At 39.4% G+C, this 143,262-nt stretch overlaps 4 protein-coding genes across 10 annotated transcripts in view; 3 read left to right on the top strand and 1 right to left on the bottom strand.

Annotated features, from left to right (window-relative positions):
• Window positions 1–35,815, top strand: part of MAP3K1 (mitogen-activated protein kinase kinase kinase 1) — a 58,086-nt gene extending 22,271 nt beyond the window's left edge. For 2 of the 3 annotated variants that reach the window (XM_058044285.1, XM_058044286.1), the window contains exons 2-20: window positions 12,104–12,254; window positions 14,211–14,417; window positions 16,148–16,348; window positions 17,124–17,240; window positions 17,796–17,944; window positions 20,275–20,396; window positions 21,106–21,187; window positions 21,311–21,488; window positions 21,909–22,199; window positions 22,625–22,746; window positions 23,738–23,829; window positions 24,039–24,228; window positions 24,544–25,810; window positions 26,846–26,998; window positions 28,305–28,467; window positions 29,830–29,961; window positions 30,939–31,081; window positions 31,557–31,688; window positions 33,167–35,815. In XM_058044285.1, the coding sequence (XP_057900268.1) occupies window positions 12,111–12,254; window positions 14,211–14,417; window positions 16,148–16,348; window positions 17,124–17,240; window positions 17,796–17,944; window positions 20,275–20,396; window positions 21,106–21,187; window positions 21,311–21,488; window positions 21,909–22,199; window positions 22,625–22,746; window positions 23,738–23,829; window positions 24,039–24,228; window positions 24,544–25,810; window positions 26,846–26,998; window positions 28,305–28,467; window positions 29,830–29,961; window positions 30,939–31,081; window positions 31,557–31,688; window positions 33,167–33,316 (4,035 nt within the window). In that variant the 5' untranslated portion in view covers window positions 12,104–12,110 and the 3' untranslated portion in view covers window positions 33,317–35,815. The remainder of the gene's footprint in view (window positions 1–12,103; window positions 12,255–14,210; window positions 14,418–16,147; window positions 16,349–17,123; window positions 17,241–17,795; window positions 17,945–20,274; window positions 20,397–21,105; window positions 21,188–21,310; window positions 21,489–21,908; window positions 22,200–22,624; window positions 22,747–23,737; window positions 23,830–24,038; window positions 24,229–24,543; window positions 25,811–26,845; window positions 26,999–28,304; window positions 28,468–29,829; window positions 29,962–30,938; window positions 31,082–31,556; window positions 31,689–33,166) is intronic. The other variant, XM_058044284.1, reaches the window with a different exon arrangement.
• Window positions 35,816–38,978: 3,163 nt separating this feature from the next.
• SETD9 (SET domain containing 9) lies at window positions 38,979–46,259 on the top strand. Of its 2 annotated transcripts, XR_009115944.1 has the most exons (7): window positions 38,979–39,082; window positions 39,797–40,161; window positions 41,815–41,938; window positions 42,601–42,716; window positions 43,828–43,933; window positions 45,657–45,811; window positions 46,117–46,259. XR_009115944.1 is itself a non-coding variant. In XM_058044252.1 (6 exons), the coding sequence occupies exons 1-6, from the start codon at window positions 38,997–38,999 to the stop codon at window positions 45,727–45,729; spliced, it is 870 nt and encodes a 289-aa protein (XP_057900235.1). In that variant the 5' UTR covers window positions 38,979–38,996; the 3' UTR covers window positions 45,730–46,259. The 2 variants fall into 2 exon arrangements, 1 of the variants encoding a protein (XP_057900235.1); XM_058044252.1 differs by having other exon boundaries at window positions 45,657–46,259.
• A 7,940-nt stretch (window positions 46,260–54,199) lies between these two features.
• On the bottom strand, window positions 54,200–75,237 carry MIER3 (MIER family member 3). Of its 3 annotated transcripts, none has more exons than XM_058043867.1 (13): window positions 75,156–75,237; window positions 74,496–74,520; window positions 72,172–72,317; window positions 70,200–70,334; window positions 68,664–68,784; window positions 66,360–66,445; window positions 66,098–66,170; window positions 63,821–63,972; window positions 63,299–63,380; window positions 58,534–58,628; window positions 56,687–56,814; window positions 56,353–56,498; window positions 54,200–56,271 (listed from the first exon to the last, which is right to left on the bottom strand). In XM_058043867.1, exons 1-13 carry the CDS (start codon window positions 75,162–75,164, stop codon window positions 55,814–55,816), a joined length of 1,656 nt encoding a protein of 551 aa, XP_057899850.1. In that variant the 5' UTR covers window positions 75,165–75,237; the 3' UTR covers window positions 54,200–55,813. The 3 variants fall into 3 exon arrangements, with proteins under 3 accessions (XP_057899850.1, XP_057899851.1, XP_057899852.1); XM_058043868.1 differs by having other exon boundaries at window positions 58,534–58,625; XM_058043869.1 differs by having other exon boundaries at window positions 72,414–74,520; window positions 75,156–75,222.
• A 15,087-nt stretch (window positions 75,238–90,324) lies between these two features.
• On the top strand, window positions 90,325–122,605 carry GPBP1 (GC-rich promoter binding protein 1). 2 transcript variants are annotated; one of them, XM_058044268.1, is made up of 11 exons: window positions 90,325–90,393; window positions 104,535–104,653; window positions 108,540–108,663; window positions 109,144–109,367; window positions 109,998–110,064; window positions 112,087–112,271; window positions 113,216–113,341; window positions 113,806–113,970; window positions 117,537–117,721; window positions 120,929–121,031; window positions 122,138–122,605. In XM_058044268.1, exons 2-11 carry the CDS (start codon window positions 104,591–104,593, stop codon window positions 122,294–122,296), a joined length of 1,401 nt encoding a protein of 466 aa, XP_057900251.1. In that variant the 5' UTR covers window positions 90,325–90,393; window positions 104,535–104,590; the 3' UTR covers window positions 122,297–122,605. The 2 variants fall into 2 exon arrangements, with proteins under 2 accessions (XP_057900251.1, XP_057900250.1); XM_058044267.1 differs by having other exon boundaries at window positions 121,697–122,223.
• Window positions 122,606–143,262: the final 20,657 nt, after the last annotated feature.

The following is a 143,262-nucleotide window of genomic DNA, read 5'->3' as shown; positions in this document are numbered from 1 at the left end:
GGGATGAAGGGCCAAATATAAATGCAGCCACATCAATTATACTAGTAGTCTCCAAATCTGCACAGTCAGGGAAGAAACCTTTTAAAAAAAAAGGAAAAAAGTTGGAAGTTGACATATGACTTGATTAGTTTCTATTGTAGAACAGGTACTTCTGAACTACAAACCTGCATATTTCTCCAGGATTAGCAGCTTATTTAACAAAGCTAAAATAAGAAAGGCAGGGTTTCTCTGTACAAAGGTACAGTTTTTTAATAAAGTCTGCAAATAAAGATATTTGAAAACCATGTTGTAAAATTACTTTAGAAGGCTTTCTTAACAAGCCCAAATTTACTTACTTGAAATTTTAATTTCAGTATGACCTTACTTCTTACGTGTAATAGTGAAATGTCATCTTCCAGACAGATGTTTCTTTACACAAGTTTCTCAAACATGTTTCATGAGAAGTTTGAGAAAAATCCTGAAACTTTTTTGTTTGTCGGTGAGGTTAAGGGATGTTTCAACCAATCAAAAGTGTTTGTAATTATTTTAATTTTGGCATATTGGAAAAAGTTTTCTTTTATGCATACCTTAATTTTTATTAGTAGAGTTAATGTTATAAAAGCTTTAGTACATTCAGCTTTTCTGGTTTCGCAGAACTACACTGCTTTCATGTCACTGTAAAGTTCAGGTAAGCCTTAGTGTTTCATGAGAGCCTAACCACGTTTTATATCAAAATTTAAAGTTAATTCCTTTGGGTGTGGAGGCAGTAGTGAAGCAACGGAAGGTTGTCATTGCAATGCAGAATATTTAGACATTGTGAACCTTATGTGGGAACATCCCAGCATTCTTCATATATTCAGAATATTCATTAAAGGATTTTGGTTTTATTATTTTAGTGTTCAAAATGGAAGCTTAATAATAATGTATAAATTTCAGAGAACTGCTCCATCAGTTCAATTAATTTAGATGAGGTAGAGGTCAAACACAGCTGTGGACAGGAGATGGTTGTTTGAGGGTTGCATTGATGAGCTTACATGAGTAGTCCACAAAAGCCTGTATACTATTGCAGAACAAGCGCAATGTTTGTTTTTTGGGCTATGTGGAAGAGCACTTTAAAAATCTGAAAATACACTTGTGTGTTTGTGGGTTTTTTTATTATTTTGAAGCCACGGACTTGCAGAATGCTGCTATCTCAGCTGAAGCAGTGCTTGAGGGTATTGCACAAGTGGTTACTAGCTGCTTCATGTCTATGAACTTTCGTGGTCCTTTACTATGGATAAATTCCATGGCAATTCAAATTTTTCTTGGTTGCTGGTTCATGGCTTGATGTCTTTTCTTGCAGTTGTGCTTCAACTTTATTGTTGAAAAGTTTGGATGGGCAGAGACTTGCTGCCAGCTACCTGAGTAGTTGTTGGTTTTAAGTGATTAAATGGTAACTGGTATCTTAACTGGTCAATAATGTAAAGAAAATCATAACCTTTTTCTTGAATGTTGACAGTCAATGTATGATGAAGCAAGAAGTTTAATGTGCAGATAGTCATAAAGAAAGATCGGTCATCATGCACTGTTTGAAGTACTAATTACTGCATTTATGATGACTGCCAGTATTAAATATTTAGCTCAAATCCCAGGTAAAGCTAAATTTGAATTTTAAGTGCATCATTTTAATTCTGCTTCTTGAGTTCTTTTTTTAAGGGTAAATAGGTGAGACAAAGATACTTATAATTGAAAACATGTTTCCTCTGCCTGAAGTATACATATATCTCTATATTCCTCTGCTCCAAATAATTATACATTATTTCCACTGAAAGTACCTTTGGTGCTTGTCTTAGAAACAGTGCAGTAGTTTTCTCAATGAGAAAGTAAATGAGCTCTTTTGTAATCCTACTTTTTTTGTAGCTTCAGCAATGTGAGGCTTCTCCGTCAAAGACAAAGATTATTTCTTCTTATGTGCTTGTGGGTTAGGATAAATGAAGAATCTTTGTAAAGTTACTTTTATATAATATCTATTCATGGTCATAAAGCAAGCAGTGAGTGCTGCTATTACTTTTTAGTATTTTTGAAATAAGTATTTTAGAGATTTTTTTCAGTTTAATTTTTTATTGTTTTTTGAACTCCTTTGTATGCCCATGAGCCTTGTGTTCCATGATTGCCTGTGTTTTTTCCTGTTTATATGTTTCACGTTTTTCACAACTTTTTTTCTTCCTTCTCTGATTCTTCTGGATGAACAAAAAGAAAAGGTAAATTTAGCTACTCTGATTAATCAATAATGTATGAAAGTTTAAGGAGTTACAATTATTGTAACTCCTTCCCAGCCAAACCCCATGCTCCTAAGTTACCCTTGGGAGGAAATCTCAGAATGTAGTAATGAGCAGTAATTGCTCTTACTCAGTTGTGGTGCTGATTAGAGGAGATAGTAAAATATTAACTATCCAGTTCTGGAGAGCCTTCCTGCATTCCTCTTCAAAAGTGTTTTTAACAGCAGTAGGAGCTTGTTCAGCATTCTGCCAACTGTACATACAGGTGATATGATTGTTACTCATGTTACTTAGTGTTTGTTACTCGTTTTAAAATGTTACTATTTATGTTCAATATATTTTGCGGTCTCAAAGTCCTGTATGAGGTTAGAGACTGATTTGTTCCAACTACATTGTAATGTAGTAGTTCAAGCTGTAACTATGTTGTAGTTCCAGCTACACCTACCCTGTAGTTCCAGCTACACTGTAAGTACAAACCGGAGTGTTTGAATAAAGCAGTAGTGGGAGATGAATAAATATCTGTGTAGATTTGGGGATGTTCCACAGTGTGGTTTATTTTTTCCAATAGGTCATATATTTTAGTCTTTTTGTACTCCCTTATGGATACAGTGGCTTTCAGTGTGCAAAGTTGTGATGTAATCAGTAAAGTGATGGTACTTTAAGAATTTTTGCTAAACAATCACTCCACACAATCCTGGAGGAAAGATAATATTTCTTAAAGCTGACAAGCACGGGAATACTAAAAAGTACTTGAGTTAAAAATTGCCAAAATAAATGCAAGAAATTACGAGTAGCCAAAGCATTTTCTGGTGGACAGCTGAAGGGCAAAGTGAAGGCGCCACCCGCAGCTTCCTCCACAACATTTTGAATTCATATTAAGTGAATGCTATCTGATTACATTCTGCATGAAGTGCAACTTACCTTCCGCCCCCCTCCACTTATAACTTTTTCTGTAATGAATGAAGCCATAGTTTTAGAGATCTCAGGATAGTGGTCAGAGTGGGATGCAGACAGTCAGTGTGTAGAGCTGTATGTTCTGGGCACTGGTTTTTATAAGCAGAGGGATGACAGTTCTTGGTAGCCCACAAAACCTTCAGGTTGGGAATAGTCTGCTGGCAGTCAGTGTGCTAACTGAAATCTGAACATAATTAAGGCATCTCTATTCACCACTAGGGTTTCTTTAAGACTTAGCACTTCATGTCAAATACTTCATGAACCTGATCTTAGAAGGTCCACATATTTGTCACTAGATAAGAATGAATTAGTTTTGCTGGTTTCATTTTTTAAGAATGTTTCATGAACAGGAAAACTGATACCAGCTGACCTAATAGCTCTTACTGTTACATCATCCCTGAAGTACTGTATAAAGCTTCCTACTGCTGCTAATTCCTCTTGTATGGTATGTCTTGATGAAGTCAGGCTATTCCTTTTCATATACTAGCATGTTTTGCATAAGTGCAGTGTGTGTCTATATTATCAGATTCTGATGCATCTTTCTAGATCAATGTAATGTTATTTCTCTCTTTTTATGGGGGGAGGGGGGTGCCCATGTTTTATGATGCTGTTATTAGCAGTCGTTTGTGCACACTTGAATGTATTGTGCCTAGGAGCCTGGGATTAAATGTTTAATCTGTAAACTTCAATGCAAAGGCTTTCTGATCAAATGTGATTTGCATGGAAGAGTGTCTTTCCTCGAGTCACTGCTGACAAGTGAAATTCTCATAGAGTAATGCTTCTCTTGTGTTATGCTTTCACACTGCCATGTGAATGAGTCTGCAATTTGTAAGTCAGTTTTTAAGCAAATGCTAAAAATACCCATTTCCTATACCCAGGCCCATATCATACGGAAATGAGCTCATTACATTTTTACTCTGACAGTATGTAATTTCTAGTTAGTATCAAGATTTACATTTTGTAAGGAGTGTGCATTGCTATAAATTAAATCTTAAATACATTGTTATAAGTAAGATGGGAAAGCAGCAAAGTTTTAAAATCAAATCTCAGGAACCCACTGAAGATAAGCAACAATGATATATTTTTAAGGAGTGTACTTGCTGTCCTATATTGACTTTCTTGTTTTGTTATAGAGCCCTGATTTATTATTATGGAAAAATATTTTTATTGCTTGCTAACTGCAGTGATTTTATCATTTTTAGCCATATGCTCACAGAAGTTTTGAATGCCTTTTCCTCTTTTTTTTTTTTTTGTCATGGTAGCTTGTTGTTTTAAAAAATAAATGTTTGCAGTAGTAGCTGCCATCATTAAAGTGGGTGTAGTTACTATATGGTTGGCCTGTGGTTAGGTTAGCTGACAGATAACCACCAAAAGTTCTCGTTGTTCCAAAGGAGACAATCCTGTTCAGCACAGAGCAGTCTATACCTGCAAAGCCACTGCATTGTGAGCATTAAGGATCTGCAGAACCTGAATCTGGATCTTCATGGTGAGAGCCAGTTCCCCTGTGGCTCTCTGCTGATAGAAGATAATGCTCTTCAATATATATCTACCATAAGTGGTTCAGGGTTGCTGGGATTACATTTTTTTCACCCAGCAGTTAGTCAGAATAGGCTTGCAAGGAATTTTTTATGTTATTTCTGCATTGTAGGAAAGCTTCTTGTGACAGTCAGAAATCTTTGTAGAAGCATTTAGCCCACTTTGGCCTTTGAGAAAAATTCAGTGTATACATGAATCTTCAGAGCACAAGGCCTTTTTGAATGGGTCTGACAGTCAGTGAGCAAGACATATCTCTCTTTAGTGCCTGTTTAGTATAGCTTACTCTTTTTATATCATGATATCACACTAATGATATAAATTCCCCAGAGTGACTTGGATTGATAAATATATAGACAAGAAATATGAAAAGAGGAAAAAAGATAAAGCTTAAATTTTAAAAAATGAGTACCAAATAACAGAACATAAATTAAAAAAACAAATTGGGATGCTTAGAATACTAGGGGCCTGCTTCATGACTTCTGATTGCCATTTCAGTATAACTGATTGATAACAATGATAATTGGTTGTAATTGTCAGCAGTGTATGCTAAGAAACAAATAGAACCCTGGCAAGAAATAATGATTATCTTGAAAGTATGTCAGTCAGATCATTCTTCAGGAAAGAGCAGGAGGAGTCCTGTTAAATTTCTTTCTGCATCCCTTGGCCCCTTCTGTGAGGCCGGACTAAACTAACCAGTCATTAAGACCTAAAATTTGTAGAGGTTGTTATGTTTGTTTTCTAGAAATAATGTATATATAAATCTTCAGGTTTTTTTAATTTGCTTTCTTTCATTGTTTATTTTTATGATCATATTTTGCTGAGAGAACTTTCCAGCAGTAATCTCTGAGTATTTGGTATCTGCTGATGATTCTGCCATTTTGAACAGCACCAAGACATTCTAATTTTTTTCTTATTTATAACTATTACAGAAATAATTTAGTAGGTTGTAGCTTTTAAATTTTCCTGTTCAAGTTACTTGTTTGTATCTTATTTCCACTATTCCCATTGAAGGTGGAGAATGTGGTGTGCAGGTTTATCTGCTTAACCCTAGTATCTTAAGCTGATTCAAAGCATAAATTTTTGTATTAAATATCTGATGTTCTCTGCTGGTGACAGGGGAGTAAAATTTGCTAAGAAACTCTTAATCTCGTGCATTTATGTGTGCAGGTATTTTATTCTTCTCTGACAGTCACCTAATATACAATAAGAAATTCTGTCTTTAAAAAATAGGACAGACACTTGAAATAGTAGGATATGTACCTGACATATTGCATATCAAAATCATTTCCAGTGAGAACTTCAAGGACTTGTATTTTGGGTTTTACCCTCCCTTTAATTGCCATCTTTCCTTTAATGGCTTGTGACTTCTGCATCAGCAAGGGCCATATCTGCTCTGACCTGCACCTTTCTCTGTGTTTGCCAATCACATTTCAGCTAGTATTCCTAATTTGAGCTAGGAATTCATCATTCAGCCTTGATGAATCTGGGTCAAAAGATCAGTTTGGTGCCGAAGAGATCAAATTTCATTCTAGAAGTGAAGAATTTGATTCTGTTAAAAAGAGAGTTGACTTACATGATACCTAACAAGTAAAAACTTGTTCTTCCACTTAAGTAAGAGCTAGAGGACAGCTCTGGTGGGCTGACCTGGGGGAAAGAATCCCTAACACCTATGTGTGAAATCCTACAGCCTGGTGCTGATGAACTAGTCATATAGCTGTCAGTCAGCACTCCTCTTCAGTCTTTGTCATGGCATTACTGCTATTTTTGAAGACCCAGTGCTGTGTTGCACCATGATGGGGACAGGACTTGCATATTCTCCTCAGCTGGCATAACATGAACTGGGCATACTGGGTTCTGCTCTCTGCTGGGATGCTGAAGTTTGTAATATAGTAATAAGTATATGAATATTTATAATCTCATTTGGGGTATATTAAGCAAAATGCATAATTAAAATAATTACACAATTATTATTATTACCTTTGTGTCTCTTGTATCAATATAAATTATCTACCTCCTGGAAGTCCTAGAAATTCTGTTCAATAATGGCGTAAACTTTAAGGGTTTTAGGGATTAAGTACCAACTTCTCTCTCTGAGGCATTTAGTATGGAAGTATAGAGTCCAAGAGATCATGTAACATTACTGCTGTTGTGAAAACACCTGTGGGTACACCCTGATCAATCTGGACTGTGACTGGCTGACTAAATAATGAGAGAATTACAGAGCCCTAGGAAGTTTTCTGTAATACTGGTGTGAGATGTCTGTTAGCTTTCTTAAGAAATAGCTGAAGAGAATCCCATTTCATTCACTTCATAGCAAGTATCTGTTGCAAACAGAGGCTGTTGTTTCTTGTTTTGTAGAACTCATTTTCTGTGGCTACTGAGTAATGTATCTCAAAGGATTAGCTAGGTGGTTTCAGAGCAAGAAATAAAACAAATGTTTTATATAGGTGAATTTTACTTCATAGGAGCTAGAAAACCTGTGCAGGAAATCTACCTCTGTATGTTTTGACATCCATCTTTGGAGTTTGGAGCCTTCATCACTGAGGCTCAGAGGAAGGATGATCCTTCCTGACCAGGGCCTGTGAGGTTCCACTGAAGGGGATGGCTCAGTCTGTGTAGTTAGAGCTTTGATTATGAATATTTCACTGTTAGCAGTGAAATACTCTCTTCGACAATTGCACCTTTTAACATACCAGCCTTCGAGGGAGTACTCTTACCAGAATACAATTAAATTTCACACTTCTATAACATCCAGCTAAAGTGTCTGTAACTATTTTAGGAAGCCAAGTGCCTTTGTCTCTAGGAAGTAGCGCATTCAAGTCTATTGTTAAGTGGCAGTTGCTGCCATTTATTACCAGCATGAGAAAGTTCTCTGTGAAGATTTTCATAGTATGTGCCATACCTTTTGTATTATTAGTATGGACACGTGTAGTTAGATGATAGATATCAGCAGTAGCAAATCACCAGGAAGAAGGAACAGGAGACTTGTCAGGAGGTCAGACCATGGCTTGTCCATCTTGCTCTGTTTCTTATTTACTAATCTTGATTTCATTAGAAGTACTTAATGGCGAAAGAGAAACTGTGAGCAGTGCTGGAAATGTGGCAGGAAGTTATCTAACAAACTAGTAGCTGACCTCCTCAGTTCAGGGAATGGCTAAATCTTTTGTCCCTGTTCTTCACATTGAGCACTGCTCCTATGTGCCATGCCTCCTGGCAGCCTGACCAACAGCCTGGTGTTCTTGGGACCAGTTGAGGCTTGGATTCCATTTAGCTGGGTGACCGTATTCTTAGTTCTTGCTTAAGATCCTCAAAATGAGATCTTTATATCTCATCTAAGGTCTCTTCCATTTTTGACTGTTATAACAGATAGCATTTTTATTGGACTGATAATAAAATGTCTGCTGTATGTGTTCTTTCTTATCCAGTGCTCTTCCATCAAACCTCTTAGTAACTCCATTGATTGTTCTGACATAGCTGTTTTGTGACTACTTCTGTTCATGTTTCTTCTGGTTCCCCATGGTTTGACCACTGCTCATATGCAAGTTACTTTTTCTAATTTGCTTCAGACAAATGTTTAAAAAAAAACCCAACAAACAACTCAGTAACTAATAATTTTTCTCCTTGCTATGACTGTATACTTGCAGAAACAACATATAGAACTTCCTTTCCCTTTCTTGGTGAATTGACTTCTCTTCCAGAGCTTGCGTTTATTCTTTCTTCCTGCTGCTAATAAATTGTGTCCATTCTGGCTATTGGATAAAGCTTTTTTTTATACATACAAGATAGCAGAGAAGCCAAGACATCTAATTGTTGAGAAGTACAATGAAGTGTACAATTGGCAAATGAACTGGAGCTACAGTTGAGCTTTCATATGCCATTATATACTTTTGTAAGAAAAATACTTGCAGAGAATTAGTACTGAGTTCACTAAGCTGTTAGAAGTAAAGTTTGCTTATGTACTTTACCATAGTTCACTAAAATAGCATGTGTAATGCGTACCTCAGTATAAAATACTGAGTCATTGATCCATAGAAAACAAGTTGTTAATGATCTAGCTACTCAATTGCTGTTTGCAGGTCTTCAAAATTAAGACACAGAAATGAAGGACATTTAACTTTCTCTGGTCCGTAAGATGTGGCAGTGATTGTTTCCATGCAGTGTGTTAATCTTACTGTATTGAGTTTTGTAGTTCATGAAGCAAATAATCCACAGTTAATAATGGAATTGTTTAAGTGTATATCAGTGATCTTATGCATTAAACTCCAGTATTCATCACAGTATTGACCTTGCTCAGTACTCCAGAACTCAGTTTAGACTTTCTTTGGAATTTCTTGACTATTAATACAGGAGATGTTGAAAATAGCAATACAAAGAATTTAGAAGATACTTGGAGTTTGGGGAGAGAGGCAAAGTTAAAAAGTTAAAATTTATTGGGAAAAAAGTGCCTTTTATCTTTTTTTCTTTTACTCATGAGAAGCTGAAACATTTAAGAGCAAAACCCTTGCTTCCTAATGAAGCACAAGGGTGAGCTGTTGAGAAATGTAAGGCTTTCCTGGCTCAAGCATGTTCTCTGAGGTTTGTTTTTAGCTTGCTCGTTAGCATTGTACTGTGATTCAAATTAAACACCACCTGAGAATCACTTAAGTGTGTGGCTATCACAAATAGGCGCTGCTCTGTGAAGATTAAAATACTCTGTACCCTGCAGGATGAAGTCCTTGGTGGAGTATGCTCTGTATCTCTTGTTTTTATTTTGTGCTGAGGTACAGACACTGGCAATCTAGACATTGTTGTGTAGAAAAACATTAGCTTGCCTGGAATAGATGAAGGAGTTTGCTTAAGATGTAAAAAAAAACAAACAAAAAAACAAACAAAAAAAAAAAGTGTAGGTTCAGGGTCACAAGGTGAGGGTGTCTTGCAGTATGTAGGAGTTCAGTGCAGTCACAGGAAAAATATTTTTTCCACAGACCCAGCAGGTCCAAATATTCTAATGAATATTTTAGCCAAGACTTGATTTAAAATATAAAATATGAAGTTGTTTTGATCACTTAAGAAGTTGTGCTCCATAAATAAAAAGAAATACATATGGATATACATACAGCTTAAATTCTGCATGAGATAACTTATCTACTAAGCAAAAGCTTTCAGACACAGTTGGTCTTTCCCACCTGCGTGTAGAGAAAGCACAAGAGTTCTTTGTGCAGAAAAGAGTAGATCGGTTTAGCTGTCACATGAGAGGAAGATAGCTGCTTCTGCTTTTTAGAGAACAAGCAGAGATTGTAAAGGCTCTACTGTTGTATTACATTGTTCATGAATTCAAGTCCAAGGGCCTCTAAAAGACTTTTTTTGTATCAGTTGGGAAGTTAATCATGGTTATATGAACAAATGAAATACTGTGTCGTTCTTTCACTGCTGGTGTTTTCTGTCTAGTGTATGAAGTATTCATGCAACTGAGATGGTTCATGCCATGAAGTAACTATTATAAAAATAATGATGTTTTAACTTGTGCCTATATTACTTAAGAGCTGTGTTCATATAAAATATTTGTCCTTGAACAGATTTTTTTTCACTGAGGAAAAAATTTAAAGTTGAATCTTTATGCAGTAGTTTCTTCTGCATTTGAAATTTTCAGGATGTTTTTCTTGAGTTCTACCTACTGCTATAATATCTTTGGTTTTCATTAATTATCACTACTTTTGTGTCTGTATCTAGAAGGCAGTGTTATGGAATTCACTTGCATTACTTTTAAAATTAAGCATTCATTAAAATGAATGCTTTACCTCTGAAAAAGCATTCATTCTTAGGTGGATTTTGTTTCTACTTATTAACATTTTTAAGTCCTTAATCAGTAGAATCACACAGTTCCACATATCTAAAATCAGTTATTAACAGTAGGTTTAGAAGCTAGCCTGAAAGAAAATATATTTTCTTTACAGTGTCCATCTGCTTATTATGTTTCAGCACTGAACAGGAAGTATTATTTCCTGCCTCAGAATCCTTTGTTTCCTTTGTCTCTACAATAAGAGAAGGAAAAAAAATAACAGTACTCTCCTTCTGACCTGCAAAAACGTCTCATTTTCTTTAAAGCATGTTTATTTGTGATAAATGACCTCAGTAATACAATGCTGCTGAAGATAGGAATTGTAATTTTCACATGATTTTATTGCAATGAATATTGCAGGTGATATATTTTTAGGTCATCATATACAAATGCAGTTGTGACTGCATGGTTAAATGTTTTAGAAGCTGAGATTGCATGGAAGAAAGCAGTGCTTGTAGCTAAATTATTATATACTCTCTCTTTTTAAGTTGTGATTTTATTTTTAGAATAAAATCTCATTCTGACAGTTGGCTTAATCAAGCTTGCTTATTTTGAAAGAGCATTGGCTTCAAGAAGATGGGTGGAGATCGTGTGCTGCTGCTTAAGAATGTGGTTTTCTTGGTGATTTAGCAGATAGCTCAGCAGAATCAGGAAATCTTCCAGACTGTTCATATTTGTTTTTCAGTGTCTGACAGTATTTCTTGCCTTTTTGTTGTTGCCAGCAATCACAAAGAACTACTCTGCTGTAGGTGAAAAAGTACAAGCCCAGATGGATTAAATTTTCATTTTACAGATATGACCTTGCTGTGAATTTTTGCTCTTACTGTATTTTGCTCTTACTGATTTTAAGAGCTCTTGAGTCATTAGTCACAAGGCCACCAGCCTTAATTTTGTGACCTCTGTGTCTAGTTTAGATATGGTTTAGGCCAGGTTGGATAGAGCAGCCTGGTCTAGTGGGAGGTGTCCCTGCCCACAGGGAGGGGGTCAGAGCTAGATGATCTTTAGGAGTTCTTCCAACCCAGGCCATTTTATGATTCTCTGGTACTTACTGTGTGTTAGTTTATGAGTTCTCTGTTTTCGAGCAGAGTTAATATATGAAGAGGCACTAGGTACATAGTTTTATGCTTGTCCATCCTATGATTATGGGAATTTTTTGTCTTTAATTTATATTAATTTTGTAAATTATTTTTAAACGGAGAAAGAAATGTATGAACCCTTGCAACATTTGTGAAGCCTTTGATGAATGGCTTGACATTACATAGAGGGTAATTTTTGTATTGGTTTTGTATTTGCCAAGATCTTCATTTTTACTGGCTGTTCAGTGCTACAAGCAGTGCACACATTTTGAAGAATATTCCTCTAAACAGGTATTCTGCTTCAAATGGCAGAAGAGATTACTTGTAACTCTTAAAAGGCTTCTTGTGGTCTGGTGGAAATAATGTTTTAGCAGCTGAATTGTAAGGAGAGGGAGAATAGGGTGGCATAAAGTTTAAGAATGCAGTGACATTATACTTCAACTGAAATTAATTGTGTTTATGACTTTTTTTCTTTGCTGTAGTCGTGACATGGAGAATAAAGAAACCCTTAGGGGGTTGCAGAAGATGGATGACCGCCCAGAAGAGCGCATGATCAGGGAGAAACTCAAGGCAACATGTATGCCAGCCTGGAAGCATGAATGGCTGGAAAGAAGAAGCAGAAGAGGCCCTGTGGTAGGTGGCACTGATGGAAGGACAGTATCTGTAGCAGCTATTATAAATAACAGTCTCTTAAATTTCTTTCTATTAGAAACCTTTTTTTCTTTACAATTTCTCTGCTCTTAGTTGTGGTGCTCGTGTCCGTGTCCTGCGCGGTGTTTGTAGGGCAGCGGGGCTGGCTGGGAGCAGCGTCCCCGGTTGTTGCTGTTTGTTTTTAAGCCAAGGCGTTATCGCGGCGCTGCTCTCTGAGCGTCCCGTCCCGCACGGCTGCGGCGCTGCTGCCCTCCAGCGACCGAGAGTAAAAACCTCCTACAACCTGGAGCCAACGCAAACTCTGCTGCTCCTCTGCCAGCTCTCAGCTCTCACGAGGTTTGCATGGCAGTGTTCTGTTAGCCTTTTGGATCTTGCTTTGGCATAAATGGCTTTTAAAAAACGTAGGTAGATCAAACCTGAAGTACTTTAGGAGTAGTTCCAATTCTATTCAGTATAATGTTGGTTAATTAATACCCATTACTTACCTATGAACATAGTTGGTTGATATGACTCCCATGTACCACTAATGTAAAGTTAAGGTCATCTGATGCAATAGGCAAGTGTTTGGGGACAGCTTCTCTGGAACAGAAATAAGAAGGTTCTGTTGGTTCTATTGTGAGAAATAATGTTGAAAATACTTAAAAGTGCACCAAACCCCATTACCTCAAAGGTTCAAATAACACAATTTTAACTTTAAAAATTTAAATGCTTTTGCGTACTGAGTAGCTTGAAATTATTTTCCTGCTCAGCCGACTTCCCTTGAGGTTTGTGGGTGTGTTAATACAAGATTTGGTGCTCTAGATTCTCAGTTACTATAATTTGACACTTCTGATGTTTTTAACATAAGTACTTTGTCCATAGGTACATGAATTTGCATTTTGATCTTCCAGGCAAGGAGAGGCATTACTGCATTAATTGATAGGAGGGAAAAAAGGGTGTTCTCTGCTCTTTATATTTCTCTTCTATCCTGTTCGCTTTTGTAACTGGGCACTGAGTCTAGATATCTCTTATTATCCTGAGGATGGAAAGCCCCTTTCAGTTTTTGTCTTAAAGAGACTTCTGGAACTTTCTAGGAGATATGTGCTCTGTTTATCTTAGTTGTTGCTTGGAACTTCCTTCCAGTGTTGAGTCAAGCCTCTGAGACATTGAGAAATGAAGAACTAAAACTGAATCTTCCAAATGTAACTGTTTTTAATTTGATTCCCAGGGACATTACTCTTCTTATGCGTTATGTGGGTCTGGCTGACAGAAAGCTGAAATAATGTCTTGAAATATTCCAATTCTCAATGTCAAAATTTAGTGTTGATGCAACAAAGCACTACTGTGCATGTGCTCCCTTTGCTTGAGCTCTCCCTCTATCCACCATGTGTAGTGGTTAGCTCAGATACTGGATGTGGTGTAGCTCTTTTGCTTGTATGGCAGACAAAAAAATCTGGGCGTGGTTTTTACAAAGAATGGGATACTTAATTTTGCTGGATTACCTCCATGTTTGAAGTCTTTGTTTTGCAAAAGTGTTGTGTTAAAGAAATAGTAGCCCTAGTGTTTTTTCAGCTGGTACCATGTGGAATGCATGGATCCAGTATTATAGCTCTTAATAAGAACAGTACCTGTAGAGAAGAAAATTATTTTGGCTTCTACTATGCCAATGGGGAAACAGCTGGTTTTTTAGGTATCATGAATGATAGTTACAGGAGTACTTTGAGAATCAAATCAGTTGCTGCCGTAACTAGTATAAGCTGCACAAATTGACAGGAAGAAAGGTTCTTGCTTTTGTGTTGCATATAGATCATTAAGCTAATTCGTCTCAAATGTTAGTAGTATGGCCTAAGAAGTATTTGGATATCCATATAATAGCTTAATTACAACAAAGGAATTATTGATTAATTTGCTTTGCTTTAATGTGAAATTACCAATTAATAATTTTAACATTCCTGCAAGGTGGTGAAACCTATCCCTGGAAAAGTAGATGGATCAGAAATGAACAAACTCTGTCTAGATCCTCAAGCTGAAGGACACAGCACTGCTTCTTCACCTACGCAAAAAGGAAGACGTAGTCCTTCTCCTAGCAGTTCCTCTTCATCATCTGCTAGGACAGTTAAATCTGAGTCACCAGGTGTTAGAAGAAAAAGGGTATCTCCAGTGCCTGTAAGTTGCAAGCTGTGATGTAATTTTCAGTTTGGCTATATTCTACAATCTTGCTTATAGGGGCAGTAGGTCCTCCCTCTGTAGAGCAAGATTCTGATATGAGGAGGTTATTACAGAATATCACTTGAATGACCTATATATCTCATATGGTATTTCTCATTGTGCTTTTCTTTTTCCTTCAGTCCTGCTTTCATTTGCTAGGAAATAAACAAAGAAATATAGGCACTCAATCATGAATACATGTATGTTTTCTTAACTTGATTAGCATGAAGAATTACTGGTAGTTTTTTTGTTGGTGAGGGGATTTTTTGTTGTTGTTTTGTTTGATTTGGTTTTTTGGTTCGTTGGTGGGGGTTTTTTTCTTGTCTTTTTTTTTTAAATAACCAGCCAGTGTCTCCTGCCTGTCAGTTCTCTGTGCAGGTATATTCCATTAAGGATGGGACTGTGGATGAGATGAAAATTCCTTTAGAAAAGTCTTACTGGTGTGCTTTAGTGATCCTCTATTTCAGAACTTACCTTTATGTACAGATTAGGGAAGACTTCATATATGTACTTTGTTAGAAGTCTACACTTACTATCACTGCATTCTAGAGAACATCTAAAATAGAATGTTTTGAGCAAGAGTAACTGGCTTAATTAAAAAAGACCAAGAGTATATTTTGAGCAATAATATTTAACACTCTAGCTTGTTGTAAAAAGGCTCATCAACAGTTAAATTCACAGTGCAATTCACAATGCAATTAGAGGATAAATAAGATCTAATTGGTTTTATTTTCCCATTGTTCTAAACAAGTTTTTCCAGTATCAGTTAAAAAATGTACTGTCAGTCTCTTGAACTAGAGATAAGTATCAGAAGTTACAGAACAGCAGCACTGGTCCTTTCCTCTTGGCAAGAGAAGTTGAAAGGTTAAAAAAGAGAAAACAACTATTTTTACTTGCTTGGGGTTTTTGTTTAATATTAATTTTTCACATTAAAAACATTAAAATCCAGTTTATATTTTACTTATATGATGGACAGTGAATTCATAATTACTTTCATCTTAACATAAAATTCAATGCATACAAATAAAAGCAGAAGATCTGAAATGGGATGGAACCGTTAGTGCATCTCATGTGAGAAATGTGAAGAACTTTAATGAAGACAATCTTCCCAAAATGTTTGGGCCATTTACTTTTTGATTATGGGGAAACAATATTAAAAAAACACCAAAGCATCCTCATCTAAAAGTTGCTTAACTGGTGGAAAAGGGAGCAAGCTGTATCTTTTTTTTTATCTTCTTTGGAAATTTCTTAAACTTTTGATCTTGAAGTTATATTCCCTCTTTTAACCTGCAGTCATAGCATTTTTTCATTTGGGAAATAGATTAGTGTTACACCTATATAGAATAATCTTCTTTATTGAGTAATAAGTCCCTTATTATCTTCAGATTGAATTACAATTGATAATTCAGTAGTAATATGGTAAGGCAACATATGACAACATGAAAATAAGAAGCAATTTGAAAGACTCCTTTTGTGTCCCGATGTCAGACAAGTTTCAGCTGCAGAATTTCAGTTTTCTTCTGACCTTGGCTACTGGGCGTGGGAGAAAAGTAATCCTTTTAAATCATAGTTGAACAGATTGTAGTACTTCCAGGTTTTGGGGACGCTTACTCTGAATAAATAAACAAACCATACCTATTTAAACATTTTTCTGTCCTTTGGCTGCTCATGACGGAGGCATTGTGTAGTTTCAGAGCGGACGGATAACGCCGCCTCGACGAGCCCCATCTCCAGATGGCTTCTCTCCGTACAGCCCTGAGGAGACAAATCGCCGAGTCAACAAAGTGATGCGAGCCAGGCTGTACTTGCTGCAGCAGATAGGACCCAACTCTTTCTTAATTGGAGGCGACAGCCCTGATAATAAATACAGAGTGTTTATTGGGCCTCAGGTAGGGAACATCTTTGTCTTGTCTATAGCTTTTATCAATTCATAGTTAACTTTGGAAAACTGTCCAAAGCCAGATTTGTTCAATTGATGATCACTGTTCTATAAATTAATGTTTAAAAATTCTAATCTGTACTCACGCAATACCAAAATTGGTTTGTAATTTGCAAATTACATTTGTCTACAGTTTCTCTTTTTTAAAAGAGAATGAGTCTTTTAAAAGAAAAAAAGACTCATTCTTAGAAGTGGCTCTGAATTATATGCCTTAGATATTCTTCGCTAAAATTTGGCCAGTTAATTCCTCTATTCATGAAATGTGTATAAATTACAAACACATAATTCTCTTAATAGTGTGATAGTTTCATTCATACCCATAATTGAGATCATTTTCATAGGCTTTCTTGGTACTAATGTGATGCAGTATTGGGACACATCCAGGTTTGGGTGAACAGAAGCATGTCATTTAAGTTTGGTTGGTGTCATCTTGTGATGTCATACTTCCAGTATGAAGCATAAAAATAGCTTCAGTTGATAAAAAAAAAGGGGGGGCGGGGGAAGAAAATAAATTGAAAACTGGTGACGTAATTTTATGCATTCATGTTTGCATTTCTTAATAATATTGTAGGAATTCTCTGTTTTTGTAAGGTTATGCAAGAGAACATTTATGCCTATATATGAAACACTTACTTTTGTTGAGGGGATGGGTATGTTCCATGATACACTTAAATGTGGAAAAATTGTCAAGTCAGTAGAACCATAGGATATTCTTTTCTTTGCAGACTTGTAGCTGCGGCCGTGGGACATTTTGTATTCATCTGCTGTTTGTTATGCTGAGGGTCTTTCAGCTTGAACCCTCAGACCCAATGCTGTGGAGAAAGACGCTGAAGAACTTTGAGGTAATCAATTTCTGATAGATGTAATGATGATCTAGAATACACTCCATAATGTCTTCAGGACACTCTCTGAAACATGCTGAAAACTGTTAGATTTCAAAGTAACAAAAATATATGTTTATAATTATATCTTTAATTCAGTCTCAGGAGTTCTGTAAGTGGAAAAAATTACCTGCAAATGTAAGACATAACTGTATGAATAGTAGAGAGCTGTAGTTTGATGAGTAATTCAACTCATGGGATTTTCTATTAAGATTTATAGATCTGTCTCACTAATTTGTTAAAAGGAAGAAAAAATGTGGGTATTTTGAAGTAATTTTGTGTATACTTTAAGCTGTTATTTATTTTCAATAAGCAGATAAGTTTTTGGTGTAAAATGTTTCTTGTGATCTTTTTAGTAGTAAGACTTGTGAAATTGTTGCCGCGTCTGCTAATGCATTAATGTGAAGGTAAATAGATTTTTCCTGTTAGCAGTAGTTTACACTTCGTTAATATGACTTTTAATTACAAGATATTCATAGCATAAATAAGACTGTTGCTATCTTTTTCTGATGTTAGGTTGAGAGTTTGTTCCAGAAATATCACAGTAGGCGTAGCTCGAGGATCAAAGCTCCATCTCGTAACACCATCCAGAAGTTTGTCTCACGCATGTCAAATTCTCATACATTGTCATCATCTAGTACTTCTACATCTAGTTCAGAAAACAGGTTAGTATTTTTTAAAGGAATTACAAGCTTCAATTTGTAGTTTCAGAATCACCTACATTCTTTTTGTTCAAAGCTGCTTTCATTTCAAGCCACGTTAAGTCTCTGCATTTGCAGGCAATCAAGTCAAGCATACATTAGTCACTGTGGTACCAAGTGGGCATATTTGTTTTGTAACTTCTGTTTGGAAAACGTTAAGTAAAGTTGTGAAAATAATTTTGCGAAACAAACTTAAATCTTGAGTGCAGATTGAAGCATGCATAAACTTTGGAAGCCTATTGTTTGCAACTTTTTTTTTAATATAGCACTTGTGCAAATGTTAACAAAAGAATAAATGTGATTTTTTTGTCTCCTGTCTGCTTTGGAGAAAAGCTTGTGGCTCTGACAATACACTGAAAAATGTTTAGGTTAAATGCACAGTATATAAACACATACATAAATATAAAAACAGAAGCAAGCATATGTTTTTAAAATACGTAATTAAAAATGGTTGATTAAATTCTTTTAAGAGAGCTATTAACATAGTAGTTATGCCTTGCCTGTGAATTCATGCCTTGTCTGTGAATTTCCAGTGATGTGTTATTCTTTCGTATATTTTTCCTTGACTACTTCTACCTGAGTTCTTTTGTACATACTTTTCCATGGTTTTGAAGAGATACTGATTAATTTTTTTAACAAATAATTTGTGCTTGCATTATTTAGTGAGTAAACTCTATTCATTTAGAGAGGTCAGACCAAAGACAGCAAGCCTAATTGAGGCTTTGTTTTGTGTGAAGTGGAATCTAACTTAAGGAGTACCTTGATACGTTACTTTGTGATAATAAGCATATAGTAAGATGAATATATTCAGACAGGTTTATAATTCTGATATACAGACTGACATTAATCTCATTTCATGTTTTACTTATTTTTCCAAACTGTGTCTCTTTAAATAAGTTGCATAAACAAAGTTGTTAAATATATAATTACTCTGGAACTACTTACCTGGCAAGCCAGTTCCTTTTATGTCAATGCTTTCTGTAGGAATTTTTTTTTCCACAGGATTGTGAACTTTGCTGCATTAGTTATCACTTATTACAGGATGAAAGATTTTCAGTTGTTTGCCAGTACACCTGGTGGTACTGATTCACCCTGCAATACCGATTGTATGAGAGAAGCTACTGTTCTGTCCAAGTCTAAATTTGTATGATATAGGAATTGAATAACACTGAGTATCAGATTCATTTGAGTTGGAAGTTTACTCAGTTCTGATAGTTCCTGTGACTAGCAATTATGTTTTGCTTACTGCTAATTTGTCAGAAATAAGTTTCTAATTGATATATATACACACACACATGTGGAGAATTATTTTTAATTGTAAGCTTGCTTGGTGGAGCTTTCAAGGAATAAATAGCTTTGCAGAGAAATAGAAAAGCATTTACAGAGAAATAGAAAGGAATACATGTGTATAGGAATAATGCACGTACAAGCTGATTTTATTTTGAAAGTATATTGTTGGTGAACAAATGCAAGATGCCTGTGAAATTTTAGATGCACACCAACTGTAATTTACTTTTTTTACCATGAGTTATTAGAGTTTTGCACATTTAAATAGTATTGCAGTAGATTAAAAATCTGTGCTTTTCATTGCATGTTGTCTAAGTTTAGAAGAGTTTTTTTGGCAAATGGTGATCCATTTAAAAATTAAAGTGGATAAAAATAAAACAAACAGCAAAAAAGGGAAAATAATTTTTTTAAATATCTGTGTATGACATGTATGTTAGTGTTTATGTGAATCTGTTCCATCAGTTTCTGTTAGTGGCAGAAAATTCTTTAATAGTTGTTTAGTTTTTGAGTTTTAATATGTTCATCAAAGAGTATTTACAGTTTCTTGTAAAGGGCTAAAAACTGCCTTGTGACTCCATACTTTGAAAGGAATGTGATGAAAAAGAATGTGGGTAGTTTTCAAAGTATAAGAATTCCTTGGGTTTTCAAACCCAAATGATAAATTAAAAAGTGAAGGTTGGTTTGTTTAAAGAAGCCTTAGGGAAAAAAATGTTAAGTGCCCAAAGCTGAGCCTTTCAATCTCTAATTGGTATCTGACCTAGTTTGAAAAGATGTCATGTGTTTTGTGACTTTCCTTTTCATTTTAACAAAGTGTTGTCTGTACTCAGTGCTTCTAAAAATCTGGTTGCTTACTTACTCAGACCAAGGTTTAGGAGAATGATTCATGAATAGCTTAAAGTTATCCAGAAGTGACTGTTCCAAACTGGAAGTTAATCTTTTTTCACTGTTAAAGCCTGTTCTGAATTCTGATATGCCTCCTCTACAATCAGAAATGTCTTTTTTTGTAGTATGAAGGATGAAGAAGAACAGATGTGCCCCATTTGTTTGTTAGGCATGCTGGATGAGGAGAGTCTAACTGTGTGTGAAGATGGCTGCAGAAACAAATTACACCACCACTGCATGTCAATATGTATGTTATCTTTGTTTTGTCAAGTTCTGGTGACTCTAAACCTGCAAAAGTATTATAGCTCAGTATGGTTTTGAGTTGTTTGTTTTATGCTCAATAAAAAAAACAGAGATCTGCTTGTAAATGAAGACTGGTAACTCTGAACATTTGGTATCATTCAGGTACTATTGATACCTTATTTCATCAGTTATTCACAAACCAAGTATATAATTCGATGGTCTGATAGAGAAGTTGCCTGCAGGTTTAGAGGTTCACCTGAGTGAAAACACTATGTCTAATTAGAACAAGGTTAGGAACGGACTTTCAGCTTCCTGTGAGTTGTCTTTAGAATTCATAAAAGTAATGTAAAGCTAGCTAGGGTTATATAATGAATTATGAAGTATTTTTCAATAATACATCAAATAAAATATATAAATATTTGCATTTTGCATTAACAAATAAAATTTTTGTACATTTGAGGTACAAAAGGACCTGAATTTCAGTTCATAAATTAAAATATTAATTGTAGTACTAAAGTTGAAGCATTGCTTCATGCAGAAAAAAAACGTTTAAGCATCCATATTTTAATGCTCAGGCTGTTGAAAGTGGCCCAGTTCAAAAGTATTAATTAGGAAACTAATGTTCTTCAGTAAAACCTAGAAGTAGTTATTCCATCTTCTGGTTTTGTACACTATAAAACTTCAGTGCATATGATCCTGTTGCTGTATTCCAGGGGCAGAAGAATGTAGAAGAAACAGAGAGCCACTCATCTGTCCACTCTGTAGATCTAAATGGAGATCTCATGATTTCTATAGGTGAGGATTCAGTTGGTGTACAATAAGCTATCTGTTTCTGGATCTTTAATTGATATTTTTTAATATCTTGCATTATTTACCTCAGATGTTTAATTTGTAATCTGTGTTGTTCTTGATCCGTAGTCATGAATTGCCAAGCCCTGTGGATTCTTCTGTTCTTCGTATGGTTCAGCAACAATCTCAGCAGCAGTCAGCAGTTGGATCACAGAGAAGAACTCAAGATAGCAATTTTAACCTTACTCATTATGGAGTCCAGCAGATCCCTTCAACATATAAAGATTCAGCTGAGCCATGGATTCAGGTAATTCTCTTCTGTGAAATGACATAATAGACTTTAGAGTGTGAAGATGGGTTCAGCTGAACATGGGGTCAATACACTTAAAAATGAGAACTTGTATTTCCTTTATTTCTGCCATTATTTTTGTCTGGTATAGCCAGACCTTGTTTTCAGGACTGTTAATGTATTGAAACTGGCTTCATGCTTAATAATTAAAATTCTCTTAACAGAGTTTTTACAGAACCAAGTAGCATCTAATTGATGATGTTTTATTTCTATCACAGAATCTTTTGTAATACACTGTACCTTTGGACATATTTTTGCTGTCAGCCTTGATGATTTTTAACTAGAAATACCTTTCCTCTTTTTGATTGCACCTGTTAGTTACTTAGGTTGCAGCATTATTAATTTTGACTCCTGTAATGTTGCTTTCTTCCTTTGCAGGTATTTGGGATGGAGCTAGTTGGCTGCTTGTTTTCTCGAAACTGGAATATACGAGAGATGGCACTTAGACGTCTTTCCCATGATGTTAGTGGTGCTCTGTTACTGGCTAACGGTGAAAGCACTGGAAACTCTGGAAGCAGCAATGGAAACAACACAAGTGCTGGAGCTCTGGGAGCAGCTAGTGGGTCGTCTCAGACCAGTATCTCAGGAGATGTGGTGGTAGAATCCTGCTGCAGTGTGCTGTCCATGGTCTGTGCTGACCCTGTCTACAAAGTGTATGTTGCTGCTTTAGTAAGTAGTTGTTTACTTGTTGTATTCTACTAATTTCACATTACTTCATTTTAGAAGGAGGAGAAGATGGGAGAAGATGAGTGAAATCAGGAATCCTAGTACTTGTTAAGCACCACTGGTGACTTTTAAGTATGGTTTGGAAGTGGGGTTATCATAAGTGAAAGGACATGATTTTACTGTCACTTGCCACAGTGCCAAGTATTGACAGTATTTGTATGTCTTTTCACTCTCAAAGAGGAGTTGACCAGTTTTAGCAATGAATATGTAGTAAGCTCTTTATCCTTCAGACATTTCACTGACATTTTGAACACAATTTATGTAGAACTGAATTTACAACTCCTTAATGCTTATTTAGGTCTCTTTAAAAAAATTGAAATTGTGTAGCTAGTTGGATTTCATATGTATTTTTTTTCCCTTTCTCTTAGAAAACTTTAAGAGCCATGCTGGTGTACACTCCCTGTCATACTTTGGCAGAGAGGACTAAACTACAGCGACTTCTCAAGCCAGTTGTAGAGACAATACTAGTTAAATGTGCAGATGCTAACAGGTATGATGTCTCATGTACTTCATTTTGAATTAATACTGAAATACCTTAAAGCTTCATTTGTTGCTATTCATGTGTAACCAGTTGGTGTTAAAATAAAATGTGTGGGTTGTAAATATATGTCATTATTTTGCTAGCCTGACTGCTGCTTGCAAACTTCTGGCTTGAAATATGTAGGCTTTGCAGGCAAGTGATTGTATAGCTTGTTTTCATAAGGGCTTTTTGCCCCCCTTAAAGTAAAGGAAGATGTTAGGTGTAGGCATGAACCCATCCCTCCCATCTCTGTTTTTGTTGTTTTGGCCTATTTCTCATGACTCTCCTTAGAGCTATGAGCAAGTACTCCTCAGTATTCTTCCTACTTCAGCAGAAGTTGTAACACATGTTTGCCATGAAGTAGTAGTAGTAACATAACAGTTCTGATTTGTAGTTCAGACTGTAGTGGTAGGAGATAGCTATTTATGGTGAACTCCCTTGGCTTGAGTCTTCCTGTCCTAGGCTACCCTCTTTGTTCTTCCAGGCCAACCATTTCTTTTCCTGTACTGTAAACTAGAGGAACTAGAACTCCACCAGCTTGAGTTTTGTCTCTCAAGGTTTAGTTTCTAAGCAGCATTTTTTTCTGAAACTGCAGCTAGAGATCCCCCAGCAACAGTCTGGCAAGAGAATATCTAAAGTTAAAGTAGTAAGTGAAATAGAAGTGGTTTTATGCATTTGGCTACATTTGGCAAGAGAACAAGGTAATTTGAGGTTTTGTTTGTATATTAGTGATAGACATTACATTTCTGGAAGTATCTTTGTAAAAATGTCATAACCTTTACCTTACCTTTGTAAGGTAAGCTTACAAAGAGTGGGTTATAGAAATTTACTGGAATAAGGTGGTGTGAAATAATTTTACACATAATTCCTAGGTGATGATTTTTTAAGTATAACGAATAGGATCTTTTTCCTTGAAAGCATTTGCTAAAGGAGTTCTTTTTTTGGTTTTACTTTCTTACAGTCGAACAAGTCAACTTTCAGTCTCAACGCTATTGGAGATGTGTAAAGGTCAAGCGGGCGAGTTGGCAGTTGGGAGAGAAATACTTAAATCTGGTAATAACTTCATATACAAGTGAATTATACAAGCCAATAATACTGGAATTTATCAAGTACAAGCATAGCAAAGAGAACAGTATTCCTGTCAACAGTTTAGGAGGGGGCTAATTTGGGCAAACAATGAGTAATTCTGTATGCTATAGTTCTGATCTTTGTGTAGACTCTGAACATAATACCTAATCTTCATTTTATCAACTTTTTTATAGGATCCATTGGTATCGGAGGCGTTGATTACGTCTTAAACTGTATTCTTGGAAATGAAATTGAATCTAGCAACTGGCAAGCACTGCTGGGGCGACTTTGTCTAATAGACAGACTTCTGTTGGAATTTCCTAGTGAATTTTATCCCCACATTGTCTGTGGAGATGTCTTGCAGGCTGATACCGTAGTTGACAGGTACTTTCTTGTACTCTATACAAATCTTAGTCTTTGTTGTTGAATTTATTGTTGGTGATTTCATAAAAGAAGTAGCTGTTCTAATTCCTGTAAACAAATAACATATGTTTATATGCAAAGTATGATTGCTTTACAGAGTAAGTAATTGTCTTTTTAAAAACAACTGACCTGTGAAGCATTTTTGAAGCACCAGTGCAACAATAAATCTCCTTCTTACTTCAGAACTGACAACTAAATACATTGTTTTGAAACAGCTTTTTGATACTAGTTAACTAGAGTATGTCAATTTATAAAAGACCACTTTTCTTTTTTTAGGTATAAGAAGCTTCTTTCCCTCTTAACTTTCGCCTTGCAGTCAATTGACAATTCCCACTCAATGGTTGGCAAACTGTCACGGAGAATATTTTTGAGTGCAGCAAGAATGGTAGCAAGAGTGCCCCATATTTTTGTAAAGCTGTTAGATATGTTGAGTGTGACAAGCTCAACTCATTATGCAAGGATGCGTCGACGTCTGATGGCAATAGCGGATGAAATGGAAATTGCAGAAGCCATTCAGCTGGGCATGGAAGAAATGCACTCTGGGGAATGCCGACATGAAGACTTTTTACACCTACCTGTGCCAGACAACTCTCCAGAAACTACAGAAAATAATACTCCGAATAATACTGTCCAGTTATCAGGGAAAAGTGGGAAAGGTTTAAGTGACAGAAAACTGAGTGCCAGTCCAGATGACATTTCTGAGATGCTAGCTGGCCTTGCTATGGGACTTCCTGTTTCATCAGTAACCACTGAGCAACCAAAACCAGCCATACAAACAAAAGGAAAACCCCACAGTCAGTGTGGGAACTCTTCTCCCTCATCCAGTCATTCCCAGTCACTATTCCCAACACTTCTGTCTCCATCAAACCCATCTGTACCAGCTGGCACTGTAACAGATATCTCCAAACTCAGACCTCAGGGATTTGTTCCCTGCAAAATCCCCTCACCTTCTCCTCAAACACAGCGGAAACTTTCTCTCCAGTTTCAGCGAAACTGTTCTGAAAATAAAGAATCTGAGAAACTCTCTCCGGTTTTCACCCAAGCCAGGCCATTGCCATCCAGTCATGTACATAGGCCAAAGCCATCACGACCCACCCCAAGTGATGTGAATAAGCAAGGAGAAACCTTAAAAAGCAGTATGACACTTGACCTGAATGATATTTCACAGTGTGATGGCAATAGCAGTGCAGTTATACCAAGTGAAGAGACAGTGTTCACACCAGTAGATGAGAAGTGCCGGCTGGATGTTAATGCAGAGCTCAATTCCAGTATTGAGGACCTGCTTGAGGCCTCCATGCCCACGAGTGATGGCACAGTTACATTCAAGTCTGAAGTTGCAGTTCTTTCTCCTGAGCGGGCAGAAAATGATGATACTTACAAAGATGATGTAAATCATAATCAAAAATGCAAGGAAAAGATGGAAGCTGAAGAGGAGGAAGCTTTAGCTATTGCTATGGCAATGTCAGCATCCCAAGATGCCTTGCCAGTAATTCCCCAGCTACAGGTTGAAAATGGTGAAGATATCATAATCATTCAGCAGGATGTGAGTATATGTATGAGAATTTAGCTTAAGTCTCAACTGAGAGTCACGGAAATGATAAAGCAGTGCTGTTACATTTCAAAAGTGATAGAAAACATGAAGGTGCTCAATACCCTTTCATAGGAAATTGGATATAAATTTGAGGGTACTAACAGAATCCTTCCATGTTATTAAGAAATCTAGAGAAGGTGTTTCCAAGAGAAGCGCTATATCATGTATCAACATTTAAAGTGACAAAAAAGAAAGTGTAAAGTTGAGGAAACCAGGAAATAAAACTAAAAATTTTAAGCAAGAATAGAACTGTACTGAGTCCTAATGCTGATTTACTTTGAAGGCAGTTGTACATAACCAAACTAATTTTTGAAAGAAAGAATGGGAAAAGATCTTGTCATCCTATCTTGGGAGAAGATGAGAGATACTTAATTAGTCAGAAAAAAATACATATATATTTGCGAATAGACAAAAAGCACAAGAAATAATAATAAAGGGTTATTGTATTTGTGATCCTTTGAGGCAACAACATGTAAAGCATAAAATTTGAGGGATAAATTAAACAGAAAACAACCCAATTTTGGTTCTATTTACTGTAGGTGCAAGCTAAAGCCTTATCTTAAGCTTATTTGTGATCCTTTGAGGTAACAGCATGTAAAGCATAAAATGAGAGGGATAAATTAAATAGAAAACAACCTAATTTTGGTTCTGTTTACTGTAGGTACAAGCTAAAGCCTTAACTAAATGTGAATCAAGGAATAGAAAAAAAAGTTGTGCTCTTACTTGTGTCCTCTAATCTTGCCTTTCACCTTCATGTAGTAACACAGAGGAAGCTCTGTTTCATGTAGTAGAGTATGTGGGTTACAGAATACTCTGGTGCTCTCATCTATATAACTATAAACTATATGAACATATGTAACTAGCAGTTCAAGGAAGTGTAAGGGAGAGGAGAGGCATGTAAACTTAGATATTTTCTAACACTTTAGAATGTCTGTATTTTAGATGCATGTTAGTAAACTTGGAATTGATTTTGAATTTAATTTGCAGACACCGGAAACCCTGCCTGGACATACCAAAGCAAAACACCATTACAGAGAAGATGCAGAATGGCTTAAAGGTCAACAAATTGGTCTTGGAGCTTTCTCTTCCTGTTACCAAGCTCAAGATGTGGGAACAGGGACGTTAATGGCTGTAAAACAGGTAAATACTTCAGGAAAGTACCTCACTTTGTTGTGTTTTTTCTTTCAGACCTCTTGTGTTCCTGCTTCTTCCCTGTCATCTGTTCTGACATGAAACATAATTTAAAAAACCTTTATGTGCATGTATTAACTTTATATACAAGCTTTTTTAGTCTTCTTAGAGTGAAAAAAAAGTCCTTTGTTCTATGCCCATTTTCTTCCATAGTTCTTCAAGGGCATTTTCGCTTCTATCATGTTCATAAAATGGTGGCTGAGTTAGGAATGGAGCCCAGATAACTTGATTCCAAATGAATGCCCTATTTGCAAAGTTGCTATTTTAAATAGTTTCTCGTCACTTGTCAAGAATATTTTCCCTATGACTTTAAATGGAGGAAATGTAGTTTAGTGTTTGTATCTTGTGATTCAACTTTGCTAACTAACTAGCTTGGAGGCAAGTATTAGTATACAGTTTATTTATACTATATACTATATTAGTATAGTATATAGTATAAATAGTATCTTACTATTTAAATTAATAGATACAGAAGTTGTGGCTGAGAAGAGGCACATGCTTCAGTCAAGATTTCTGAAGGTTTCAGGTGTGAGTAAATTGTTCACACTAGAGCTGCCCTAGGGCTGAATTAGTGGTAACAAAATAGAGGGCATTTTAGTCCCAACACTCTTATCAGTTCTACAGTGAAGTTACACCTATTGGGTAGAGAAAATGTTTTGAAGTTGCTCAAGGGAAGAGTATGTGCCATCAGTTATTCCTCCTTTGAAACTCTTTTCAAGTGGGACTTTCCATGTGGTCCCAGAGAGATGATGATGGTGATGCCTGGGGAAATTCCTGCAGCATACCAGTATGTCATATTTGGTATGGATCACAGCTGAGATTGGCTCCAATTACATTACTTCTGATCTGTCAAGTTGAATTTCTGTAAGAGCTTTAGTTGCAAAACATTTATCATTTAACTGGTAAAATTTTATAAGGGACATTCAGAATCCCACTTCAGGCCTTTTCTTTCTTAATTTTTCTCAATATTGGGAAACCAAGGGTTTTTTCCTAGTTTAAACAGAGTTGAAAAGAGGGATGTTTCCCCACTCTGTACTTGGAGAAGATTTTGTTTGTACCCTAGAAGATCGCTCTTAATTTTCTGTGACTGTCTCACATGGAGATAGGTTCTCAGCTGGTGGGGTTGGAGGTAAAAAGTAGTTTCAGAGGGTGAAAACATCGTCTTGCTGCTGTACTGAACGACAATTACAGGACTTGTACTTAAATTAGTAATATTTATATTATATAAATTATATAATATCATATTTCAAAACAGGTGACATATGTCAGGAACACATCATCTGAGCAAGAAGAGGTGGTTGAAGCACTGAGGGAAGAAATAAGGATGATGAGTCATCTGAACCATCCTAACATTATTCGAATGTTGGGTGCTACATGTGAGAAGAGCAACTATAACCTGTTTATTGAATGGATGGCAGGTAAACAAGTGGTGAAAATAACATTTGAGTCTTGAAATGGTATTTGCTAGTGGTATTGGTAGTGTTGCTTGAGGTTGTGAATTTATATTTTCATTGCTGTGTTCGCAGTCTGTGTAAAGGTCTACTTACAGAACAGCTGAAGTGGTTGTAGCAATATTCTTAATGGTGCATCCTTTTGTGATTTGGAATTTTCCATACCTAATCTCTTAAAACGGTTGGAAACCCTGACTTTTCTTTCCATTTCTGACTCCAAGTGAGAAGTTTTAAATTTTGGTTTATTTCCAACTGAAGTTACTTTCTCTCAAACTGTTTTCAGTGTATCTGTGTAGCTATAGGTTATTATTAAAAATAACTTTCCTAGAAAGTTTGGAATACCTGTCACTTTGTCCCAAGATTTTTCATAAAGATTGTGTCAGGCATTGTGTAGAGGTATTTAAGAACATTTAAAGTAAGTTTCAAATAAGTAGTAAGTAGTGCTTTTGGAAAAATTAATTCAAACCTTAAACCTTTTAACTGGTAATCTAGTAAAAAAACTGAAGTGTTTTCATAAATGTGTAGAGTAGGGACAAGAAAATCTGTCTTTATTTTGAGAAGTAGTTTTATTAATTTTATGAATGTTTGCTGCTGTCCAGTTACCAAGTGGTGTTTTATACATCCTTAATTGCTGTAAATTAAAGCATTGCACCCTAAATTATGGTCAGTGCTAACATGCAAAGCTCCCAAGTATATGTCATTACAATAAGTAGTGCAAGAAATATTTTCTCAAAATTTAGAGTGCTAAACCTTTTAAGTGTAATTTTTTTCTGAAATATTATTATTTAGCTAGTTAAATGTCAGGAATTGCATTTACCTCATTCAAGCCCAGACTATATTACAATACTCTGAGAGAAAAATTTGAAATCCAAAATCTTGAGAATCTGTTACCAGTTTTTGAAAATAGAGGAAGATACTGCTTTTCCTTGCTTGTCTGCATAGTTCTATGTATTGGATGAGAACAAACATAAATTAAAATATTTAAAGGGAATACTTGCTGGAGGTTGCCTATTGCCTCAAAAAATAGTTAATGTTCTGCTGTTTACATGTTAATGTGGAGTGTGCATAAAGTGTTGTTTTTAAAGAAGTATAAAATCATTAGGAAGCACGAAGACTTTCATCTTTAATATGTACAATTCAATTTAGAAAGTAATTGAAGAATGAACTACATAACTTTTTACCTACAAAATTATTTTAATTTTGGGAGGAAGAGGAGGGAGAAATATAACGTAGAAATACTAATATCAAGTTCCAGTTTTAGGATGCAGTGTTGCACTCTACTAACAGAATGTGTTAAGTGTTGATAGAATATATTGTTTTGTCTTTTAGGGGGTTCAGTTGCTCATTTGTTAAGTAAATATGGAGCCTTCAAAGAATCGGTTATTATTAATTACACAGAACAACTTTTACGTGGCCTTGCTTACCTCCATGAGAATCAGATAATCCATAGAGATGTTAAAGGTGAGAATAACTGATAAATTCTTTTAGAAGTATTCAAAAAGCAGCATATGTTTTCGCCTGTGATCTGTTTGTTCTATGAGATACCATCTCAGGAGTGGTACTTCTACTGGGATTGTCTGATCATTTATAAGAAACTCCATAACTGAAATTAATCAAAATGATTGTGGCAAGCTTGTGGGTATTTGCTACCTGTACTAATAGTTTAGAAAAATTGTCTGAGTTGGTTAAAATAAGATAGAAAGCTACCATGCAGTTTTAAAACTACTGCTACTTAAATTAATGTAAATGTTTATGCTGAAATGATAGTAAAATCTGTGAACAAACCAAGATAAAGAGGCTAGATTTCTAATGTTTGGAGACACTGTGATGAGTTTTCTTACTTCATCCTAGTTGAACATAAATACAGTTGCACCCTGAGTAAAATGTGAACTTAACTGGGAAATACCAGTCTTACTGAATTTTTCCCTTTAATGTCACTGTAGCTGTCCATGAACTGGAGACATATAAATATAAGTAGAACATACTGAAGGCATATGTGTCTTTACTAATTATTTTTGAAACAGTAAAACTTTATATTGTTTGTAACATCTTTAAAGCAACTCAGGGTTGCTTGATCATGAAATAACTTCAAATTTCACGAGGAGCTACAGGCAATGAAAGCCTCCAGGACTTTGGGTCACCATTTTCTTCCATTATACCACTCCAGGCATTGTTCCAGAATCCTGTGTGTTTGCCCTACTTTGAAAATTTGTTTGCCTCTCGAAATCTCTTCAACAGCCTCAAGCTGTGTGCAGTATCATTCAGGCATAACGAAAAGTGAGGTTATTAGACCGTATCCTTGATTTTTAGATTTCCTTGATACTGAGGTGGGGAATGTCAAGCTGTTCTATAATTTTGAGGTGCAGAGAGCAAAAGTGTTCATCTTTTTCCCTGTAATAGAAAGCCAACTAGTAGTTTTTTTATTTTACTGTTGACAGGTGCCAATTTGCTAATTGACAGCACAGGTCATAGATTAAGAATTGCTGATTTTGGAGCTGCGGCCAGGTTGGCATCAAAAGGAACTGGTGCTGGGGAGTTTCAGGGACAGTTGTTGGGAACTATTGCATTTATGGCACCAGAGGTAAGAAACCAATTTTTAAAGTTATTTCAAAAAGTTTGTTTGAAGTCTTTAAGCTAATTCATATAGCCAAGTAACATAAAATTGCTTTGTATGCTTCAAATCTGTTTTAAATGCCTTTGTTCTAAAGATTGGGAATGATCATGGCGATGATGACATTGCTTTCTTGCTGTCATTATTTCAAGCAGTTTGCTACAAGATATTGTTATCACAAGTGTTGTTACTAATGCCCAAATGACCATTTGCTCAAAAACTAGGCATTGCAAGGTACTTTGCTTGCCACTTGGTCAGGCATTTTATTTACTAGATCTCTAGACCTGTGTAAATCTTGTGGCATTTACATCACTGGTCATTCTCTTAGCCTGAAATGTTAATCAGAATACACTTGTTTGATGATGTGTTGAGGTTTACTTCTAAATGACTTAGAGCTACGAGACTTTGAATTATATAATCTGATTTTTGGTATCTGTCTGTTCAGGTCCTGAGAGGTCAGCAATATGGGAGGAGCTGTGATGTGTGGAGTGTTGGCTGTGTTGTCATAGAAATGGCTTGTGCTAAACCTCCTTGGAACGCAGAGAAACACTCCAATCATCTTGCTCTGATATTTAAGGTATGGTTTTTTGTTATTACCAATATACTACAAAAAAAGACAAGTAATCTTGTATACAGCGATGTGAATTTTAGAAAAGTGTGTAGCAGGGGTTGTTGCAATAGGTTTGGTTTTTTTTTATGTTGGAGCTGTTAGCACAGAAGCAATACTGGTACCAATATAATCATACCTGCTTCTTAAAAAAGCCAAAAAAGAAACTGGTACCAAAAAAGAGATACTAATACATGATATTCAAAATCATTATAGAATGGTTTGTGTTGGAAAGGACCTTAAAGATAATCTACTTCTACCTTCCCCACTGTGTGCTGGGACACCTTCTACTAGACCAGGTTGCTTAGAAATGTCTGATCTAAGATATAAAAATATAATTAACATGCTAAAAAAAAAATAATTTAGGAATAGAGTTGATCTTAAAATTAGGCAGAAGACTGGGGTGTTAACTTTTTCTTACAATCCTGTAAAATACAAAAGCTCTTTTTTCCATAAACCATTTGTGTAAGTATTCATATTTCACAGTGGGGAAAGTTCTTTTATAAAAGCCTAATGTTCCACAATCAGATTTTGCTGAAAGATATTTTCCAATATGCCATGCTATATATGATTTTTGCCCCTTCCTTTGCTTGCTAGATCATTCATCTTGGCATTCATTCTTTATACTAAAATCAGTTAATTATTTTAATTCTAAAGGTCCAGTTTTAAAGGGCCCCCCCAAACCCAGCTTCCATTAAAGTTTTTATGGGAGACCTTGGCATGTACTTCAGTGTGAGCAGGTGCCAAATGAGCAAAGAATGAATGAAGAGATGAAGAAAATACTGCTGCAAGTAAAGGAAGTGTTTGCAGAAAACAGACATTGCACAGCAGTACTCAGAAATGTTCTAAGTAGAATCGCTTGTGCTAAGAGATGCAGTTGTCTTGGTTCTGCATTGCTGTGAATCTGCTGGTGCCACTCTAGTGTTCCCAGTCATTCTGCTTTAATCCAGATAGATAACATTAAAATTAATTTGATTGGGAGGGGTCTGTGTCTTTCTGAGAAATATTTGCCTTTGGGGTAGTAGCAGAAATACACTAAAGGCAGTGCAAGAAAGCACACCCAGTGTAACTTGCTGTAGCGTAACATTGCTCAGCTTCATCTCTCTCTATGGTGTCTCATGCCAGTTAACAGTGAAGGCAGCTAGTCGACTAAAGAATGTCCATGTGTGTGCTGTAGGAGTTTTTCCTGTGGCCTGCTCTGAGATGGTCACTGCAAGATCTTGCTGTGAGGAGAACTTTTGGAGAAAAGTATCAGGAGGGAGTCAAATTAAAAAGCAATAGGCATAAGGACAATAAACTGAAAGTAGTAATGTAATCTTCAAACTGCAGTAGGAAGCATGCTGAATGGAGAAAAATTCATCAGCTGAAATATCAGTTTGTAGAATGTTTTTGGGCTAAGAGAGGAGGCATTATCACTGACTTCTAAAAAGTTATTTCCCCTTGTTCAGATTGCTAGTGCAACTACTGCTCCATCAATCCCTACACATCTGTCTCCGGGCTTGAAAGATGTGACTCTTCGGTGTTTAGAACTTCAACCTCAGGACAGACCACCTTCAAGGGAGCTGCTGAAACACCCAGTCTTCCGTACTACATGGTAGCTACTTATTTGTAAGGCTGAAATACTGAAGAAAATGCTACTGAATATACAGTAACTGTCTTGCAGTGCAGTTATATGCAGCAAATTATATTATTCTGCTGGCCTTAATGATAGATACATCAAGAGCATAAGGCCAGTGGAGGACCCTACCTAAGTATGTGATTGACAAATCAAGATCTTTACCTAAGCTCAGTATGCAACATTTGACAATTCATGCAGAGATTTGTAAACTGTGCCTTTTCAAACATCTGGCTCTATGTTAACATAAAAATATTTTTCCTTAAATCTGCATGATTATTTAGCAGGTAAGTGATTTTTATTTTATTTAGAGCACTTTTTCAGCACTATTAGAAGCTGAGAGGCTCAAGATCTATTTTAATATTGCAGTCACTGTTCAATTTCACATGTAGATGCTCTGCAATTAGTAAGTTTTCAATACTGGTTTAAAGGACATTCTGTCCCTTTTAATTACCTGATGCTCTCTGAGTTACAAATCCAAATATTGATGGAAACTTTAAAAAAAGCATTTGCCTTCCTATAAAGTAAGAGCAGGCACTCATGGTTCACTGTGCATTTACTGCTGGCCATGTAATTTCTTTTGAAATCAAAGTTTTTCTTTGTATTTTTAACTTTCATGAAAAGGGGATATTTTAAAATAGTCTTTAGAAAAAAAGATGCAAGCTGTGTCAAGGAATATTTTCCTGACACAAGAGTTTTAAAACCAGATTTGCTGGAAATCTGGGATAAAATGCCACTTTCAACAAGGATGTTGACGGCTCTGATAGTATAGGTTATTTAATAAACAAGATTGTTCTGTATAAAGTAACTTAGTCTGAACCATGCTAGAAGTTGTTGAGCCTTTTTTTTCATATAGCTGTTTCTTCTGGCAAATCGTGTAGAGAAGTTTCATGTCAAGGGCCCCCCCAAACCCAGCTTCCATTAAAGTTTTTATGGGAGACCTTGGCATGTACTTCAGTGTGAGCAGGTGCCAAATGAGCGAATCTCATTCTTTGTGTAAAGAAACTGAGGTTACATTCTCTACTGATAACAAGTTTTACCTGCTGTTTTCCTTCTGCCGTACATCATCTATTTACTGTAGCCATTAGTGGTAATTTAATTTGAAAATGTTAAAAATATTACCATAAGAAAGGTATTTATTTTAACAAGAAACAAACTTGGACTTGAAGATCCAGATAAAGTAAAATGTGAAGTAAAGCTTCACCTGTAGTGCAAAACTTGTTGGTTTTTAGGAGATGTGGGGTTTTTTTTTAAACAGTTTTTAAAAATTATTTTAAAGGCAGGTTTTTAGATTCTGATGCATGTAATTCTGAAGGAAAATGGCAGCTTTTTCTTTTGCTTTTTTAAAAATGGGGATCTTTTTTAATCTAATAATGATTGTGTTTAATCCATTTTGAAAAAAATTACTGTTCATGTTATAACTCTTCAGAAGCCAGTTGGATTGTTGGACTCAAATAGAATTGGTTATTTTCAAAGACTCAGGACAAGCTAAATAAGCTATAATACCTTAAAAGTGTATAATACAAATTGGAAGCAAGACATCTTAAAGATACGTTTACATGAATGATAGTGCTCATACTAATAAAAAAAAAAACAAACCATGTCATTAGTTGTGAATGTGTTTCTTTTGGAAATTTTACATTCCTTTGTTTTTGAAGATTGGCAGACTTTGAAGAGTTAAAAAGATAATACCGAAATGTGAAGTTTGGTAGCTCTGTTTTGTACTTGACTTTTTTTTTGACCACTTTAGAATTTCTCATTCTAATAAGATTGTTTCCAAGTCTTTCCTATGTGCAAGCTTTAAAGGATGCACTCTTGCCAATTCATGTACTGGAAGATCAGTTTTCAGATTAATACTGTTTCTGGCAGAAATGTAAACTGTATAAACTGATGAACCTCAGCTAATCAGTATTACTATGTAGATCACCATGCCTACCACATTTCAAACTCAAACTGCCTCTTAGGTGTCCAAATGCATTTGTTTGAGTTTGCATTTCCCTCGGCTTGCTGGTAATTGTGGTGTTTTTAAAATGGAGATGTGATGTAATATTCTTATTTTCTTTGGATCAAAGCTGGACTGAAAATTGTATTGTGTAATTATTTTTGTGTTCTTAATGTTATTTGGTACTTAAGTTGTAAATAACGTCTACTGCTGTTTATTCCAGTTTCTACTACCTCAGGTGTCCTATAGAGTTTCTTCTACCAAAGTTCACTTTCACAATGAAATTATATTTGCTATGTGACTGATTCCTAAGACTTCCAGGGCTTAAGGGCTAACTTCTATTAGCACCTTACTGTGCAAGCAAATTTTACAGAAATCTCTGGGTTAAGAAATTTGGCTTCATTGTATCCTTTGTTATTTTAAATATATCAAGATATTTTAATTAAAAGTTTTTACCCCATTGAACCAATTTTATATAGTATAATTTGTACGTATTTTGGTGTTTTTTGTCTTTATAGTAAATAAAAGTTTTTGAACAAACTTTGTCCTTTGCTTACTGTAAGACAAACACATTCCTTTTACTGATGGAAATAAAATATTTCTGGTACATGTCACTGTTTATACACAATTTCATACACTTGATATATCAAGACTTATTTTCTAATAAAGGGCAGCAACAAAGACTTATTTTTTAAAATTCCTGATGAAGAAAGGAAATTCTCTTATGACAGCACTGGTATCTACAAATCTCACTTGATTATGCCTTTAAGCCAGAAATTGTCTAAATTTTGCATTACTGCAAAGATAACAATTACCTGTTCAAGTGAGCTGGTTAGGTCAGTTCTGCAGCCATTGAAGCGTGTGTTGGAAGTCAAGTCTGTTCTGTGTTTCTGGTGAAATCATTCTGTTGCTTGAGATTTTAATTGCAAACATAAGCCTTTTATCATCCAGGCAATCCATATATTGCAAAGCTAGGGCTTGTTTCAGTTCTTGTCTTTCTCCAGATATTTTGGAAATTTAAAAATTAATAATTTTTTTATGGAAATAGATTTCAACTATAGGCTTTCTTATGACTATAAATTTTGTATTTGGAAGGACTGCACTTTTTATTATTTTTATTAGGTAGGATGCTTTCTGCAGATAGATACAAGTGCATCAATTGAAAAAACTGGCAGCAGAAATCTTCAAATAAATTCTAATACCTGATTTCTCAAATCAGAAAAATGTACTACCTGAAATGTCAGAAAGGAAAATACATGGCAAGGATTTAGTAGGAGACAAACTTACTATAATGTATCTTTATCTGATTTACTATAGAAGTTCTGAATCCTGCAGTACTGTGTCCTACTTGTGCTGTTGCAGCCTCCTTTTCAGGAGCGAGGGATGGCAGAGGTGACTGGTGCCCAGCAGACGGCAGTGAATTTCAAAGACACCTACGTAGGGAGCCAAGTATGTGCACAGGGCACGTTCTTCCACAGGCCAAGGGAAAGCTCTTTGCCTGGTGTGACTTCTCCGGTGGGAATAAAATCACGTTTCTGCACGTTGGTCATAGGTTGAAGGTCTGGTGGTGTTTCATCTTTGCAAGTTCTCCCTTGAGGCTAAGGACTGCCTCCAGAACATGTTGGAATGTCACGTATGTCCTTTCATCACATGGCAGTGGGCAACTTGTGTGAATGGCTGTTGTGACCTAACAGCCCGCCTCCTAAAGCTATTTCCCTTACTAACTTTTCACTCATTGCTTAGTCTTCCTTAGTAATCCGAATCCCGCTGTGACTGCCTTACTTTTAAGAGCCACAACACACATGTGATGTGGTGACCGTGTATCTTGTTTTGTGGTTATAGCACACGGCTGCTGAAACCCGGGTTCCAAGTCTCGAAGACCTTTCTTCTGTAATTACCGAGGAAGGCCAGGAGATGGCAGGGAAGCACTTTGCAGCGGCCACTGTGCCTTTTCCTGCATTTTCCTTCAATTTCTTCAGTTCGCACTAGCCCTTCCCTCAGCTCCTGTTCTTGGAAAAGATGAGGCAGGCCAACAGTGGAATTGAAGTGATTATGGAATAAATCAAGGCACAACTTTAAACATTTGTAAAGCTCTGAGATGGTAAGTTAATTCTGATAGTTACTTGCTTTGATGGGCCTGTCTCAAATTTCCAGAACCCTTGTCAAAATTTCAGGTCCAGAGGAAGGAGTGTAACCCCTTAGAGTGTTTTGAGGTCTGATTTCTCTGTTTACTCCAAAACCAATTCTCAAACGCTCCATATTTTTAAAACTGCTTTCTGAATAAAGTAAAATACATGCATACATGTTCTTTTTGTCCCAGTTCATTGGCAGTGTTAAACTAAAACTGAAGATAAAGAGCAGCATCCAAAGATAAAATTTTTATGAAACTAGGTATCCAAGCAGCCAAAGGACAACAGTGGCCAAAAATTATGACAGTACTCTTATCTTTACATCAGTGGTGGTTTGTAGAGAATGGTTTGGGGGCCACTGCTAATTTTTGAAGACCAGTTGCTGAATGATTGTTTTCCTTCCTACATTTTTTTAAATTACCTTAGAGATAAGTGATGGCAGAATGTGGCACCAAAAGGGTATGCCCCTGTTTGTAAACGCTTGTGATTTGTAGTATATCACTTCAATCTGTGTACTTCGATGCTGCTACTTGCTGTACATCGGTCAGTGGGAAGCACCTTTAAATCTACAGTAGCTTATGATGCTACAAAGTACAACTCATGTCTCCCTGCGACCACAGCCACATACTAGCTAAAAGTGTGGACAGAAGTGTAACGAGGCTCAGGTCTATAACTGAGCCGCTCATTTTATGACATGGATCGCAACTCTGGAGGACAAGTCTTAGGAGGAGCAGCTGAGGGAGCTCAGGTGGGGGTGGGGATGGGCTCAGCCTGGAGAAAAAGAAGTTCAGAGGTGACCTGCCTGAGAGGAGTTTCGAGCCAGGTGCGGGTCGACCTCTTCTCCCGGGGAAACAGGATGTGAGGATGTGGCCTTAAGCTGCTTTGAGGGAGGTTCAGGTTGGATATTAGGAGGAATTTCTTGACAGGGAGGATGATAAGACATTGGAAAGAGCTGCCCGGGGAGGTGGTGGAGTCACGGTCCCTGGAGGTGTTCAAGGGAAAATTGAACAATGATCCTCACTGTGGTATTAGGAGATAGGTTGGACTCGATCTGAGAGCTCTTTTCCAGCCTAATTCGTTCTGTGACTAGCTGAGGCACTAAAAGCCCTTAGAATCGCTGGAAGCGGGCACTGGATGATTTTGGAGAGGTGCTCTGACAGTGTGAGGAGTGGTCTTCAACGGCCGCTTCTAGATTATTTTTAAACCACCTTTTCATCTGATTTTGTCTTTTCGGATTGTTCAGTACAACACAGAAGGTGCAACGTAACATTGTTCCGAGAGAACCGTGTGTATTTCCGTCTGTAAGTGTGCACCCAGGAGCTATGCGTTTTCATTCCCGGTGCCTGCAGGTCTCCCCACCCTGGGTACCGCGCCTCGTTACCCGCGGAGCGACAGCCGGGCCCCCATCCCCGGTCCCGGGGCTGCCCCTCACGGCCCGCCCGCCGCTCACCGCCCCGCCGGCCGCTCGCAGCCAATGGCAGCTCACGACACAAACGCGCCGGCGTGTGTCCGGGGCGCGGATTGGCTGTTCCAGTTTGCGCGGGCGCGGCGCGGCAGCGGGGCGGTGCCGAGGCCGTGAGGGAGAGGCCGCCATGCTGCGGGAGCTGCGGCGGCGCTGGCGCTCCTACAAGTACCGCTTCGTGCCCTGGCTCGCCCTCAACCTCCGCCGCCAGCGCAGGTGAGGCGCGGGGAAAGACCCCGGGCGCCAGCCCAGACCCCGCTGCCCCTCGTCGGGATGGTCTGGGGCGCCGCAGGAGCTCACTCAGAAGTGCTTCAGCATTGGTCGCCCCTCGGCTGTCATTAAATTCTTAGGCACTTTAAAATGGTGTTTAAAGTGGTAGGTAGGTAGGTAGGTAGGTAGGTAGGTAGGTAGATAGATAGATAGATAGATAGATATGATAAGATAAATAATTCCTTCTTGGTAAGATGTGTATGCCATCATAAAAGTAGTGTTTGAATTTAAGTTATTATGACATGGTTATAAGTAGCAAAATTAAAATAAGCAACTAAATTAAAACCTTCCTTGCCCATGCAACATTTTTCTTGCTTAATTTAAAGTGTAATGAGTTATTTGTTTTTAAAATAAACATTATTATAATTATGTTTTATTTTCGGTGCTTTTTCCACTGAGAGCTCAGTAAGGTTTAACTTACTTGTGGTAAATACTCAGAGATGAGGATTTATAGTAGAACAAGTACTAGTTTTTATTAAACAGTCTTTTTCAGTGTTTTAAGAACAGTGGCTTTAGCTTGAACAAGCATGAACAAAGCTTGGGGTTTTCTAAAAAAACAGTGTATTGAAGTTACTGGGTGCTGCAAAATGGCTCTTCTCTCCTTAGAAAAAAAAAAGTAATATATGTTTCTAATTTTAAAATATTTTATTTTCTTTACAGGACCCTTCGATATGTTCCTGAAAGCTCTCAAGACAAAATTATTGCTGATGAAGACGTCTTTGAAACACTACTGAAAACATTTAAAGCTCTGTTCGTTAATGACTTAAGTAGACAAGCAGATATTCTGGCCTTACTTCCAGAAGTCAAGTGTCAATATCTAGAATTACTTTCTGTGGAGCAGAAGCAATCAGAAGTAAACTCTTGTAACCATCAGGGTCAGCATGTGTTTAGTCCTGAGGACGTTTTGTTCAACACGCTTGGGTTCACTGTTAGCAGAGACCGGAGTTCGCTGGCGTCTGCTGGAACTGGAGTCTTCGTTACGAGAGGTTTTGTTCCCAGGGGGACGGTTGTGTCTATGTATCCTGGTAATGGAGTGTTCCTATTTTTGGTTAAGTTAGATGGGACTTCTAACCATCTGATCATGGAATGCCAAAGATCTACACTAATTTTTGTTCTGTGGGTTTTCTTTCAATCATTCCTTAACAAAATCGCCAGTTAGGCTGCATGAGAATATTTATAAACTACTTAGAGTTATTTTGGAAATATAAAAAAACAATTGTTTATAAAAAAAATTTAGTAGTTAAAGCCTGATTTTCCTGCAGCTGCAAAACTTCTTTCAGATTCTTTAAATATAAGTGCACAGGAGAAATTTAAAGTAGATGAACAGAACAGTTGAAGTCCTTGGGGTTTCTGTTTTGGTTCAGGATTTGAAAAATGGTGTTTGAGATCTCCACACAGGTCAGTAGACAATTGCATGAGCTTCTTCAAAGTATAGAAGTACAGAGTGGAGGATGGAAATAAAACCTTCATTTAGCAGAACTTTATTCTATGAAGTGTGCTTGGAAAAATCAGTACTTTTCTCTTCCTCATTTCTCGGAACTGTATTTGCATACATTTCTTAAAAAGGTTTGTACTTCTGTCAGTATGGCGAAGCTAGCAGCTCTGCTGAGTTGCTTTGGGTTTGTTAATGTTTCATCGTAGAGCAAAATCATCTCCCGTAGTCTCTGGCCTGTGCCAGCAATGCAGGATTGGGAGCAGCCCCAGCATTCCCGGGGCAGTGGAGTGCATATTTTGGAGTGCCTGGCCACTGCCATTGGTTACTCGTGGACTGACTGGTAGTTGAGCGACAGCGAGAGAGCCTGCCACTTGTGCAGCTCACTTGAGATTTCAGGCACATACTAGATGTGAGCGTAGGCTCATTCAGAGTCCCGTGTGACAGCTCTTGCAGCAAAACAAGAGGATGGGCTGTTGAAATGCCTTCTCAGGGTATTGACCTGCCATGCTGGGCATGGGACCTGCGTACAGGCACTGCAGGCTGCCTGTGGCTTTGCCTGGCTCCTTGTGAGATTGCAGTGCAGGATTTCTGCAGAGAGGTGCTGAAGATGCAGTGGATGTGAGGGTTGCAGGACAACAATTTCATGAAAATTGGCAAGCCAGTCAGCTTGCTGGTTGCTTTTCTCTGCTTGGAAGTCATGGCAGGTTAAATCCTCCCCTCAGATTTGGGCAACAGTCTGCTGAAATATTTTGTTGCTGGTTTGTCATTTTTCATCTCCTGGACCAAACAAAATCCCTGTGGTAATGGAGGGAGGTGTTTCAGATTCTTTACTGAATCTGTGTGTATTTTTCAGAGTCCTGGTGCAGTAGTCATAAAACAGTTTAGTATCTTGAGCTGTGTTTTCCTGAACAAGTATCAACTTATGTTTTCATCTCTGAAGCACACTAGTTGGCTGTAGGGCTTAATCTTAGCCTCTCCCAAAGATACTAATTTCAGGCCTAGTATGATTTTCTGTGAGGCTCTGTCTTTATAATGTATCAGCTCATTTACTTGAGAGGGGATTTTTTACATCCCAAAAAGTTATGTCTGAAAGTTTGTAGGTTTACAGATGTTAGTGTCACTAAGTGAGAGGGATTTCTCTCCTACCCACTGTCTCTCCTTTGAGTTTCTGTGTGGAGGGGACTGAAAGCCCATTCTGACAGTTAACTTATTTTCTTCTGAAATAATATCTGTCTTGCAACAGGTACAGTATACAGAAAGCATGAGCCCATCTTTTTCCAGTCCCTTGGCAATCCCTTTATTTTTAGGTGCATCGATGGTGTTCTTATTGATGGGAACGATAAGGGACTGTCAAGATCAGTGTACAGGTAAGCAGAAGAAATAGAGGATTGTCACTCTTCTGATTTAAAACAGGGATACTCCTCATCTTCTCTGTTTCTTACCCTGAGTTGTACATGATTGTCAGCCACCTGTGCCTTGCTCATAATGCAGACAGCAGAAGAAATAGAGGATTGTCACTCTTCTGATTTAAAACAGGGATACTCCTCATCTTCTCTGTTTCTTACCCTGAGTTGTACATGATTGTCAGCCACCTGTGCCTTGCTCATAATGCAGACAGCACAAGGGTGAGAGATGTTGGGTGTGATCCATTATGTACTTGTGTCTTCATCTGTAACACCAGTGAGATGCATTTTGATGTAGAGATCTTCCTGTACAGAAAATAGTTGTACTACAGCAGGATGTAGTGTAAAAGTATTGAAATGTTTCTGAGCTGTTACTCAAACCTGCTTACTTCATTAAATCCAAGTCCCTGCTCCTTGTGGGACTACCTAAAACTGAACCGTGTGACTAAGAGCACCACGGAAACATTCTGTGAACTGTTTGGGATCTGTTGGTCAATGCGCATGCCCTCCACCCCAGGTGGGTTGGGCAGCTGTACGTTTATGCAGTGGCCATTCCTACAGAGGAAGTAAGGTAACGTGTGAGGTGAAGGAGCCTTGATCCACGCTAATGCTGTTGGGCATTTCAGGTCTTGCAGCAGAAGAGATCAACTTGGCCCTTTTCAAATGAGTGATGAGAGCTGGCTCACAGCCACCCTGCAAAACCCACTGGCAGTGGGACAGTACGTCAACAACTGCTCACATGGTAAGTTGTCAGGTAAATTTTCCAAGAATGTGTTTGGCTTTATGGATATAAATTATTTTGAAGTGACAGAGAGAACAGGAAATTGATCTTGTGGGGGCAGTAGTACTGTCTAAAGCAAGCACTTACGGAGTAAAACTTTTCTGAGGTTTTTGGTCACAGCTGACTGTTAGAATCCTTCCATGCAGCAACACTTCAAATACACTTTTTCATTTCTCACTGATGCCCCAGTTTCTCTCCTGGTATGTAGAATGAAAGGCACACACCCCAAAAGTGAGATGGTGGGAAAGGATATCTGGCAAAATACCACCGGACTAGGACAATTTAGAGTTGCAGATCAAGTTTCCCAGTATTGTCCTAGAAGGCTTTGTGAGAAAACTACCCACGGTGACATGTACAGTAAGATACTATCACTGCTCACTTTGAACTGTAAGACCTTTTTTAGACTTCCTTACATTTATGCACAAAATCTAGGAAATTGTTGTAATCGCACATGTTGGACCCGAAGAAGGGAACTACTTATTCTGTGTCACTGTTGGTCTTAAGTAACTCACAGGAACAGTTGTACTGTACAAAGAGTTGAATTGATACCATACTCAGCTTCTAAGTGGTTTTCATTACCTGCATTACACTAAAGATTCCTCGCCTCCAAGCAGCATTCAGAAAGGCTGCTGGAGGAGCAAAGCTTGCTGGTGATTGGCACAGAGATACAGGGATGTCACATGAAACTGTTTCTTCCAGGTCATGTGTATGTGATTTTTCTCCCTGCCTATGTTTCTGACATGTTTTGCCACAAGGCAAAAATATTTTCCAATTTTTTTTTTATTGTAAGAGCAAACACTGTATTTGGAACTATTAGCAGCACTGTAAGCTACCCCTGGCACTAAACAAGACGTGCCTCTTCGTTGACATGTTGATAACTGGGCAAAGCTCCTATAGTTGATTGCATACCGCTTGTGTATTTCAAAATAGGCCTTCAGAGGAGCGCAGTACCTCCCAACAGAGGAATGGTTTTCAGGCTTGGTGAAGCATCTGGTTCTTCTGTAGCAGCAGCACATTTGATGTTTTTACATGTCTCTAAGCCCTATCTAATAACTTTTTTTTTAATTCCTAGAAAAAGCAGCAAACGTGTGTTATCAAGAGTTTGACGTGCCAGGACATTTTCCAGTAGAACTGAAACAGTATCTTCCAAACATCGTCTACAGCCATGACGTAGAGAGGTTGGCAGCAAATGAAAGAGCTCATAGATTTGTATGATACAAAGCATACTGCATGTGTAAAGAAGAGACAGACATGGTTGAAAAGTAGCAAACCGTATGAAGATGAGTTACACAAGAGTGTGCAACTATACAGGGGAGTTACCTCTCTGAATAGACTATTTTTAGTTACAAGATTCCTTATTATTTTTTTCACATTTTCACACATGAAATCAGCATATCTTTGAAGACACAGTTTTATAAGCAGTGTTGCACTATAGTGCAATTGTTCTGAATCCCATAAAGCAGTAATTGTACTTTGTATTACAGTACTGAAGCTTTTCAGTACCTATCTCAAATCTATTTCAGCCTTGACCAAAGCCCTTCTGAGATAATTCAGATTTAGGCTTCCAACTCTCTGTTCTCTATGTCTTCTGCTTATGTGACAAATAAGCAGATGAATTTGCAAGAAGAAACCTAAAATTTATAGAGACAAGTAAAATACTGTGCAATATAAGAACATATAGTTACAGTACAATTAGGAAAATTACAGCATCCTGTTCATGACTTGAAAGTCCAACTTTTTTCAGAAATTAGAACACTTGGAAATATTTCTGAGATAAATCTCCTAATTCAAGGATGTAAAAGAATTTTAGAGCATATGATCTGAACTTTTAGTGTAATTCTGGAGTTATTTAAGTATTCTGAAATTTCATTGGAGAAAGTTGTGCATATTGGAAAAATTGCTTTTCTGATAAAACGTAGAGTTTGTTGAGTGAAGGTCAAAGATGCACTTGGAATCTGCAGATAATTAAATAAGTGCTAATAAAATAAGCAGTAGGACTAAATTCTCAGGAAGCCTGGATACTGTACTTGAAGTATGAAAGCACATAAACTATAGGACTGCTGCAGGAAGGGGGAATTTTGCTCTTGCTTGGAATTTGTCCAAGAAAATACAGTCTTCTGGTCATCATTTCTCCCAGTGTGCTGCCACCAGACAAAAATCCCATCTGCTTCTAGGTGCTCGTTTCAATACTCATGTATACCATACTGACAACATAGATTATCTGGTTTCTAGATCTTTTTATGTCTTATGAAACAGTTCTCAGTACTTATTTACCTTGTTGTTTCATATGTTTCAAAATGGCCTCACACTAAATTTCGAATAGTGGAGACTTCAGTTCATGCTGTTTTCCACTTCCTGGTTCATCAGTACACAAAGCATGTGCTCTCCTTCCCAGAACACATACTTCAGTTTTAGGGCATGATCATTCATTAAAAGGAAGTTTAGAGGGGTGGGTTTCTATCCCTCTACATTTCTCTGTGCAAAACTGCCTGCCAGCTCCTGATTTTAGCTGACTGAGGGAGCTGGGGGTGTTTATCCTGGAGAAAAGGAGACCTAGAGGTGACCTCATCACCCTCTACAAGCTCCTGAAAAGTGGCTGTAGTCAGGTGGGGGTTGGTCTTTTTCACCAGGCAACAACTGACAGAACCAGAGAACAGAGTCTTAAGCCATGACAAGGGAAATACAGGTTGGATATTAGGAAAAGGTTTTTTATGGAAAGAGTGATAAAGTACTGGAATAGTCTGCCCAGGGTGGTGGTGGAGTCACCATCCCTGGATGTGTTTAAAAAAAAGATTGGGTGTGCCATGGTTCAGTTGAGGTGTTAGGGCATGGGTTGGACTCAATGGTCTTGAAGGTCTTTTCCACCCTAGTGATTGTGTGCTCATTGACCCATCTCTGCAGACGGCAGCAGGTCTCTGGTGCAGCTGGGAGCCGTCTTCCTGGGTGGTGGTGGGCCCTAGGAGAGACGCTTTAGCCAGCTGGCACCTGTGGACGGGTGTGTCCACAGGAATGGCTTCTGCTGCATGAACTTTGCTGTAGCTTCTGTTCCTGTTTGTGTGAGTGCGTCTCTAGCAGACCTGACTAATTCTTTTCATCTCTGAATGATTGTGTGGAGCAATTGAGTGGAAACACTTTTTGCATACCCACATAGGCTGCTGGTTTTTAAATTATATTTGTTTTGCTTATATTGCTGTCTGTATTCCAGTGTCATTTTCCCATGTTCCCTGCCCTGCATTATGCATATTACTGAAAACTAATCTGGATGAGGCCACTTGTTTAGCTTCTTGAAATGAGGAATTGAAAACAATTTAAAGGAAGATATAACTGTTCATTTTCACATGTTTTGCTTCTTCTCTTACAGCCACCTGAGATGTGTAGTTCTTGTCACTCTCAGAGACATCAAGCAAGGAGAAGAACTTTTTTCAAATTACTACACTGTTGTCAGCTGAATTAATAGATTCAAAACAGAAGAAATCTGTGTCAATAAAATATGTATGGTGCCTGTACTTCAAGTTTCATCATCATTTTTGTGTAAGGGAGAACTGTCATTTTATCATCCAGAGAGCAAAAACTGTAGAAATTCAGCAAAACTGAGTTTCTCTGAAAATAGTCCACGTTTGATGCACAGGTGAAGTTTCAGCTATTTACATCATTAGGTTCTCAGATGTCTGCTGTTGTTGATATTTCTGTAGTTGTACTTGGTGTTCATAAAATTAAAACCTAAGTTCTGGACATGTAATTTAATCTACCAGATTGCACAGTTGTCTGTAACTGGGACTGTTGTAGTATTTTTCCATTTAATTTCCTGTGCTTTAAAAGTATGCAGCTTGTAAGAATCACTATCCTCTTGAATTGTATAATATATAATGCTAATCCTCATAGTTCACAGTAGTTACTAGGTCTATTTTTGGTTTTCTTGCAGCTGACCCCTTTGGTATCAGCTTGCTTTTAAAAAGCGCAGCAGTACAGACAGTTGTTGTCCTGATCTTGTATGAAGCCCATTTTGGAACCATGCTGATGGGCCCTCCCTCAGCTGTACCTGCACAGTGCGCTCTCATCTTGAGCCCATCTTGAGCCACTGGCTTCAGCTGTGCCAGTCCTGTGTGCCTTTAAGCCTCTCCCAGTCCTGATTCCAGTGATTCATGGCAAGCTTCCTGGCATGTAGCAACTTCCATTGCTTCTATTCTGCAAGAGAACTTCATTAATCAGTTGCTGGTATAAACAAGGCCAGCGATTCCCACGTTGAGTTTTGCTGCTGTCTGCAAACTGCTTTCAGCAGGATGAAACCAGTATTTAACTGCAGAAGTCCAAGCAAGCCTCCCAATGAATTTGTGGTTGGCATAAGCTCATGAGAGAGGAGGAGCTGGGGAATGCTGTGCTGTTACAAACTGGGTAGTGGCTGGGGCAGCCAGAGTGCCCTGCTTAGCTGCTGAGGCATCGTCTCCTTTTCAGAATGTAAAGCTTTGTGGCGTTTGCATTACATGGTCTGCTTCCAAGCCCGAACCTTGCCTGTCACATTCATTTGGAAGTCCTTCACTGCCAGAGGAGTCTGGCTATTTCAGCAGTTAACCAGCTAAAGTTAACCTGCAGAGCTCTGAGACAGTGGCATCAGGCTCAGCATGGGTTGTGCAAGTTTCATGAAGATGCTCAGGGTGACTTCTGGTGACATTCTTTGTGTCATCACTGCTTGGTAAGGTATCAGAGCAGTGATCACCACTGCCGAAGAGGGAATTCATCCTCCATGACTCTGAGGATCCCTTCTGTCCTGAGCTGACTCTCCTCAGCTCTCTCAGAGGTAATTGGGACCTCTTGATCTGTAGAGGAAGCTGGATGTCAAAGGCACTTGCATCCAGGGGGTGTGGTTCCCCAGGGAGCTCCCATGGCACTCTGGAAGGAGGAGAGCAGGAAAGGCGTGTGTATATTGCTGCTTATTTGTCCCTTTTCTCTTGCTATTACACCTGCTGTTCTTTCCTGACCACTATTCCTCAGACCCTCCTATGAGCTGATCTGACTTGCTAAGCACAGTAACACCACCACCACCCCATGCTTTCTCTGCTGTTTTGTTCTCTTCTATAGCAGTGACCAGAAGCAGCTCATAGAAAACAGCTTATAGAAGGGCCAGAGTGAGCCAGAGAGTAGGAAGCCCATCGGTGGTGTCAGAGTTGACTGATTTGACTCCCTGGGTCTTACAAAGCTGTGCTTTCAGACAATTCTATTTTGCACATAAAGGTGTTTCTGTACTTGCTCACTGCCTGCCAGGCTGCTTTTCTCCCCTGCCGGTTGCTCCTTCCCCTGCTGGTTCTGGAGCTCGCCTGGCAACACAGGGAACCATGTCAGGAACTGCAGCAAGTGGGGGTGGTGATGTTCCACCACCTTGAGAACTGTACGTGTCGGGCCTGTTGGCAGAGCAGGCAGGTGCATGCCAGCTGCAGCAAAGGAGCAGGTAGGGATTAGAAATCATGCTGCAGGGCAGGAGTGTGCCCATGGCTCAGCACGGTGAAGGGAGCAGGAAAGCACATTTCTGCTGGGGCATCCTGGCCTCCTCCCCTGTCAGAGGGACAAGACTGACTTACAGAGACGGAAGAGAAATACAAGAACTAGCAGAATTCTTTATCAAACTGATAGCCAGGGTTTATGCTTGTTGTGTTTGTTGCCTTGCAGCTTGCGGACAAAACAAGTCATTGGGTGAAGCAGCAGCAGTGACTGGTTGGGTAGATTTGGAGGTGAGGGTTAGGTCATGCTGTTCATAGGATCCCCGAGTTCAGCAGCACTTGAGCAGCAGCCCCAAGCCCTGTCTAGACCTGGAAGCCCTCGGCAGCCAATCAGCCACTTTGCCAGGAACAGTGCAGCAGATTTAATCAGCTCCAAGGAGCTTCAGCAACCCAGAATGCAGTGAACAGGAACACAGCAGCATGACCAGGAAGGGATCCTTTGACCATCTGGAAGGAGCCAATAGAGACAGATAAACAGACTCATTATCTGGTGGGGAAGAGCCACGAAAAGATCCTTTCAGCTTCAGTCCTATTAGTGTAAGCTAATATTAGCATAAGCTGTGGTGTTGTGGTGTTGCTGCACCACAGAGCTCATTCCCCTGCAAGCTGCTGGAGTCACTCACCCAGCCATGTCAGAGGCCTTCAGCCAGACACAGACCTGCTGATGACAAATGTATCTCCAGAAATGTCTGATGCCTCTTGGGCTGGGCCAACAAACAGTTCTTCTGCAGAAGGCGTGCTGTGGTTGAAGAGATGTGTAACTGGGTGAAGGAGCAGAGGAAGAAGTAAACAAGTAAAGTAGTATTTGAGTGAATAAGTGATTGACCAGTTGTTTACAGAGAAGCTACAGTCTCAAAACTCTCAGGAGTCTCAAACCTACATGGTAGTGGAGAAGCTGATGAACTCAGAATTCTGCAAGGCAATTAGCCAAGGGTCTGCTGAAGACGAAGGCTGAAAGCAGATCACTGCATGTACCAGGAGGAAAACAATTAGGACTAGCACCTGTTACAACAGAGGCCCTGGAACTAGAAGTCCAGACAACAGATGAGATAGGTGAAGATCCTTCTGGAATAGTGAGGCCTTGTAAAACAACCTGTACCACGCGTACTCCCCATCACAACATGTCTTTTAAGAGAAAAAGGGGTGGTTTTAATAGGAGACTCCCTTCTAAGGACAGAGGGCCAATATGCAATCGGACCCAATGCACTGGGAAGTCTGCTGGCTCCCAGGGGCTCAGATAAAGGATGTTACTGGAAAGCTCTTCAGTCTAGGAGGGGTATTTGATTACTATCTGCTATTGGTTGTTCAAACTGACAAAAAAACCAAAGAGAAGTCTGAGGGGCATCAAAAGAGCCTTCAGGTCCCTGGACAACTGGGAGTCTGAGGGATCAAGAGTACAGGTAGTGTTTTCCTTGATTCTTACAGTAACAAAGAATAATATTGATAGGATGATGAACCAAGGGAGTCTCAGTGCCCTGAGCTGGAGGACCATGACTGTGAGAATGATAAGCTCCCAGCTGACCCTGAGCTTGTGTGGGACCTGCTGCTCCAGCTGGATCCCTACAAATTTATGGGCTCTGACAGGACTCATCCTATCAGGATGGATAGGATTCATGCATCAGAGAATCCTAAAAGAGCTGAGTGATGTTGTTACAAAACTTGTCTCAATGATTTTTGAGCAATCTTGGGAATCTGAGAGGTTCCATCTGTCAGGAAGCTGGCAAATGTCCTGATTTTCAAGATGGGAAAGAAGGAGGACCCTGGAAAACACAGGCCTGTCAATCTCATTTCAGTGCCCAGTAAAATCATAGATTATTCTGGGAAGTATTGAAAAACAGCTGGAGGACAATTCAGACACTGGTCACAGCCAGCACAGCTTCATGAGAGGGAAAGTCCTGCTTGTTGAACCCAATTTCCATTTATGACGAGGTAGCACATGTAGGAAAGCCAACTGGTGTGATCTTTTTGGATTTCACTGAAGCTTCCGTTGCTCTCTCTCACTGTATCCTGGACAAAATGTCCAGCTCACAGCTGGCCAAACACACCATGGGATGGATGAGAGCTGGCTCATGGGCTGGGCACAAAGGGTTCCAGTGCATGGGGTGGTATCAGACTGGGGACCTGTCACTGGGGGGGTTCCACAGGGCTCTATCATCAGGCCTGTGCTCTTTGACGTCTTCCTGACCTGACCTGGACTAAGGATGAAGAGGAATAGTAAGTTTGCTGATTATCCTAAACGTAGAGGAGCTGCTGACTCCCTTGAGGGCAGAGAGACCATAAAAAATTAGATGGGCAATCACAAACCATATGAAGTTTAACAAAGGGAAGTGCCAAGTTCTGCACCTGGCATGGGGCAGCCCTGGATGTACAGACAGGCTGGGGAACGAGAGGCTGGGCAGCAGTGCCATGGAAAGGGCCCTGGGGCTCTGGTCCATGGCAAGCTGAACATGAGCCAGCAGTGCCCTGGCAGCCAGGAGGGCCAAGCGTGTCCTGGGGGCATCAGGGACAGCATCAGCAGCCAGGCAAGGGAGGGGATTGTCCTGCTCTGCTCTGCCCTGGGGCAGCCTCACCTCCAGTGCTGGGGGCACTCCTGGGTGCCACAGTATCAGACATTAAACTACTGGAGAACATCCAGAGGAGGGCCATGAGGATGTTGAAGGTTCTGGAGGGCAAGCCTGATGAGGAATAACTGAGATCACTTGGTCTGTGCTGCCTGGAGGAGACTGAGGGGAGACTGCACTGTCGTCTTCAGCATCCCCAGGAGAAGAAGCAAAGGGGCAGGCACTGATCTCTTCATTCTCATGACCAGTGGCAGGACCCAAGGAAATGGCCTGGAGTTCTGCCCAGGGAGGTTTAGGTAGGCTATCAGGAAAGGGTTCTTCTCCCAGAAGGTGTTTGGGGGCTGGAACAGGCTCCCAGGGTCACAGCACCAAGCCTGCCAGAGTTCCAGAAGTGTTCAGACAATGCTCTCAGACACATGGTGTGCAGTGGGTATTGTGTGCAGGGGAATAAGAGGTTGGACAGCAAGCTGCACTTGGATGATCCTAATGGGTCCGTTCCAACTTAGCATATTCTATGATCCTATGACTTGGCTGTTTGTTGCCTAAGCACTCTAAGGACTTAATCTTACCTTTTGCTGACAGAAACTCAGGTTTCCTACCTAAATGGAAGTGTAAGTTATGTAACTGAGTTGAGGGGAGTTTAGATTAAATATACACACATGCAAAAATACAACCATTTTTAAGACTCCAATATTGCAAGGCTAACAATTAGTTGCATCAAAACAAGAACTAGATGGGGTCAGTCCTAATAATTTATTGTAACATTGATCGTTATGCTAAACAACTAAAAAAGGGAGGTGCAGCTTGTAACTGAAATGTTTTGGATAGGTATTTTGTTTTGCAGATTGTACTGGCCATCATCAGAAAGACAACCTTGTATGTCTCCCATCAGGGGAAGCAAAGCTCATTACTTGGCAAATTACAATTTCCGCTGTTTAGAATTATAGCAGCTTGTACTCCTGTCTAAGTGAAAAAATAATAATTTCTTTACTTGAAGATTTACTGTGTCAGCCACTGTAAAAACAAGCATGCTGGGTCTAGGAGAGGTCTAGGTCCACTAACTCCATCTGGCATTTGACAGAATTGGTACATAAGATTTTACAGTTTTTCAGGGTCTAAGATCATTGCTTGTTGTCTTGAGGGACTGGAAAATCAAGGCAAAAAGCACTTCAAACTGTTTAAGTTCAACATTAAGGCCTAAGCCAAGTAAAATTTTTGTACACACAGGTGTAATCTAGCTTGACATGGATTTATGAATTTGGGTGAATTTTCTTTCCCCAGAAAAGAGGTATGTGTTCCATACAGCTTAGATATAGTCAGAGCTCTGGGTGACACTGCTACAATGTGTTACCTTGAAGCTACAATTAAGTCCCATCTGAGATTTGCTATACTTTAGCCATAATGTTTTAAATGTCTGAGGGAAACCATTACTCATTAGCTACCTGAACCACCATGTGCTGCATTTTTCACTCCTCGGTGTACCTCTACAAAGATAGCAGCATGTGCAGAGTTCTTAAAAGTGCATTCAGAGTTACTGCTAAATATCTCTGGAAATGAAGTAGCAAACACTAGTGTAGATGCATGAAGAGCTTTACAAATAAAGAAAGGTTTCCAGACATTTATTTCTGGAGCTGTACACCAGGTATTAAAGTACAACAAATACAAAATAATGCTCAAAAAAATCAGTGTTTATGTACAAATATTAAAACCAATGCAACAACAGCGACTTCCTCTTGAACATCTGATACTAAAACATGTTCCGATTGTCACTTGATTTGTTGTTATGCACAGGGTAGTTACTTTGAACTGAGAATAACTGGAATCTGTTTTATCAGGAAGACTATAACCATTCCTACTTTATTGTACAATTGATAGCATCTTCCTCCTTCTTTCAATGCAAAATAGGAATAATAAAAATAGTAACCTTGTCATTATCTTACAAATTACTGTATTTCATTTCCCTGTCTGTAGACGATGTGCTTGTAATGCTGGGCAAATAGCGTCCCTGTTGGTCAGTTTATCCATTAGTTTACATTCAAAGCTGAAATACTCATTAGAAACTTTGGTTAAATTAAGTAGTATCACTGTGTTCTACTTGAACTGAAGTTTTCCTATATTTCTGCCTCTCAGTTTCAATTGCACAATTCACTGACCTCATCATACACAATTTCGTATTCTTCAAACAGTATTGTACATCCTTCAAGTAAATTCAGCAGTTTGACCATTACAAGAGGAAGACTAAACACTTAAGAACCTAGCATGGGAAGATGATGTGTGACCAACTGTGGTATTGCTATAATCACAGCACCAGTTACACTTCTACATGAATCTGCTACCCTCTTTAGATTCCCTGTACATATAAAAAGGATACATTTACCAACACTGCAATTGCCCATTATGGATTTTTTGGTTTGTTTGTATGAAGAACACAGGTGGCAAAGGACAAAGAATTCATCACAGTTTGTTACAAGAATTGTGCTTCACTGTGTAATAGCCAAGGCATTGTAATTTCTTCACATGGTTGCAATTCAGTTATCTCCATGCTGACTTTCAAAACACAATTCTTTTAATAAACAGTAACAAGTTCTCCATTTAAATGTTTAAACTGAGAGAAAAAAAGTAAGTCCAGCTTTTAAAAGTAAACTTCAATAAATAGCTATTTTACATGGATAAAGTCATAGTGGTACAAATTCATGGATGTCACATCAAGCATGCACAAAAATGTTACTATACACAGAAGTAGTCAGAAAATATTGGAAGAGTATCTAAAAAGATATGAAGAATTTACATATTTATGAAATCTTGCAAATTATTGCCTCATTTTAACAAGGAATTAAAAGTAAACGATACCAGCTAGCTAGCCAACAGGCTAAATAAGATCAGCATTTATATTAGACTACCCGGAAATCATTTTTCTCTCATATCATTTTCTGAATTTTGGTCAAAGTCTTTATTAAATAACTAAAGTGTCCATTCAACTTGCTGACAACCCAAACCTTAGACAAGTCTCTGCCTACTTTAAGAGCCCAGCAATGCATAGATAAACTGAGTATATTACTGCATCAACTAATGAAAATGGGCATGTTCATTTAAGTGCAACTGGTATAAGCATTCAGTCATCCTTGTATACCAGCCACTCACTGTAAACCCATAGATAAACTTGAATGTGTAACAATGGAAGATTATGGCCAGAATTCTACAAAATTACTTAAAATGGGCTGATTCATAAACGAAGGAAACAAGGTACAAAGTTCAGCACAAAACACAGCAGTAAGAAGCTGAGAACTTGGCTAAAAATGTCAAGAGTACAACACAGGGCCAAGGCTACCCGTTATTTACTGTGTACTTACTAAAGTTACGTATTTCAGATGTTTAAGTTAAGAATTGATTACAAAATCATATCTACTTTTGTCCACTGTGCTAAACTAATTTGTTTTTAATATGATAAATGTGCTATTGCATAAACACTTCAAAGCAATCTTCATTATAATGCTGTAAAGAAAACTCCACATGCTGCATCTGAAACTTGGGATATCAATGCAGTTCACAGTATGCGTAATAAATACCCTCTTCCCTTTCAAATATTAAAGTCACTACCTTCTAATTACTCACCACAACCTTGAAGCAACTATTGAAAATATCAACAATGCAAACTTAATTGCTTGAATAATGAAAACAAATTAGTGGCAATTAAACTTGTAATACAAACAGTGCAAAGAAAAAGTATGGAGGGACAGGAGTAATGGTCCTGAAGGGATGTTCAGGCTTTCATTAGAACACCCTGCAAATTGTATGCTACAACATCTTACAAGCCAATACTATGCTTGGTTCCTGCAGCAATTGGAACAAACATTTGCAAGACAAACATCCTGGGCGGCTAAATTGCACTCAAGGTTCAAAATAAAAAAATGTAATGAAGTTAAATAGTTGCTTTTATGGGATGCATTTATACTCATCCTTTCCTATTTACCACAGAAGTGAAGTGCTGTTTTGAAGCCAATGACTTGCCAAAACAAATAAATGCAATCCACGCTAAATAAAAACTTTCAAGCATGTACTTCAAGGTTCTACTATTACTATATAAACTAGATAGTCCCTCAAAACTGTAACACTTGAACTGCAGTGCTCCAAACAACTTAAGATGTCTTCCAAACATGTTTAGTGGTAAATCCTAAGCTGTGCAGACTGTAGCTTTATACATCAGCTGCCTTAGGAAAGTTAAGGTACACGATTGCATTACTCTTCAAAGTTGTGGACAAACCCCTTCCAAATACAATATAGCCTAAAACTCATCTGTTTGAGCCAATAAGTTTAAAGTACACACACGTCTATGGCAGCATGATTACTTCTTTGTAAGGTAGCCATGACCTTTAATTTTGCAACAGCATTCAAGTGTAGATCTTCACTTTACTCATCTTAAGTCCCTTGTGCTAGCTTCCACCAACATGAATTTGCTGCTTTGTAAACTGAAGTGCTCTAGTTTAGTATCACATGAGAGAAGGTTCCATTTAAAAAACATCCTTGTATGTTTGTGCAGTTTAAAATAAACAAACCCATCCCTGCCTTTATAAGGGGGGGAAAAAAAATGCTACATTGAGCAGGGATCAGGATCGGTACCTGTAAACATTGTTATTCCACTGCATCCATTACGGCAAAAGTAACTTACTAAAAAAGCCACTCCAATCCGTTCAGAACTTCTGTGCTGGTTTTGAAACGGTGGCTTCCGTCTACAGGCTTTAGGAAAAAAAAACTGAAGCAGAGCTTAAAGCTGCATCACAGAGTTCTCTTAGTCCCAAACTCTGCCACACATCCTATGACATTTCCACATTTATGGACTGAAAAAAGAAATTACTCTTGATAAATCAAGATATAGTTCTATACATACAAAGACATCACTGATGTCATAAAGTTCAAACTTCCAGTGAAAGACTAAGCAAACCTGATAGCTCCCATCAAGTTTACTACTACTGCATAAAGTACCCACTGTTTGTTTAGTTTTCCACAGTCATTCTGAATGAAGGGCAGCATGTTGGTGGAGAGTGTGGGTATTGATAAAACCATTTGTCTCATTTGCAGATAGACTGCTGAAGTCAGCCACTGAAACAGCCATTTTGGCACTGGTAATGTGGTGTGTGTGGTTCTCAAAGTCCACACCAAGGTTATTTACAGAGACATCATTCATGAAAGATTCTGGGACAGCAATCCCCATTTTCAATCTCTTCGCAGGTCTTTCTGCCTCCTCACTGCACATGTTCATTTGGTTTAGCTCTGAATGATAAAAGCCAGTCTCAAATAAATTAAAACAATCACTTTCACCATTGCTGGGCAAGTTAAGCAATTCTTCTGTTCCAACAGGCACATGATTAACTGGTGCTCGGGGTAAGCTGTCCATGGGAGAAAAAGCATCATCCAGGCAGTTCACATCTGAAGTGTGGCAGACTGTAGCTACAGTGTTTGTCAGTGCTGGAAAACAGATGAACACAAATGCAAATGAAATAGTTGCTTGCCTAGTTCCAACAATTATTTTTTTTCCCCTTGATTTACCTGTCAACTCATTGGCAGTGATAGAGTTCAGAATGCTTAGCTGTTGGTCAGGAATGGTTTCTGTTCGACTGTTAGATGTTAAGGCTGAAGAATGTACTGCTCCTCCAAGGGATTCTGCTTCATCTACCAAACGATCCATGTAGTCCCTAAAAGAATATTGCATCCATAATTTATTATGTAACTAGAAAACAAGACCTATAAATGACGATAGATTTAATTTCAGTTGCCATAGCCACTGAAGCTTTACACTGCAATGACAGAAGTGGGGTGGGGGGAAGTCTTCTACATTATATAGGTCTGCAACAGAAACACATTCCAATAACATTTAACTTACGTAACTCCTGGATGATGGTTATATTTCTTCTTTCCAAATCGTGTTTGCTGAGCAAAGTAATCATAACGTTCCGACTTCTTCCACATGTAGTAGAAAGCCACACACTCAGCAACTGTTCTGGTTCTTACCTAAAGGGCAGCAAGAAGAATTGACAAGATTAATGCAAAGACTTAGGTTTTGTCATCTTCCCAATTCCCACTCCTGCAATATTGTTAGTTTCTATTGTTTTGGAACAAATCTTAGCAGACTCCAAACAGACCTATAGTTTCAAGTACTACATTTGTTCTATTCAATGCATTATTGGATGTTTTTTTCTTAATCTAGGTTGAAGCTCTATCTACATCTGAAGTACTTAGACATAGCATTTTTTAAACTGTAAGATATACCCTTTCTTGTGAGGGAAAAAGCTGAGCAAATGAATGACCTAAGAGGAGTGAAGTACCAAAGACTCTGGATATGTGTTTCTTTGGGGAAAGTCCAGAACTGTGGAGGCTTTGGCAACAGAGTTGTCCAACCAGAGCAGTAAATGCTTAAACAAAATAAAACTGTAGTCTTGTTGAGAAGGTAGTAAGGACTGAAACATTTCACATCATCATCACATCATCCACAGTTCCAGTTCTACAACTCTATCCAATATACAATGCTATCCGATACAGTCAGGCAGTAAAATATATTTGAGCACTTCCAAACATGCAGAAAGATCAGTGGTGAATCCAAAATGCCTTGGGTGGAGTAGTAAACCTTGCTAGTTTAGGCACAGACATACCAGGAAGGGGAGGAAATTAGCAGATGTCCACATGCTAATGCATGCAGTCCCAGTTAACAAAGCTTTGCGCTGCAGTGATAAGGAAACACATCTTGTTAAGCTCCTCCACACACTGAATCTTGTCTAGCTGATACTTTCTATGTACAAATGACATCACCTTATCTGTTCTGGATCCCAGAACTTTCCCTAAACTTTTCTGCCTTTTGCCTGGGGAAAAAACCCAGCAGACTTCTTAGACAAATTATGGACCATAGTGACACATCAACACAAGTGTTTTGTTCCATGTTGGAAAATATATTTGTTATCTCTGATGCGTTAATGCTTATTGTTAAAGTCCATTTAAAATCTCAGCTATCCAAATTATTTAGAATAGGTCAAACCAGTTACTGGGTAAGACCAGAAAATAGTTGCTGAACAGCAACCACAACCCTACAAAGTTCACCTGAAATACAATAAAGGCTCCTAAAGAAAGAATCCCTTTAATATAGTATCAAAAACATAAAAGAGGTATACAAGACATTTGGAAATATTGATATTGTAAACTATTGCTTTTTGATAAAAATAACAAAACGGCCTATTCTTCGGGCACAGAGAAGTCAATCAGAAGCAATCCAGACCAAGCTTAGAACTAATTTTTTGCTCAGAAAAGAGAGTGTTATGGATGACTATACCTTATGAAAACACAGAACTCAGCCTGATTCTGTAAACTTGCACCTTCCTGGTGATGGAATAAATTAGGCAAAGATGCATTCTCCCCTCCTATAGCCATGGTAAAGAAATACTGTTCACTTCTAGGAAAGGCACGAATTTAATCTGAATTGTAATGCACATGCATGCACAGAAGTAATGTCAACTTAAGTTGGTTTCAGAGACAATATATTAACTCATCTCACAATGCCTAGTATTTCCAATGACATTTGGAAACATTAGTGCAAAAGAAAGGAAAAATTAGTTCAAAAATGCCAAATTTATTTTAATATTGTTCTTATTTCCTTCTTTTGTATGGCTTCTAACAAACAGATTGCCTTCACATAGTATCATACAATTTACCAACTCTTCCATTTAACTGTAAAATACTAACCTTGTTTTTCTGTATGAGATGGAAGTCTTTTCCATACATAAGAAGTGCATTTTCAAAGCTTCTGCATTCTTCTTCTGACCATGCTGTCATCTCTTCTAGATAATTATAAAAGTAGCATGAGAAACTTGATTTCAGTCATTAATCTTTTACAAAGAATAAAAATTTTGTTCCTAATGGATGAATATTCAAATGCATTCTAAAAAGAAAGTAATTCAGTTATTTAGATCATTTTATTTCTCCTACTGAGAAACTATCCTACCTGAAATTTAACATTCTTCTTTACAAAGAATGATCTAGAAGAGTTTGATTTCAGAAATCTTTCATACTTGAAGGCAAAGGATATTTCAAAGGTTTATTGTTCTTAATACATTTGTCATCAAAAAATAATGATTGATAAACATCACTGAGGTGGTAAGTATGATAATTTTTCTCAATATTTCTTGTTACACAGGACACAAGGAACAGTGGTTGTTGGAAAAAAGAGCAAAGGAAAATCCTGTTTTGAGAGATGGCCCTGTTCTGAGTGAGCATCACAGACAAGAAGGCCTGAGAGAGCTCAGCCCTGCAGTGCAAACCACAGAGCAGTGCCAGGCCCACACCCTCCCAGGCACTCAGCAGTCTAGGCCATGTCTTACCCAGGATCCAAGGACCAGCCTGGATGCCAGCCATGGTGCACGGCACTGTAAATCACAGCTGAGACACAGGGTGGGATGAACTGTCATCAAGAGGGCAATTCCAACCAGACGCTGACAGCCAGATGGATCCAGCATGAGACACACTGCCCAGAACACACAACACCTTGCCTGGTATCATAAACCCCCTGGTGAGGTAGTTTTTCCACACTTGGAGGAGTGCCTCAGCACCAAGCCTAGGTCAGGAAGCCATACAGCACCAACTGACAGGGACTACAGTCAACATGATCCAGGCTTTTGAAAAGTAAGGGATATCAGGGAATCCAGAAAAAAACCCCATATAACCACCTGGTCCTAAAGAGACACAGGGGGTCACTTCTAACCCTGTCAGATCTCTTAAGGAGAAACTGCAAATTTCTTTTCTCCTCTTTTTTTTATTTTAACAATTAAGCCTACATTTTCTAAAACTGGATTTTGGTTTGACAAACAACAAAAAAAATCATTCAAGATTCTTGTTAATTTCCTATCTTGATTGTAGCTTTGGGTATATATATAAGCAAGGAGGGGTTTTTAAGATCTCTTATATTCATAATGGTGATTCAGAAAGTTTCCACTCAGAATGTAATGCCTAAAATGTAAAGCCAGTGGGGCAAAATGCATTCACACATTTCAAAGTATCTCTGGAAGCAGACACTGAAGAAGACCTTTTTGCTCCCAGATAAAAAGCAATAATCGCTCTACTGCACAGCTGTTTTTTTCTTTCTGAGCCCCATTAATTTTGCATTCCTTACTACAGAGTTCTCAGCCTTTGAAGAGGAGAAAACACCCCCATGGAAAGTCTCACTGCCAAGAAACTCGCCTTGGAGTGGTATATTTTTGAGAACAGTAGTGAGTTTCAGTAGGTAGAGTAGATCATAGTATAAAGGCTACTTGAAGAGACAGACATTGACAGCATTACAGAATCATAGAATCGTTAAGGTTGGAAAAGACCTCCAAGATCATGAAGCCCATCCTTTGATGAAACACCACCATATCAACTAGACCACAACACTAAATGTCTTATATCTAGTTGTTTCTTGAACATCCCTAGGGATGGTGATTCCATCACCTTCTTGGAAAGTCCATTCCAATGTTTAACAACCCTGTCCATGAAGTTCTTTGCAATATCCAATATAAACTTCCCCTGATGCAGCTTGAGGCCACTTCCTCTCATCTTGTCACTGATTTGAGAGAATAAGCCAACCCCACCTGGCCACAGCCTCCCTTCAGGCAGCTGTAGAGAGTGATCAGGTCCCCCCTGAGCCTCCTTTTCTCCAGGACAAACACCCCCAGCTCCCTCAGCTGCTCCTCACAGCACTTGTGCCCCAGAGCCTGCCCCAGCTCCATTGCCCTTCTCTGGGCTCTCTCCAGCCCCTCAGGGCCTTTCCTGCAGTGAGGGCCCAGCCCTGGACACAGCACTGGAGCTGTGGCCTCAGCAGGGCCCAGCACAGGGGGACAATCCCTGCCCTGGCCCTGCTGGCCACAGCATTGCTGATCCAGGCCAGGATGCCATTGGCCTTCTTGGCCCCCTGGGCACAGCCTGGCTCATGTCCAGCTGCTGTCACCAGCACCCCCAGCTCCTTTCCAGCCACTCTGCCCCAGCCTGTGGAGCTGCCTGGGGCTGTTGTGACCCAAGGGCAGGACCTGGCACTGGGCCTTGTTGAACCTCACACCACTGGCCTCAGCCATGATCCAGCCTGCCCAGATCCCCCTGCAGGGACTTCCTGCCCTCCAGCAGATCAACACTCCCACCCAAACTGGTTTTGCTTGCTAACGGACTGAGAGTGCACTTGCTCCAGATCATTGATAAAGATATTAAACAGAAATGCCCCCAGTACTGAGCCCTGGGGAACACACCAGCAGGGTGTAATTCTATTTACCACCGTTCTCTGGGCTTAGCCATCCAGACAGTTTTATCCCAGCAAAGAGTGCCCTTGTCCAAGCCACAGGCTGACAGCTTCTGCAGGAGAATGCTGAGGAAAATGGTGTCAAAGGCTTTACTGAAGTCTAGGTAGACAACATCCACAGCCTCTTCCTCATCTACTAGGCCTTACTCCTCCATCTATCCCATACCATTTTAATGAGAGTATGACAATTCCATTTGAACTGGGGATGGGGTATGGGTAAGGACTACTAGTCCTTAGGATGGAATTTTGGCCTCTAAGCTGATGCCTCAGGTTTTAGCTTTTGTATGTTTCAGATTCTGTGCAGTTCTTTAGTGTGCAGTTTTGAGCTTCATATGAAGGGATGGTGAGCTCTCTTCACAGAGCAAGCAGACAAAACAATTCCTTTCCTAGCTTGGGACCAAGGACAACCAACCCAAATTTCAGGCCCAAGAGCAGAAACAATGGCAGAATGAGAGAGAAAAACAAGAATGATGGGACTTCATAACCTAAAGCTGTAACTGGACAATTAACTCCCAATATGTAAATGAATCAGAACTTAAAAAAGTGAGACCTCATCTCTGGCTGCACATTTTGTGACCATTTTGGGCTCATCTTGTGTGTAGCCCTGGCTGGACTCTTGTGGATGCACTACCCAATGCGCATCCATTAAGCCTTTTAATAAATCCCTACTTTGTTCTTTAACTCCATCTAGCCTCTATTCTAGGTCAGCCTTCACAAGGCATCAAAGCCACAAAAGAACAGAGGTATTTTTCAATCCTGAAACGGGAACCTAAATTCCAGAGAGGTACTGGACTTAGGATACAGCCCTACAGATGACACTTCAAGGTTTACACAATCTCTTCTTGTACATGACTTCTTAAAGCATTCCTCTTATAGTCCTTATTGCCCCCTTCACCTTGACCTTAGTGTCTTGATTTTGGCTGAGATACTTTTTTTTCTAGTAGCTGGTAAAGTGCTGTGTTTTGGATCCCATATGAAAACAATATTGATAACACACTGATGTTTCAGCAGGTGCCAAACTGTGCAATTAAGGACATTTCAGTGTTCTGTGCTCTGCACTGCTCAGGTGCCCCAGAGGCTGGGGGAGCAAGGCCAGGAGAGCTGACCCGACCTGGCCACAGGGATGTGTCCTACACAGAGCAGCATGGCCAGGATGGAGCTGGGGGAGCTGCTGGGAATGGGCTGAGATCAGTCAGCAGGTGCTGAGCACCCGTGTCACTGAGCATCACTGCCTCCCTGGGGCTTTAGTCCTCTGTCTTTCCCTTTCATTACAGTTATTATTATCATCAGTATCACTGTTATTATTACTGTATTCTTTTTTTGTTTCCATTATTAAACTATTCTTAGCTCAATACCAAAGTTTTACTTTTCTCCTCTAGTTCTTACTTCCACCAGGAAAGGAAGTGGTGGGGCAGAAGTGAGTGAGCAGCTGTGTGGTACTTCAGTTGCCAGCCAGCTTTCAAGCACGCAGACACCTGTGTCTCACAGCACCTACACTGCACACATGCAGCTTCCCTCTGGATCTGAGTACAGGCCTATCTGCCAGAATATCAACTTACGGCAGAGCTCATAACCCATTCCACTTCACACAATACACATGCAAAAATAAAGGACAAAACCCCATCTTTGACAGACTCTGGTTTTCATTTAAGGGATTAATAAATAATAAGGACAAACAAGATGGAAGCCCATTTTCCAATGCAGACTCAAGGAAAGCTCTCCATGCCCTGTGGAACTATACAATAGAGCCTGTTCAGGGCTGGCATAGCACAAATGCTAGCACAGTGTGGGGGCTTACTTATGTACCAACCTACATTCTGATCTTGGTACAAATGTTATCAGACTGTAATCAATCACTATCTCAAAGAGATATTAAATTAATAGTGGGCGAGAACAGCTTTATAGCAGCAGAATCACATCCCTCCCCACCCTTCTCAATCTGTTTCATTGTTACAACAGCTGTGGAAGAAAGAAGGGAAGATCAAACGCAGATCCTCAGCCTTTATACAAACTGCAAACTACTGTAGCAGAACTTTCAATTGGCCAACTGTCAGATTACACCTAATTTGGGCTAAAATCATCATGACAGGGATGTGCTTGATAATGTGATTCCTACTCAAGGATTTTCCACACAACTTTTTTTTTTTTTTAAACCACACTTTTCTGAAAAAACAGGTATTCCCTTACCCTGAGATGCCTTTCCATTTGAGCAGTATCTCTCAATTGCTTCTTTAACATTATGGCTGCTTTTAAGAAGTTCATACAGTGCCTATAAAATAAAAAGGTCTTTAGAAAAAGTCTGTTTTCCAATATCCAATCTAGACTCCAAAACTAGTCTTCCAGTGAACATATCTAGTGTAAAAAAAATTATTTATCTTTACATATAATGAAGATTTAAAAATAAGAGCCAAAACCAAACCACCCAAAAGCTGAGGCAAGATTTAACTAAAAAAATGTAAAACACTATATGAAATTATTAAAAAGGCTGAATTTGTCAACAGTGTGACAATCAGAAACATCACAGATCACAAGGCTGCTAACATTCAAATACTCAAGACTTTTAAACATGTGCTTAAACATTTTAAGTAAGATCCTGACTTCATAATATCCAACACTGAGTAGCAGTGCCTTTATAGTACAAAGCAGAGAAGGAGACCACAGGTTAATTACAGAGCTCTGTGTCACAAATGGAACAGATATAAAACCTACTTGTTCATTGTCCCGTGTATGCAGTCCTTCAGGAATTCTGCCAATCATTTTTTCATTTCCTGTTCTTAAGGAGGTTTCAAAAAGGTATTCTTTAACTTTACTTTCTGAGATCACATCAGGTTTCCAAAGTAAATGGTCTTCATTTTCATAAGCTGATAAAACAGAAATCCATTCATGCCATGTGTACCATTTTTAAGGCTGTAACATTAAAAGCTATTTCACAAAGAACAGGAATGCAGAAGCAATCAAATCAAGCATGACCATGTCACTTTCAAACTGCAGATCACTTTAGCTAATTCGTAATTTTCAACTAAAATTTGCCAGAAATTACATAACAAAATGGCAATTTATATGGCAATGTGGTGATTTGTTTTTTCATTCAGTAGCAACTGAATGCTGTTAAGAACTTGGTATGTTGTACGCTTTAAGTGATTAGGATGTAGAGTCCTCCACAGTACATTGAAATGACATCTGCAATTCTCAGATAGCTTATTTCAAGGATGATACAACACACAACAGCTGACATGAAGCTTTGTTAGTCTGTGCATATGTTCCAACACTAGATTAAACTATAAATCCTCTACTCTGATCAATAGATGTGATTATCATTGCACATCATGTTTTATGTACTCTCTTGGCAATATAGAATTTGAGTTATTTAATTCAAATATAGAATACTAATGGCTGTTACGGCAGAAAAAATGGAGATGCTCAAAGCTCTCCTAAAACTGCAGGAAACAACATTAGGCTAAGGTGAAGAATAAAGTGACACAAAGTTCTTTTATAGCTTAACAACAGAGAAAGCTTTCAGTCAGACATGTTCCAAATGTAAAGTTTATAGGAGTGGAGAACTGCTTTCTAGCTCAATTCTGGTAGCTGGATTACATAGCACAGATGTAAGCTGTATTTGCCATCACTAGTTCTTCCAGGCATAGAGGAAAGGCTTTCATTTAACCATCCAGCCCTACTACCAAGCCCAGCCTTCCAGAGTGCTGGTGATACTCCTCTCCAGTTGTCCTTATCAGCCAAGACAATGCAGTGCTTTTTGCTGGAGTCCATTACTAAACGACCCCAAAAGATGCTCCTTGAGCTCTCTGATCTGGCAGCTACCCCTTTGCTCTTGGCCATGCTATCAGACAACACTTTCACTGGTTCTCTCCACTACCAACTCATTACAGGTAAAACCATCAGACTGACACCTCCTTGGTCATCTTCTGGTTATAAGAACTTCCTTAGTTCTTGGCTAAGGATAAGTCAAGATGTGGAAATAATAAAAGAACTACCCACATAAATCCAGTCCTTACTTTTCCATTTTTTGCAACCCACTAGCACCATGCTTGGATCTTAAAAAATTGGAGGCTTTCCTAGATCTTAATCAACACAAAGATAATCACTTCCTAACACTTCCAGCTCCATCCCTACCAAACCTTCTTTTCTATTGCAAAGGATTATTCCTCAAAAGAGCAAGTAGCACTGTTAAAAAGATTCAATACAATTCACTCAAATAATATCCCCCTTAAATGTTAAAGAACCTTACAGAATATCAAAAATTTACAGAAAAAAACCACAGAATGCCCTTCATTTATTATTACATCACTCTACCTGTTTCTTAATTTCCCAGCTATTCCACCCATGACCAAATGTTTTTGCATTATTTGCCTTTTTAATTTCACAGCTATATGTACTATGTTTCTAAAGAAACAAAACTCTATTAAATAAGGATCTTTTTTTCCACTCTAGCACAGCTGCAGTTTTTAACCTAAATTTGCACTGAAGTAAAATCATATTTAGAACACCTAATTTTTAAGACACAGTATAACAGGACCTATACAAGGAAATTTAAAATAGCTTATCGCTTGGTTTTCTGTATCAGTTTTGTAACTCACATGATTTTACCTGCCAAAAAATAAAAACAAGCAAGGAAGGAGACTGTTTTGAACCACTTCAGTGTAAATTAAGTTACATGCTCATAGACCAGCTATGATTCTCCAACAAAAGTAACTCCTAACTCCTACAGTTAGTTGACACCTGATATTACCAGACACTTCAGAATTAAGCCTCTAATTTTGACACAAGAAAGTCCCCTCTACGTTGGAGAGTCACATTTCTGAGGTGTAAGTATACAGTTGTGCTACTTCCATTTTCTAGTACCTTCTTTAATGGTCTCTGAGACTTTAGCTAGGTAATTGAACTGACCTTACAAATTTAAATAACATTTTCCAATCAAGAACTATGTATGAGCATAAAATAAGAAGTAAAACAATTAGAAGAACATACCCTTTTCATCATCACTACATCTGCCAAGGTAAGCTGGAATTTCAGCCTGGTACTGTGAACCAACCATTATTTCCTGAAAATGTAATAAAAATGAAGAGAAAAAGTGATCAACAATATTTTGCACATACAAGTATAAATAACGTCATTAACCTGGCATGTGACACACAATTCCTAAATGAAGGTACAATTTTAGATACATACTAAAATCTTACTGGCTTTTTTTTAACAGCTAAGTTCTAACTTTAAAAAATGTAATTATTACCTTTCTCAAATCTTCAGATGAATTACCATTGTCTGCCTCTACATCTTCACCATCAGATTCCTTATCTCCATCACAGGTGGTGTTTGCTTCAGAAACAAAGAAGTTTGCTTTTAGCTATGAAGAATTTTATGTTCAAGCATAAAACTACAAGATATCATTTACTTTTAAAAGGAGCACCTGCTTTTATTCAGGGAGACACTTATTGAGTGTCTGTTGAGCCAGATTTCTACCAAAACCAAACTAGAAGGAAGTCAGAACTATTTGTATTTGTGTATTTGTATTTGGAACTATTTGGTATTTGTATACTGCAGAACTGAAACATTCATCATCATTGCAAATGACACAATCTACTGTACAAAAGGAAACAAGATTTTTTTTTTGGTTGATTTTCTCAATAAAAGCTTATACATAGAGAAAAAGCAGAAAACTTCCAGGGCTATGACACAGCCTCAGGTTAATCACAAAGAGAGTGAAGCTGAAGGCATGCCTCTATTACCTACTAAAACCTTTCAACAGAAGTTTTAATGGGCATTCCTTGAAACCAGGCTGCCTTAGCACAGAATGAAGATACAGGAGAGACATACAAAATGGAGTAGGTAAAAGAGAGCAAAAGACTCCTTACTCCTCTTTGACCCTGTTTTTTCCTTCTCTTAGGAAGAAATACAGCAGAGCCCTCCAAACAATTCAAATATATTACTCCATAGAATAACTCATATTTTAGAATCTGGAATGCTGTGGCACTGGGTTCTGAAGCAGTTCTATTTTTATAGTTGTATAATCCTCAGCAGACGGGAATCTACAGTTGTGACACAATTACACCTATTTTGTATTCTCCAACTTTAGAAAAAACATACTCATAAACTGGGCTGAAATTTTAGCTTCATCACAACTAAAACATCATGAACATCAGAGACAATATCCAAGACTGCACGGACTGATGGTCTTCTTCCATAGTAATTACTAAAATCACCAGTCTATCACTTTTTTGGTATTATAAGTAGCCAGCAAGAGGCTAACCTGAATGAATGGAAAAATATGCTTGGACAATCAGACAATTATTTTGCTCAACTAATGTAAACTCAAGGAAACAGTCTGTGTTATGTATCAGATAATGTGTATCTTAAAACAATGCTATCTTAGAATTTGGGAAATGGACAGCAACCAGTAAAATGATGGAACTGCCAACAGCACAGAGAACTGACATCTCCTTCCCTGAAATGGTGGATACTTGATCTTAAAATGTCCAGTCTAATGTTCTAATAAAGTAACAGTCTGAAACAAAACCATGACAGCAGAGAACAAAGATAACTGTTTCTTAATTCTCAGTACAGATGAGGGGCTAAACATATTTCTCTATGAAGCTGCCGCACTTAAAATGTCATATTCCTTAACAGTTCCAAGTGCCAGCATGTTTTGGAGTTTAACTGAAAAAGCGGCATTACAATTTTAAAGGTTTTCGTATCTCCCTTTCAATATAAAGGTCCTGCTTTTGTCAGACAGCAGCATGCAAAGGGCTATGATTGCTGGTGACTGAGGAGCCCAATCCCTTTATTCCCCCCTCCTCTACAAAAATGAAATCCCCCATGGAATACCTTAAGATATTTGCCAAATTAAAACTGTGATGTAAGTCCTCCACACTGCTCTTAACTCTAGGACACCAGTGAGCAAATGAGATGCAACAGGCAATGAGGAGTATCTCATCCAGCCTGGATAACTGAACCACTGGTTCTTTCCCATCACAGCTCCATGGATAGTGAAATTCTGGTGGTCATGGGTTTACAGGCCCCATCCCATATAAAACTGCTTTGGCTCACCCCATGAAGTCCTATGGAAAAGTGCTGAGTGTGTGAAGGGAAATAATCACAAAGACACTGCGCCCCAGTTCACATCCACAGGCTGCATGGAGGAGTCACTGGCTTAAAAATAGCAGCCAAAATTTTAGTACAGAAACACTAATTTAAAAGATGGGTTACATGTTCATATAATTCACTAACATGGAAAATCATGAAGGGTGTTCCTCAATACTGTATTAACTACTGACTATGAAGTCATTAGATTTATAGAGAAATTAATTTTACTTGTGTTTTGAGCAGAGAACCAAATTTTAAGTTTTTTAGGTACTCAGCAATGCCAACCAAAGGCAACATTCATGTACAATATCCTGCAAAGCACTGGTTTTCTACTGGTTTTACTACCCACTCTCCTGGTCAGTGAGTAGTACTCCTCAGTTTTGGTATTTTAAGGTATGAAGCTATATATAATGCTATGACTTTTTGAGTACTATTATAAAATTAGGTTTCCTACATCTTAGTGGCCGAGGAAAGAAGTCAGTAGCCTCATGTGAAGTAACTGATGGTGTCAAGTCATCAGCAGAAGACTGTGTTTCTTCATCATCACCCGACAAGAGGTCTTTAGCGATTTCCTCCTGTATCATTAAAATAAAAAAAATGAAACCTCAGAGTGACTATAAAATACAGATTTGTGAGCACTTAGATTCAGCCAATTGTAAGCCTCATTAATTAAAATTAATTACCTTCCCATAAGAAAATGTAGCAGACTAGTAGACCCTATTCCTTTAAAGGAAAAGCTGGTTTGCTCCTACTAACTCTAAGAACATAGCCTTTCATTTCAGAGTCACACATAGTGGTTTCCCTCTGTCTTCGATTAAAACAAATGCACAAGAATTAACTTCTGAAAGGATCAATCTCACATGTTCCTCCAATTGCTTCCAGGAAGAAACACCAATGTAAACTGTCTCACGTACTTAGCATTCTGTCATTCTTTGCATCACAGATATACTAAAGCTTTAGAAGCCTACTACTGCCTCCTAAACTCTGGGAAAAAGCCAACCAACCAAAAAAAAAAAAAAAACCCCAGCCCAATTTTTTGTAGACTTTACCAAGAGGATACTTCTAGGTAACAAAACACAAAAAAAATCTGACATTTTTGTAGGTTAAAGAAACAATATTAAGAGAGAAAAGGCACACTTCCTCCACTCACAGATATGTTTGAACTCCTCTAACAGAGATTTGGAAGGGAAAGAGCCACATTAGACAACTAGCCGACTACATTTTTGTAGCCTCAACACAATCTTGAATCGTAATGAGAATCAGATGTGCAGAGCCATCATTATATCATTCTTTCTGTGGAGTTTACCATTACATCATACTCACAGGGAAAAAAAAAGACATATACTTACTACTTGCATACTTTCTAAGCTCAACTACAAGCTGCACATGCTTTGTGGCCAAAAATCAGAATAAAAATCTCAGAATTTAAAGTTAACTTGCAAACCACAAAAGCTAAAATTTCAGGGTTTTGTATCAGCAATGCAACACATATAGTCAGGACACATAAAACAATCTCTCACCCCCCATGGCTGAGACCTTTCTGAAAGATTTGCATTTGAAAATAAAATTCCAAAGCATTCAAGAGTACATTTTCAAGTTATTTTCATGCCATTTTTTGGTACTTGATGAGTGGTGGAAGTCAGAGTTATTTCTGGACATCGCATATTTTATCCAAAAATCCCACTTCTTAACTAAAAAAACCCCAAACAACTAACAAATCTCCTAATTATAAGTTCTTCGCATGTGTTTCAGAAGAACTGTTAACATTTTCAGTTTTCTTTTGTACTAATATAGTGACACTGAAGTTGCTCTGCACCATTATGAGAACTAGATGTCCAATATCCTTGAAAGGTAAGATCCCAGAGTGACAATAAATACTGAAATTACCAAAGGTGTATTTTGTAACATCAAGAGATTATTACATGTAATTTAAAGCCATCTGGATTTCTGCTTTTAAACAACAATTCAAGTGAAAATTATTCAGACTTACTTTATCTAGAGTCATATCTGGAAGTTCATCTGCAAGTTCACTTGGAGAGCTATTTGCACTGGAACCTGGCATAACTGGAATCGTGGGCTCATAGCCATAGAATGCTAGTAAATCTTCCAATGGCATGTTTCCTTCCTAATACAAGAAGATTAACAACACTTCAACATATTGTCAATTACTTGTAAACAGTGCAGGCCTAAGAGAATAAGACATATTTTGAAGAACAGAAATGAAAAACAAAGAAAGAAAAACTAAGCTGAAAGCAGGAATGATTAAAGGTTTAAAATATTGTGATTCTATGATAACAATAATTCATAAACATGTCTCTTGGCATATAGGGAAGTTCTGTCAAGTTCTTGGGGAAGACATTTTACTGGGTGCAATTAAAGAGTAAATATTACAAATTTCCTGCTTATCTGATACTTTAGAACATGATTTGTCAATATTTCTTCAAGAGAAATATCGAAAACCTTGAAGACTTCATTCCTACATAGCTGGTGAAATAAACCAATACAGCAACTTCTAAGCCCTTCATCTCCTGCACAATGCATTTTATATTAACCATTGAGAATGTAACAAGAGAAAGACAGCCAAGAAAAGGCAAAAATCAAGAGAAAGGCTTGATTTTTAACTTGTCTTTTAAAAATAGCTTTTGATCAAGTGATTCTAATAACTATCATCATATTTTCATCCTAATACAATTAATAAAACAATACACAGTGAAGATTTTTTTTCATTACCTGGTTCAAGACATCAGAGTATGAAAAATATTTTGAAATATTTATCCCTTTAGAAGTTATACCTCTAAAAATGTATTGTTGAACTCATACACTGATCAAATTCCTTTTTTTCTTTAGCCAGGGAAGGTGTTAGTCCTGCAAAGACTTTTCACAACGGGTAAATAGAAACTCATGTCCAAGTCTTTCCAGGATAAGGACTTAAAGTAATAACGTGTTTAAGATGAGTGTCTCTCAGTTCTTCTTTCTTCTATTACAGAAGCAGTAAGAGAATTTTGTGGAGTAAAAACTCCATTTTAACCATCAGACCAGGCAAACTGCTTCACTACTGTAACAGCAAGCTCATAATCAGCAAAAATGTAATTTTAAAGCTAGTAAGGCAGGAGTACAAACACTGTGAACTCCACATGCAGAAAATTCGTTTTTATGTGGACTACACAACCACAGCCTTGTATTTGATGCTAAAAAATAACACTTTTTCAGAAGTACACTGACCAAGACCTGCAATTATGCTGAGGGGTGCACGTGGGTTAGCTAACAGTAACGCCAATAGCATCAGTTTCCGAGTGTTCAGCAGGATGCAGAATCCATGCTACACTGCCAGGGATGAACAGGAGGTGTAAATATGAAAAACTTCTTATTAATAGTGTAAAATGGAATAGAAAAAGCCAAAGAGCACACTGATCATTTTGTACATCTGCTGAATGCTAAATTGATGAAACTAAGACATAGGAATACCATTTATATAGCAATTAATGTGACCCAATACGCATAATTCCGGGTTGTTTGTTTGCATATTGGAGAAGTAAAACCTGACCGACATAATGAAACACAGCTAGATGCCATTTTAATAGTATGCAAAATGTACAGTTTCAATGCAGAAGTGATCTTAGATAACAGGCCTCTAAAACCTATGCCAGTGATTTTTCTACCAAAGCAAATGTGCTACTAAATCAAAGAAAATATGAGCACCAATACGTTTAAGAAGCTAAGTTCAGCCTTTTCTGTGATGATGCACTGCTACATCCCAACCTGACTTTTCTTTTATACAAGCTGCAAATGCATTTTTGCAGAAAACTGAACTATACAACACAAATTGAAGGGCAGGTTGAATATTCTTTTCACTAGAAAAGTTACAATATGTATGAAAACAAAAATATATATAGAAAAGTACATATGAAAAATGTATAGAAAACTACAATATGTACATTCACAAGGAAGAGTGTCTCTCTTACCTTTTCTAAATCTTCAATTTCAGAGCTGAAATTTTTGCTTTCTTCCATCATTTCCTCTTCTTCAAGAGTTCGCTCATCATCATAATCATGTACAAGCATTTCAGCAGATGGGTCAAAGTCATGATCCTCAGATGATAAAGAGCCAACTATCAAAAAAAAAACTTAATGTGAGAAACTTTTTCCCCTATACCAATATAAGAAATTAAATCCCAGCCAAAAAAAAAAAAAATTTATTCTCTTACAAACAGGATCAGAACTCTCAGTGGAGTAACAAATTTGCAACTACTTGACAAATTCAGCAGCTTCTTTAGATGACCTTCCTTTTCATATTTTTAAGTAATAAGGAAGTTTTCTGTCTTGCTACAAACAGAATAGCAGAGAGAAGTACCTAAACAAGAAAAACTAAGTTTTAGGAAATACAATCCCAAATTAGTATTCTACTGAATAAAAGATTGTTCAAAACACTCTTGAAATCATCATTAAGCTACAAAGCACACACATCAAAAGATATCAGAAGCTGCAAGACTGTCATCTACAGACTCTGATTTTATTGATCTGATTTATATGGTAACAAGCATAGTTTTTCACTGGCAAACAGATAACTTAGGTTATGAATTCACATCCTACTAACAGCAAAGTAAGTGAGACTCGCTTCCAATTGCTTTAGCCTCACAAATGAATCTTCTAATAAAATTAATTTGTAGCACTAGATCTAGAAAAATACAGCAGAATTTCAAGAAATGCTATGGAAAATACACTAAAAATAACAAAATGCTTCTAATGGATCACATTAATTAACAACCCAGTGTGATACCCAGTGTGTGGTCCAAGAGACACTATTTAATTACTGAAGACAATACTCAGAAGTAATCAAAAAAGTACTATTATTTTAAATGCACTTTGTCATTTGAAAGATTATGATTAGAGTCAACTAATTTTCAAGACAAAAATATTCTGCATCAGTAGTCAATGTTCTGCAGTCAATAATCACCAAATTACAGGGTTGCTTTGCTCTTTAATGTTCACTTCTTTATGGCTTGCAGGTTGGAGGAACAAGACAGATTAGTATATTTCTCTTCCACTTCTGGCTTCCCCTTACATACTAGTGGTCTATTGCAATCCTTAGCTTTCAAGCATCAAAGAAAAGGTTTACCAAGAATTATTTCTACCAAGGAACTTCTTCAAAAGTTTTGAAAAAATAACTACAAATTTTCAACCCCCTTCAAAAAATAATACAATATTCCTCTTTGCACTGCTTTCAGCCTTGAGACAGCTGTATATACCAACACTTCTGAACCTTAAAGAATGCAACTTTTCATCATTTATGCTAAGTATTCATTCTGTACATGCAGGTAACTGAACTTTGTTCAGCTTGTCTAAGACAAAGCTGTCAACATTTGTAATATCACACTGTAGAGAAACATTCAGGTCAAAAATGCTTTTTATTCACATGCTATTCATATTACGGTCTCACAGAACTTTCAGCCCAGCTGATGCTACTATAGCTCCAATAATGATATTATGTGTTTAATCCTCCTGCTGTTGGCCATCACATCGTGCTCAAGTTTTAGGAAAGTCTCAACTGCCTTAATCTAACATGCACTTACAAGGGTGTGATTAAGATTATTGATTGGAATTGCTTTTTTAACTCACTTTCCATTTAACTCAAGGGGACGTTCCGTTCTATAGACTTTACATTAAAAAGTCCCACTTCTCCTGTAGTTCTGAAAGTTCAACATCCCATTTAAAACATTCAAAACTATGTTGAAAAATACAAACTCAACAAATTTCATAATGGTTAAACATGATGACAAACACTGCAGAATGCATTTACATATCAGCAAGTGTGTTCCCCAAATACTTGAGAAAAGCCCTGCTGATGTTAATGATACTTCGTTGTATAATGTAGTCCAAAGAACCTTAACAGCATTTAGTTACAGCCTTAAAAATTACTTGTTCTTATGATTTTAAACATTTTCTGTTATTACCAAGAAGTAAAAAATTTAAACAAGCCTGTAGTTATCAGCAACAAGAGAAGCTGTCTCTCTCCAAGCTATCTGGCTTAACTGAGGTGCTGCCTCAAAAGTGCTACACAACTCTGATTTCATTTTTGGTTCCGAGGAGCCAATTTCTAAGTGCAACTGGACTTAAGTGAAGGATTCCGTAGCACACATCTCCTCTTAAAAACCTGGCAGGCGGTTAACAGCGTGCACACGAAGCCTTAGGAAAACTACGAGGGGATAAATTTGGGAAGGAGCAGCAAGGAGAGAACGCCGTGCGGGCGACAGGCCGGGTGCCGATGCAGAAGGTGGGCGAGGACGAACCTGGGCTCGAACTCCCAAAGGAAGCCTGCAAGGAAAGGAGAGAGCGAGATAAGAGCGGGCTCCCCGCGGCCCGGCAGCACGCAGGGCCCTTCATTCCACGCAGCCGTCGGAGCTGCCCCGTTTCCCCGCCACCCCGCTTTTCCCCGCTCCCCTCCAGCCTCAGCCCCGGCGTCCCGCCCTGCTGGCCGCTCCATCCCTCCTTCCCTCGCTCCCGCCTGCCGCTCTCCGTCCCTCCTCCTCCTCTGGCACAAGGCCCCTCCTGGGGCCGCGCCAGGCCCGGCCGGCGATCCCGCTCCCTCCGGCCCGCCAGGCGGGACGTGTCAGGGACCGGACCGGCCGCCGCCTCGTCCCCGCTCCCAGCCCGGGGCTCGCTCCTCCTCCCTCCCACCGGGCGGTTCGCCATGGCCCGCGCCGCAGCGGCGACACCGCCGGCCCGTCCCGCGGCCCGTCCGCCGCCCGCGGGCCGCGCACCGGCACCGCGCCCGTCCCGCGGCCTGGTCGCGCAGGCTCCGCCGCCCCGGCCCCGCCGCCCCCGTCGGTCCCGCCGAGCAGCCGCGGGGGCGCCTCCAGGGGGTGCCGGGGCGGCGCGGGGGCGCTGCGGGCGCGGAGCCCCGCGGGGCGCCGGACGAGCCCCGCGCCCGGCCCGCTCTGCCCGCTCACCTCCGCCATATTGGGACGATGGGGCCGAGCGGCGGCGCCGCGCCGAGTGCCCGGATGGCGCCGTGAGCCAATGGCGGCCGCGGGCCCGCCGGACCGTCCGTGCGGGCGCGGGGGGACCGGGACGGGCCGGGCCGGGCCGGGCCGGGCGGGGCGGCGGAGGCGGGGCAGCGAGCGCCGGGGACCCGCCGGGACCCTCCTCTGGCGGCGCCGCCCCGGCCGGCGACGGCGCTCGGCCCGCCCCAGCCCGGCCCCGCCCGGAGGGGGCGCCCGCCCCGGCGGCGGAGCGGCTGCGGGGACAGGCAGCGGGGGCCGCCAGAGCCGGGTGACTCCGACAGCCCGGGCCGGGAGCGGACCCGGCCGTGTCACCTCGGTACCGCGTGCTGGTGTGCAGGAGAGCTGGCGTCTCGCTAACCCCCACGCCATAAGTGTCAGGAAGATGAAGCAGAACTCTAAAGCCTTCAGCCTTTCTCGCGTGCGTTGTCTGCTCTGACAAACCGAGAAAGTAAAATTTACTTTGCAGTGTTTTTATCTAAAACGTGCCATGTCTGTTACTTGTAAGTTATATCTACTCCTTTTTACATAATCACGGCATTGTCAGACCTGGAAGGGACCTCAGGAGATTCCCTGGTCCAAACCTCTGCCACAGGGTGGGCGTTCAATGTCTCAAGAGAGGGAGACTCCTTGGCTTCCCTGGGCAGCCTGTTCCAGTGAGCTGCCACCCTCGATGTAAAGTTCTTCCTCATGTTTAGGTGGAACATTTTTTAATTTTAATATATGGTCATTACGTCTTGTGCTGTTGATGGGCACCACTGAAAAGAGTCTGGCACCATCCTATTGGCACCTGCCTTCGAGATATTTATACACATCAATGAGATCTCCTCTCAGTCTTCTCTAGACTAAACAGGCCCAGGTTCTGTAGTCTCTCCTCATTAGAGGTGTTATGAATGAGGTCCCTATATGTCTAGAATTTAGCAGCAATTTTAATTGAGCAGCAATTTTATATAAAATAATGCAATCAAATATAATCAAGCAGGTACAAAATGATTTGGCAGTGGTTCAGATAAAGCATAAGCAAAACCAATCTATTGGGGTATGGGGAGGGCTTCCCACCCTGCCTCACATACAAAAGGCAAAAGGATCCAAACACAACTCATATAGTGTATGCTAATACATATTCACCAATATTTTCCCGTAAATCTCCTCCTATTTTTGAAATCTATGCCACTATACTGCATAGCGTATGCTCCGCTTGTTTCTAAGGGGTCTTCTTTGGCTTTTGGTGGTCAATTCCAATGAAGGCTTCTCATCATTGTCACTGTCCTTTGAACAACCCCACATATGCCCCAAGTCTTGTGCTATGGAAGCCGGCATTATATTCCAAAAATAAGCCTTAATGTTTTATAGATACCTGGAATAATTTCAATTTTGTCCATTTCGAGGTCGACTCTCTAATTATCCTGAGGCCCATTCTGTTTTGGGATGTTATTTGTCTCAAACTACATCCTGCATCCTATTTTCTCATGAACATCTGAAAACATCTGTTTTGTGACACTAATTACATACCCTTTTCCTCTATTACTTTTTAACAAATATTTTCTAAGATACGGATATAGTTACAATTGTTAGCATGAATCACATTCATTTATCAGAGATGCTCCAGTCCCATCATCTTTGCTCCTGTTCACTGGACACTCTCTGGTACTCCTTGTCTTTTTTGTACTGAGGAGCCCAGAACTGGACACTGTACTCCAGATGTGGCCTCACTAGGGTCAAGTAGAGGGAGAGGATCAACTTCTCTTGACCTGCTGGCCATACTCTTCCTGTTCTCTTAGAAGCGTTTTTTGTCCTTCTACACATAAAGTTGGCTTGGACTGTCTTTATTTTGATTCTTTCATCCCAGGTTATAAAGACTGATGCTTTTAATTTTGGATTCACAAGTTCCTGCTTCTGGCCAAATTTCAATGGCCATACTTGCTATATTGAATGTTGCTCTGCTGCAGGGGCGGTGTGTCACAGCAACACTCCCAGGCAGCAGTGCCCGGGCTGTGTCCCACATGGGCACTGGGGAGGCTCGAGGCTGTACACAAAGTGAATGGCTGCTTTGGATGCATCCTAAGTTCAGTTTGGAGACAGTGTAGAGATCTCAAGCTGGTATAGGTACCTGAATAGGAGAATTCTACAATGCTCAACTCATTCTTCTGAGACCTGTTGCTCTGAGAAACAGAGTAAATGAAATTGTGTCATGCTGCACAGCTGAGTCTAATGTAATTCCAGGACTCAAGCTGTTTGTATGCCTTCAAACTACACAGCAGCTACAATGTAGTCATACTGCCCTCATTGTACCTGGGGTAGAATGCTGACAACATAAAAATCACACAAGTCTTTGCAGAAACAAGTATTTTATGAAAGTTATCATAGTCACTGGCAGCTTCATCACTACTTCAACTTCTGTCATCTGATCAGCCTTCGTGTTTCTTGAAGTTACCTGATTAAAATGGTTAGTAACAGACAGATGAGCTATGTCAGGGCACGCTGCGCATTAAGAAGAAAGAGTCGACCCTTTCCAGTCAAAAATTAAGAAAGCAGATGTAATCTTTTCCACCTCTGACTGATCTAGAATGCCATTATAACCCACGAATGCTGCTTAGCCTAAGTTTTGTTCCCTCTAAATACAAATCCAGTTCCCTATGCTCTTGAGCCTCAGATTGGGTAAGGCAAATAGCTTTTCATGGACTCGGAATGCGTAACATATACACAGGTTTGTTCATCTTATCAATAAAATTGCACAGAAAATGCAGCAGGAAAAAAAATCTCAATTCAGGAAAGTACATATTGGGTACTATATACACTTTATTAATAGGAATGCTCTCCAATTTGGATGCAAGTACCTGTTCCTAATTCCTGAAGTAGATTACTCCAGAGTCCTTTGACTGTTTAACATGATTAAGCTTTTAAATGGTGTGCAATTTTACAGAAAACTCTATTGTTAATTTGCTACTTAAAATACTTTATAAGATTTAGAACTGAGTTTTTAAATTATAATTCAGTATTCTTTGAAAAAATAGTATGAGCTCAGAGCTCTATCACAGCAGGTCATGATGTGAATTCCAGAGCTGTCATATAAGGTGTAGCAAGTATTCTGGAGAAGCTACTGCTCAGAGCTATGGACAGGGGGCTGCAAGGAAAATAAAAATTACTGGATTCTAAAGCATAACAGCAAAAAGAATTTTCACTGAGATTTAGTTTTGCACTTGGAAATTGTAGCTATACAGAAAAACATACAAATATTTGCACATTCCAATACTTAAGATAAAGAAAAATAAAAAATCTGCTTTGATCCTGTGTCACAGTGGGGTTTGAATTGTAATATCTATAATGCACTTGTATTCTATGCTGTTACAAGATATTTTACCTCCTGTGACAGTGGTCACAGGGGTTCTTGGATGAGGGAAGAGATGAGAATGTGGATTCCATGTTCAGAAGGCTTGATTTATTATTTTATGATATATATATTGCATTATTACTATACTAAAGATTCAAAGGAAAAGCTTCATCTCAGAAGGCTAGCTAAGCTAAGAATAGAAAGGAAAGTAATGAATAACAAGGGTCTGTGTCTCAGACAGAGTCCAAGCTAACTGGGCTGTGATTGGCCATTAATTGGAAACATCCAAGATGGGCCAATCACAGATGCACCTGTTGCATTCCACAGCAGCAGATAACCATTGTTTATAATTTGTTGCTGAAAGCTCTCAGCTTCTCAGCAGGAAAAAATCCTAAGAAAAGGATTTTCATAAAAAGATGTCTGTGACAACCTCCCAGTGATTTTTACTCAGTGCAGATCAAGATAAAGAGTGAGGATGGTGAATTACTGGGCTAGAATTGTTTTTAATAGAAATGGAAAGGAGCAGGGATGTCATTGCACCACATTTCAAGGCGTCTTTTCTCTTGAACTGGAATCAAGAAGATGAGACAAAAATCTGCCTAAACTGCACTTTATGAAGTAATGGAGGATGATACATTATATATGTTTTGGTTATATTTTATCATGTGATTTAATCTCAAACAAAAAATTGTTTCAATTAATTGAAACAGTAAAGAAAGTAGAAACAACTAAAATTAATTATAAAAAGCATGAAACAAAAAAACTCCAAAACAAAATCGCCAACAATGCAATGAAATGAGCAGTTATAGATGGGGAATTTTAAGACAAAGAGGGCAGAAGCTCTAGAAAAAAAAATCTCTTGATCTGTAGCTTTTTGTTTCCTTCACTCCCAAAGAAGGGTAAAATTTAGTCTTTTGCTTCCTGCACTCTTAGTGTGTGCTGTCATGAACAAAGACACATGATGATCAGAGATTACCAAAAACATGTTTGAAATCTTAGTTTGTGTCTCGGTGGTGTGGATATGATGCTACTTTCTTACTTCAGTCCACACTCTTCCCGCAAACTATTGCCCAAAGCCCTAGAGTAATGGCCTCAAATAGCCCTTTCTGTAGGCATAAGGAAAAGAAAAGAAAAGCCTACTCGTTTAGGAAATGGAGCTGGTCTTAGACATTTTTTCAGCACTATCTGTGCTAGTAAATTAAATATGCTCAGGGATGTTCGCTTGACAATAAAACCACCAAGAAGCACAGAACTTCTGTCCAGAGCACAGAATTTATGCACAGACCTGCACATATCTCTGCAGCCAAAACCTCTACTTCTGTCAGAGACCAGCTGTTGTAGGTGGACAGTTGAACTCAGTAACCTGAAGGGTAATGAAGAGGAAGGCTGCTGGTCATGAAACACATAGGAACCATCCTAATAGTTTGATGTCAAAGATGGCCGTGTCACAGCAGTGCTCAACCTATTGGAAAAGAAATATAAAATTACAAAGCACCATCTCGCACAATCTATATTCTTTGAGCTTTTGGAGGGGAGGATGGAAGGAACCCCATCTGTGTATTAGGCATATGGCTTACTACTCCTAATCACATTTCTTGCTGTGCAGATGCCATCAATTTGAGGCTTTTATTTCAACAAAGAGTGTATGTGCAGAGAAAGTTTAAAATCTCCTAGTTGTTTGTAATGGCTTAACTCAGTTTTCATCTAAATACTGTGCAACTGCCTGCTCATTTTCCCCAGGTAGGGAGAAAAGTCAGGGGAAAAAAGTAAACTTGTAGCTGGAGATAAGCACAGTTTAGTAATTGAAGCAAAATATAATAATACAAATTATAACGATAGCAATAATCATCAACGTCATCAACAACAATAATAATGAAACAGAGACAGGTATAAAACCCCAGAAAGGCAAGAGATGCTCAAATGGAGTTGCTTTTTACCCACTGACAGAAGTCCAGCCTGTCATCCTGCAGCAGCAATCTGTATCTCCCAGCCAGCTCCCCCCAGCTCCATCCTGGCCATGCTGCTCTGTGCAGGGCACATCCCTTTGGCCAGGTCGGGTCAGCTCTGCTGGCCTTGCTCCCCCAGCCTCTGGGGCACCTGAGCAATGCAGAGCACAGGACACTGAAATGTCCTTGGCTATGGAAAGTATTTAATAATAACAATAAAAAAAGTTAAAATCGCAAAAAACAACAATAAGCAATTTAATTTGAGTAATGAGCAAAGCACTTTACTTTTGGTGAAGCTTACAAAACCTGAAATATTTATAGTGAGATGTTTTATCTAGACTTACAGATATATGACTTACACATGTAAATAATTACAGCACTGTTAATTGCACAAGAGATGTGCACAAGAGGTGGTATAATGTGCATACTTCAGTTTAGGAGATTTTTACAGAGGTCATCTAAGGAAGGCTTCCTAACAGGGATCTACCTGAGGCTGCAACCTTCAGCCCTCCTTAGATTTTAACACCTCTGGGATGGATAAACCCAGTGTGAAGGAAATGAGCCCTATGCTCTGTTAAAGGCACGGTGTTCCCAGGAAGGTCTTCTTGCTTAGAGAAAGCATCTTTCTGATCGCCTTTATCCTGAAATGGGTCTGCCCTTGCAATGTAACTGAATACAGCTGTTCCTCAGGTATGCAAAGAAAAACAGACAATCAAGTACGTCCTCTGCATGCCCTACTGTTGGTCAAGGAGGAAGTTTTTAATGAAAAGGTGGGTATGCCATTCAACTATAAACAACTGACAGCCTGGTAAGAAACAGTTTCTCCTTGGTATTGCACATTGCTAGTTTTGATTTTATAACACTGGCAGATATGTCACACATTATGAAGGAAAAAACCTATTGTGTTTTTCAGTGTCTCTCAAAGTATTTTAAATGCATACACAATAGCCATTAAAATTCAAAACTATATTTTCAAGAAACTTGTCTTTACTTATTAAAGATTTCCTATTAGCCTTTCTAGCAACATTGCTATAGTGTAGTAAGATATCTTTGTTTTGGGAGAATTGGGGGGGAAGTATTTCCTAAAGAGGAGGCTTGGTACTTGTGTTTTGAGGGTATTTTGCCTATTTCTTTTGAGCCAATTTGTAATAATTACAGAATCCCAGAATCCTTTATGCTGGAAAAAACCTCTGAGATCATAGGATAGAACCTTTGATCACCACCTTGACAATTAGACCAACGTTCCATTCCAGTAATTTCCTGAACACCCCCCAAATTGGTGCTGCTCAGGCAGGACCTGCCTTTCCTAGACCCATGCTGGCTGGGTCTGATCCCTTGGCTGTCCTGTGTGTGCTGTATGACAACATTTTAGATGATCTCCTCTGTGACCTTGCTGGGCTCAAGGTCAGGCTGAGAGGCCTTTAGTTCCCTGGATCCTCCTTCTGGCCCTTCTTATGAACCCCCTCAGTTAGCCAGGATTGATGATAAGTGATAGAGGATGGCCTAGCAACCTCTTCTGCCAGCTCCCTCAGTACCCTAAATGCACATGTTCACAGCAAGTATCATCACTGTCTTTCAAAGAGTTCACAAAGATACACATGCTTTCCAAAAACTTTATACTGTGCACATTGATGGGCAAAAGTTGTAGAAAATCCTTACAAAAACAGTTTTCTTCACTTCACTTGGGTATGCAATTTCTAAATTAATCTAGTAATTAAAAAATTGGCACAAGTTGTTGCCAATACAGATTTTGTAAAGAATAAAGGGGTAAAGCAAATAAAATTTGCTATGAAATGAAATGGCATTAAACTGAGATCTGCTTACATTTAGGAATGTGCAAGATCCTGATATCATGCCAGTTATCTAGTCTCTTTATTTCAAATTTAATATGCTCTATGTTCACAAGTTAGCAAGGCTAATTTTAGGAAAAACACAAAAATTTCACTTTATAGAGAAAAGAGTAGGGTAGAGAGAAGCATTCAATTAGTCACTTGGTATTGAATGTTTAGTTCATAATTCCTTCAACAGAATTTCTTCTATATCTAAACACTTTCTTGTCATTAACAGTTACTATTTTCAGGGTTCTTTTAAAATTCAGAACAGTGAATATTCACTTGATATTACTTCATAGGTGGCAGAAGTTGGGTACATTTAGAATTCAGATGTGTAATATTGTGGAGAAGATGTATACCATGACTTTGTCCTTCAACAGAAGAAATGTAATGTAGGCAATGTTCACCTGGCACATGTTTAAAGAACAGTTGCACCCTCTTAACCTCTATTTATTATCTCTCATAATGAGGAAGGAATACTACTTAATGGAGATAAACCATTCAATTGGCTTCAAACAGCTCTTAGCTTCATACTGCCCAGTGTTTATGGAATGTGTTATTGGAGATGGGTGCTTTTACTGTTGAAGGGGAAAAAAACTACTAGTCAGACTATTTTCAATTACAATATGTATGAAAAACTTGAAAGAGCGAAGCTGCTCTTTTAAAAGCCTGGTTCTAAAAGAGTTTCTCTAATTAGCATAAAGAAAAGCATGGGCTCCCTGTTTTCATCCTGGCTTTTCACTAGTGTCACCAAGATACTGATTATTTGAGATAGGAACAGACATGTTGAGAGAGGTAAAATGATAAATTTATTTCAATAATATAGGTCTCATTTATATAATTCAAAATTAATACTAAGGTATTACTTCAAAATACGGACTGTTAACTACAGCTTTATTGAAGTCTTTGCCCAAAATTCTGTTCCTCTCAAAGTCAGTGGTAATTTTAATATAAAAATTCTTCAGAAATTAGGGACTCGATAAGCACTTATGTTTTAATTTCCAGACCTGTCTTGTACTTGCTTATTATATTAAATGCATTGGATGCAGAGATGTTCAGAACTCTTGTAAAATCAAATAACTAGAGGGTATACATAATATAATGCAAATAATAACAGCCAATTATTTAATACAGTCAAATCCTATTGTCTTATTTATGTAGACAGAGCCACTGAAATCTGGAATAAATTGGTAAAGTCACCTTACATTTCCTACCTGGAAGGTGTAATACATAAAAATAGACAAGCCCTAGTGTTCATCATGTTATTGCAAAGGAAAATGACTAGATGTTGTTGTGCAATTTTTTATACTACTTCCATTCTTTTAATTTTTCTTCCTAAAAGATAAGTGAACATGCAGCTGAAAGATATTTAAAACTTTGCAGTAAGGATGTTTCATTAGAAGTGTTTCTATTGAGGAACTCTCACTGTGTTTAGGAACTAATGATACAAATAATCATTTGCTGAGAGAAACATACATTAGAATTGGGGGTTTTATTATTAACATTAGGTGACCATTTGCTTTCTAAGTTTTAAATATTTGGCTCCCTGCATCAGAAGCTTTCTGGATCAAATCTGTATAAATCAGATTTAAGCCTCTTACATAGAAATTTTTATTTTGGCTTTCTGTCCGATCTTTTGGTTTGGATTGGTTGTATATTGGGCACACTGGATTTTTAAGAAAAGGTGAAGTGCTTTATATGTCTTCTGGAGTGACACAAGGATGTGTAATATTAGGAAATGAATTATGTTTCTATACTTTTCTATAGTATTTCCTCAATTAACAATCTGAGTGTGTACTCTACTCATGTAAGTATCTTATATTCCACTACCATAAATGAAAGCACATTTCACATGCCTGCCAAAATACATTTTTGGTCTCGTACTTCATCTCATTCGGTGAGGAAATGGGGTGTCTTTGTACAGTAGAGAGTGTTTCAACTGTTAGAGCTCAAGGATAGTGATGTCATAAGTTTGAGTCCCCATAAGTAGGAATCAAGGGGATGGCCAACAAGGCAGATATCCTGATGGTAGCCTGTTCAAGACCACCTAACCAGGATGAAGAGGTAGACAAAGCATTGTACAGGCAACTGAAGGATATCTCATGATCACTGGCCCTTGTTATTGTGGAAGACTTTGCTTTAACTTGCTGGATCTCTGCTGGAAACTCAGCACAGCAGAGAAGAGGCATTCTAGGAGGTTCCTGGACCATGTAGAACCCAATTTCCTCACAGAGATGGTGTGAGGGAAGACCTCACTTGACCCGCTGTTTGTGAATAGAGAAGGACTGGGGATGATGTGGTGGTCAGAGGCTGTCTTGGGGATAGTGACCACAAAATGACAGCTTTCAATCCTTGGTGAAGGAAGAGAGGGCATCAGCTAAACTTCTGCCTTGGTCTACCAGAGGGCAGACTTCGGCCATTTCAGGACAATGGTTCAGAGAGTCCCTTGGGAAACAATCCTCAATAACAAAGGGATCCAATAAGGCTGAACATACTTTAAGAAGGAAATCTTAAAGCCACAAGGGCAGCTCATCCGTATTTGCCAAAAGATGAGCTGGAGGGGGCAGGGAGAAAGAAGACTGGCCTGGCTGTATAGGGGGCTTTTCCTGGAACTCAAGCTAAAAAGGAGATTTTATGACCTTTGGAAGAAGGCAACTCAGGAGTGTACAAGGAAGAAGTGTACAAGTGTATTAGGTCATGTAGGCTGAAAGTTAGAAAGGCAAAAGCTGAGCTAGAACTCAATCTGGCCACTCCTGCGCAAGATAATTAAAGGGTTCTTGTAAAAAAATAACAGCAGAAGGAGGACCAAGGAAAATTTCCATACCTTATTGGACACAGAAGGAAATATTGTACCTAAAGATGAGAAAAAGGCTGAGGTAATTAATGCCTGCTTTGGATCAACCTTTAACAAGAAGACAGCTGTTATCAAGGCCCTCTGAGCTGGTAGACAAGGACAAGGAGCAGAAGTGAGCCTCTCTCCAGGAGAATTCAGTTAGTGACCTACTGAGCTGCTTAGACATCAAAAGTGTAGAGGGCCAGATGGAATCCACCCAAGGATACTGAGGAGCCAGTGGAAAAGCTCACTCTCCCTCATTTACCAATGGACCTGGCTAACCTGGGAGGCCTCAGGTGACTTGAGTGGAGATTGGCCAATGTGACACCTATCTACAAGAAGGCTTGGAGGGAGATTCTGGGGAGCTACAGGCCTGATGTTAGTGCCGGGGAAGGTTATGGGACAGATCATCTTGAGTGCTACCGTGCAATCACATGGCATGTGCAGGGTAGCCAAGGGATCAGGCCCACCCAGTGTGGTGGGAAAAAGTAGATCCTGCTCAGCCAACCTGATCTCCTTCTATGAACAGGTGACTTGCTTGGCAGATGAAGAAAAGGCTGTGGATGTTGTCTACTTAGACTTTAGTAAGCCTTTGATACTGTCTCCAATGCCATTCTCCTGGAAAAGCGGGCAGCCCATGGCTCAGACGAGTGCTCTGTTCACTGGGTAAAACCTGCCTGGATGGCTGGCCCAGAGAGTGGTGGTGAGTGGAGTTACATCCAGCTGGTTGCCGCTCATTAGTGGGGCTCCCCAGGGCTCAGCACTGGGGGCATTTCAGTTTAATATCTTTATCAACGATCTGGATGAGGGGATTGCATATCCTCAGTGTTGCAGACAACACCAAGTTGGGTGTGAGTGTTGGTCTGCTGTAGGGCAGGAAGGGAGGGATCTGGACAGGCTGCATTGATGGACTGAGGCCAGGGGTGTGAGGTTCACCAAAACCTGGGTTGTTGGTTCATAGCTGGGCCAGGGGGCAGAGCACTGCCCTGCCTTTCCTGCTCACGGCTTCAGGTTTGGCATCAGGCTGTGCTAATAACTTTGCAGCACAGGCAAATAGGACAAGCAACTTCAAGGATGAAGAGAAAGCAGGTTTCACTGCACTCAAGACTGTGATGAATCTTGAATTCTTGAACCTAGAAAAACACTGCTGGTGTTAGAAATTGGAACTGGGGTTTAAATATTCAGAGTTGAGCTGAAGATTAATGTTTCAGAGCTTCTGAATTGTTTCAGAGCTTATGTCAGTTTAAAGATGAAATTATCTTGTGCTTTTTCTACTTTATGTTCTCAGTTGTTCATTTTTAGTTTCTAGTAATTGTTGCTTAGTTTGTTCGCTGTTAGTCTGGTAATTGTTTAGTCAAGTTTCTGGTAATTGTTGCTTTCTAGTGACTTTTATCAAGTTACGAAAACTAACTTACATTGGCCACATACATGCCCGTAAAATGCATTTAAAAGAGAATCCTACGGTTTGAGATAATTTTTGTCAAAAGTCAGTGCATAATTTCAGTTTCTACAATAACTTAAAACTTGTGGAGGAAACTTTCAAAGAAAACCCACAATCAATTGCAGGTGCTACAAACACTTGCCAGCGTTCTTTCTAATTATATCAAAATATTACTTTTGTAAATTTACTTTTTTACCTAATTAATTGAAAAAAACAATTTTGATTGCGTTGGTAAAAGGATTTCAAAATTGCAAAACGGTGATTTAGGCCTTTACATCCCAGGCAGTAAGAATCCTCCCATCACTTTTCTCTCAAAACTGCACACTCGGATTAACCATGCGGACCTCCAGGGTACTTCCACTCGTGCACTGGAACACCGAAGTGTCGATTTAGCGAAGATTCTGATATTTTGTTTTATTAATCCGTGGTTATTGGTTTTTACTGCCCTCAGGCCCCTCTGGCACCGCGATTAAGCCGCGCTGCGGGTGCGGGCGGCACCCGGCGCTGCCGAGCCCGCTCTGTCCGCGGCAGCGGGCACGGGAAGGGACCTGCGCTTCCCGGGGCCCGTGGCGCCACGCTTCCTCGCGGCGGGGACCTCTCCGGCACACACCGGGCTGATCCAGGGCCGCTCTGGGCGGACGCTCTAGCACTCACACGCGGCCTACGGGCCTCCAGCCGGGGTCCCGCGGCGCCCGCCCCGGCCGCCCCAGCTCTCAACTCTCGGCCTCAGCAGCTCGTTGCACATGCGCAGGTGAGGCCGCGCCGCGGCACGGTTAGTGACGGCGGCGCCGGGGACTCCCGCCGCGAGGGCGGGGCGCGCTCTGGGGATTCCCCGTTCTGCGCGGAACCTTCGGGATGGTTCCCGTGACGTCACGGCGGGGGCGGTACCGGGAGCACCGCCTGCTCCTCCCCAGGCTGCCGCGCGGGGGCTCTCGCGGAGGTTGCGCGTGCGCGTAGGAAGCACTGCGGCGCGGAGCGGTGCCATTTTGAAGGAGCGAGGCGAGCGCGCGGTGCGCGCGCGCGCGTGGTGGGGAGAGGGGGGCACTCGGAACAGCCCGGGACAGCCCCGAGAACGGGCGCGGAGCGGACTCAGGGCGGCCGGGCCGCCACGCTCCTTGCCCCGCCGTGCTGCCCGGACCACCCCGGCGGCGGCACGGGGAGCCGCCCCCGGCGGCGGAGGCGGGGCTGTCGCCAGGAGGGCCGAGGACGCGTGCTCGGGGGTGCAGCGGGAGGTCGCGGACCCCGAGAGCCGGGCCTCAGTGTGCCCGCCCGCCCCGAGAGACGGGATTCCGTGTGCCCGCCCGCCCCGAGAGCTGGGGCTCTGTGTGCTCGCACACTCCGCAGCGGGCGGCCTGTGTCCGCATACCCCGGCAGCCGCGTCTGTCTGTCCCCACAGCCCGGGAAAGGAAGCATGGCCCGGGCCGCGCTGGGGCTCCCCCGGCGGCTCCCGCTGCCCCTCCGGGAAATGTCCCTGGCCCAGGTCAGCGCTTCCCGCCCGGGTGCCTTCTGTACATCTGTTCAGCTTCGCCAATAAAACGAGACATGACCCTTTCTTTCTTTGCCTGTTTTCCCCCCACTCTCTCCTCCCAGCCCCCACTGCCCATGGCTCCAGGCCCCAGCCTGTTTTCCTGCCGCGGCCGAGCGGCAGGAGGAGGTTTCCGCTGATAGGCTGCGCCCCCCGTCAAACACTGCCGTCGCCCTCTGTGCCTGCGAGTGGAGGTGTAACCCAGGCTTCCGCTCGCGGGCTCGGCTCCGCGGCTGCGTCCGTGTGTGCGCTTTGCGATCCAGGTTCCTATTTGCTTCTGGTTTTAAGATTCAGGCGTTTGGGTTTTGTTTGTTTCGTGTTTGTCTAACGGCAGTCCGGATTTCGTAGGGGAGAACTGATTTTTCTGGTTCTTTTTACCTTAGGTTGCTTGAACGATAGAGTCAGTCCTTGATGTTTGTAGCCTTTTGCTTCAGCTGGCAGAGAAGAGAAAAGGTGGATACTGACCTGCAGCAGTTCTTCCTGTGAAAGGAAGAAATATCGGACACTGTTCTGGGATAACTTGTGCGTGCTTTGTCCAGAAAAGGCCTCTCAAACAAGCAGTAGACATCTGGGAAGAGAACTGAGGAAATCGTGAGGTTTTTTCTTCTAGCACTGTCGAGCACATCACCCTCGGATTCTTTTGTCCGCGTGGCATGGATACATAGCTAAATTTATGAAGTTCTGAATACTTCAGCTGCAAAAATAAAGTGCTTTCCTCTTTCTACGTACTCTTTTTCTTCTCGGCAACATTCTGAGTCAGAGGCTTAACCAGTTTTGTTAACTGGCTGCAGGTTAAATGTGGCCTGAGTCACTGTGGGGACATTGCTGAAAAGTTTCATGGCAGATTTTTTTCCCCCCTTATTTCATTTTTTAGATTTTCTGACATAGTCTTCTTTCATTTTGCAGTGAGACCGATTTTATAAATGAAGAATTTAATAGGTGTTTGTTTATACTATTTTCTTTTGTATTTTATTTAATATTTTTCTTGAAAAATGTTGTTGCTCATAAGCAGTATGGAGGTATCCAGATGACTGTTTAAAAATGCCTCTGCTACCGGAAGGTAGGAAATGTCCTTCAGTTCATATGTGAAATTTGAGTTTTTGACATCACAGTCTGTGGAGTAAAAACTGTATTTATTTCACTTGGAGCTGATGCTGCATATAATGGTATCTACATGCAATAGACAAGAGAAGAAGCTGTCAGAGAAAAGAAAAGGCTTTTAAGACAGACATTGGCAGACTTTGTAAATAGCCTTGCAGAATCTGTAAGCGAGAAGGATGGGTAGCTGATTTCTGTGAGGTCAAATCTATGTCAAACTGCCACGAATGTAGTATCAACAGGAGCTGGGGATATTATCTCAAGGAAAACAAACTGGAAAAATATAAATCACGCAGTACTAGCACCTTGTGTGGTCCTCTTGGATTAGGTAAGTGTTGTAGTGTTCATAATTCAATTTTCACTTGAAAAAACATTTTATCGGTAGAACAGTTAAACTTGTAATTTTTACTGGTTAGAGGTTCTTTGGTGGTTGTTTTTTGTTTTGTTTTTTGAGAATGTTGAATGTCGAGGCTTGTTAATTTTTACTTGCTGGCTTTTATAATGGAATAATTCCTTAAGACTTTGAAGAATACAGCTACAAGGAGAAACGTGTACATAAGAGTGTGATTTTTATGTGAGATTAAAAAGTAGCTATAGCTAGACTAAATCCATAAGGAATTTTGCCTTTATGTTAATGTTGTAGTCTCAAGAGTAAATGTATCTTTTTGACCAAGTCTTCTGGACAGCTTGCATGTGCCATTCCTTCCATTTGTGTTAGATGTGTTTGCAGCATCAGGCTAGTAATAATATAGAGGGATTTTCACTCTTTTTTTTCCTTTCCACTATTCTTTCTCACATATGAAAGCCAGAGGGGTTTTTTTAACCAAAAATTATTTTACTGGCTATGCAGTCTAGCTTTTATCTGTGTTGACATTGTAAGATTGGCTTCAGTGTTTTTTCCTGTTCTGTAATGGCAATAAATTGGACTGACTGGTCTGCAAGTGTAGCACTTCAGAAAGAGCACCTTCTCCTTGGAATGATACAAAATTAAATCTAGTGGTGAATTGGCTTATCTTCCTTGTTATTTTTAGATGTATTGTAGTTTTCTTCATCCCACAGTGATTCAATATTTTTTAATTTTGGCATTAATGTGTTTATAATTATTTTTTGTAGGTTTGCCTTCAACGGAGCTGCTGCTGCCTGAAAGAAAATTAAGATGGACAGAGCAACTTAATTCAAAAGTCAGTGGTAATTTTACTGAAGTTCTCTATCCCCTACCCCACCCTGATGATTCATAAGGCTTTAAATAATTAAAGCATTATTAGGTAGACTTTAAACTGAGCATCTGGTAGTGGTTACACTTATACCTCAGTTGTCACATTCTAAAATATTTTTGAAAGCTTCTCCAATACTGAATTATTAGCAGTAGTGAACTAATGAAAAAAAAAGGTTTTCCTTAAGGGCAGTGCAAAGATATTTGGGAAGATTACATATGTTATAACCTTGTAGAAAAAGTGTAGTTAAGCATGCGAAACTGTACTTAAAAATTACTGCAGTGTATTTTAACTCCTGTAGCTTGTTGTTTTGACCACAAATGAAGGACTTGCATCTGCATAAATTTTGTAAATTCCCAGTCTCACTAAAGTTCTTATCTCTATGTTGTCAATATCTAAAAGTTGAACTAGCTTCAGTTTTGTGCTTTGGATGGTCTTGCTGCTTTGTTATTTTAACTGCTGTTTCAGTTTTGCTGTTTTGAAAATATGGAAACTATGGAACAGGAGTAGGGAGTAGGACTCTGTTGCTGTAATCTCTGGCTATGGCTTGTGGCTGTTGTGTATTGAGCATAGGTGTGGCTGGGGTTGGCTGGGGAGCTGAGCCACTTATTAAAGAACCAAACCAATAGAAAAGAATGATCTTGTATATTCCTCTACTTGTATGACTATGATTTTTTTGAAAGCATTTGATAGATGGAGAATTCTGGTGTGAGTTGCCATTTAATTTGATTGTTTATTGTATGTGCATGAGAATAATAGAAATATTCACTTCTTAACTCATAGAAAAAGTGATGTCTTGCTTGTTTTTCCAAGCTATTAATTTTCAGTGCTGAGATACTTCTATTTCTTTTCAAGATGCTCTCACTGAAATCAAGGAGCTACATCCCCCACTTACTATTTTGGGTGGCATCTTTTTCTAGACTCTTCTTCTTCTGGAAGTTTTGAGGAGTTTGCTTTTTAGCTTCATTAAATTAATTCTGTTTTTACACCTCTCTATTTGGATAATTCTTTTATCCTTTCACAGTACTTACACTTGGGAAGTAGGGGAAAGGAGCCCCCAGGATTCATAAATGCTTGTGGTTGAAAGGGACAACAGAAGTTGGAGGGTCCACAAAATATCACTGGGTTTTTACATAAATTGCATGCTTGGCATTGAAATGGGTATGTTAGTCCCTGGCCTACTGTATAAGCACACAGCTTACATGGTAGGGATAGGGTAGAAGGGAAGAGATGAATTAAGGAGAGGGAGAGAGAGAAAAAGGAAGGAAGAGAGAAAAAGAGATCACCAGCCCTGATTCCTACTGTTGGTCTGGCTATGGGATGTCCTGGGATGTGCAGGCAGGGCTTGGTGGGGTAGCTTTTTGGAGGTAGTTTCCTTGTCCTGAAACGAAGGTTTTCATTTTCTATGTAGATCAGTTATCTTGTATGGTCCATTCTTTGAGGCCTTTCTGGAAATGGCTTGGAGGGTTTTGGGATATGATGATCTCATTATCCCCCTGCGGCATTGGGCTTTGGTCAACAGTTCATGCTCGCTTCTGTGCTGGTTCTGTCTTTTGTTTTTTGTGTCTCTGTGGACTAGAATGAGGATGCTTGTCCCAGAAGAGTGTTGTCCTACCCCTGCATGGCCCCTTCTCAGCCATATCCCATTTTCCACAAACCATTGGTTGGCTCTGCAGTTATCCAGCTATTGGTGTTTGAGATATACATGTTAGCTCCTTATCTTCAGGGATTCTATAGGAGTGTATTTTTTTTCCTATTTGTGAACATTTGTGTTTGACAAGAATTCAGGAGTGTTTTACAGCTGTGCCCTTGTAACCTAAACATAATTCATACCTACTGAGAAGAGAATGCCAAGCATGCTGGTCCACTTTAATTTCTTCCCTACATTTTTTTTTTCAAGTGCTTACAGTCTGTGAAATGTTTTACAGACAACTATGAAGATAATGTCCTTGCTCTTGAGAGCTTATACTTTAAACCTTGATGTAAACATACCTTTTGTAGAGGGATAACTGTCAGCAGGTTGTGTCTTTTACTGATGTGTTTATTCTGGTAGGTTCTTAAAATGGGTACATTTGTACTGGCTAATTCTTCAGAATGATGCAGGTTGCTCTACTATGTGAAAAAAGTGTTGGTGGAAACTTTTGAGAATAATTATTTGTTTCAGCTTTGCTTTTCTGCAGCAAGCTGAAACATAATTACATCAGTAAAATGATAGAGGCAAATTGTGCAGATATTTAGTGTTCTACAAGTTAATGTACTTTGTGCTCCTTTCATTTTTATTCTAACGAGGTTAATCTGTTTAACTTGTGTGGCTAGAACTGTTGTAGTGACAGTTCATCAATAATGTCTGAGGAAGTTGCTTTTATTTCCTTTTTTTAGTAGTAGGAATAAATTCTGTCCTGCAAAGACAACTATTTGCAGACCTTATTATAAACAGATGTGAACAAAACTTGTCACACTTTTTGTTTTGTTTTTTCTTACTCTGTGTTTGAGTAACTGAACGTGATACCTGATGATAATACCCTGTGTGGTGCTGTCAACTCTTCCACAATCTCCTCCTTTCATGTCTTGGGTAGACATAGTCAGGGAAACAGCTGAAATAAGTTGTTACCTGCTTTATATGCTCAGCATAGGGCAAAATTTCTGCCTTTATCAGCTGCTACTTCTTTCTTGTGACAATTCCCAAGTGCTAAAGCATTTCTTCTGATTTCCTACATAACATATGCTGACTAGGGCTGTGATGTAATTCAACTCACTCTTTAGCTTTTGAATTTGAACCTTGTTAAAGGGCAAGAAATGAGCATCTATCAGGCTTTTGCTAAATGGTCAGTACCATTTAGTGGAATCATTACACACCAAATGTTTCTTCTCAAGGAGAAGGAACATGGCTGTAGTGAATTGAAGTTACTCAGTTGAACCTGGCTGTAAATGTGAAGTTATTTCATGTTATGAAATAGCTTGCATTTTTTTTTAAAATCTGTGTTTCAGTAAAATGCAAAAACAGAAACTTTTTTTTTTGTTAAAAAGTCATCATTATGTTATCCAAAGGATTTAGCAGCTTCATCTATATCTAAAACATTTCTTAAAAGACATTTTGATTGTCGTGACATTTATATTTGATTCGCAGAGGTAATGTTAAAACCAGTTGCTTGTGAACCATAACTGCATATAGTAAAGGGGACCGTATGATAAAAAGCAGTGCTCATATTCTAGATCCTTATGCAAAACACAGTGTGCTTTAGTTGGTTCATTCTCCCATAAGGAATTTAAGCACAAAGTAGAAATGAAGGTGGATTTTTTTTGTCGGGTTTTCTATACTTGTGCTAAGTCTCTGTAAAGGTAAGTATTAAGTCTGTGGCTGTACTAAAGAATGTGTTGGCTTTAATTGGTTAAAAAACTGACATTATGTTTTGACTCTGCATACTCCTCATATATAAGTGTCAGTGCTCAGATCTAGCAGAGCACCTTGCTCCTTCCTTAATGCTCTGCAGGAAACCTTAGTTTTTATACTTCTTTTTAAAATATGAGGCAAGAAGGCAAATTACAAATTGTATATCTTCTTCTGTTCTTCTGTGTTGTCCAGTGGTAGAATATATATGAGGACAGTTCTGTATTGGATGATGGGGATAACAAAAATAAACTAGAGGTTTTGCTTGCTCACCAGTAGCATCATTGAGAAATAAGAGGCTACAGTTGAACTGTTTCAGAGTTTTTTGTTTAATTAGTGGAGGAGACCTTCAAAAGTTCAGCTCCCTTTCCTTTCTGTTGAAGGTATGAATCTTAGGCAATAAATTTTAGCAAACCATGAAATTTGAGGGAAGTACCATACCCAAGCCCAATCTTTTTTAAAAATAGTTTTTCATTGAAATGCCACAAGGGGTGGCATGATACTTTTTCCTTCAGAGTGTTAGAAATTTGACTGTAAAGGTGCAAACTTATTCTGTTGTTATGGCTGTTCATTTACACAGAGAGGAAAGAAAGAAGGAAAGAAAGAATCTTCAGTTGAAGTGTTTGTCACGCTATTGCAGCAATTTGTGATCAGTAGAAATGCTTCCAGTTTCAAAAACTCATAAAGCTTGTGTAAGGGTTTGAATATTATTTTCTGTTTTAGTGACATACAAATTTTGAATAGCAAAATAAATTAAAATTAGCTTATTTTGATTTGTTGGAACTACATGGATCACAGAATAGTAAGGAAGATATTGAGTAAACTGTGTCTTCAAAAGGGGAATGAAAATTGAGATTTATAGATTTTAAATAAAAGTATTGTTTAGACCTTACATTTAGCAACTTGATTTCAAATTAGTGTTACTCTTAACTAGAGATAGCAGGGAGGGATAACAGAGAAGAATCCGCTATCACTGAAAATTTTTCTTTTGAAAAAAGAAAAAGAAGATGTTTTTTATGGCAGAAGAAAAAACTTTTGGTAGTGTGGGTTATTTTTAAGATCTGCTTAGTATGAAAAATGTCCTGAATGATCCTGTATTTGAAGAAGGAGTGTGTAGGCTGATGGCTGAGTCTTGTGCATGTGGTTTCTTTGTCTAATTCAGACCAATATTGGTAGTTTTCCTTTGGCTAATGGTGCAGAGTTGAAGCCAAAATTTGAAGCTGGCCCATTGTGGGAGGACTGAAGGGCCAGTGTTCTAAATATTTTGTTGGATACTCTGAAGTTCATACATATGCTCTTTTTTGTCTTCTGATGAAATAAGAATTTGATATGTGTGCTGGAGTTCCTTATCAAGGAAACAAAGCAGTAGCAGCAAATGGAGACACTGCATATAACCTTTTCTTTCCATGCTCTTATAACAACAGTGTACTGTACTTTAATTCTCACAGCTTACAACCTTCTTCTGTCTCATTTATAAATATTATGCTAAAAATTACATTGACAGAGTGAGAGTAGTTTGGCAGATGCGTGTAGTTGAGAAGTGAAGTTAAGGGCCCCCTATGTAATTTGTGGTGTGCTGTACTTACTGTGATAATAATCTATGAGGCATTGGATTAAAGCTCATAGGAATGTGCTGCTTAGATATGCATTCCTACTATTTTTAGATTCCCTTGGAAAATATACATTTGTATATCATGTCAGTGCTTTTGACATTTATTCTGTTTGAGGTTTTCTCTGTGCAAATCAATTGTCTGAACTTGTAAACTGGTCTTCAGGGAGCATCAAGAAATTTGTATCTCTTTTCTAATTTTTGTGATTCGTGGCTTGAACCTTTCCTCCCCTCCCCCTGTTGTTGCTAAATTTGAAATTCCATTCACAAGCTTCAAGTATTCCTTGCTGTTAGAGTTTATATTACCTTTTGTTTTAGTGGTCTTTTGACAATTTCTCAAATTTCTAAGTGTCACATACACTATTTCCTAAGAAATGATACAGATTACACAGAGAGAAAGCTTAAGTATAGGACCTGAAGATACAGAACTGATTTCCTGTGGTTTCCTTGTCTTCTGGTGATGTGTTCAGCTGACACGGTTGTTTAGGATTTTTTTTCCCCCGATTTTGGCTTTATTTTAAAATTTGTTTTTCCTACAAAATTATGGTCAGCTCCATTTAAATAGGGTGTACCTGTAGTATGGTAGGTCCATTCCAAAAGCACATACCTTTTAGTTAAATTTTTAAATTTTTAGTTAAACTGTTAGTTAAATTTAACTTTTAGTTAAAACTTCCAGGTTAAAATTTTAAAATGCAGAAGTTTTGGCTATTTTACTATATTATTGGCTAGGTTTTCTTCTTATTATAGTAACGTTACTCTTTTATCTGTTTCTTCATGTTAGAACATTACGAAAAAGCAAAGCTGTTTTTATTTATTCTCACAGTTCAGACTGATAGTGTTACCAAATGTATCTTATCTGTAGTAGTGAAACCTATTTTAAGTACTGAAGATGAGTTTCTGAGCTAGAGAAATACTTTTTTTGTTCACTGGAAGAGGCTTCTCTGAGGTTGGAGATCTGTTCGCTACCTGTGGGACTCTCTCTTCCAGCTGAATACTGGTTAGACGAGTTAAGCAATGCCCTTAAAATTGGGTGGAGACTGTCTCTGGTCTCATGTCATCTTCAAGTTCTGCTGTGCCTTTTTCCTCCACCCTCAGTGAAGAAAGAATCAGGTTAGGGAACACTTAAATACTATTGTAAGCCCATGGGGCTTGACAGGATGGTTGCATGATGGGTGTTCCATTCTGCCATGTGTGCTGATGTTATTGCAAAGCCATCTTTGAGAGGTCTAATGGTCATTGGGAGGGGTTCTTGCGTAAGAGAAGAGAGCAAATATTAATTTTGTCATCAGGAAGGATGAGAAGGAGGATCCAGGGAACTACAGGCCAGTCAGCCTCTCTTCAGTCCATGGGAAGGTTGTGCACCAGCTGATCCTGGAAACGTGTTTCCAAACATGTAATGGACAGGAAGGTGAGTGAGAGCAGTCAGAAGGGCTTTATGAAGGGGATGTCACACTTCAGCAAGCTAATAACCCTTTACAATGAGGCAGCTAGCTTGGTAGATGAACAGAGAGCAATGGATAGTATTTATCTTGACCTCAGTAAGGCTTTTGACATTGTGTTCTATGGTAAAAGGTGACAAGTATGTGTAGAGAAGTGAGCAGTGAGATGTATCCAGAACTATCTGAATGGTCAGGTCCGCAGGGATGCAATCAGTGGCACAAAGGCCATTAAAAAGAAGCTGTTCCAGTGTACCCCAGGGTTCACTGCTGAAGCCCCTGCTATTGAACATCTTCATTGAAGTCCTGGACAGTGGAGTAGAGTTTACCCTCAACAAGTTTGCAGATGATATAAGAAAGGGGAACTGGCTGATACAAGCACTTGATGTTTGGTCTGCTGCATGGAAGAATGTGGGTAGAGGATCCTCATGAAGCAAGGGGAAAGTGTGAATTTTCTGGAACAGCAGCTGCATATGCCAGCTACAGAGAAGGACCTGGGGGTACTGTTGAACAGCAAGCCAACGTCGAGCCAGCAATGTGTCCTTGTAAGGGGTAAAGTGAAAATCTCTGTGCAACATTAGGAGGAGTGTTGCGGGTCCGTCAAGGGGCGTTCAGTTTTGTCCTGTATGCAGACTTGGTGAGGCCACGTGTGGAGGTGTGACCCTTCCAGGATGTGTAACACTGTTACGGGCTCCCTGAAACAAGAAAAGGTGAGGCTTGGCGGAGAGAGTTCAGTAAAGGACTACAAAGATAATAAACAGACTGCAGTATCTTTCCAATCGGCAGAGGCTGATACTTGGTTTGAAGTTCTAGGGAGGTAAAAGTTGGCCATTAGTCTTAGATTGAAGTTTAGGGAAGTACAAGGTGGCCATTAGTCTTTCAGAGTTATCTTTGATGTTATGTTTTAATTTTTCAAGTCCTTTCCAAATTTAAAATTAGTAAGCCATTAAACTCACTTCTCATGTAGAACTGCATGAAGATGCAAATGATGACGGAGACTTTAGTTTTGTTAATACTATTAATGGGACTAGAGACTCTCGGTACAAGAGAACTGAAATCCCAAATGCTTTGATTACATCTGGTTTCTCTGCCCTGCCATCTTGCAGTATTTCAGAAGGTGATTTCTTTTGCCCTGCCATCTATGGGCTCTCATGTCCGCTTACACAGACAGTGCAGAGATTGCCTCCAGCTCAATTCTCACAACAGTCACTTTTCTGATTCCTGTATTCCAAAGATGCTCTGTGGCGGGTTTCAGTGTTGTGTAAATCTTAAAGGGAGATTTATTTTTTAACGCTGTAAAGGTTTGATTAATACAATTAAATCTAGAAGAAATTCTGGGTAAACAGTTGTCTTTAAAAGGGACCACAAGTGATCAGGTGAATTATGTTTTTGTGTAAGTAGCCTTTGTTTTCATTATACATTTAAGGCCAGATTAAATACTTTTGTCAAGGAATTTGCTATTCTACTGTGTCATTATAAGCAGTGCAGAAGACATTATATGAGTTTCTACTATGTGATAGTAGTCTGCTTACACATTAAATTTTCTATAGTATGAGCTGGAGACTTTCTTATTTTATTTTTAAAAAACTTCATTTCTTTTTATTTAAGATCTTATTTTTACTTTATTTGTAATTTATTTTTAGTTTAGTTTATTTTATTTTTCATTTTATTTTTCATTTTATTTATTTTAAAGCTTTGTCTGTGCTAACTGTTTTCAGTGTTTTACAGATGCTTGGCATAGGGGAAAAATAGTCTAGGTCTGTGTTCATGTCTTACCCTTTTTCTTCATAACATTTGGCAGCACAAGTGCTTCCTGGTGTACTGCAGCATTAGTGAGGTGGTACATTCACACAAATTCTGTCTGTAGTGGCTCTGCAGCTACCCTGTACTGACTCTGGAATGTCACTGCAGTGTATTCCCATTTTTTTGTGCTACACAGAGATACAATCTGGAGTAACAGATGCCTGCAGGAGTTCTGCACTGTACATAGCCTGTGGTGCTCTTGGGCTTCACTAGGGGTTGGAAAGTAGTGCCATGTACTCCAGTCCGCCTGTTTGGTGGAATTGCCCCGGAGTGAACAGCATGAAATCCATGACTAGCATGGCTGTGGTGGCAGCCGTCCCAAATTTAGCACAAATGGTGTGAGAATGAGCAAGCATTTTGTTCTGCCTGTGTCCTCCACCCCCCTCCCCCTGGTAAATAAATAGAGAAAGAAACCCCAACTGTTAAATAATAAATTAATCTTTACTGCAGGAAGTTACAGAACTTTATTAAAATGCGACAAATTGTGTTTGTTAGAGCCAAGATGTACTCCATAACACTATTTCAGCTAGTTTGTTTATCTGCATCTCCTTGATCTGTGTATTATGAACAAGCTTTGCAAATGAAACTTAAATGCTAGTAAGTTTGCTTGTACCAGGATGGAAATAGTGAATAGTTGCAGATAAGGTGAAAATTATAGTATTAAGATGAAGTTTGAGGAAGCACTTTGCTAAAGTAATCTGAAAGCTGGCTAATATAAAAATTCATGAATAGAAGGGTATTCTCTGTTTTTCTATTGTGTTGAATTATATTTATGTTATTGCAGGAAAAACCAGAACTTTACTTACATTTTAGTTGTAATGGGTGTTCTTTGTGCTTAAAAAATTCATTTTTTTAACTGTATATTTATTTTAAATAGCAGAGGAGAGAGAAAAAAGTTGCTGGAGAGACATCACACTTGCGTGGTTAGCACTGAAAATAGGGAAAAAGTGTATTAGCTCTTACAGTGTTACTTTTGCGTAATGCACCATCCTGCATGCTAAACTCTTTAGTTACAATTATTGGGATCTGATTTAGAAGTATAATAGAAATCGACAGGTTCAAATATTTGTCTAAGTCTTAAAGCTATTTCAGAATATTGTTCTTATGATTTTCAGGACCATGTGTCTGTCCACCTTCAATCTACTGTGATTGATACCCTGTGATTCTGGTGGTGTATTGGATTAACACATCTCCTTTCTTGCTGAAATTTTCTCCTTTAGATGTTCATAACCACTTTTTAAATAAGTCTTATGTCTTCATTTTGTGATGCAAAGTAAGCCAGATTCCTTAGACATTTCATGTCCCTGATCCCTGGAATAGTTTGTTATTGCATCAAGTAAAGTGTTGAATCCCTCTATTGTTGTTCTTAAGTGTGATTTCACTTGTTTTATGTGAATTTAAAAAGAAAAATGTAGTAGTGTGAGGAAAATTGACTATAGTCTTTACTGTTTGATTTCTTAATTAAATTTGGTAAGTACAAGATAAACTAATGGTACTTGTTTTGACTTAATTTCTGTTGTTTTTGCAGGTTTGGGTGTTGACCCTAAGAGTTGTTTCTTAGCCTTTTCCCAGAAGTCTTGACTTTGTTTCATGCAGTAGCTTTCTGATTCCCTTTTTGTAGCATGTTACTTATTTTTGTAAGACAGAGACTATACATCAACTTTCCCCAGATACTATGCAGGTTACACAAATTCATTTAGAATATAGGGTTTCCTACTGGTTTACAACTGGTAAGAAATAGTTTCTGTCACAAAAGGACCTTGTCGACTCAATCATAAAAAAAGTCCAGCCTAACCTTTTCTGTGCGTTGGTTGGGTGTATTTGGTGAAGTCTTATTTCAGCTGCAAATGTGGCTCAAAGCAGATGACTGAGTAATATTTATGATAAATCTCTTCACTGTATATCATCTGGAATCAGCTGTTCATTATTCCTTCACTGTCAGTACCTTATTATTGAAGATCATACTTCATAAAACTTCAGAATTAATTTTTATTTAATTGAATATTGGATTAATTACTGCATGTTACTTAAAGCAAAATTCTTTATAGACTTCTTTCAGATCCTCCCCTTAAGATGTAAAACTTAAGAACAGGATTTCTTTCTTTGCACTAAACTATTCTATTATCCACAACACAGCAACACATCACTTTTATCTAAATTTATGGGCTATGGAACACTTTTGTTATTGAGGTCACTAAGGTCACTATACTTTACTTGAATTGGTCACAAGAGGCTATTGCTGAGATGAGACAATAGTTTGACCAGTCTGACTAAAGACTTTTAAATGAATTTGAGTGTTAATAGTATGAGGGTAGCCATATTTCAGTATCTTTTTCTTTCTAGAATTGTGCAGCTCTGCTTCAGTAGCTGAGAGTCTGAGCCAAGTTAGCTTTTACCTTAGTTCAGTTAGAGAATGGCAGTTCAGATAGGGAATGGTGACTTAAACATTCATTATGAATTTTGGGCCTGCTCTTTTGTTACCCGGAGAGTTTCTGAAAGCACTGGAATTGTGTTTGACTCTGTGGTGTTTACCTCACTAGGCTTACTTCTGTTAGTGCTGGGAGTGCATCAGCTGCTTTATTAGTTACTGAACAGTGTTTGTGTTGTGTGTATGCAAGAGAAAACTTCCTGGTAGATGTATAGTTTCATGTCAGTAATAAAAGCAATTTTATGCTATTGACGTTTGTTCTATTAAAATACTTTAAATGTTGTTTTTGTTTAATTTAAAAGTAGTAGATAGTATGTATGCAACCTGAAGAGAGGTTGCAAATGCTTTCGTGGACACAGAATGTAGATGCATCTCTGACTCTTTGGCATAGCTTAGGTATGGACCTGAATAGCAGGGAAAGAAGGGAGAAAGAACCTTTTTAATGTTAGAATGTGTTGCAGTATAATTTGATAGTTGTTGGTACAGCTGAAGTTGGAAAACAAGCAAGAAATGCACTAGTGTTGGCAGCCAAGCTGATCACAAAGGGTTTAAGCTTAGTAAATCCTGCCTGCCTTGCTGACATCCCATTCTTATGTTTTGTGATCTGTTTTCAGATTTCACATTTTCACCTTTCAAAAATACCTTCCTGAGAATGAAGAGTACCCTAGAGCTATCAAATATGTGTCAGATCATTTGAACAGAGATCATACTTATAATATTTTTTCTTATATATAGGTCAAACTTGTTGGCAACATCAGAAAGCTGGCAGCTGTAAGAATGTTTATGAAACCTGGTAAAATATGAAAACAGTAACTTTAAGCTGGGTAGACTATGTCCTCTAATACAGTTTTAAAATATCTTTTCCTGACCTGCCCTTTGTTTCCCAGTTCAATTATGTCTGGGATGTTTGTGCCTATTCAAAGTTAGAAAGGTTTAATAATGAAAGAAGTCTCTGTTCCCATGTCTAATTGCTGGACCAGGCATATGTACAATTAGGTGAAAGAAAATATTTTCTTAACTTAGGTGTGGAGTATCACAGGAGTTGTTTTTCATGTTAGTGCCTAACTGCAAACCTCTGAGTTTGGTCAGATAGTTTCTAGAAATTCGTCTGTGCTTTTTTTCTTGCTGTTTTTTTTGTTAAAACTATTTGGACAATTAGCCCTAAAAGTTTGTCTTTTATGGGTTTATTGAGACTTACATATATATTCTGTTGCTGACTTGGCTCTGAGTATTGTGTAGTTTTGGTGCAGGTCTCTGCCTTAACCACTTAAGTTTATTTCTTTCTAAGAAAAGGGCTGACTCATACGACAGAGCACAATATCAATTTTTTTTCAGAACTTTTTTAGCTGAGAACATGAGGAAGACTTGAATCTGCTTCTAGAAAAATTTTTGCATGAAGAAATAGGTAGCCAGTGTTGGTAAGCTGTGGGAAAAGCTTATTATTTTGCAAAATACCTTTTCCAGACCTTGGTTACTTGGTGATCATGCAGTCTTTTGTGCAAAGGATAAAAGGTAAGTATGATAGTGAGTTAATAACAAACTCTTCTTGTGGCAGTTGCATAAATAATGTTAGGAAGCTTGACTAGTTTTCTAAAAACATTAATATAAATCTATGAAGTCACATTGTTAGTGGATTTTCTCTGCTGTAATTAATAGCTGATGAACACATAACTTGGTGGTACTTTGTGGAATCTTTAAGTTCTCACTTAGCATAAACCTAATCTTACTGCTTTTCAGACTGTAAGTGCCTCAGTCTGAAGACTTTGTTGTTGTTGTGTCAATCTTTCAGTACTGAAAATCTGTCTTGATAATTTCTGAAGATATCATGATTCTTCTGCTTGAAGAGAACTGTGTCCAAGTGAAGGGGAATAAACTTTTTTCTTGCTGGAATCTGCTCAGATTTGTTGTTTCTTAATTTAACATCTTTTGGTTCATTTGTAAACATATGCCCTTTTGTATACTGTTGCTGCGTGGGATACAATAGTAAAAGTGAATGTGGTTCCTTTTAGGAAGAGAAGCCATTTCTATGATGGTTCTTTGACTCCAGAATTTTATTCATTTATATTTTACTAGTTTGATATAATTGGAAATACTTAGAAATTTTCTCTGGATTTATTGCTGAAGTTGGTGTAGGAGTGAGTTGAATGACTTCAGCAGAGTAATTTTAAGTTAGTTATTTGGGTGAGACATATCTTTAACCTTGTCCGTGTTTAACTGTACTGATTGTACATCCTACCCTACAGTTTGTCCATGGTATTGGATGTTCCAAAAAACTTAGATATGAGCTCACGTCATTAAAACAAACAGCAGCTCAACTAAGTACAGACTTACACGAAGTCAAATCTAACAAATCTATTAGACTTCCTTTTAGAAGCTGGAACAGTCTTGTCTGTCGATGGAAATGTGCAGTAGCCTGCAATATTCAAGTTCAGGCCGGAGAACAACCATAATTATGAGTTACCAAGTTCACATTCCACATCTCTTACCAATACATTACAGCAGCTGGAGATTAAAGTGAATTATATCTGTGCTCAATAACAGATTTGCACTCTGCTGTGCAGAGATGTGGAATTAACGTTTATTTGGGCCTCCCTATAGAATGTGTGTGGGTGTTTATTATGTTTTCACTAGCTGGATTTCTAATTGCATGTATATCATACTTAGAAATTTTTTGAGTCATTGACCATTTTGCTGTGACTAGCTGCAGAGCATGGTTTGGTTGCCCTAGTGTAATTTAGGAAGTGTTTAATCCATTTCTTTCCTGTCTCTGCTGCAGTTCAGCTTCAGGTAATATAGTTCACATTACCTTGTATTCTCTTGCCTATTGAGAAATATTTTCTTACCTGTAAGAAGAGTGTAGGGTAGAAAAAGTATTTGTGGGTTTTAATAGTAAACCATTATGTTCTTTGGCCCATTTTCTAGCTAGAGAATTTTACTGGATTTTGCTACTCTGGACATATAGACTCTGTTTCCATTGGAGAGGAGACATAGAGTCATTGTGAGGTTTGTAATGAGCCCAAGTATTTAGGTTTTTCATAAGGAACTTTCATATGGCCACTGAGACTTACTGTTAGGGATTAATTAAAAATACCAGCTTCTAGGAAGCTAATAAAATAGCTTGCCAGGTCCCTTCTAGATAGTACCAGAATGTATTTCAGCAAGCTAGTTTTGCCAAAGTGTTCTTGATCAGACCTTACACAAGATGCTTCATCCCATTTATAGAAGGAAATAAAGAAAGAAATGTTACATTTATATTTTCATAATTCCTGTGATATATTTGATTTATGTGACATTTTAGTAATAAAAACACAGATTTGATGCTGTAAATGATATGATGATAGATTCTAAATCAGATCTATGAGGAAAACAATACATGAAAACAGAAGTGAAATACTGAACAAAAGACAAGAAGTGTAATCCCCTTGTATTTTCTTCTGATTACAGGGACTTGCCATGAGGTGCTAAGCTTTTTTTCATTGATTCGGAGAGACCGGACCTAAATGGCGCAGCATGATTTTGCTCCAGCCTGGCTTAATTTTCCTACTCCACCATCATCAACAAAGGTATGTTTTGTATTGTTGTTTTGAAAAGACACTCTCATTATTAGGGAAATCTAAATGTCATAACCTCAATCACAGTAAAAACGCCAATCTCTTCATGAATACTGTGGTGACAGATGACTGCAGTAGAGTTTTTTGCTTCAGCAGCTTAGTTCATGGAGAGAACCACATATCTGGCCTTGGCTATGGTTGGTTTAAGACTACCTTCTTCAGGTGTTTAAACTTAAATACTTTGTGTTCCATGCTAGAAGTACCAAGACAAAGCATGTTCTTGATGTTATTGTTTCTGATTTTTAATTGTGTCCTTTAAATTTTAAGGGAGTATTATTCTGTCATCCAAGTGATTAAAACTATGCTTTTTTGGAGTCTCTGAAGTGGCTCTGCAGTTGATGGTGAAATGCTTGTTGCTGCTGGTGGAGTGTGGTACTTTCATACTGTTAGGCATCTCCACTCTGTTTAGACTACTACTATGGGACAGCTTGGAAATGGGAAATAATAATCTCTTAATTGTTAGAATTAGTAAATATTCCTGGAAGTCTAGCTCAGAAATGTTTTTTCTACTCTTTCTTAATTTGTGCAAATGCAGAAGCAGAGTCAGCCATGGAGATTAAAACTCCTGTTATTTGTTTTCCTATTTGTAGACCTATCTTCATTATAATAGTTTGAATTCAATATTTATAACTGCTGCTATGAGAATTGCTTTGTTTTTTTTAATATAGAAACTTTGTGCAGTCTGTCACCTCCATGGAAAATGCTTGGCCTTGAGAAACTTAGGGCAATAGGCTTTATGGTATTGTTAAATGCGTGGGGAGATGGCAGTGTTAATTGTGTTCCTAATGCTTTGATTCTGTGTGTCTGCACAAACATAAACACATTTTTTTTAGTCAGGTCATTGAATGTCCTTATTTATATCACTTTGTTTAAGTCTCTTCTACCCTGACCTAGCTAGATTCTTTGTTTAGTATAGTCTGTTTCTGGGAACATAAAGCCTATCTGTTCCCAGATACTTAGTGTCTGAAAATCCAAATTAAGAAGCAGTCTCTTTGTTTTCATTCTCTATGATTTCTGATTCATTCAACTCTTTTGATCTGATTTTTTCAATGTAATATGTTTTAAATTGGAAAAGTATCTGGAGCTTAATTGATGTGGTGTCACAATTGCAAAACAATCTTCACTACATATTTAGGGAGTCTGCTGCAAGAGCTTTACCTGCATGCTTTATGTGCCAATATAGCAGGATAAAACAAAGTTTCAGAAGTACTCTAGCACCACTAGAATATATCTGAAGTATGGGTTATATTTGTCATCTCATTTCTGAATTGTGTGAAATCTTTTTGCATTTTTCCTTTCCTCTTCGATGATTATTTGTCTCATGGAGTTTAGTTAGATTTTCTCCTCTTTCAGAAACTCCATGTTGTATGTATTACTCTGTTGTAATATTTGTTGGAATGCACCTTATTTCCCTGTATTACCTGCTCCCTCAATGATGAGCGTTCTGTGATACACAGCCCATTTGGATTTTAAGTGCTTGAAAAGTCTGTTTGTAGTTCTTAGTTTGCAGAATAAGACTTGTGATTTCTCCACAAGGCAGGTCACAAGTGTTGTGGCTCCCTGTCCCTTCTATTTCCTAAATAGACTTATTTTCTGCTGTATATCAAAAAAGCAGAAGAGAAAAGCAGGAGATGAAGAGGAAGGGGTGAGGAAGGCAAGGTATCTCATGTTTCATGCAGAATGGAGCTGGCGTGAGGCTATGGTATCAGCAACATTTAAATGTTTGAGAAGTAGAATCTGAGCTCTGCTTAGTCAATTTTTATATGCCTGAGATGTGATCACTTTCAGAGATTACACCTATAGGAACCTTGTTTTCCCCTTGAGCCCTTGGTAGCTGAGATGTTTTTCCTTACATAGGTCAAGACTGGCATTACAGAAACCTGCTACCAGGAAACTGTGATTGTGAATGAGCTTTTCAATATGATATACAGATTGTAGCTTGATTGAAAATCCATCTCATCTATTGCTTCTGATTTCCATTTAACAGCAAGCTTTTCTCATCTCTCTGTCAACTACACAGCAAAATCCACCTAAATAGGTGTGTATCTGTCACTCAGTGGGTTTTGTCCAGGTCTGGAGCTAAGGTGTTTTGTCGGTGCAGTATTACAGATGGGCAGCTGGAATGGGAAGGTGTTGTGAATAGTGAAACCATTTTGGGACATGGACAGAACTTTTAAGAAAATATTGCTGTGAAAAGGGTATGGGAACATTGCAGATAGATAAAGGCAGTTTTACAGCTCTCTTTTACTTCTTGTTAAGCAGTTAGACTTCCTGTATTTCTTAAAATCTATGTTGTTTCTATCCCTTTTTCTTGATTGGCTGAACTGAGTCAAATAGTTTCTCAACTTACAGAAGTAATCAATACATTTCCTTTTGATTACAAAGCTTACTGTCATCTCTGCCTCGAGAGGCTTCATAGGCAGGTATCTCCATCATGTGGGGAAAATGCAAACTGCGTGATCTTTGCACACATTTCAGAAGCGTCGGATTCCTGGTAGCATGTACGACTCAAACGCAACATATAAATTGCTGTCAGTTATACTTTGTGAAAACGTTGATTGTTTTGAAGGTCATACAAAAAAAGAAAGTTGAATTCCAAAAACAATCTTTAGAGGTTGTTGTATGTAAATGAACACATGAAGTATCTTCTAAAATTTCACCTAAGATTGGCAGATCTAGTGCTTTCTGAAATTTTTGACAGCTCAGTCAAAATCTGTTTAAGGATTTTCTTTCACGTAAATATTTAGATTAATTTGGTAATTTTTGAAGTACTTTTATTTTAACAATTTTTTGCAGTCTTCTGGTCTTGCTCTCTCCAAGGAGAGTTTGTCAAGTAATTCATGTCCCATGTCTCAGATTGAGAGGGTAGTCCCTGTACATTTGACTTCTCAAAATTAACAGTCTAAAAATACCTGCTTTGATTTTTGTCGACATGCTTATTTGAGTTTGAATTTTAAGCAGTGAATATTGAACAGCACCTTGAGCTCTACAGGGGCGTTTTCCATAGAGCTTTGGGGATCTTTTTTTGTGTGTGTGATTTCCTGTGTGGGTTAGGTGGGAAGAAGGAAGTAAGTTTAAAGGTACACTCAGAGAGAAGTTATAAGGAAGATATGGGTTGTGTAAAAATGTTTTTTGGTTTAATCCCTTTAGGTATGAATTCTAGTCAGGATGTAGTTTGATTTCTTGGTGCTGTTTTCAAGATAAGATTGTAGTTAACTACTTCCTACTGATATATTAAAGATTAATTTCTTTAAAAATTTTTTAATGTGTGCTTATAAGCTGAAAATTTGAAGTATCTTTGTGAATCTGGGCACTTCTGATTCTAGATTTTATTAGTATTTCATAACTACTTGTATTTTCCTTTTTAAATTGTAATAATGACAAGATTAGTGAATTAAGTTTTGTTTGAGTACAGCTGCCTGGGGTGGAAGGGATTCCTTTCTTTCTGAAAATCCAGATTAAGATCCCAGACTTCTTCTCAGCCTTCCAAGTTGTGATCTTCTGTCCTTTCTTATCTTTTAAAAAAAAAAATTTTCTGCTGCAACACATGTCACTTTTGCTCTGTTTTGCTGCCAAAACAAAGTAGACACTTCTTACCTTGTGTCACAGGCATGTGACTTAAGGACTGTTTCAGTGTCCTGGATCAGAAGATGCAGCTTCCACTTTGTTAGCCTGAGAGATGGTGACACAGCTCTGCATGAGAGGACTGCTGCATTGTCTGTTGTTCAAAGTTCTTGTAAGAATGAATTATGTACTGTCAACAATGTGCATGTTACAGTTCTGATGATTAAGTTGTTAGCAATCAGATCTCAGGTCTACCATTTATGCTCCTTTGCAGTCATCACTGAATTTTGAGAAACATTCTGAAAATTTTTCATGGGCAGAGAATCGTTATGAAGCAAATCGCAGAAGACACAATTCTTCGGAAGGGTTTGATCCTAACACTGGAAGGCCAAATGGAGGTATAATTTATGGAACACTGTGAATGTGTTTGTGTCATTTCTTTGTAGCACTAGCTAGAAAGGAAGTCTGATGATGACAGCTCATGTGTGCTAAATGCTTTTTCTGCAGTGAAAGAGAGGTAATGGAAAGACTAATCTGGGAGAGGATGTGAGCATAAGGGTTGGCTAAACTGATGCAATTCCAGGTGTATTTCTCTCTTGAGTAGAACACAAGTGTTGAGTTAATACTCTAGCCAAAAACATATAAAATGAGTAGCCAGAAAAAGAGGTTGACTTGTTGTAGCATTGGGTGGCTATTTTCTCTCTGGCACTGTTTTGTGAGATCCTTCCCTGCTGCTTATGTGAATGAAAACTTGTTTCCTATGCTATTGTATCCCAGTGTATAGAGCTTGTGATTCAACTTTTTAAACAATTCTGCAGAGTAAAATATTATTTTTAAATGGTTTGTAATTACATTTATTTAAAATTTTAAAATCCAAGGGCATTTTGGGCGAAAAGAGAGGAATGGCTGGCGTTCACAAGGCAGAAATGCTCCAGAAAATATAAACCAATGTGGAGGGTACCATGGTGGAGGTTCCCGTACTCGTAGCAGCACCTTCCATTGTGGAAAAGGCCAGGGACTGCGTGAAAACAGTGTACTTGGTAATGAAACCCAGAAAAAGGAAGTAAAAGAAGTACCCAACCAGTTTGAGGCTGAGGACTTCGTAAGTAAATTGTAATTACAATTAAAAAGGTTTCATTTGTCTGCAAATACCATTTTGTCCATTACAAGTCGCTTCATGAGATTTCACCAGTTTCAGATCATCATGTAAGGAATTTTCTGTAGGTAAGGGAGTGTTGGTAGTTTGTCTAATAACTTGTTTCTCATTTTATAACCAGATTTTTCACTATATATTTATTATTCTTATTTGTGTATTCAAGTGAAACTACAGTTGGATTCCTATCTGTTGTGGTACGTGTATATATTAAATTCTACACAGTTATCTTATTGGAATCTGAAATAGTAACAAAAGTAATTTTCATGCCTGTGGCCTTTGAGCTCTGATGCTTTAACCTGCAGTTGGGATGTAAGGGGAAGGGTGATCTTACTCTTTGAAGAAACATACATGGCTGGTTTTTTGCTTTCTCTGCTGCTGTCATATAATGGCATTGGCTGCTGCCTGAGATATTTTGTTAGAGAAGAGAAACAAGTAAACATTTTTCTGTTTGGTTCCTGGGGGAGGTGTTTAGTCTGTCAGCAGAGGTCATGCTGCTGGTGTTATTGTGATTCTTTAGTTCATTCATCCCACAGTTCAAGGGTTACTTTTTTTAAAAATGACAAAACTTTCTTTCAGCCATCTTTAAATCCTGACTATGAGAGGGAACCAAACCAGAATAAATCTCTAGCTGCAGGTGTGTGGGGTGAGTATTTTTGATGTTTTTAAATGCAAAAACATAGCAGATATCTGAAGCTGTTTTATTTGAAACACAAGCCTCTTTTTAGAATTCTAAAAGTATAGATTGAGAAGACTTCAATATTATTACAATGTATGTATCTTTTTGTTAAAGGGTAGCACTTCCATATGCGTATCAGTTAGCTAGTCTGTAGATGCTACCACAACTAATACTCTTTCCCAGAACAAGTATACGTCTTTTTTTTGTAAAGATGTCAAGAAATCTTCACCTTTATTTTCAAGAGGAAGTGCAATGAAGGTTGGTCACCTAAATAAGTGGTATTGATTGCTAGCTGAAGGCTTTGTAAAATGAGTTGGGAGAATTTGGAGAGAAACCTGGGAGAGCTGGAAGAGTAGTTTAGCTTGCAGAGATTTAAGGTCTCTTTCTGGAAGCAAATGTCTTATGCTGTTGGTTGTGTTTGTGTATTGTTTGTATGACAAATACAATCCTGGGCAGGGGCATTGAGGAGACCGGTAGTCCGGATTGTTTTCACACACCTGAGTGTGTGGCACACTTTACAATTCTGATGGGCTTTATGTTTTCAGTTGTTTATCCCAAGAAGGTGGTAGCTTCAGATGGCAGGGGTTTTAAAGTAAATGTACCCAAAATACGAATATTTCTCTTTATTTTAAAAAAATTAATTAAACATTAATTTACTTGTCTACTTAGACTACTGCTAATACTGAGATTTTAAAGGTATTTTAATTTGCTGATTCTTTACTCATACTTAACCAGTATTTTTTGCATGCTAAAGTAATATTAGATATAGGCCAACCCCCTCAATATAAATATCCAGTTGCTGCAGACCTTTACAGCATCATAAATAATTGGACAGCTTTCTGGTTTTGTGTTGTTAGCAGCTTTCATGTGATAACCTATCTTTCAATAAAAGAGTCGTGTTTTGTAATTGAAAAACTGAAGGCTGTTGTTATTCCCTTTAGGAGGAAAAAATTTTTCAGGATAGAGGAGTGTTACAATCCCTTCTAATATCTGTTAAAAACATAGACATCTCTTAGATTCCATTTTACGTTGTGTATATGTGATGGGAGCCTGTAAATATTATGAAAAATCTTGTCATGAGATTTAATGAGAATTAAACTTACAGTTATGATAACTATTTTGTAGCATCTATCTGCTAAACAAAACAAAAGTCATGTGTTCTTTTAAGATAGGGTTTGTTGGTTTTTTTTTTAAACCGAGGGTATAGTGAAGTAGAATTGCTTGCAGGGAGAGGAGATAATCCTTGAAAAGGCTCTTAATGTTGGAATGCATGTACAAAAAAAGATTTTTTTTTCTTTTTGAAAATTTTAGAACTGTTTTTAATGGATGTTCCTTAATACTGCTAAATGGCAGTTTCTCTAGTTTGATAGCTGACTAATTTGTATGTCTCCTAATTTGTTCTCCAATGAACATGGAATTTTTTTCCTGTTATGTCCATCTGAAGCATGGAGCTAGAGAAACTGGTCATTGCTATGGTCTAATGTGTAGTGCACATCTTGTCTCATGTTTATAGAACCTCAGTGCAGAGCTCTAAATTGAGCTGTTAATAAATATATAACTAATTATTCTTCAGGAAGTCTTAAGGGGAATATGAAAGCCATAAACTCTTGTGAAGTTTGAGTAACTATCAACAACTAACAGTATTTTGATTGTAGAATTACTACACAGGAGTCTCTAGAAATGTGTAGCAGGTTTCTTTGAAGAATATATTTTCGTTTGAAAAGTGCAGTTCCTGCATTGCCAAGTGAAATATTTTTAAAATGATGACTGTAGAAAATGCAACGGGAACCTGTGTTTTTCCAGGTTTTCACAGTATGTTATTTGTGGAGCTAATACTCATTTAAGTTCCTGATTTATACCTGTTTGCTCTGAATCATATGGCTGTTCCAGTACCTTATGAAATACAAACTAGTGAGTTGTGTACACAGGCACACACAAACACACACAGAGATATATCTATATATATACACACTTCTTTTTTTCTTCCAGAGTACCCTTTAAATCCCAAATCTAGATCTCAGAGAATGCTGGTCATTAAAAAAGGCAGTACAAAAGAACTGCGGATATCTGGATTCCCAGTAGTGGGAACTCTTCACTCGCAGCCGGTAAGGAATGGAACTGGCACAAGTGTTTATAAAGGATTAGTCCCCAAACCTGTAACTCCACCTGCAAAGGTGAGTATTGGATACCAGTGTTACAAAAAACATGCCTAGAAAAATCATGCTATGATTCCGAGTGTGTTTATTTCATCCCTGACAGTACCGTTCCTAGATTATCATGTATTCAACACTTACAAAATGCAACACACCCCAAAAATGAATAGAAACAACTTTTTTTTTTTGCAGTTTTCTTTTTAAATTATAATATCGTTCTCTTTGCTTCCCATCTACCACTTTTGAGAAGTGCAGCAACTGTACAAGTGAGAGTAAAAATGCTGGTTTAAACTTATGGAGTAGCAGTCCCTTTTGTATGTATGATTTCAACAGAACAAAATTAGGTACATTGTAGAGAAATATAGTCAGCATAATATTACCTTCAGAATTTATCCCAGTTATAGACAGAGATGACATTACAACTTAGTAGTATCATTCTGGTCTGTTTCCAAATGCAACTTTCCATATGCATAATCAGAATATTCTGAGTTGGAAGGCACCAAGTCCAGTTCTTAAATGAATGGTCCATACGGACTTCAAACCCACAACCCTGGCATTATTATCACCAGTCTCTAACCAACTGAACTATTCTCACTGGTTTAATCTCTATTTTTTTGTTTCAGGAATTTTTCTGAGCTCTTGGGAGCATATGGTGGATTAGTTCTTAACTCTGTAACATTTTTGAATCTAAAATAATACTTTCAGCTGTTGAAGTCCCATATTTCATTTTCGATACCTCAAATATAAAGATCTTAATTGTTTAGAAATTTTAGTTTTTTATATAAACAGCGTGAACAGTATTTATGAGCAGATGAATTGCTCATAAACAGCCTCTTTTCCACAAGAAAACAGATGTTTGCACTACATTCAGGTTGCAGTTATGATTTGCTTTTGCTTGATCATTTTTCTGAAGATTCTTGAAAAGAATCCTTTTGTAGTTAATGACTCTTTACTTCTCTGTTTAGCCCACACAGTGGAAAAGCCAAGCAAAAGAAAATAAACTTGGGAATGTGTTTCCTCATGAATCTGCATATGGTCCTTTCAAATCAACTGTCAAGGCATTTGCTGTAACACAAAATTCAGTGAAAGAGGTAAAGTAGTAGCTGTAATAAAATTTATAAAACATTTAATTTGCTTAAGTGAGGATGGCCAGTAAATTTTATACAGAATTGTATTAAATATGGGTTTTTTTGGAACTTAACGTTCAGAAAAGGTGGAATGCACATCACTGGCCTCAAAATACTGCAGTTTCCTTTGTAGGTTTGATTTAGAATAAAAACCCACATCAGAAAATACAGCCTGATGGTTTTAGACTTTAAAATTGCTAAAGGTGTTACATGTTTCAGAAGGCCCACTGTTCACTAGCAGTGCTCCATAAAGCTGCATCTCTGGGTTTACATCTGCAAACTGTTTATACCAAAATACCGATCTTCCCTCTACTTTTGACTGTGAATATATGTGAAATCTGAAAGAACAGGTACCTGTGTCTTTAATTAAAATTTTTCTGAATGAACATGTTTCTAACATTCTTTCTTTTTCTGACTTCCTTTACTAGTGTAATCGGTCAAATTCTTCATCCCCTGTTGACAAAGCTGGTCAGCTTCGTTTAACAAAATTGACAAGAATGCGGACTGATAAGAAGAGTGAATTTTTGAAAGCATTGAAGAGAGATAGAGTGAAAGAGGAACATGAAGATGAGAATCATGATGGACAAGAGAAGGTAATTTTGTTCATACTTGCTGTAGATCCAGTAGGTTTCAGACAAATGATAAACTACTTCTAATTTTGCTGTAAATAGCTGTTGGTCTATAGATCCTTAAATGAAGGAAAGGAATTACCTTTTGATTAATTTAAAAACATTGTTCCAAGTACTACTCTTCCTCCAGTGCTGCTTTGTAGTTTCTTTTTATCTTTCTGCAGTATCTTTTAGTGCATGTTGATGACTTAAGTACTCGTGTGTCTTTAGCAACAATAAAAAAAGATACATTAGGCTTAGTAAACTAATCATGCATTAATATATATTGGAAAAGACCTTTGAGATCAAGTCCAACCATTAACAGTACTGACAAGCCTGCAAGTAAACTGTGTATTCAAGTGTCACATCTAAATGGCATTTAAATACCTCCAGGGATGGTGACTCAGCCACTTCCCTGTACAGCCCATTACAGTGCTAGACTACCCTTCCTGTGGTAGAAAGTCTTCCTATGAAGAAAGTCTTCCTGGTGTCTAACCTGAATCTCCCCTCACAGAACTTGAGGCCATTTCTTGTGTCCTGTCAGGGTGTTGGCCCCACCTGTCCATAGCCTCCTTTCAGGCAGCTATAGAGGGTGAGAGGTTCCCTTGAGCCTCCTTTTCTCCAGGACAAACACCCCCAGCTCCCTCAGCTGCTCCTCACAGCACTTGTGCCCCAGAGCCTGCCCCAGCTCCATTGCCCTTCTCTGGGCTCTCTCCAGCCCCTCAGGGCCTTTCCTGCAGTGAGGGCCCAGCCCTGGACACAGCACTGGAGCTGTGGCCTCAGCAGGGCCCAGCACAGGGGGAAAATCCCTGCCCTGGCCCTGCTGGCCACAGCATTGCTGATCCAGGCCAGGATGCCATTGGCCTTCTTGGCCACCTGGGCACAGCCTGGCTCATGTCCAGCTGCTGTCACCAGCACCCCCAGCTCCTTTCCAGCCACTCTGCCCCAGCCTGTGGAGCTGCCTGGGGCTGTTGTGACCCAAGAGCAGGACCTGGCACTGGGCCTTGTTGAACCTCACACCACTGGCCTTGGCCTGTTGATCCATCCTGACCAGACCCCTCTGCAGAGCCTTCCTGCCCTCCAGCAGATCAGAATTCTCACCCATTTTGGTGTCACCTGTAAACTGACTGAGGCACACTTGTCAAATCATTGGTAAAGTGGTCAGTAGAGAGCCCTGGGGAGCCCCACCCATGAGCGGCTGCCAGCTGAATATGGCTCCACTCACCACCCACCACTCTTTGGACTCCCATCTAGGCAGTTTTTACCCAGTGAAGAGTGCCCCTCTCCAAGCCATGGGCTGACAGCTTCTGCAGAATTCTCTGGGATACTGTGTCAAAGAAAAGGTTTTATTGAAGTTTAAGCAGAAAACATTCACAACCTTTTCTTCATCCCCTAAGCAGTCCCCTGGTCATAGAAGGTCTACCTTCCTTGGTACCACGGCAAGTCTGACATGCCTGTAGTTCCCTGGAATCTCCTTCCAATACTTTCTGCAAATGAGCATCGCGTTTTCCAACCTCCAGTTGCCTGAGACCTCTCTGGTAATCCGGGGCTGCTGGTAAATGATGGAAAGTAGCTCAGTGAACTGCTGACTCCCTCTGTACTCTTGTGTGAATCCCACCTAGTCCCAACAGACTTGTGAAGGGCAGGATTTCATACCCTGGCTGCTAGTTATCCTACAAAACAAAATAGTTTGTTCTGCTTCTCAAAGCTTCTCAAACCATTTCCTTTCTAATTAGTGTTTAGGTAGCCAGAAGTTCTCTATTCTTATCTAATCAAAGGAGCAATAGCTCACTATATGCATAAACCACTGGTTCTAACTAATTGAGAGCTTGAAGGGCCTATAAGGCTGGGTATAATATGCATCAGGTTTCTCTCAGTCTGAATTGATTTATGCAGTGTTCGATTGATACTTGAGAATATTTGTGTCAAATGCTACCAGCCACCAAGTTATCATACCAGTTATCATAGTCCAGGTGAAGATAAGTACTTTATTATTCAGAATGAGGTGCTTACAAGCCTGTTTGCTGTAAATGAGTGGTTTAAAATGTCTTATTAAAACAAAAAATCCCATAAATTAGAAATCAGCCAGATAAACAAATGGTTTTGAGGAAGTGATATTAGGCTTTTGAGATATTAAAAAGGAAACAGTGCCAGTGTACTTTGCTGTTAAAAGTGAAATTGACTTTACTGACCCTGATCCTTTTTCAAGCAAAATGCAATTTGCTGTAATGGGACTGTATAACTTAGCTGTATGTGTCAGCTAAGAAAATCCTACATCTTTTCATTAGGTATTCTGTGACTGAGTACCCTGAAATGGATATTGGGGATAGCTTTGTTCATGTGTTCAGGAAATACACAAAGATTTTGATTTAAGATTATAAAGATCTTAGGAACCATCTAGAGATTCAGAATTATGAAATAATGAGGCAAATTGTACTCAGCGGCTGAATCACACTTGGAAGAAGCTGGTTTGTCCTACAGAACTGCTTAGTAAATTTATAAATTTTTCTTGGTATTATGTGACATATTCTTCAGGCATATAATGTAACAGCTGAATGTGTGTTTACTGGGATATGTGTTCTTAACAATATCTTGCTGACTGTTCTAATATTTCTGAAAGCAGACAGCATATGAGTGGGAGGGAAACGATGGTGGTGTTGATCCTGTGCTCTAAAGTATGATTTCTTACAGGTGCAGAAGATTGCATTATTTCCTCCTGCTATGGGTAATGCTGTTATATGCTCAGTTTAGGGATTTTGTTATTGAGAAGGTTTTAACTAATAATGATTCTACTCTTCTTTGTTTTTACAGTTGGTAAGACTTCTGAGGCTATTCAGCTCATTCATAAATACGAATTATGGGTTGCTGAATGAGTAGAGTAGAAAGAAATACCTCATGTTTATAGACTAAAGACCTTTTAATCTTTGAGTGAACCTGAACAGTTGTCTTTGTAAATAAATTTTCTTCCTGATTTGTATTTAATGTCTAGTAATTTCCAGTTGGTGTTCACAACAGCCTGAGAAGCTAGGGTTGAGTGCATGTGTGTAAGTGAGCTTGTCTGAATTTAAAGAGCAGTCTGCAGTCTTTCTGAATTCATGGCAGAGAATTTGCGGTATGGGTGTTGTGACCTGTCCCTTAGACCAAGTAAACTTGAGAACTCATATATTTTCAGACTACTTCTGCGACATACAGCTCTGATATTTACTTAGGAACAATAAAAATTCAACAGTCCATTATTTCTGTAAGTATGAAGAACAGCTGAAGTACGTTTGAATTTTAATATACGTATGAAACTTTGAAGGAAAAAAAATTGGGGAAAAGCTTGTGAGGTGCTTTCTGCATTATTTAATCAGTAGTGTATCTTAGGAATTCTGTAGCATGCAGATGTTGCAAATGCCAGAACAGAAGTGAAGTACCTGTGAAGTACAGAGTCTCTCCATTTAAATTTAATTTAAACTAAACAGAACTACTGAATTGCAGCACTTCTGGATATGTACTTGTGGATGGAATTCACTTTTACATTTTTAATATAAAATTATTTTTGTATTTAGGATGATGAGTCCTTCAGCTTCCATAACAACAACAGTTCTCATCGTGAGAGAGATATAAACCGAAACTTTGAAAATGAGATTCTGCAGGAGAATGGCAATGCTTCAATTACACCTCAGCAGATCATTCAGTCTTCAGCTTTCCCTCAGGCAAATGTTCTTTCGAGCTCACTTGAGGCAGAGCATAGGTATGTACTATATAAAACATAGAGTTTTTCTTCATGATAGCTGAGCATGTTCATAAATTCTTGCTAGTGCAGAAGTCAGAATCTGAAAACTGAGAAAGCATAAAATGTTTCTTGACTAATGTAAAATTTATCTTTTAGACATGTACTGATTTAACGAGATATACTTTGTTTCTTAGACCTGTGTACTGATTTACATCCAATTTTTAAGTAAAAAAAGTTTATTTCTTAATAAAGAATATAGCAAACTACATAGTGATTTCATCCCTCTGATTTGGTCTAGGTGTCTGGGAGGAGCAATACATGTAATTGCTGTTTGAATTAAAATCTTTTAAGTGCTGCATCTTATATAAAACTTCAGTGAGCTTTTAATCATTATTAAAGTAGTTAATTATTTTTGTAGCTGACTTGTTGACACTATTAGTGATATCACAAGACAGTCCACTGGAAGGTGAGAAAGTATTTTCATGAAAATGATTGAAACAATTCTATTATCCCAGTAATCCAACTGCAGTAGCATTTGGTAGATACAAGAATTATGCTACTGGATAATCATGGCCCAGTCTTCTGTCAGATTCTTATAGTTTAGAGAGATTTTTTTTCAGTGATAGTCTATACATTGGACTAGACAACTCTTCATTTTGTAGTGTGTGTAGAAGAAACTTTCATTTCCTCCTACTCCTCCTGAGGATGAAGAGTACAAGGCACCCTGCTCTGTTCCTTTTTTCCCACCATTGGCAACATCACTGCCATAAGTGACACCGTGTGGGATGAGTTCTGTCACTGGAGCATTGTGGATGGGGCAGGCTCCTCAGGAGGCACAGACAGCAGGAGAGGTGGGGGAGTGGTGTTGTATCTAATGGATGGGGTGGAATATTTGGAGCGTGTGGCTGGTGATGGCATGGTTATGGGCCTCTGGATAAGGATTAAGGAGCAAACAAAAGCAGATGTCACTGTTGGAGTCCACTGTAGGCCGTTCACCCAGGATAATGACACTGACTGTCCTTTAAGGAGTTAAGGAACACCTCTGAATCAACTGCTGCTGTCCTAATGGGGGACTTCAACTTGCCAGATATTAATTTGGAATAGAAAAATGGAAAATGGTGCTTGCCATTGTAGGGAGAAAATCTGTGACTTTGAGAAAGACAGAATGTTCTTCATCCAGAGGATAGTTGGGCACTGGAACAGGATTCCAAAAAACACCAAGCATGACAGAGTTCAAGTGTTTGGGCAGTATTTTCAGCCACAGGGTATGATTCTTGGGGTTGTTCTGTTCAGGACTAGGAGTTGGATGCCACATTCTTTGTGGATCCCTTCCAACTCAGGATATTCTGGGAGTCTGTGAAATCTATGGCCACTAGAGGCTCATGATTTTTTGGCTGGCGGGTGGGAGTCAAATCTAACTCTTAGTTTTTCAATTCAAATTACTTTAAATAGTCTTGTTAGGATTTCTGGGCAAATGTCTTTCTTCTGTGGTATTCCAGAGAGGCTGTGTGTCCATACTGCCACAGTGCTTTGGCTGTGAGCTCAGCACACATGTGGACAGATGTTGTGGTAAACCTTTTTGTGGTAAATTACACAATGGGTCACCACCTTAGCTCCCAGGTTACTTTTGCATGCCTAGGAAAAGTATTGGCACATTTGGTACAAAAAGGGCTTCCTTCCTGCTGGGGAAGTTTCCAACGTGCAGCAATCCTGTTGGTATCAGGTTGTAATTTTTTTTATGTAGTTCATCCTTCTAACCATTCTAGAATGGTGTCAGTTTAAAGGGACAGTGGTGCTAACATTACAGACTGTTGCTTTAAAGTTAGTTAGCTATTAGCCTAAATTTTACTTACATTAACAGAGGCTCTGTAGCTGTTTACTTCACTGAATGCCATGGTTATGTCTGAGCTTGCTTGCAGTAAAACTGAAGATCAGCTGTCATTGAACTGCATTGAGCATTGTGTTTTTCTGTACAATATATTCTCTTAGAGTTTTGGATGACTTGATTGTTCCTGCCTGTTGTGCTTTCTAATTTGGTCCAAATGCAACAGAGGATACAATTTCTATTTCTGTTACTGTCCTACTGACTTTTTTTTAAGCAGAGTAGCTTTCTCCTTCTACAATTCCAGGCTTTTGTTACAGTTCTAAAAATGCAAATTTTCCCAGTGCACATCCACTCACTGTATTGGGATATAGAGTTCTTTGTGGGGAGGATTGTGATGACATTTTTTGCTGCTGTCTGCCTAAATGAAGTGCCTGGTATGTGGTGTCAGCTGTGAGTTTGTCTTGCTATTTTAATATATTCACTGTTTTTTAGCTCTTAAGTGTCAGTTCTGGCATACATTTTAGAAACCTTTTTGTTTTTTGTAAAATAACTTTAGTCTGTTTTAATGTTTAAGGTCAAAAGATACCTGGTTTACCTGAAGAAGGCGCTAATCCTTTTGGAAAAAACTTTGCAGCAAGCAAACTTAATGCCTTCATTGTTAAATGTCACAGTATCTTCACCTTCAGATAATCACTGTTTTTATACCATCTTCAAATGTAAAACCACTTTCTTCCTGCTCAGATACTGCCATCCTTCTTTAGGAACTAGCCAAAACATGCTGATTATTGCATCTTTATATATCTTAAGCTTAGTTACAAGAGGAGTCTTTCTCCTCATTTCTTCCCCTTATCCCAAAATCCACTCCTAGCTGTTTGAGCTGAAAAACCACCATGTGCTGTTGGCTGAGACTCAATTGTAAAGAAACCTGACACAGCTCTTGATATTAGCGTGTGGTATAAAAATAAATCACATGAGGCCGTTGCATTCCATTGAGGGACACCACCAATATTCCTTATGCTTTGCTCTGCTTTGTTATTCAGGAAAACCTGCAGAGTCCCTCAGTGTGTCTTTGTCTACTCATATTATTCTCAGGGGAGTGAATACATTGCTGCTTCACTGACAGCTTTAAGTTATGTTAAGAAAACACATTCTTACTGTTCTGACACAGATCTCTTGCCTTAGAATGAAGGTACAGTTTTTACCACATACGATGGTTGGATAGGGTTTACATAGCTTTTATAAGACTTTGAACTCACACTTATTGTGAGAGTTTATTTAAAAAAAATACTGGCTGATTAATCAATGCATTTGTTACAGGTCTTCAGACATGTATGTAGGCAGAGCTTGAAGTGTTTGAGTGTGTGTAGCAAATTCCTAATGTTGTCCTTCTTAATTTAAAGGTTGTTAAAGGAGATGGGCTGGCAGGAAGACAGTGAAAATGATGAAACATGTGCTCCACTAACTGAGGATGAGATGAGGGAGTTTCAAGTCATTAGTGAACAGGTAAAACTAAGTTATTTTCCATTATAAACCTGCAGTTAGTTACCCTTGATGCCTTCCTTTGAGGAGGATCTGCAGTAATTTTGATCATTAGGAATGTTGCTGTTGCAGTACCATTTCAGTACTGTGCTTTTGGAAGTATAGCTGCTTCAGTAAAATTGGGTACCAATGCTGACTGTAGCTCAGGCCTATTCACAAAGCATCAAGGGAAGGTTAGGGTGTACTTCTGGGTACTTTAAGTATTGTTGGAGGTAGAAGTGCACAGGCTTTCAAGCTCCTTAGCTTAGCCTAAGGAAAGAGATTCTTCTTTCATTCTTTCAAGGTTTTTGTTTTTTCTGCAGTTTTCGTGGTACTCTGAGAGCTGCAATTTTTTTTTTATTTGTGAGACATTTAATTTACTAGTAACAAAGTATGAAAAAGTAATCTAGACTTGACTTTTCCTTCTTTTTTTTTTTTAATTTTTATTTTTTTTTATTAGGAGTGTTGAGAATACCTGGTGGGGTCAGTGAGAAAGAGTCAGAAATGAGAATAGTGTAAACATTTGGTAATTCCAATATTATTTGAAATATTAATAATTTAATATTGGAATATTAAAATTTCAAGTGCTTGTTTTAGTGCACGCATTCTGCATGACATTGAAAATGCAGTAATTCCTTTCTTTTTTGCAGAATCAGCTGTTTCCTTTCTTCAGTATCTTTGAATTTCCAATTGCTGTGATACCCATTCCTGTCTGCAGCATCTCTTCTGGGCCCCTTCCCTGTTGTCCTTTGCCCTTCTTAGCACAGATGTTTGCAGCACTGTGGGAAAGGGGACTGGATTGCAGGGGAGACCATTTGGGAGAAAGGATCTCTGGGGCAAGATATGTGGGGACATGGATGAGAGCAGGGTGAGCTCTCATTGACTGCAGGAGTTCAGCGCAGCTGGAGACACTGGGATGCAGGTGGCTGGCCAGAGGTGAAGGCTCACAGGGGAGTTATCCTTTCTGTGTACATATGAAAAGCTGTGGATCCAGTGTAGCCCAGAGGTGAAGATGCAAAGAGTATTGAATTGCAACAGATTGTTGTGTTGGCATTTTCTTTCTCTAAATGTGTCATGTTTTCACATTTCAGTTACAAAAAAATGGCCTTCGGAAAAATGGCATTTTGAAAAATGGCCTCATCTGTAATTTTAAATTTAGCCCCTGGAAAAACAGCACTTTCAAACCTGCTCTGGAGAATGAGGATTCTGAGACAAGCAGCAGTGATACATCAGATGATGATGATGTGTGAAGACTTCTGTAACACCTGTAGAAGTCCATTTGTTCTCGTGAAGATTGGGGATGTTTTGTCCAGAAACAAAAATTGTCATTTATGTAGTAACATGCCCACTACAGAAAGAATAATGGGACTTTCTTCTGAAGGAATTTTCTGTTGGGTGTGTTGAAAATCATTATAAGTTCTCTGTAAACGAATGTCATAGAATGAGGCCTTGTGTTGACCCAGTGTTGACTTCCATCACTGAAGCATTTCTGACTAGCAATGTGACAATGTTACAAATCAGACTTTCTCACTTAATAATAAAAGCAAAGAATTGTGTAATATCTTGCAAAGCTTCTGTCTTAAAATGTCTAAGGAAGAAAAGGGCAGCTTGTCACAGTGTTTTGCTTGCCAAGTCATTTTTTTCTTAAAGTGGAAATCAATGAGTCCGCTTTGTATGCAAAAAGGGCAATGTAGCATGTTGGCTAAAATGAGCGAAGTGCACTAAAACTCTTTCTTAAGTGAGTTGTTGAACTGTTCTACAAATAACTGCTCTTTAGCCATTGGTTGTGTTATCGTTGTTATTAATGGCAAAAGACCCTGATGTTACAGTTCCAAATTTCTAGAATTAACTTTTAAATTGAAGGCTTTAAGGAGTATAGCAAGACCCTTATTCTCACAGTGACTTGTGGGAAAATAAGCAGTTTGATTTTACTATTCAACATGTGGAAAAATCATTACAGTGACTGGATTTGTCCACTACATGGGAAATAAATGATTTACAGAGTATTGCCTCACTGCACAGCATCACGGGTATTGTTTTTAAAACAGCTAAGTTTGTTTGCATTTATATTACATGTACTCTGGCAGCAGTGCAGTTGTGCATTTCAGTGCAAGGTAAAAATACTTTCATCACTAGATCTTGCTTTTATAGCAGCAGAAGTATATGTGTGCAATAGCCACCTCTTTTGCTTACTCAGTGTAAGACTTTTTCTTTGTGATCTCACATTTAAAAAACAATATTGTATTATTTATAGTTTTAGTTGGTTTATTTTAGTTCTTTAAATGTTGTCCACGGTTGTGCAACCTGTGTAGCATTAATTCATAAGCACAACTGCTCTTGGGGATGTTGCATAAGTTTATAATATAGCACATATATATATATGTATATATATATATAGACACTTCCCTGTCAAGATGTTTTTGAATTCTACTACTTCTTATAGTAAATTATTTGCAGTTTAGAACTTGAAAGCAAAAATATTTATAAAGTTGAGATTCTGTCCATATTTCTTTAGGAAAATACTTTTTTTATAAGGTGGCATCAATTTTGGGCCAAATTTGGTATGTTTCTCTTTTTTATTTATTGTTAATTTAAATAGATATTTCTTTTCAAGAGGTCAGTTTTTGTATTAGAAGCTGCTTGCAAATGTTGATGTAGTTAATTTTGGCCTGGTGTATTTAAATACTCAGTTTCTAATCTAAATTTAAGAGGATAAAAATGTTTCTTTTTTAAAAAGAAAACTGCCATATCTGTAATGATGTTTTTCCTACCTGCATGCCTTATACACCTTTTTCCTTTCCCTCTCCTGTATTTTTTTTATTGACTTTGACACATGGTTGTAGTTTGTTCACTTTTTGGTTTTCACATATTATAAACAGGATCTTCTGCCTAGCTTAATTATATAGTGATATGTGGATGCACTGTTTTAATAGGAAGTGAAAATGTTTTTCCTTGACATTTCTCAAAGTGGGGTGTAGACTTTTCCCCCTTCTTTATTCAGTTTTACTTTATTTCAGTCACCTCAGGAATTAACTCTCTGAGAAGTTATAGAAGAGCTGTGTTAAAATTGTATAGACTTTGGAAATTTACAAGTTGGAATTGAGAAAATTATCTTTAGAGGAAGTGGGAGTACTAGTCATACTTGGTACTTCTTCTTTGCTAGTTTATATCCTGAAACTGGTAATGGAAGCACTGATTATAATGAACTATGGGCAAAGCAGGTAACAGGAATTGGGCAGTGGTTTTGCTTTGTAGAGTGAAACACTTTTATAGCCTTCATAACTTTTCTCTGGACTGGTTTCTCCTCTTGTGTCTGCTGATACTTGTGGATTAATTTCTGGTAGTTTCTACCAGTTCAGAGACTCCTCGTAAGTGTGTGTGGCCCCTGGCTTAAGTGGTTATCTGCCTGCTCTGTTACTTCTGTTGGCCCTTCATGGCAGTGTGGGAATGGGTGAGATTTGATATTTCCACTGAGGAACTGGATTCCCTTATGTTATATTTGCTTGTGACAAAGCTGAGTAGAGTATCCATCATCTTCTGTGTCACCTTAAGAAACTTTTAGTCACTTACTGTGGGAACTCTTTTAGTTTTTTTTTCCTGCGAAATATCACTCAAAACAATGTTTGGTTTTTGTAGTATACTTCCATAAAATGTATGAAAGCATTTTATTGTACAGTTCGTCTTCCTTTTTTTCAGTGCTTGATGATGTAGAGAAGATCGAAATTGGATTCTCTAGTATTTAACAGTGCAACTTTATGCATCTTTGACTTTGTTCCTTTTCCAGGGCAATTTAAGTAGTGCATTGGCCTTTTTGTTCTCTCATACATAAACCATGATCCATTCCCAGAATAAGTCCTCTCTTGTTTTTCTGCTTCACCAGGTGTCTGTGTTAAAGGATTGAGAAGTTGGTGACTAAACTTGCGCATATCCTTAGTGGGCACTAGTAAGCTTTGGAGATACTTTGTCAGTGCTGGGTTAACAGAGCTTGACTTCAGTGGTGTTAATCACAGGTGGCTGTATGCAGACATGATTTGAAGTCGCATTTCTCTTCATCTTCCTGGCTTTATTGGTGGAGAACCATGTATTCCTGGTTCCCTGTTCCAACCCTCTTCAAAAGCAAACAGTAGTGATCACTCACGCACTGGTTCTTCTGATCTGCTGTTGATGGAGAATGTACTCTCAGCCTGCTGCTGGCATGGAGGGTGCCTGAGTTTATGGTGGGGAGCTGGGGATCCTTCACCTCATTCAGAAAGACCAGAGGCCTCCCTCGCTGGCTTGTACAGGGCCTTTATCTCTCTTAAGGTGTAAAAGAAGCTACTTGTCTTTGTGGAAATTGTTAAAACTACAGTAAAGTTGTCCACAGATTCATGTTGGACCTTGTCAAGAGTCTGAAGAAGATTTTAATGGTCATCCCAGTCTTTGAGAAATGTTACCAAGTGTGAAGGAAATGAATTTTTATTCTCCTATACAGTTGCCTGTGAGGGATAAACATCTGCTTGATTTGAGGTTGGGGACTTCAACTTCAGTGTTTCTTTTTAAAAGAATATCTATTTTTCAGTAAATGCATTTAAACTACTGGCTGCTAGAAACTGGAAGTATAGTTTAGTATAGTTTAGTCAAGGATGCCTTTGTTTATCCATTTTCAGTTTGCTGCTAGGCAGCAGCTGAGGTAATTTACTGAGCTGCAGGGAACTTTTGATCTGATTAAGGATTATTGCACTTGAACACCAAGGATTACTGGCTCATTAGGATAATAAATGTGCTGACTAGCTGGTCATCTTTCCTCGTGCTGTTGTTCTTGCTCATCGGTGAGTTTTATTGCAAACTGAATGAGGTTTGTTTTGTAGCCTGGATCACTCTGCAGCTGTCCTTAGAGGTACCTGGAAATGCATTTGCTAAACCAGCACTGGCAGTGATCTGCAAAGCAGTCTGGCTCTGGATGGGGCACAGGATAGTGCCAAAGACTCTTCTCTCACAGGAGGTTTGCACTTCCTCAGGAGATTTGTAAGCAAATTCTGAGGCTGGTCTCTCTTACTGGATTGCCATCTGGAAGAGATCTTCAGACTGAAGAAAAACTCACTCCTTCAACCAGTGCGTCAGTGGAGTTTACTGCTGAGTTCAGTGTGCACCACAGTCTGCTTCCGCCATAGTCCCTTGTGCAGATCAGATCCTCTGATGGATGTGGAAGGTCTCACAGGGCCTGTAGCAGCATGCATTCCTTAAATTCCTGAAAAGATACCCAACAGTAGGCTTGTTATGTAGACTTCATTCTTCTTGGATATTCTTAATATGCAGCTATTTATTTCCCTGGCACTGGCATGATTTTCATAGAGAAATGCCATTCCATACTTGCAGAGCAATTGCTCATTTAGTTTTGTCTTCTATGGAGATGAAACATACAGCTTTGAAGTGAAAGAGTATTTTTGGTAAGTGATGATTGCTGATGTCCAGGCAGGCATCTGCTTAACAGACTGATGGAGCTTGGGTCAGTATGGAGAACCTGAGTTCCCCTTAGGAGATGAGGGGAGAGAACTCTTTCTGTGAATACTAAGTTTCAGCTTGGGAAGCAAAGGGAAACAAACGCATTCTGCCAGGAAGTGTCAGACTTGAGAACTGTTTCAGGAAATTGCACATGCTTGAGAACTTGGACCAGCCTGGTGACCTGAGCTATTTCGTTTTACTGGTTTAACAGGCTGGTGGTGCACTATCCTGAGTTGTGATCTTCTAAGCCTATAGGTCCTGAAACAGAGCTGTGCATTAGGCTCCTGGCTGTCCCTGAACCCAGAGGGTGCCTGGTGTTGCCTTAGTGTTACCAGAGTTGTGTCAGGGAAGGTGGTGTGGCTTTTCCTCCAGTCAGCTACTCGGTGTAGCCAGTACAGGAGATGGTGTGCAGCTCTGATCCAGCTTAATCCACCATGGTGGCTTTAGTATTGTGGCTTCCTTGTTCCTTTTGTGTGATAGCTTAAAGTCTGGGGGCTCTGTGCTGTTCTTGTGTATTCCATCTCCCCTTGCTTTCTCCTGAGGACTGCTGAAGCAGAACCATCTTTAGCAAGTCAAGGTGCCTCCTGTCTGAGCTTAAGTGACTGCATCATGGATAAGTAAAAAAGAGAGCTTTGAGTTGTTTAGAATACATGTGCACGCACTGTGTTGCATGGATGTGTTCTATTAGAATTTGAATGTAATACAAGGGGACATTGTAGAATTGTTAGCAGTAATTATTTTCTGTGCCTGCCATTTGTGCTTGGTTGGTTTTACTGGTGTTCTTGTCATGAGCATCACATTTTTTTTCCTGCCTTAAATTATAGGCAGGCTGAAGGGCCTCTTCCTCAACAACTGGGTTAATTTTTTATTTTTCTATGACATTGCTTTAGGTAACAATTCATGTTGTTTGTAAGGATAATGAAAAAGAAAGCTGTCTGAAATGAGCTGATCTGTAAGGAATTGACATACACTATAAACAGCCTGCTGAGTCAAGCCGCTGTTTATGCCAAGCTTCATTACCAGAAGCTGAGAAACACTACTTTATTCATTGGAAGGCTGTTTCAGAAAGAAGCTCAAGTATGAATGTAAATTTTATTTTCCTAAATCCTCGTGTGAACATTTATTTTTCTTTGCTTCAGTTTTTTTTTTATTGTCCCCCTCCAAAGTGGGTATGCACAAATAATCTTTGTACAGAATAAATGCATTTTCATAATTGAGATAAAGGAATTAGTTATTCTGAAAGTGCGATTTGTAAGTATCTTAATGTTCCAGATAAATTATAACTGAGTATTATTTGATTTTTAGTCTTTCCGTTTATAAACTGCTGAAAAAACAAGCACATTGTTTTAGATGAAACTGGTAGTACTGGCTATCTTATGTTTCCACTGGCTGTGATTATGGTTACCTTATGTTTCCACTGGAAGAACCTGTTCCTGGTCATTTACTGCTGAATATACTGTGGGACCAGTTTTCCCAGGCTGACCAAGCCCCTCAGCATGCAGCTGCATGCTGGCAGAGCCTAGCAGATGTGCCAAAGGCAGATACAGTTGTGGAGAACTCAGGGACAAAAGAGGGGAAAAGTTTTCAGTGATAAGGGCAAATGGGAGCAAACAGTCTCATAATTTTGAAAAATAAAGGTCTGCAATAATTTTGTTCTGATCGTGTAGTTGGAAAGTGAGTCTTCCGATGACAGAGAAGCATTCTCCCTGCCTGTTAGTGGCTGGTTCTGCGTTAGATTGCAGCCAACTTTTGCTGTATGTGATGATCCCAGATTATGCTGTTTCATTGTAAGAAGGTTAATGTCTTGACTAGTTTATGTAGAGGTTTGATGTGGTTCTCTTGTTCCTTTTTTTTTTTGATTAGTGTTGAGAGAACAAGCTGATAGTGATATGCCAGGTTTAGCAATGAGCAAGCAAGATCCTGATTTTAGTGGATGTTCGTGCAAAGTCTTACCTTAACCTTGGTAATTTATTGACTTGAAGAAAGTGGACCATACTGCTTGCTAACCACAAGGATACAAAAGTAAGTTAACATTGAAGGACTCAGCACCAAAGTACCAGAGGAGGGGAATAGTTCTGTGTTTTGTGCATGGCAGGGATGAGGTGTTAAGTAAGTCAAAACCAAATACTGAGTTAGGCAGGTGTCCTGGTGTCCTGCCAGGTGAGTGGTATGTGCTTGTGCAATTAAAAATGTAACAGTAACACATGCCTAGGAGGGCTTGAAGATTGCATGTGCTTGTGCTTCTTGGCTTTCAGGAAGGTTCTCTGTTTATAATCTTGACTTTAATTTTCTTTGAGTACCTTTCTTGTGCCACTTTACAAATCACAGAATCATGAGGTTGGAAAAGACCTTTAAGACTGTCAAATACAACCCGTGCCCTAACACCTCAGCTAAAGCACAGCACTGAGTGCCACATCCAGTCTTTTTATAAACACATCCAAGGATGGTGACTCCACCATCTCCCTGGGCAGACAATTCCAGTACTTTATCACCCTTTCCATAAAACTTCTTCCTAACATCCAACCTATATTTCCCTTGCTGCAGCTTAAGTCTGTCTTGTTCTGTCAGTTGTTGCCTGGAGAAAGAGATCAACTCGCACCTGACTGCAACCACCTTTCAGGAACTTGTGGAGAGTGTTAAGGTCACCCCTGAGTCTCCTTTTCTCCAGGCTAAACACCCCCAGCTCCCTCAGTCGTTCCTCACAGGGTTTCTGTTCCAAGCCCCTCACCAGCCTCGTTGCCTCCCCTGGACCTGCTCGGGTGTCTCAAGGTCCTTCCCAAACTGAGGGCCCAGAGCTGGACACAGCACTCAAGGTGCTGCCTCACCAGTGCCGAGTACAGGGAAGGGTGACCTCCCTGCTCCTGCTGGCCACACTGTGCCTGACACAGGCCAGGATGCCACTGGCCTGTAAGGGCACCAGGGCACACTGCTGGCTCGTGTTCAGCCGCTGTCACCAGCACCCCCAGGTCCCTTTCTGCCTGGGCACTGTCCAGCCACACCATCCACAGCCTGTAACATTACTGGGGGTTACTGTGGCCAAAATGCAGGACTTGACAACTGGACTTGTTAAACTTCATCCTGTTGGACTGTGCCCATCCATTCAGTCATTCCAGGTCTCTCTGCAGAGCCCTCCCACCTTCCAACAGATCGACACACAATCCCAGCTCAGTGTCATCTGCAAATTCACCACTGAAAGCCTCAATCCCCTCATCCATGTCATCAGTAAAGACATTGAACAGCACTGGCCCCAGCACAGACCCCTGAGGGACACCCCTGGTGAGCAGCCACCAGCTGGATGCAGCACCATTCACCAGCCCCCTCTGGGCCCGGCCATCCAGCCAGTTCCTAACCCAGCACAGAGTGCTCCTGTCCAAGCCGTGGGCTCCCAGCTTTTCCAGGAGTGTGCTGTGGGAGACAGTGCCAAGGCCTTGCTGAAGTCCAGGTACACAACATCCACAGCCTTTCCCACATCCACCAGGCAGGTCACTTGGTCATAAAAGGAGTTCAGGTTGGTCAAACACGACCTGTCCCCCCTAAACCTGTGCTGGCTGGGTCTGACACCCTGGCCATCCTGTGAGTGCTGTGTGCTGGCACTCGGTGTGAACTGCTCCATAACCTTACCTGGTACAGAGGTCAGGCTAGCTGGCCCATAATTACCAGGATCCTCCTTCCCACCCTTTTTATGAATGGCAGTCACACTGGCCAGCTTCCAGTCCTCTGGAACCTCACCAGTGAGCCAGAACTGCTGGTAAATGATGGAGAGCAGCTTTGCAAGCTCATCTGCCAGCCCCCTCATCACCTGGGATGGATCCCATGGATTTAGGAACATCCAGGTGGCTCAGCTGTTCTCTGATAACAGGGGGACCATTCTGTCTGATACCATCTACCAGCCCAGGAGGACAGCTGTTGTGAGGACAAGCCGTCTTTCCACTAAAGACTGAGGAAAAGAAGGCATTAAGCACCTCTACCTTTTCCTTAACTGCAATTACTGAGTTCCCTTCCACATCCTGTAGAGAACAAAGGTTGGTCTTACCCCTCCTTTTGCTGTTAATATATTTGTAAAAAGGCTTTGGCCTCCTTAATTTTTTTCCTACATGCCCTAGCAACCCCTCTTGAATTCTTCCTCAGAGACCTGACCCTCCTTCCAAAGGTAATACATCCTCTTTTTATTCCTAAGCTCCTTCAAAACCTCCTTGCCCATCCAGGATGGACATTTGCCTCATTGTCTCATCTTTCAGCACATGGGGACAGTCTGTTCCTGTGCCCTCAGGATCTCTGTTTTGAAGCACACTCACTTTTCCTGGACTAATTTGTTTTTAAGGGCTGCTTCCCAAGGAACTCTCTGAATAAGTCACCTAAATAGGCCAAAGTCTGCCCTCTGGAAGTCCAGTGTAAGAGTCCTACTGATGTTCCTTCTGATTTCACCAAATATCAAGAACTCTATAATTTCACGATCACTCTGCCCCAAGTGGCTTCCAACCACCATACCTCCCAACCAGCCCATCTCTATTTGCAAACAACAGGTCTAACATAGTCCCTCTCCTGGTGGGGCTCACCCACCAGCCACAAGAAAAAGTTGTCCTCCACACACTCTCAGAACTTCCTGGACTGCCTCTTTTCTCTGTATCAAGTTTCCAGCAGATGTCTGGTAGGTTGAAGTCTGAAACATTTTCCAGCTGCATACAGAATAAGTTGTCCACCTCTTCATCCTGGCTGGATGGATGATAAAAGACTCCCAGTAGGATGCCAGCCTTGTTGACCTTCCCCCTAATTCTTACCCAATGGCACTCAGCCTCATCATCATTAGTTTCAATACCCACGGCATCAAAAGCCTCCCTGGTATAAAGGATCATCCCTTCACCTCTTCTCCCTTTCCTGTCCCTTCTGAAGAGGTTGTACCTGTCCGGTGCAAAGCTGTGTGAGTCATCGCACCACGTTTCTGCGATGGCAATTTCATCATAGCTCTGCTCTTGCACCAGGGCTTCCAGTTCTTGTTTGTTGCCCATGCTGTGCACATTGGTATACATGAACCTCAACTGGGCTGCTGATTTCACCCCTAACTCAGGCTTACCACCTTTGCGCCTGCTTCCAGGGAGCCCAGCTGCATCCCCTTCAAACATAGTTTAAAGAACTCTCAAAGGTGGTCCTGATGTTGGTTTCCTGTCATATGAATGGGAAAATTAAGACTGAAGAAAAGATGAGAAAAAAGCTGGAGCTTCTGTAAAATTGCTAAGGTATTTTTAGGAGCAGACACAATTCTGTGGGGTTTGAGATTCAGAGGGCATCCTCTAAGTGATCCAGGGTGTAGGAGGGCACCTATCTAAGAGATGCATCACTGCAAGGGTAGGGTGGGAGTGGGGAGCTCTCTGAGGAGGGGGAACTGGTACTCGACTGAAATGGAGTAAAAAAAAATAAAATTATGCACAGTCTGGCCTAGGTCAACACTGGGCAGCCACAATATAGGTTAAACCTTCTTTTTTCTTCACCTTTTAGTTTGGGTTGTATTTTTTGTGGTTTGTTTGTGTTTGTGGTTTTGTTTATATATTTTTTGTTTTTGCTTTCTGTTACTGGGTTTTTGTTTGTTTGTTTCTGTTTTGATTTTTCCTGGGATGCCATTTTTTGGGGTTGTATTTGAATTTTTGGCTGCTGTTAAAATTTCTGAAAGGCAGATGGCCTCACCTTTGAATTTTTAGTAGATTTTGTGATGCAGAGACTGCCAACTGGTAGCAAAAGAACCTGCTGTGCTTGACTGAGGGAGCAGGACACAGACAAGGTACCTTCATGCACTAGAACTAATTGGCTTTTTTCCCTTATGCCCAAAGGCAGGCGGCAGCTACAGGCAGAGCTCTCTTCACAGAGTGAGGGTGGAGAGATACGGCTGGAGCAGAATCTTCTCTAATGAGCAGTGGAAAGCAGTTTCTGAAGAAATAGTGATAGCCAGGGGTGAAGAGGACTCTGCAGAGGCATCAGCTGGGCAAAATGAAGGATGGTCAGCTTGGCTGTGCTGAGTAGAGGAGTTTCAGCAGTGGATCCAGCATCTTGGCTGCAGCTGTGGATCAGGAGCTGGGTCTGCTCTGCCTGGTGGGGCTGTGGGGGCATGAAGGCGTAGAGCTGTGAGGACAGTGACACCCTAGCTCAGAAATGTGCCTAGGGGAGGAGAAGCCGCAAGGAGAAGGACCAACCATATGAAATTCAACAAAGGAAGATGCCAGATTCTGCACCTGGGATGGGGCAGCCCTGGATGTACAGACAGGCTGGGGAACGAGAGGCTGGGCAGCAGTGCCATGGAAAGGGCCCTGGGGCTCTGGTCCATGGCAAGCTGAACATGAGCCAGCAGTGCCCTGGCAGCCAGGAGAGCCAAGCGTGTCCTGGGGGCATCAGGGACAGCATCAGCAGCCAGGCAAGGGAGGGGATTGTCCTGCTCTGCTCTGCCCTGGTGGGGGCACTTCTGGGTGCCACAGTATAAGAAAGGTACTAAAATATTAGAGTCCAAAGAAGAGCAACAAAGATGTTGAAGGTTCTGGAGGGGAAGCCTGATGAGGAGCAGCTGAGGTCACTTGGTCTGTTCAGCCTGGAGGAGATGGACGGGAGACCTCACTGCAGTTACAACTTTCTCCTGAGGGAAAGAGGAAAGACAGATATTGATCTCTTCTCTGAATGACCAGTGACAGGACCCAAGGCAATGGCCTCCTCAGGGAAGGTTTAGGATGGATATTAGGAAAAGGTTCTTCACCCAGAGGGTGTTTGAGCACTGAAACAGCTCCCTAGGGAAGTGGTCACAGCAGCAAACCTGACAGATTTCAGGAAGTATTGGGACAATTCAGTCAGGCACATGATGTGACTCTTGGAGATGGTGCTGTGCAGGGCCAGGAGTTGGACTCACTTGTCCTTGTGGGTCCTTCTAAACTCAGCCTTCTTCTGTGGTTCTGTGACTGATGGAAGGTGAGTGACTGTTGTATGGAGCAGACTGTATCTGGTGCAGGCATCAAATGCCTGCCAAGGGACAAGTGGATGCATGAGTACTTTACAGGGTGTTTAAGCCCTGTCAAAGAGTAATCATGGAAACGTGAAATTCACCGGCTGAGCAGCGAATTTTGCTCAGTGGTATGTGGATGGGGGAGGCAGGAAAGCTGAGCAAAGGACCCAGTACTGCCACAATTTCACTGTTAATTTTTTAAAAAAAGATGATAGAACCCCACTTTGCTGGACAAGGTATCTATTAGGATTTACCAAACCAGGATGGACAGATTTCATTAACTAACTAATGTATCAAGCCTCAGCAAAGCTGAAACCTTTTTGGTGATCTCTGAAACGGTGGCAATCTTGGCAGAGCTGCGGAGGGGCAGGGGGCACGGTGTTGTTGGCTTCCCTGGGAGGTGAGCTGATGGACCTGGCGGTGGGGGAGCTGGGTGCTGAGTGGGCTCAGTGCTACGGGGAGCACTGTGGACCCGGGAAAGGTATTTCATAGCGGCTCTAAGGTTGGGGTCCCAGCAGAAGCAATGTTCTGGCAGCTGTTGCCATCGTGCGTCAATGCATGCTGAGTGTGAGGAAAGATCCCACTACTGTGGGATACCATTACTGTTGGAATTTCTTCCCGAAATTTTCACAACAATAGGATGACATAAATAAGTCAGTGCTGCGGAGGGCACTAGCACCCCGTCACTCCCCTCTATTTGTGTGTTCGTTACCTAGGGCTGTCGATGTAATTCGAGCAGAAGGAAGGTTTTTGCAGTGGCGCCTGCAGGCTCTACACGCCAGAAGAGGGTGCTGGAGATCTTCTGCTTGTTCGGCTCCTGCTCTGCTTACAGCTTTCGTGGAACTACTATTAATACGGTTTTGTTTTCCTCAACTAGTGTACCTAAGTATTCTAGGATTTTTTAAAAAATACTTTACTGTGGCAGCACCTAAATGCAGAGAAAATTACCCTGTTCATGGAACTACTTTGATACAATACATGCTGTATTCATAAAATGCATGAAATGGCAGTCTGCTGTAAGGGGGAATTTGGCTAATCATGTTCTTAAGCAGAACAGCCTGCATGGATAGGTCTGTTGTAAATCAAGGAGGGAAAGACCATTCTGACATATTTTTAGCTACACAGACTCTCTGCATACAATAGCATTAGTTTAAAGTAAAATTGTTAGAAATAAAATCAGTTGTGTTCTCTGTTCTGCTGTGATTCTCCCCTGAAGTAAATCCCCTGTTTATGGTTTTCAGGCTGTCTTATGTACTGAATTGATGCTATTTAAAAGTTTGCAGGTAGGTTTGGGTGAAGCTGATGTTTTCCAGTAAAAACTTGGCCTCTTTTGAGATGTATGCTTGCCAATTCACAATAGGACAGGTACTATTTTGCTTTAAAAAAGCCAGTTAAAATGGACCACAGAGTAAGGCTTATTCTGATTCTGTTAATCAGTAAAAGCTGACACTAGAGGACAGAATAGATGTGGTTGAAACATGCTCTCATATTTTTATTTGCAGCTAAATGCCTTCTCCTCAGAGCATGGGGAGAGGGATGATATGGCTTTCTGTAGCCTGCAACATGAAGCTCACTTGTAGGAGTTTTCTTTTCCAGTGGATTTTTATAAGTCTTAATCTCTGTCTTGCCCTGCAGATGCTTGTTGGAAATGAGCCATGAGCACTTATAAGATGTTTTTGTAGCTTTTGGACAAAAATCTTCAATTTTGAGGGGCTAGGAATTTTGAGACACCTTTAATTGGAGACGTAATTGTCTCATTCAGAGATGGAGAGCAAATCCTTTGCTCTTCAGCAACGGGAGTAACAGATACAATGACTGAAAACAAGACTTCGTTACTTGATTTTAGGCTCTTAATTAGAAGAAACTTTCCTTTAGCTATCCATACTTAAGGGAGCTAAGCAATACGTGTGTTACGATGTGTTAATGTGCCAGCCTGTCCTTACAGGTATGAGGTGATACTGCCTCTCTTCCTCAGGGAGATGGGCAACACTCCTCCCTAGTTTCTTCTTTAATCAAAATATTGGACAACGAGATGCTGCAGGTGTTTGTGTCCTCGGTTAAATGACCTTCAGTCCCTCAATCACATCTGTCAGTAGTTGTGGACATGTCCTGCTCTGTGGGGCCAGACAGCTGCTTAAGCATTTTTATAAATAAAAACCACAGGCTACATATGTAATGGAGGTCAAGCATTTACACAGCACAAATCTCTTTTATGATAGGGCTTTGGGAATTCATATAGGCCCAAGTGAAATAAAGGTGCCCACTCTATCTTGGAAAACAGCAGGTATCCATCCAAGAATGGGAAAGTAAATCCATAGACCTTTTTCATGTTACTTCTATACTGGAAGAATTAATCCCCCACCTGCCCACACAAGAGTTTTTGCTCTCTCTCTCATGCAAACCTCTTCTTTGTTCACCATTCAAATCAGGGCCCAGATTTTCACATCTTTGAGAAAAGACCAACCCAAGCCACACTTTCAAAGGGTAATTTGAAAGAAATCCTCTGCCTCATCTTCTTCTAATTCTTCAACTGCTTTTTTTGCCCCCTAAGAAGAGCTTGGGTGTTTCAGTTCTCCCTTCGCTCAGCAGCAATACCCCGAGTGTTTCAAGTCTGAGGATTCCTGCCCACCATGCCAGAGGCAGAGCAGATTACATCTTTCGCAGGTTGGTGGTGGCAGCAGTGGTGCAGAGGCTGGGCTCTGCACGGTGGGTGCATCTCGCTGCTGTAAGCAGATGGCATCGCTGTGCCGCAGTGCTGGAGGCAGAGCTGTGCAGCAGAGGGAATTCTAACAGCTCCAGACCCATAAAATCATTTTCATTGCCTCTAAGACAGGCCCAAATCATTCTTTTTTATAGGAAAGAACATTTTGGAGTCTATCTTGCTGTACTGATAAAGGCAGAATACACGAAGCACACTAAAATATGAGGGATCAGGCTGCTGAGACAGGAGGTGCTTGAAGGAAGACATTTGGGCTTAAAGTGGATGGACAGTAGGGCAAGGTGAAATACAGGAGAGGTAACTAACCCTCTCACAAACGTCACTCTATGATGTGATGTAAGTGTGCAGCTGGGTCTGGAGGTGAGAGTTTTAAGTAGGAAATAGAATTTTCTTCAGCAGAAGTATTGAAGTTTTCTTCTAGTTAAAGTTTCCATGACCTTCTGTTAGAGATGTTGTAGTAAAAATATGAAATCTATTAAAAAATACATTTTGAGTTTTCTAATTTTATTTTCTTATCCCATAGAAAACTCTTAAAACCAATGCATCTGAGTGTGTGTGTATAGGCACATATGTAGAATTCTTTAGTTGTATAATGACTCTGAGAACAGATTGTATTTCAGTCCTTAGTTCCTTTTTGAACAATCTCATTTTTTGTGGAATGTTTCATTTTTTTCTGCCTTCTCTGCTACAGGACATGCTGTTTAGAAGTTTAATGCTGTGCTGTAGGCTCTAAGCCCCAGGTACCCAAAGGTACATAAGTGGTTGTAGTGGGAAAACCTGCAGCTTTTGCTGAAGGTGCCTCACTCCACAACCTGAGAAAGTTCAGAGGAGTGCCTGACTGCAGCTTGTGCTGCTTTGTGTAAGCAGAATACGTCCTTATCCTCCCTCCAGGCTGGGACTACCTCTTGAGAGTAATAATAAGTTACTGTTTATGTTTGTTATTGATAAAAATCCTGCCTCGATGAACCAAACTATAAAGTCTCTTCTAAGGCCTGAACACTCACAGGTTATTTTCAAGTGTAGTAGGTATGGAACAAATAAATCTAAACGAGGATCTGGAAGAGAAGATTGGGTATTACTATGCTGTCTCCTTCCTGATCTAGCTACTCCATCACCTGCAGATGGCACCTGTGCAGGCATAATGTCTGCAGGTCTCTGAAAGCACCTCTTCAATGGCTGGTTCTTGTGCTTACCACTCATTTTTCAGTACTACTTAACCACACGTTGGTTTTTAAATGTGGCAGGCAGTTCCCCTCAGGGCAGGGAGGGTGGTCTGTCCCTCTGCCAGGCCATTCCAAAGTGTGAGGAGCACTGCAGGGCACGAGGCTGCTGCTGGGGGCCCTTCTGGGGACCACTGATGCCAGGGCACCCAACAAGCACAGGAGAAATGGTTCCCCTCTTCAGGACTTTACAAGAAAACCAGTTTTCTTCTTGCAGGAGTATGTGATTAATATTTACGTTTGAGCAGTGAATTGACTTTCTAAGCAGGGAAATCAGAGGCAACCTTTCCAAAGGTTATTTAGCATATGTCTAAAAAACATGGTGTGTAATTGAGAAACAGAGAACTCTTCTCACACAGTGTTTGTGCATGCAGATGAATATCTTCTGGGGTTAAAGTGAACACTTGGTCCAATGAACTCATCATGTTTGTTTGTTGGTTTTGTAGAGCTTACAGTGTGCTTGGATTTACATTTGGGAAACAAAAGCATCAATCAGCAGCTCTTGGCTTTCGTGTATCAGATTTTTCCTAAATGGAATGCAAGTACACTTTTGTAGTAATTAGCTTTGTGTTGAAATTATTTATTATACTCTTTCTAAACCATCACATGAATAAAATAAAAGGATAGGGGCAAAACAATTTTTAAAAAACAATACTTATATGACTTGTTACCTGTAGGTCTGAAATCTTCATTTTCTTCTGTTTATTCAGAAATGCAAGTAATTGACTTCATGTCTTATTGATTTTGAGCATTTTCATATTGATTTAAACAAATTTCACTTTTCTTTCTGGATCTCTGTAGTACTTCTATACACAGGTTTTATAAACTGCAAAGGTCCCATGCACCAAAATAATATTTAATTTGCAGCCATACAGGGACAACTTGACTAAACCATATATCTTTTCTACTGAAAATCAAGATTTTCTTGGATCTAAGGCCAGCTGGCAATGTTCATATAAGTATGCTGATTTGTGTTTTATGAGTCTTAAAGTCTTTTTTTATCCTGCTTCTACAATGCTCAAAAAAAGTACTGGGTGGAGTTGGTCACATAATTTTTATTAATATTATGCATAGCTAAGCAGGATTTACACAGCTTTCTTCAGTAGGAACTGACAGAACTTCAGATTTCAGAATCGTGGAATGGTGGAGGCTTTCAGGGACTGCTGGGGTCATCTTTCCCAGCCTCTTTGCTCTCTGGAGTTCCTCAGGTGGGATTGCCCACAGTGTGTCAGTTGTGGCTGCCGCCCTGCGGAGCCTGGCAGCGCCGGGGAAGGGCTCATTGCCAGGACAGGGTTGTGTGTCTCTGGCCACCCTGCCAAGCCTTTCGTGATTGCTAAGTGCTGGATGACTACTGACAGTGGAGGCTGCCTGTGTTCACTGCTATCAGTCCATCCTCTGCCTTCATCACTGGCAGCAAAGGCACACAAAGCAGGGCAGGCAGACTTGAAGCACAGTGGATAGGAAGGCAGAGGAACAGTCTTTGTACAGTAATTGGAGGAAAAGTTTTAGCAAGTTTTAGCAGGCCTGAATACCTGGCATTTGAGCACCTCCTCTTAGAGATGAAGCTGTTCTCCAGAGTCAAGATATCCAATAGTTCTGTGTTGTCAGGAGTGTGAGAATTGATCCTTAGAGAGAAGCAGGCCTTGGGAAGATGTATCCCATGCCCAGCAGCGTGATAAGAGCTGCCAATGTGATCACTTTCAGGGCATGGAGAAAAAGGTGGTTGTCTCTTAGATTCCTCCAGATTCTTGAAAGTTCAACTGTGAACACAGGTATGGTTTTGCCAAGGCAAACAAGCAAATGGATATTTCGGAAAACAAAAAAAACCAAAACAAATTCTGGATTTTGGGAAAAAAACCCCTTATGAATGGCTGGAATCAGCAGCAGGTGAAAAACTTGTGTGTTAAAACAAGCTAAATGCCTGACAATGTCAAATGCTGTTCAACGAGGGCGGGGGACAGGTATTGCACCCAGACAGCTTGCAACTATTTATTCAAGGCATAGTTCCGTAGAATTAAAAACATGAAGAATTTTGTCTGTAAGTTGTGCCACTTGCTTGAAAGCAGCATTAGTGTCTGACCTAAAATACTGAATACCATAAAAATTGAAGAAGTATATAAGTAACTGGAAGGACAAACATGTTAGCTCTGCATTTCTGCTGTTCCAGGGCATGAAGAAAATGAGCCTTCCTGACATTCCTATAGCATTTCTTCCCATTTTTTCACAGAATGCACCATCAAAATAGAGCCAGCTCCAGGGTACTCCAAGTGAGGTTGTAGTCAGGTATTGGGAAACTGGAGGCAAAGTAACTACTCATGTGTGCAGGGGTGGAACCTGAGAGGGAGACTGTTTTCTGGCACCTGGGCTCCCTGCATGTGGGGCTCCCTCCTTCCCCTGGGTTTGCGGCATTGTCAGCTGATGCTGGGGAGCATTGCCAGCTAAATTGGCCAGTGTACTCCCGTGTACTCATTGTTCCTGTAGTTCCTGCCTCAGTGGCCTTTGTCTGCTTAAGCAGTGAGGTAATTTTAGCTGCCTTCCTTCTGGTTTCCAGGGTAAGTCTGGCCAACTGGTCTGTAATAATTCAATTGCAGAGATCTGGCTTATAAAGCTCATACGCTCTTTTTAAGAGTTAATACCTTTCTCACAGTGGAGGTAAGATTGCAGTTAAATCTTTCTGTTTATTAAAATGTACTCATAAAATGGAGCTATATTCACATTTTCTCAAGCAATCCTTAATACAGTATTAGCAGTTGCGCAGAGTCACTTCCCATATCACTATAAGATGGCTGTATTTTACATAGCAGTGGAATGAAGGGGAAAACAGGCAGCGGGTAATTTCTACAGCCATGCTGGTGTCCCTCCCTCCTGTTGTGCACTCTTTGGAAGCAGGTCAGACTTTCCTGAAACACTGTTTTTTGTGAATATATTTACAATCTGGACAGACCTGCACTGAACTATTAATAGTAATTTGGTCAGCAAGAAAAGGAGAGATCTGAGGTTTTAGGGGTTACGGTATAACAGAGGTGGAAAATGAACAGGTGACTTAGAATTCTTCTAAGAGACATGTATTTGATGCTCCAAGCACGTGCAGGGGAAGCAGTGCCTTGCTCTCTGTCTACTCCCTTCCAACACAGTCAATCAGATGTGCATGAAAGATAATGAACTCTTTTTCAAACAAGTCCTTAATCAGGAGCTAGCGCTGTAATAATTACATCCTAGTTCCTCGAGGGCTTGTTGAAGTAGTTACTGATTTAAGGACATCTTTGGCTTCAAAGTGCTTATGTGAGGGTTGCTTTTTGGAAAGAAACAAGCAGCTCCTATCTTCTCAGAGGCCATGTTTATTTGATTGTAACATAAATAATGCAGCATTTTAAGGTCAGACTCTGGGGAAGGTTATTCCTTGTGTGTATTCTGGTAAAGGGGAGCTAAGATTAGTGTTTGAAGAGGATGCACCTTTGGACGGTATGCTATATTTAGGAGTTGGTGTCAAGTTCTAAATCAATAACTTATCTGGGAGCTCGTGCATGGATTTCATGAAGCGTGCTCCTGCAGAGATGGGGACGAGCACTGACTACATATGTTGCTCTCACAGTAAGGTCTCACCATGAAAAGATGTTACATAATGAATGTGAAAGCTACAGCTCAGTGACTGGGGTGGAAGATAAGATTTCAGGCAAATGCTAAGTGTGAAGAAGTCATAGCTCATCAGAAATGGATGTGCTCCTACTGTGCTGGATGTTGTGTTCAATATCTTGATGCTGAAGTTCAGTGGCTGATCCTGAAGGCCGTGTGCTTTATAACAGAAGTGCAAGTGTTTTAGATTATTTGGCTATTGTAATTATTTATCCAGCCAATGGCAGAGTTCCCCCCAGCTCCATTTAATAGAAGACATTAATGCTTAGGGTGATTTCTTACTCTTTCACATTGCAAGTCTGGCAGTGCTGGTTTTGGAGATCTGTGGGAGGTGGCACATTGCCAGTGCCTGCCAGTTTGCAGGCAGATTACATTAAATGTACTCAGAGACAATCAACTTCCTTTTGAAACACTGGGAGTAGTTTTCCATACCTTAAATTAAAGAAGCTCCATCTACGTCAAACTCTTGATTTCCAGGAAAGATGAAGATTGTTCAGCAGGATTGTATCAACACCAGATTTTTTTTTTAACCTAAACAGTATCTAACTAAATGCAAAAGCCCTAGCAGAAACTGCTGACCTTTTGCATGATTACAGAATCTGCCCTTCTAAAGAACTGTAAATGAATCATCCTGCAGTGAAATATAAACAGGATGCTGTCCTTCCATTGCCGCTTTGTTTACCAACATGTGCTCATCAAAGTGCAATGGTATCAAATTAGGTGATAACAGCAGCTTGAAGCAACACAGAACCAAGGGTCAGAGCTGTGGGAGTGGGTATTAACCCCCCTTCCCCATCCCTTAACTGCAAGCATGGACTGAAGCAGTGGAGATCCCATTCCCTAATACCAGGCCTGAACAGTCCTGTTGTGAGACTGGTTAGGGTAAAAGTGATGTCTGAAGTGCATGGAGAACTTGATCTGGGACTCCCCTCCCTTCATTCAGGTTTCACCTGGAGCAACAAAACTCAACCAAATCTCAGAGTGAAGTGAGAGTCATTGCCTCTCTTTTCTCCTGCCAGGTTTCTTCCCCACATGAAAGTGAAGCAGCAAGATGCCAAAGTTAAAACATGAAACAGAGTATCCAAAATCACCCTGCTGGTTTGGTTCACGTTGAGGTTGGCTGTGTATTCCTATTTTGGTCCCTGTGCTTCTTTTTTTTCTGCTTTATAGGTGACGCCACAGTGATGTAGATTTGCTCTCTGTTTTCTGTAACAGCACCAGGAAAGCAACTAGATTGGAACAAAACAAGTAACTGCTGAGCTTAAATGGTTCAAGAAGTCCTTGGTAAAATTAATGGATGTAGATTGAATACACAAACTCTGATTCAGGGGAGCCTGTAGGTACAATGTCCACTGAAATTACTACAATGGTGCCATTCTTCTTGCACTCATGTTTCTGTTCCTGGCTGCTGGGGAGCCAGAGTGCCCAGCTGGACCTAGTCCAAACATGAAGTTTTTCATATGGGTAGATTTGGTGAGTTTTAAATTAATAAAAAAGACTAGAGTTTTGTGTACTTAGTTGACTTTATGGCATTTTTGAAATCTGTCATGTTTTGTCTAGCATTACTGGGATTTAGAAGGGGGCACTGATTTTTGTGCTTCGGGCATCCTGCAACTATATCAAGGTCTGAGGTTCTTAAAATAGTTTGTTTGGTATTAAAGCCAGCATGAGTGCCTAGCAAAATGGTAGCACAGTATGAAGGCAAGTAAAGAGGAGAGAGACCAGAGAAGTCTATGGAAGAAAATTATTTGGAGATGCGTTAGGGAGTATAGAGTAAAAGGGTGCAAGGATGTGTCAGTGTCTGTACAGCTGAGTTCACAAATTCAGCTGTAGTAGCTTCTGGCAGTCTCTGTGCCTTTTTCTCCTTTTACACTACTGCTGTTTACTCCCTTTTGGACAGTCTTGTATTATATGACCTCTGTTTTCATAAGTCAAGATGGTTGAAAGGAGTTTGAAATATGGTTGTGGGTCCCAACCCACAGGACAACCAAAGAGTTCAAAGATTATTGATGATCTTTCTGAACCAAAAATAGCTCATGTTTGGTTTGGCTTTTTAAAACTGAAATCAGATAATCCTGGCAATAATGCTTTTAGGATGCTTGCATTTGAGTTTTTTTCCTGCCCTGATACTTTCTCCTTGAAGTAAATTTAGCTACAAAAGATAGCTCCTCTAATTTCCAAATTAAG

This window comes from Melospiza georgiana, chromosome Z (assembly GCF_028018845.1).
Source record: "Melospiza georgiana isolate bMelGeo1 chromosome Z, bMelGeo1.pri, whole genome shotgun sequence".
Classification (NCBI taxonomy): Eukaryota; Metazoa; Chordata; class Aves; order Passeriformes; family Passerellidae; genus Melospiza; species Melospiza georgiana.
Note: the sequence above shows the minus strand (reverse complement) of the source record. Positions and strands in the feature narration are given on the sequence as shown.

Excerpts from the sequence above, each read along its gene's own strand:
- SETD9 (XM_058044252.1), top strand. The coding sequence starts at position 38,997 with ATGCTGCGGGAGCTGCGGCGGCGCTGGCGCTCCTACAAGTACCGCTTC. Across the intron at positions 39,083-39,796 it reads AACCTCCGCCGCCAGCGCAG|GACCCTTCGATATGTTCCTG; the intron begins GTGAGGCGCGGG and ends TTTTCTTTACAG. Across the intron at positions 42,717-43,827 it reads CGTCAACAACTGCTCACATG|AAAAAGCAGCAAACGTGTGT; the intron begins GTAAGTTGTCAG and ends TTTAATTCCTAG.
- MIER3 (XM_058043867.1), bottom strand. Across the intron at positions 68,785-70,199 it reads CAGATATGACTCTAGATAAA|GAGGAAATCGCTAAAGACCT; the intron begins GTAAGTCTGAAT and ends TTAATGATACAG. Across the intron at positions 63,973-66,097 it reads ATGTAGTGATGATGAAAAGG|CTTATGAAAATGAAGACCAT; the intron begins GTATGTTCTTCT and ends CTGTTTTATCAG.
- GPBP1 (XM_058044267.1), top strand. The coding sequence starts at position 104,591 with ATGGCGCAGCATGATTTTGCTCCAGCCTGGCTTAATTTTCCTACTCCA. Across the intron at positions 108,664-109,143 it reads CACTGGAAGGCCAAATGGAG|GGCATTTTGGGCGAAAAGAG; the intron begins GTATAATTTATG and ends TTAAAATCCAAG. Across the intron at positions 112,272-113,215 it reads CTGTAACTCCACCTGCAAAG|CCCACACAGTGGAAAAGCCA; the intron begins GTGAGTATTGGA and ends TTCTCTGTTTAG.